The 144,179-nt window shown below is 37.8% G+C and overlaps 2 protein-coding genes and 1 pseudogene across 4 annotated transcripts; 2 read left to right on the top strand and 1 right to left on the bottom strand.

Annotated features, from left to right (window-relative positions):
- The first annotated feature begins 34,718 nt into the window (after window positions 1–34,718).
- DNASE1 (deoxyribonuclease 1) lies at window positions 34,719–51,779 on the top strand. Of its 3 annotated transcripts, XM_074196862.1 has the most exons (10): window positions 34,719–35,042; window positions 39,290–39,535; window positions 42,795–42,942; window positions 44,297–44,385; window positions 44,722–44,805; window positions 45,543–45,658; window positions 45,955–46,067; window positions 47,314–47,468; window positions 49,449–49,545; window positions 50,848–51,779. In XM_074196862.1, exons 3-10 carry the CDS (start codon window positions 42,796–42,798, stop codon window positions 50,893–50,895), a joined length of 849 nt encoding a protein of 282 aa, XP_074052963.1. In that variant the 5' UTR covers window positions 34,719–35,042; window positions 39,290–39,535; window position 42,795; the 3' UTR covers window positions 50,896–51,779. The 3 variants fall into 3 exon arrangements, with proteins under 3 accessions (XP_074052963.1, XP_074052964.1, XP_074052962.1); XM_074196863.1 differs by lacking the exon at window positions 39,290–39,535 and having other exon boundaries at window positions 42,774–42,942; XM_074196861.1 differs by lacking the exon at window positions 39,290–39,535 and having other exon boundaries at window positions 34,720–35,042.
- A 1,532-nt stretch (window positions 51,780–53,311) lies between these two features.
- TRAP1 (TNF receptor associated protein 1) lies at window positions 53,312–135,135 on the bottom strand. Its single transcript, XM_074196860.1, has 18 exons — window positions 134,966–135,135; window positions 116,655–116,819; window positions 115,274–115,356; window positions 113,660–113,800; window positions 91,889–91,960; window positions 87,535–87,695; window positions 77,862–77,971; window positions 76,889–76,962; window positions 67,758–67,913; window positions 66,378–66,498; window positions 65,827–65,896; window positions 64,164–64,311; window positions 61,922–62,107; window positions 60,943–61,081; window positions 59,842–59,927; window positions 58,200–58,345; window positions 54,247–54,319; window positions 53,312–53,781 (listed from the first exon to the last, which is right to left on the bottom strand). The coding sequence occupies exons 1-18, from the start codon at window positions 135,060–135,062 to the stop codon at window positions 53,680–53,682; spliced, it is 2,130 nt and encodes a 709-aa protein (XP_074052961.1). The 5' UTR covers window positions 135,063–135,135; the 3' UTR covers window positions 53,312–53,679.
- LOC141495064 (large ribosomal subunit protein eL42-like) lies at window positions 72,230–72,545 on the top strand (annotated as a pseudogene).
- Window positions 135,136–144,179: the final 9,044 nt, after the last annotated feature.

Here is a 144,179-nt window from a genome sequence, read left to right as displayed (position 1 = left end):
AAAGCAGGTAGGCACAAGAGTTTAGCCCAAGGGCTAAACTAATGCCAGATCAGAGAGTTTATTGGAGAACATGAGCATGAATCAAAAAGTTTAGATGATTTGCAATCATAATCATTAGAAGAACCCACATCAATGATACCACGGATCAAATGACATATCAGAAAGATGAAGGGAAGAAAAATAAAACTGATTTCGCATTAATTTGATATAGATGGGTGTGGAACCAAATGATTTTAAACGTAAGTTCTTTTTCTAAAACTAAAGATTAATTGTTCTTATGTGAAGTTGATTGTGTTCTAAAGAGAACAGGTTGTCTTCACTGGCACCTGGTCCCCATTATTGGCAAGAAATATTTTGTTAGGGAACTGCTTGGAATTAAGAGCATGATGAGCCAGGAAAAAAAAAAAAACAACTTCTTTCTTTGCAAATCTAACTGGCCTTTACAGAAATTATTTATTCATTCAGTGAGTACCAATTGTATGCATGGTACCAAAGTAGAAAGAGATTTTTAAAATGATGAATCTTGCCTTTGTGAAATTTGCAGTTTAAGAAAAGTTGAGGGGGGTGGTTAGGTGGCACAATGGATAGAGCACCAGCCCCGAAGTCAGGAGTACCTGAGTTCAAATCCAGCCTCAGACATTTAATAATTACCCAGCTGTGTGGCCTTGGGCAAACCGCTTAACCCCATTTGCCTTGCAAAAACCTAAAAAAAAAAAAAAAAAGTTGAGGCTCACACATTTGGGTGTGTCTCTGTTTATGTGACTCTGTGTGTGTGTGTGTGTGTGTGTATGTGTATGTATAGACATATAATATATACACACACATATACAGAAAAATATAATAAAAGGAGTAAAAGGAGTAAAAACTGGAGTAAAAGGGACAAAGAACTATCTTTTTTTCTGAGAAAAGAGTGATGAGGTTTTGACTGGAGACATGAAGAAGATAGGAGAGATAGCTTTTGAACTAGGCCCTGAAGGGACAAAAGGCATGAAGAGAAAAACCACAGGGATGAATCTGTGGACCCTGGTCTCACTAGAACCATATCCTGGTCAGAATATAGTTATGATTAATGACTCCAAAATATGCTACTAATATACACATAGCTATTTTTTCTTCACTAAAAACAGTCATCCCTTGACATTTGTGGGTATTGGGGTGCAAGAACCCCACAAAGGTGAAGAACCATGAATAACTCTAGGCTTTGCCCCACACTTTTATTTTTATCATTCAATTTATTTGTTTAACACACAAAACAAATAAAACACATTGTACTCATAAAAAAAAGTCACAGTTTCTGCATGAGAGATATTATACAGAATCTAGGCAGTCACTGGAATAACTACATCAACAGCTTCATTGATTTCCTTCTATAAAAAGTTTAAGTTAGGGGGCGGCTAGGTGGTGCAGTAAATAGAGCACCGGAGACAGGAGTACCTGAGTTCAAATCCAGCCTCAGACACTTAATAATTACCTAGCTGTGTGGCCTTGGGCAAGCCACTTAATCCCATTTGCCTTGCAAACCCCCCCCCCCAAAAAAAGAAAGTTTAAGCTACAACAATCTCTGGGGAGAAAATCCTGTGACTAAACTAGAATGGCAACCTTCAGTTCTTTAGTGTATTGAAACTTTTAACAAAATTTAACTGTTTATCATAAATTTATGAATACTTATGCAAGTAAATTATAAAAATGATTAATAATATAAAATATTTAGGCATTTATGACTTACTAATTTTATAAAATATCTTCTTTACATACACATCATCTACATTTTTTTGCAATATGCTGCACATTTCCAAAAATTCCTTTTTAATTATTGAAAGCCAACTCTCAAATAATCCCAGAATATGAAACCCACAACTATTAAAAGATGATTGCAAATCTAGATTGCTTGATTGGTGGTAGTAATAACTGGTCTTGTGCAAATATTTTCAGAAGTATACTATAGAAAAAGTATTGGGGGCAGCTAGGTGACACAGTGGATAGAGCACCAGGGCTGGAGTCAGGAGGACCTGAGTTCAAATATGGCTTCAGACAAGTGATAATTACCTAGCTGTGTGACCTTGGGCAAGTTGCTTAACCCCATCACGTTGCAAAAAAAAAAAGTATTGGTTTCAGTAATTTCAGAGATATAAAACCAAAAGTCTAGAAATTATCCTTGTGGAAAATATAAATCATATCAAAGTAAGTAAAAAATTATCATTTTAGACAATCACATTGCTTTAGAATGTAAAGCATCATTGATACCACGGACTGCTTTTAGTTTTTCTTGGTATCCCCAGTGCTTTAGCACAATGCTCTCAACACATTGTAAGCACTTAATTGATATTTCATAGGCACATTTTAATTTATTTTCACTGTAGCTCTTTCAGAACATTCCTCTCCCTTCCCCCATAAAAAATGCTAGGTTTTTTTATTAAAAGAAAAAATTACTTGACCCTCTAGAATACTTGTCTATGTGAACTAAAGTAAAGAACTTGCATTTGGATAGATGCTTCAACTGTTCAGGGAGTACATACTCTGGAAGCTTCCTGGCAGAAATCCTTGGTTCTGACCAGAAAAAAAAGTTCTAGTGTAGTAGACAGATTGGCAGAGATTTAGGAGAAAACAGTGGACATGATTAAAATTATGCAATGGTTATGTACCTTAGTCAAGCTAAACCTAAGGAGAAGCAACCTTAAAAGAGTCTCTATGGCTCATATTCTCAGTACAGTTGAATAGCATTTTAAGATAAACATTCACTCTCTATGCTTATTTCTATTATTGTGGATCATAAGGAAGAACAACTGATCACAAGAAGCAACCATACTAGAAGGGTTCACAATTTTATTGGGAAAATGAGACAACACATTGAATAACCACACAATTATAATAGAAGATAATGTCAGTTTCTGGGTCTTGGTTTCCTTATATGTAAATAAAAGAATTGAATTAGAGTTTCTTAACCTCTGGTCTCTGAACTCTTTTTAAAAATTTTTTTACATTTATTGTCTTTATTTTTTATTTATTTACACATCATTAAAGTATTCTTGTTGTAAGAGTAAACATAATCCTCCCTCCCCCCACAAAATATAAAATCTCATTATAAATAAAGTGAAAGAAAGAGGAAAACAATATGCTTCAGTCTGTGTTCTGATACCATTAGTTCTGTCTCTGGGGTGGATCACATTCTTTATCGTAAGTCCATCACAAAAATTACTTCCATATTTTTCCAGAGTTACTGATTGTAATTGCCTCCATGCATTCCTCCCCTCTACCATCTATTATATTTTCTCTCTCCTTTCACTCTGTCTCTCTTCAAAAATGTCCTGTGGGGAAGCTGATTGGTACAGCAGATAGAGCACCAGCCCTGGTGTCAAGAGGCACCAAGCCTACATCCCACCCCAGAGACCCAGCAACCACCTGGCCCCGTGGCCCGGACAGACCACCCAATCCCAGCACCTTGCAAAAAGTAAAAAAGAAAATGTGTTATATCTGACTATCCTCTCCTATGATCTAAACTCTCCTCTATCACCCACATCCCCCCCTCCTCTCCCCCATCCCTATTCTCTCCTTTTTCTTCTCGATTTCTATACCCTATTGAGTGTATATGCTGTTTCCTCTCTGAGCCATTTCCAAAGAGAATGAAGGCTCCCTCATTCCCCCCCCCTCACCTTCCACCCCTCCATACCATTGCAAAAGCTATTTCTTGACTCTTTTACATGAAATAGCTTAGACTATTCTATCTCTCCTTTCTCTTACTCCCAGTATATTTCCCTTTCACCCATTGACTCCATTTTTACAATATATCTTCAAATTCAGCTCTCTCCTGTGCCTCATCTATAAAAGTTCCTTCTACCTGCTCTATGAAATGATAAAGGTCATATGAGTATTATCATTATGATCTTTCCATGCAAGAATACGCTCAGTTCATCATCATTAAGTCACTCATCATTTACCCTTCTCATCCACTCCGTGCTTCACCTGAGTCCTGTACTTGAAAATCAAACTTCCTGTTCAGCTCTGGTTGTTTCAGCAGGAACATTTGAAATTCTCCTGGTTCATTGAAAGTCCATCTTTTTCCCTGGAAGAGGATGTTCAGTTTTGCTGGGTAGTGGATTCTTGGCTGCATTCCAAACTCTTTTGCCTTCTGGAATATCATATTCCAAGCCCTATGAGCCCTTAATGTGGATGCTACTAAATTCTGTGTGATCCTGTCTGTAGTTCCATGATATTTGAATTTTTCCTTCTGACTGCTTGTAATATTTTCTCTTTGACTTGGGAGTTCTGGAACTTTGCTATAATATTCCTGGGGGGGGGGGGGTTAATCTCTTTCCAGAGGAGATTGGCGGATTCTCTCAATTTCTATTTTGCCCTGTGCTTCTAGGATATCAGGGCAATTTTTCTGTAGAATTTCTTTAAAAATGAAATCAAGGTTCTTTTCCTGATCATGACTTTCAGGTAGCCCAATATTTTTTAAATTATCTCTTCTGGATCTGTTTCTCAGATCTATCGTTTTTCCAATGAGATATTGATTTCTTCTAGTTTTTCTTCATTAATTTCTTCTAGTTTTTCATTCTTTTGGTGTTGAATTATTGTATCTTGATTTCTTACAAACTCATCAACTTCCTTTACCTCTGTTCCACATTTGAAGGATTTGTTTTTGTCAGAGAGCTTTCTTATCTCCTTTTCCATCTGACCAGTTCTACTTTTTAAAGCATTCTTCTCCTCCTTAACTTTTTGGATTGTTTTATTCATTTGACCTAACCTGGTTTTTAATTTTATTTTCTTTAGCATTTTTTTGGTTCTCCTTGACTAAGTTGTTCACTTGGTTTTCATGTTTTTCCTGCATCTCTCTCATTTCTCTTCCCAATTTCAAAATCTTTTTTGAGCTCTGAAATAGCCTGAGATCAACTTCTATATTTCTTGGAGTCTTTAGATGCAGAAGCTTGGACTTTGTCATCTTCTGAGTGTGTATTTTGATCCTCCATGGAACCAAAATAATTGTCTCTGATCAGGTTCCTTTTTTCTGTTTACTCATTTCCCCAGCCTGTGCCTGGTTTGGGGCTGCTTCCTGAGCTTTTGAATATTATTGGGGTACCCCTGCAAGGACCTCAGTTCCTTCAAGGTCTTATGGGAGGCTCTGACTGCTCTCCTGGTCTGTGGATGACCACAAGCCCACCACTCTGTCCTGGAGCTATGAGAAGGTTCCCTGCTCTGCTATGGCAGTAAGGGGACCCAGATTGTGACCAGAGTCTGAGCATGACCAAGCCCCAGAGTCCTGTCCCAGGGACAGAGGGGAGACCTCGACAGTCTCCCCCCACTCCCTTACCTTCCGTGGGCTAAGGGCTCAGGGAGCACTGCCTCCCTCTCCTGGGATCTGGGCTTTGCTGTGGGCCACAGCCACACTGAGGAGGGCCACTCTGGGCTTCGTGCTCATTCTGGCAAAGGCTTCCCTGCTGATCTTCAAACTTGTGCTTGGTGCTTGCTGGGTTGGCAAGTTAGGAAACTTATTCTGCTTTCAGGAGCCAGTCCTGCCAGAGACCCAGGCACCCTGGAGCTATTTCTGGAAAGCTGGTGCCCCCTCCAACCCTGTGGAACGGAGCCCTCCTACTATTTTTCAGGATACCTTGGGCTGGAGAATTGCCTCACTGGATCTTTCTGTGAGTCTTCTCTCTTGAAAAAAAAAAAGGCTGTTCTCCTACCACCATCTTGACTCCACCCCACTCCCAAACTCCTATTTTTTTTTGCAAGGCAAATGGGGTTAAGTGGCTTGCCCAAGGCCACACAGCTAGGTAATTATTAAGTGTCTGAGACTGGATTTGAACCCAAGTACTCCTGACTCCAAGGCTGGTGCTTTATCCACTATGCCACCCAGCTGCCCCCCCAAACTCTTTTTAAGAAATATTTTGATAACTATTTCAATATGGTTAGTTTCTTTTGTAATCCTATATGTTTCATTTTTTTTGTATTTAAAAATATGAAGAGATCCATTTCATCAAGGGAATCAGTAACACAAAAAAGGTTAAGAATCCTTGAACTAGATAATCTCTAAGGTCCCTTCCAGCTCTGACATTCTATGATTCTATGATATAGTCAAATGGTTCTGAGTAGAAATGCTTTAAGAAATCAAAAAAGGAATCAAAAGGGAATAATTTCATTAAGAAGACCCAGAAAATTTTCTTTTCACCCCATCCCCAAGGCATTATAGCCTCAAAATTATGAATCTATTTTCTGGAATGAAAATGGATCTGAAGAAGATGGTGTTTATATGGAAAGTGGCAAAGAGAATGTAATTCATTCTCCTTATTCCCAGCAACTGCTTTTGAATATTGCTGCTCTGCCCATGAGAAAGTCCCATCTGTACAGGTTCCAGCTTCACTACTACTAAGAGAACAAAGGTCAGTGAGCCCTGAGGGCAATAGTAACCAGACAAGTAAGTAAAATCTTGACAAGCCTTCTTTGCTTACCACCAACAGCTTTCACTTTTCGGAAAAAACCATTAGCCAGAAAGGAAAGGAGTTCCTTATATAAGAGATCACTAGATAAACCTTTGTCCTCAAAGTACCCTTAGGTTCAATAACCATAGGAAAAGTCAAAGGCAATCCTAACCTCTCTCTCTCTCTAGTCACTCATTGAAATGATCTCACCTTTGAACTTCCGTGGGACAGTGCTCCATAATAATCATTCTTTGAACACCTACTTTGTGCATAGCTATGTTCCCGATAGTATGGAACAAATCTATACAGACATTATCTCTAAGAAATGTATAGTCTCAAAAAAAAAGAGAAAGAAATATATAGTCTCATTCTAGAGAACTGAGAAGGAAGCATGTCACCCATCTCCTGACAAAAACTGTAGGGTGCAGAATGAGATATTTTTTGGACATGATCAATGAGTGAATTTAACTTTGCTTAAGTATACATATTTTGTTGTTTATGGGGAAGGAGAGGAAAATGATTTGTGTTTATCCAAACAAAAAATGATTTTTAGAAATTAGGAAAAAAGCATTAAAATATTCATATCAGGTAAAGAACAATTACAAAATAATGTACTAGTGAGTACTTGACATAGGTTCTGAGGAAATGCAAATTAAAAGAAAAACAGCATGGAAGGGTGTTGTTTGGGGCAATTTATTAGAGATTATGTGCTTTTAACTGAGTCTTAAAGGAAATAGAGGATTTAAACTAAAGTATCCCCTGGGGGAGAGGCAGAAAGAGGGGACAATGTTGAAAATAGGTTGGAATAAGCAGGATATAAATTTGGAACAACAAAATTTAAGACTATCAGACTCAGTTGGACTAGAGGGTGAATGAAAGCCTTAAATGCCTTCTGACTCAAAGGATGTCCTATTTCCTTTGGAAACAAAGTTAGAAGTTGTACCATAACAAACCCTGCATGGGTACAAGAATCAACTCATTGTTCACTCTCAGCCTTTGGAGTCAATCATTTGGATTCACTTTTACCCAATCACACTATTGTCCCTACTTCTCTAGGAACAAACAAGTAAAAGTGCAGTAATGAGACATTGCTAGCCTCATTGAGGCTGTCCCCATCATGTTCTCGGGTTAAAAACTAAGCAGGCAAAATTACTTGCTATTATACCTGTAGTGAGGACCCTCTCCAATACACACATATTTACATATACAATTCTAGCCCAGAAACTTCCAATACCTTTAGAATGGATGAAACTGGCTACCTGATGTGGGTCTGCCCAGTGACCCAGTTTAAATGCTTTGCCCCCAAGTCAAAAAGTTTTATAGAGAGGACTGACTGGACTCTGCAAAGTATGCTTCCTCATGCCTTACCTGTAATTACAGGTATGAGAAACATGGTTGAATTGACCTTTAGTGGCCATTCCACAAACATGCTCTATAACTTGACCCCTGTTACTCCAGCAAGTCCTGTTCCAGTCAAAATTGTGAAAAACTCATCTCCTGACTCCTCTCTCAGCAGCCTTTTCTCTGCTTAGGGTCAGTCCCAGGAGCATGATGCTACCCCACTGGAACCAAGTTTCCCATTCCTGTCTGACCTTCCTGGAACCCTGTACTTCTTTTCTTTCTATTCAAATTTACCCTTGATAAGTTTCATTGCACAGGGCTGCATAGTTAATTTATAGATTAAAAAAAAGACTTGATTTGGCATTGGGGGACTTTCAGGATTTCAATCCTAGCAGTTCCATCTAATACCTACATGACCTTAGAGAAGTTAACTTTGTTTTCTGGGTCTCAGTTTTCTAAAATGAAGGAATTGGATTAGATGACATCTAGGATCTTTTACAATTCTAAATTTATGGTCCTATGATAAACTTACATTAAGCTAACATTTACTCTTCTTTTTCCCACATCTCTCATGTTTGATCATGTGCCAAGTCTTAATTTTAGCTAAACAATAACACCCTCCCTTCTCTTCCCTATTCTTATCATAGCTAATACCCTAATTCATAACTTTTTTTTTACTTCTTCTTTGAATAGACTTCTTGCCTCTAATCATTTCCACTTCTAATCCATCCTTCATAGTATGTAGTTTTCCTAAGGTAGAAGCCTAGTGAGATTACCCTTCAACTCAAAACCCCTGTAGAGATTGCTACATAAATCAGAAACTCCTCAGACCAGCATTCAAGTTTGCTGCAATCTGATTCCAGCACACTTTTCCAACTTTATTTCATAGGTTTCCCTCCCTGCCTCCCTTTCACATACACTATATTCTAGACAAATAAGATGACTTGCTATTCCTGGACATTATCCTGCCCTTTCTCCCTTCTGTACCTTTGGGTACACTGTTTCCAGATGTCCGAAAGGGTTTCTTCATCTAGAGGTGATCCAGTGATTTTCATACTTCCTTAAAACACAAATAGGAGTGAAGAGGGAGACTGTAGAGGCAGAATAGAGAAGATTCTCCTTCTGCCCCTTTGTCCAGGCATTATACATTTCCCTGACTGCATGAATGGGAAAACTGAGCTGAATATATTTTATTCTTTATCCTTGAGCCTGATAAACCTTAATTTTCAGAAACAAGGCCAGGAAACTGATCAAGGCATGTGCTGACTTTGTTGTGCCTTTTTCAGGGAGATTATAATCTATGAAGGCATGAGAAAAATTTCAAATGTACTATTTTAAATAATGAGGGAAAACAGTGTGGCATAATAATATTAGCTAGCGTTTTATAATACTTTAAATTTGCAAAGCACTGTACAAATATCATCTCTTTTAATCCAACAATCCTGGATTTTATAGAAAAGGAATGAGGCAGGAAGAAGTAAGGGTCATAGAACTACTAAGTTTCTAAGACTGGATTTAACTCAGGTCTTCCTGACCACAGGCTCAAATATTCTGTCTACTTGCCATCTAGATGCCCCATAGTAGATAGAAAGCTGGCTTGAGCCAGGAAGACTTGGGCTCAAGTCTTTTCTCTGACACCTATTGAGAACCTGGGCAAGTTTTTAACCTCCCGTTACTCTAGGCAACTCTCTAAGATTGTAAGTTTAAGAAAAGATGCTAACTGATCTGCATTGGTAAAGGGAATTTCTTACCCAGAATTTCCCTTTGAACTCATAGGTCACATGAAATTACAGGTCAAATCCCCAACCCTAGTATTTTAAATATCATTGTTATTGTAAATACAAGGTGGTTGTTGATGTTATTCCCAATCTGCAGAATGCATTCTAGTTAAAGTTATTGTGGCCAATTAGGAGATTCAACAATGAGCTCAAGATTATTAAGAAAAATGATTGATGCTGATTAATTATTTCTGGAGGATCCACAAAGAGGTTGGCCTAAGCCTTGGTTTGAGGTCTAGATTTATCCATATGGACACACCCCATATAATTCAAGTGTTTGGAACATAATCCAGTGATTTTGAGTTGTGGTATACAATATAGGTGTGTCTAATGCCAGACTAAAGCCATTTAATGTATTGAATACACATATGAAGTTTGTTCATTAATTAATCCATTATCCACTATCTTCATGTCAGGTCAATCTGTTGGCAGCAGAGGGGAAAAATTGTGATTATTTTATTGTGATTTATTTTAAGTACTTAGCATAGAGCCTGGCACATAGCAGGCATTTAATAAATAATTTATTGACTAGTTCATTTCCTCCAGGACATACATGAGTTAGTAAAGGCCACCTGCCAAATGTTAGACTTTTTTCTCATCACCACCCTTGAATGATCTCTATATGGAATGGGAGTACAGTGGGGTCCTTTAGTACCCTAATGAGGACTTAGCCTATAAATAAAATTCCTTCTGCAATTGCACAGGAGTTCACTCTGAGCTCAATGAGGAGGAAACAAATCCCATAAAAGGGCACATGTAAAACTACCATGCCCCAACATGTAAGTGCCTGATATCATTGACCCTTGATGGGGCCAGAAAATGAGTCAAAGTTAGAACGGGGGAAGAGGGGTGTTCACATTTTAGTCAGTCAGTCAAGTAGATCCACAACTAGAAATTCTAGTCCCTGGGGCAAATTAGATTAAGCACTCTGATGACCAGTTCGATACATAATTGAAATAGCCTGGAGACAGAGGTCATTGGAGTTGAGGAAGGAGGAAATGAGAACACAAATTGTGTAAGAGAACAAAATCTTGGGTTGGAAAAGCCAATAAATGGGGAAGAAGGAGTGATTTGGAGGTCAATCGATGAACAAGTAGATGAACAGGATGGGAAGAACCTTAAAGAAAAAGAGATGGACACTTAATATGTTGACTGAAGTAAGGTCTGAATGTAGCAATAGGCAGCAAGGATTATGCCAACTCCTTCTATTGATCCTGACTTTCAGGGAGTATTTGAGAACAGTCTGCCTTGGAGAGTGTATCAAAGGAAAGGGCATCTTCAGTAGAAAACTATTTTTCCACTAGAGGACTTAAGGAATGGGAGAACAGACAATCTAGGATGTTCAGGAAGTTGTTAACATTAGAAGTTTCCAGAGGACACAATAAAATGGGAGAGCAGAGTAGGATAGGGATGGAAGAGGGTTAAAGCTGAGCTGACCGGGGTTGAGAGTGAAGGAAGTGTCAGCAGATGAAAGGAATTCTCACCTAGGAAGAATCACAGAGATTCCAGGAGTAGGAGGTAATAATTTACTCCCCATAGTGTATGGAAGCTAGTGCCAAGTATAGGTTAAATTAGCCCCAAGGATCTAATTAGAATAGTACAGGACCTGCAAGTACTGACTCTAAAAATGACACTTCCAGAGTTGATCATGATAGCAGAGTAAAGAAAGTAAAGGGGTAGATGATTGTTTGATGGGAAATATATAAACTATTATAACTTTTGACAAGATGTTTATAACCTTTTGAAATGGTGTTTGTGCACAACACTTTGTTTAGTTCTAGGGAGACTATAGGAGAGGTATGATATAGTCTGTACTCCCCAGAGTTTACTGTTAGGGATGAGACAGCAACCACTGGGAAAGTTTCATCTTCCCTTATCTCATCTACCTTGCACATTGAATACCTTTCCATTAACCTCTTTGGAAAGATCCTAGATCCAATCCAAAATTAAGCCAATTTTCCATGAGGTAGTCTGATCAGAGATGTATCAAACCTAAGAGTTCAAGAAAGGAAATCTAATTTTCTTACCTTGTCAGTTATCCTCAAGAATGAAACTAGACATGTGTTTTGAGTCTAATATTTATGGGCTCTTCAGTGGAGAGTAAATGAGTGAAATGTCCTAGTACTCTTGGACTAAGAAGCAATTTAATTCTTAAATAAGACTATATAATCAAGTCTTAAATTGCAAGGTGCAGTCACTAAATGGTAAAGTTGTTTAGAATAACTGAGGTTCACTGAAGCTTGAAATAGGTCAAGAAAAGATTCATGGAGAAGAGTGGGGCTGATCTATGTCCATGAAGGACAGATAGGATCTAGACAGGTGGAGAGAAGTGGGAAGGGCAGTTTAACTATGGGGCCAACAAGAATAAAGGTTTGGAAGTAGAAATGTGCATGAAATGTTTGATGAATAGACAGATTTTGGTTTCACTCCAGCAGAGGGACTATCTATAGCCAAAATATCTCCATACTTCTCAAAGGAGTATTAACTAAAATGAGAAAATTCTTCTCCCTATGCCTCAGTTATATCTAGAAGGCACCAATTTATCTGGGTCTATCCATGGTTCTAGCCTTTGTCCCCAACCACCATTCACAAAGTGGAAAATAAAGGACAGCATCAAAAAGAATTCTAGGTGAAGGAGTGTATAAAGAATCTTATATCATTGACTTTACAAATATTTAATATTTAATCTCCAATATATTCTGTTTATCTGCCCTTACTTCCATCTTCTGCACAGGTTTGGGTTTTTTTTTGCTTTTTTGTTTTTTTTTACAAGGCAATGGGGTTAAGTGACTTGCCCAAAGTCACACAGCTAGTTAATTACTAAATATCTGAGGTCAAATTTGAATTCAGGTCCTCCTGACTCCAAGGCTGGTGCTCTATCCAGTGTGCCACCTAGCTGCCCCCAGGTATTTTTTAAACATAAATTTGGTGAGTTCCATATTCAGCCACATCAGTTTTTTTAAAGAGATCTATCCTTCCCCCCAACTTTTTTTAAATTATGGAAATTGTTTTACTTATGCCTTTGCAATTTCATTCTTGAGAACTCCTATTCCTCTTGAGGTGACTTCTCCTGTAGAATTTTAATTCATGCATTTTTTGGTTTAAAATTCCATTTGTAAAAGTTATTTTGGAGCTTAAGTAAATTAAACTTGAAGACTAGGGGGGAAAAAGATTTAAAAAACCTCCACCAAAACCTTACTCTAATAATTCACTAATGGTAATTCATTCTAAATGTACTCCCATAAAAAACAATATGGTTTTTGTTTGAATTTTTCCATGAGATAGTTATCTTTTGTCTATCATCAGAATGTACTTTAATGAAACAAAACGTTTGTCTTTTCTTGGTCTGACACTAAGCACTGATATGACCTTGATCAAGCTGTTTCATCTTTCTGAATTTCAATTATTTCTGTTAAAACAGAAATAAGTTCATAATTGCCTGCAGATAATGTCCCTTCATAAGAGTTGTTGGATCAAAGATTGGAGGTCTTTGTGGCTGGGGGCTTTTGAATGTTCTGTTTTATTTGAGGGATATAAATCAAGTCAAAAAGCATTTATTAAGTAACTAAGTATACTAGGCACTGTTTAACTGCTAGGATACTAAGAAAGAACAAAAGACATAATACAAACAAAAAACCCAAACAATAAGATCAGACTGTTCTGAAGAGCTCATATAGGTACCATTGTAGTCTTCAAATTTTTTTGTTTATATTTTTCTTTTTCTTTTGTTTATTCTTATTTTTGTACAAATGATGCTTTTTATACGTTATTAAAGTATTCTTGTTTAAGAGTAAACATAATAACCCCTCCCCCAAAAAATATAGACCCACATGAGCAGTAAAGAGAAAAAATTACAATAATAATAATAATGATAATAATAATAATAGGGGCAGCCAGGTGGCACAGTGGATGGAGCACCAGCCCTGGAGCCAGGAGCACCCTAGCCCAAATCCAGCCCCAGACACCCAGCAATCACCCAGCTGTGTGACCCTGGGCAAGCCACTCCAACCCCATTGCCTTGCAACCCCTCCAAAAAAACCTCAAATAAAATAAAATAAAATAAAGTAATAATAATAATAGTAGTAGTAGTAGTAGTAGTAGTAGTAGTAGTAGTAGTAGTAGTAGGGGCGGACAGGCGGCACAGTGGACAGAGCACCAGCCCTGGAGTCAGGAGCATCCAGGTCCAAATCCAACCTCAGACACCAAACAATCACCCAGCTGTGCAGCCCTAGGCAAGACACCCAATCCCATTTGCCCTGCAAAACCCCCCTGATAATAATAATAATAATAATAATAATAATAATAATAATAAATGTGCTTCAGTCTGTGTTCCAACACCTCTAGCTCTGTTGTGAGTGGATCACATTCTTTATGATAAGTCCATCACAAAATCTACTTCCATATTTTTCCACCATTGCCATTGCTGATCTCAACTCCCTCCATTTGTACTTCCCCACTACCATATACTATATTTTCTCTCTCCTTTCACTCTGTCCTTCTTCTTAAATGTGCTGTAGGGTAGCTGAGTGGCACAGCAGACAGATCCCCAGCCCTGGGGCCAAGAGGCCCTGAGCCCACATACCACCCCTTAGGCCCAGCATCTACTTGGTCCTATGGTCCCTGACAGGCCATCCAATCTTAGCCCCTTGCAAGAAGTAAAAAAGAAAATGTGTTATATCTGACCACTCTGCCCCCCACAGTCCACCCTCTCCTCCATCACTTACATCCCCCCTTCCCCTGTCCCCCTTCTCTCCTTCTTACTCCAGATGCCTATATATGCTGTTTCCTCCCCTAGCCACCTCTAATGAAAGCGAAGGTTCCCTCATTTCCCCTTGCCTTCCCCCCTTCTATATCATTGCAATAGCTCATTGTAATAAAAAAAAAATCTTATTATATGAAATATCTTAGCCTATTCCTCCTCTTTTCTTTCTCTCATTACATTTCCCTTTTAGCCATTGACTCCATTTTTACACTGTATTATATCTTCAAATTCAGTTCTCTCCTGTGCTTCATCTATAATTGTTCCTTCTACCTGCTCTATTAAATGAGAAGGTTCGTATGAGTATTATCAGTATCATTTTTCTATGCAGGAATACACGTAGTTCATCATCATTAAGTCCCTCGGATTTTACCCTTCTTCTCCACTCTCTATGCTTCACTTGAGTCCTGTATTTGATATCTGTTTAGTTCTGGCCATGTTTAAATGGCCAGAACATTTGAAATTCCCCCTGGTTCACTAAAAGTCCATCTTTTGCCTGGAAGAGGACATTCAGTTTTGCTGGATAGTTGATTCTCGGTTGCATTCCAAGCTCTTTTGCCTTCCGGTATATTATATTCCAAGCCCTACAAGACTTTAATGTAGTTGCTGCTAAGTCCTGTGTGATCCTGATTGCAGCTCCACAATATTTGAATTGTGTCCTTCTGGCTGCTTGTAATATTTTCTCTTTGACTTGGGAGTTCTGGAACTTGACTATAATACTCCTGGGGGTTGTTTTTTTATCTTTTTCTCGGGGAGATCGGTGGATTCTCTCAATTTCTATTTTGCTCTCTGCTTCTAGGATATCAGGACAATTTTCCTGTAGGGATTCTTTGAAAACAATGTCAAGGCTCTTTTCCTGATCATGACTTTCAGATATTCCAATAATTTTTTAAATTATCTTTCCTGAATCTGTTTTCCATATCACTTGTTTTTTCAATGAGATGCTTCACATTTTCTTCTAATTTTTCATTCTTTTGGTTTTGAAGTATTGTGTCTTGATTTCTCATAAAAGCAGCTTCCATCAGTTCCATTCTACATCTGAAGGATTTGTTTTCCTCAGAGAGTTTTCTTATCTCCTTTTCCATCTGGCCCATTCTGCTTTTTAAAGCATTCTTCTCCTCAATAACTTTTTGAGCTGCTTTATCCATTTGACCTATGCTGGTTTTTAACATGTTATTTTCTTTAGCATTTTTTTTTGTATCTCCCTGACTAAGCTGCTGACTTCTTTTTCATGTTTTTCCTAACTTTCTCTCATTTCTTTTCCCAATTTTTCTTCTATCTCCCTCATTTGATTTTCAAAATCTTTTTTGAGCTCTGTCATAGCCTGAGCCCAATTTCTGTTTTTCTTGGAGTCTTTAGATGCAGGAGTTTGTACTTCCTCATCTTCAGATTGAGTATTTTGATCCTCCTTGGGATCATAGACAAAGTATTTCTCAATGGTGCTCCTCTTTTTTCTCTGTTTACTCATTTCCCCAGCCTGTGCCTGGTCTTGGGGTGCTTCCTGAGCTTTTGAGTATTATTGGGACCCCCCCCCCACAAGGATCTCTGTGTGTGAAGTTCTGTCTTCCCTCAAGGTCTGTGAATGACCACAAGCGCACCCCTCTGCCACAGGGCTGAGGTGGAGGGGGGGGGGCCTGCTGTTCTATGGGGGGCCTAGACTGCAATAAGGATCTGAATGTGGTCAGAGCCCCAGAGTCCTGTTCCAGGTACAGAGGACAGACCTCAGCAGTCTCTCTCCACTCCCCTACCTAGGCTGAGTACTCAAGGCTCCTTTGCCTGGGGGCTCCTGCTTACTGTCTCTGCCTGCTTCCAGTTCCTGGATCTGGGCTGCTGTGGCCACATTGCTCACTGAGTGCCCTAAGGGTTGGGTGTCATGTGCTCACCCTGGCAGAGGTTCCCTGCTGATCCCCCAAGTTGTGCCCAGTGCTCCCCAGGGTGTAAGTCAGAAACTGCCCCCGCTGCTGTGAGCTGTAAACAAAAATAGTATGCACTAACCTGCCTTCATTTTAAGCTTTTCAAGCTAAATAATTTATCTTCACTATATCCTTTTCATCCTCTTTGAAGGCATCTGACAACATTACTGAAAACCTCATGCTAAAAAGCATGGGGGCAAGTACAAGCCCTGCTTCACTCCACTAGTGACAAGACAATCTGAGACAATTGTTGTATACCGACTTCTATTCTTTTCCTGACATTTCTCCTGGGGTTGGAGGCAGCAAAAGAACCATATTGATCATGTCTCAACCCTGGTGAGCCAAACTGACTCTCAGATAGATGATCATCTTCCAAGTGAAGGATCAGTCTATTAAGGAAGTCCCTGGCAAGAATCTTTCTGTCAGTGACTGAAAGATACCCCCACCCTGTGATTGCCACAGGACAATTTATTTCCTTTTCCTTTATAAGAGATGGACAATAGAGGAATCTTTGAAGTCTTTGTAGATAACTTCTTTCCAAGTAACCTAGAAAATTTCAGACAGATTTGTTTGAGCAGGACACTTTGCCTTATAATAGAATATCACCAGGCACATTGCTACATGAGTGGAACCAAATGGTATTCAAAACTTCTTCAGCTGGAAGTTCAGTTAAAGAGGAATTGACTTCAACCTGAGATATATTATCAGTGGTTTCAGTATTGGTGGATGTATTCAGTATTGGATGATGATCTATTAAGAACTTTATGGAAGTATTCCACTCATCTCTTTGGGATCATGTTTTATCACTAATTAATGCAGCTTCAACAGCACTGAGTAGCTGAGAAGCAGCATAGGTTTTTGGCCCATAAATAGCCCTTTAGGGAATCATGAAAACATGTTGGGTTATTACTATCACTGTAAAATTGAATTTCATCTGTCTTCTTACTGAGCCAAGAATCCTGTATCTCTCTAAGTTTCACTTGTACTTTACTTTTGATGGAGTTAAATGTTGTCTTCTTAGGTTTAAATGAATTATCCTGCTGATAAACCCTGTGGAATTCTCTCACTTTTTGTTTAGCAGCTTCTGAATTTCCCCATAATTTTTGTCAATCCAGTCTTGATGTTTGTGAGTGTTCTTGCCCAGATGAGTAAATGCAGTGTTGTACACCAAATCTCTGAAAGCTACTCACTCCTTTTCTGCTTCAACTGTGTGTTGGCTCAACTTTGCCTCCAAATTAATAACAAAATGTTCATGTATGGAGAAGCACTCTAGTCATGAAGTCTGCTGGTAGTCGTCTTGCCTTGGTGCTGCCACTTTTCTTTAATGAGAGCATTTAGTTTGAAGAAGATAAGTCTATGATCAGTCTAGCATTCTGGACATATCACCTTCAACATATACACATCCTGTCTGTCTCTTCTCCTTATTGTGGTATAGTCTATTAAATGCAAATATTTGCTGTGAAGGTGCATCCACAAAGTTTTATTGCAGTTAAGTAAACATAAGACAGTGTGGGTGATGAGAAGGTCATGAGACCTACAAAGTCTTCAGTAGTAAGGGACCACTGCTATTGATGTTTCTGGCTCCATTACCCCCAGGGTACCTCCATTATCCTGACTTCCAGCTGTGTCTGGCAGACTGTACCTACTCTGCTGTTAGTCACACAGAATTATAAGCATATCCTCTTTTGGTACGTTGAAGATGAGGGTCTCCAGGTCTTCATAAAAATTTTTTCTTTGACCTCTTCAAGGTTCATCATTGTGAATTATACTGATGATGGTGCCATGGTGCTTTGTTGCAAGTGGAAATTGCATTTTCATGAGCTTGTTGTTCCCTCTTTTGTTAGGCATACAAGCATATTGACTCTTTGTTTTAAAATCTGTCCCAGCTTTATGATGCTCCCTTCACTGGGGTTGCTATGATTTTAGTAAGTTGGTCTTCATTTATCAGACATTCAGGGTTGCTTTCTGGATGCAATACCTGCTGAGTTCTCTTGCAATAAGAGCTGTATATTTTCCAGGTCTATTGGATTTTGTGTTATATATAAGTGGGTACAAATTCCATGTACTAATGGGGAGTGGAATCACCTTTGCAAAAATTTTTGTATATATTTTGTGTGTTTTAAATGACTACAGGATGGTATCCTCCATGCTAGGTAGGCTAGGGTTGGTTGAAGTAGACAATTTTTATGGCACTTTTTATAGCCCCCCATCTCACCTGGAAGTGAGTAATGTATTTATTTAAAAAGACTGCTCAAATCTGGCCTCAGACACTTAATAATTACCTAGCCATGTGACCTTGGGCAAGCCACTTGACCCCATTGCCTTGCAAAAAATCTAAAATAAATAAATAGATAAATAAATAGATAGATAGATAAATAGATAAATAAATAAATGAATAAATAAATAGATAGATAAGTGAATGAATGAATGAATGAATGAATGAATGAATGAATGAATGAAAAGACTGCTCAGACATCTGTGGGTTGCCAAAACCCACTGCTGCTTCAGTCCACTGAGAAGACAATCTGGGCCATAGGATTGCATGAAATTGCATAAAATTGTTGGCCTCATTCTCTTTTTCAGATTCATTGGAGTCCAGTTGCAAAACAAAGTCAAGATGACTGGTGATGACCAAGGATGTAGTAGATGACCTTGGCATCTTTGATGTCTACAAAAGCTCTAAGTTCTTCACAGTATCTGCTTCAGCCACCTTCATGGCCATTGGAACAAATTGTTCCAGTCTGCCCATTCCACCAGGGGACATCTTCACATGTCTAACTCACAGAAGAGACCCCTTGGTTATCTACTGATAAAGGTAAGAACAGAAGATAAAGGAAGAAACAGTTTACTGGGGTGGCGGCTGCACATGCTATAGCTTCTTGGAGTCCCAGGTAAGAGCTGGGTGAATCAGGTGGACACCAAAGTTGGAAAGCAGCTCTGAAAGGGGCTGGGCAATTCTCACTAGTCTTTCTCAAACACATCCTAAAGCCCAATAAGCTAGAGGTCTTTCCATTTATATTAGGGTTAAGAAAGTATTGTCTTACCACAATTATTATTTGCTATCATGATAGCAATCCTAGCTATAGCAAAAAGAAAAAGACATTGTGGTAATAAGCTTTGGCAATATGGAGAAAATAAAATTACTGGTTTTACAGGTGATAACAGTAATTTCCTTAAAGAAGACTAGAAAGTCAACTAAATTAATTCAAATAACATCAGCAAAGTATCATTATATAAAATAAACCACAAAATTTAGCAGTTTTTCTTTGTATTATCAACAGGACCCAACAGGAAGTGATAGAAAGTTCTGATCAAAGTAATTTAAGAATACAAAAACTACTTGGCAGCCCCCTATCAAGACCCACCCAGAAACTTTTTGATGCAACTACAAAACACTCTTTACAAAAATATAGATGTGTAGAAGTGAAAAGATTAATTTTGAGTTCCAAATTCTCTCCCTTATCCCCTCATTGAGAAGGCAAGAATTTGTTATAGGTTATGCATGTGCAATCATGCAAAATATACTACCATATTAATCATATTGTGTAAGAAAATAGGCCAAAAAAAGAGTTTTTTAAAGTATCTTTTGATCTACATTCATACTGCATCAGTCCTATCTCTGGAAATAGATAAAATTTCTCATTATTAATCCTTCAGAATAATTTTGGATTATTATATTGCAGAGAATAGTTATGTCATTCAGAGCTGATCATTGTATGATTTTTCTGTCACTGTGTACAGTGTTCTCCCAGTTCACACTTCACTTTGCATTAGGTCATATAAATCATCCCAGATTTCTTTGAAATCAGTGTGCTCATTATTTCTTTTTTTTTTTTTTTAGGTTTTTGCAAAGCAAATGGGGTTAAGTGGCTTGCCCAAGGCCACACAGCTAGGTAATTATTAAGTGTCTGAGACCGGATTTGAACCCAGGTACTCCTGACTCCAAGGCCAGTGCTTTATCCACTATGCCACTTAGCCACCCTCATTATTTCTTATATCAAGTAATATTGCATTGCAATCATATACCACAATTTGTTCGGCCATTCCCTAATTGATTAGCATCCCCTCAATTTCCAATTCTTTACCCCTTACAAAAGAGTTGCTATCAATATTTGTGTACAAAAAAGTCTTCCCCCACCCTTTTAAAACTCTTTTTGCTGGATTAAAGAGTAAACTAAAGTGTTTTATAGCCTTTTGGGCATAATTCCAAATTGCTCTCCAAATTGGTTGATCAGTTCACAACAACACAGTACATAACACAACATTCACAACATCAGTACATAAAATCATTTTTTAAAAAAATATCTATCATTAAATATTTTTAAAAGATCTCTAATTCAAGTGCTATGATGAATCACAATTCCAGAAAACCAGTGATGAAACATACTACTCACCTTCTAACAGAGAAGTGATTGACTCAAGATGCATATTGGTTCAGGTATTTTTGACATGACCAATGTGTGGAGTTAGTTTTCTTGATTATGCTTATATGCTGCACAGGTTTTGTTTTGCTTTGTTTTGTTTTCAATTGAAAAGGGGGATAGAAAGGTGGAACTAGTGATAGTGGTGTAAAAAGAAGAGGGTCATTGAAACATTTTTTTTTTAATGGCACTGACTGGTGCTGCTCATTGTGCAGTGGATGGAGCACCAACCCTGGAATAAGGAGGACCTCAGTTCAAATTCACCCTCAGACACTTACTGTGCAATCTGCAAAAAGTCATTTAATACTGATTGCCTTAAAAAAATGGTGTTAACTCTCAACTCTCTCCAGAGTCCCTTGTTGACTCCCTCCCAGGTCTGGCAGATCAGGATGGTTCCCCTAGAGTTGCTACAACCCACTCTCAGAGTCCTAGGGATAACTTTGATGGAAAGAAAATATACTTCTATTTACTACTATAGCTCCTACACTCCCATCAATATTATTCTCATTTAAACAACTCTGTCAAAATGCTATCATTAACTATTAATCATAATGCAAAGCAATAATAATCATAACAAAACATGCCCAACCATAAACCTGGGTTACACTCTCCCACCAATACATATACTCAATTCCTGGGGGTGAGAGTAGGCACAAATTTATAGAAACCTAGCAGGCAAGTCTGTAAAAAGGGAAATCCAAGTGCCTGCGATAAGTCACAACCTTGGACTACAGACCCAGATATCTTGGGCCTCTCAAGGGAATAGTCTGCACCATACATCTTCTACTAAGCGTCACTTCTCTTCTGAGTCCCTTCATTCTCCTATTGAACAAAGCCATATCTCTGCTACTTTTGAGCCTCTAAATCCATCTTAAGGTTTTTGTTTTGTTTTGCTTTTTAAAGAAAATATCAGCCTGAAACCTGGCATCTCCTGAGCTTCTCAGATCTGCTTTCTTGGATGGGCAATACACTCTGCCATGACAAGCAGTTCCCTTGTGCCTAGAATCTGTAAGAATCATTCAGGTCTGTTTTCTGGACCCGAGGGGTTTTCCACCTCTTGAATCAAAGAGGATGTTGGATTTGAAGTATGAGGATTTATGTCTAAATTTTAGATCTGCTACATACTCCATTTACCTCTCTGAGCATCAAAAAAAAAAAAAAAATGAGAAAATTGGACTACATGGCCTACAGGATTTCTTCTAGTTCTAGTTACATAGTCCTATGATTCTATGGGGACTGTAATGCACAATATAGGCAATTTGAGTTGTTCCCCTCTCTCAAGTTACAGAATATGCCAAAGAGCAAGATAGGGAAACCCAGTTAGACTACCCAGAGAACTTACTTTTCTTCAAAGAACTCTTTCTATTCTTTAATTTTTAAAAAAATTTTTAGTGATCTCTTTCAAACAAATGTAGTGCTTTTCCTCCAGTTAGACCAGCTTCTTAAATTAGGAGCAGAATTTATCTCTCTAGTCATCAGGTCTCAGATCAAAGCAGCTGCTGTTGTTGTCTTCCTTTTTCTGTTTCTATTACTCCTCTCTATCAACTTGGGTTTTTTTGGTTGGAGTTTTAAACTCTTGTTTCTATTGCCTTTCCCCTGCCTTCTCTATGTCTTCTACTTATTTTCAAACTTCCTTATGTGTAATGACCCACCTCTAACCTTAGGTTGAGAAATCTCAGATTCATACTTCTGTTACTTAAGACAGAAACAAGGTCCTAAGGTCCCAAAAAGTTTGTTTGGTTGGTTTTTTTCATTTAATTTCCCAGAAACAAACTTCAGTGCTCTAAAAGAAAGCCACAAATGTAAATTAGCTTCTGGAAGTCAGCTGCACTCTAGCCAATCCTGACCATCAGTCAGCACTTTTGACTCTGAATGGTTGCTTTCACTTAGTTCCTCTTGGAATTCTGTCTCTCCTCAAACTCTTTTAACTAAAAAGCTACTTTTCTCTATTGCTATTTTTGTTTTAGTCATGCCCAACTTTTCATGACACCCTTTGAGGTTTCCTTGGCAAAGATACTGGAGTGATTTGCCATTTCCTTCTCAAGATCATTTTACTGATCAAGAGTTAAGGCAAACAGGGTTAAGTGACTTGCCTAGGGTCACACAGCTAATAGGCATCTGAGGCTTGAAAAGAGTTGTTTTCCTGGTTCTCAGCCTTAGTGCTCTATCCACTGTGCCACTGTGCCTGCTTTTCTCTTTTATCCTCTCAAAACTGTATATTTGCCCTCCAGCTCCTTTCCCCTCCCCCATTTTACTCACACAACTGTTCTTTTTCCTGACCCTTCTGACTACATAAGAAAGTCTCTTAACATGAGTACTGTAATAAAAGTTGACCAAACTTTCTTGTTGCTTTTGATTGCAGGATTAAAAAGCAAACAAAACTCTGCTGCCTCCTTTATTTACCCCTCTAATGAGAGTTTTACATCTTCCGTTTAAAAAAAAAAATCACCGAGTTATTGAGCAACTTCAATATAACAAGGATTGTGAGAAAAAGTAGTCAGGACAGAGTCTGATGGGAATAGAGCATCTATATTCAGTAAGCCCAGCATAGATGGAAAAAACTTTGGAGATCACTATGTCCAGACCTCTTATTATACAGAAGAAAAAAAACAGACAGAGGCTGAGAGTATTGAATGACTTGCCCAGGGCTTCATGGTAAGTGTTTGAAGCAGGATTTGAACTTGGGTCTTCCTGACTCCAAGACCAGGACAATATCCACTACACTAGCAATATTTTAAAGTGGGTTGTAAGAAAAAGAATGTTGGATTTGAAGTAAGAGGATTTGTGTCTAAATTTTAGATCTGCTACATGCTCCATTCACCTCTCTGAGCATCAAAACAAATGAGAAAATTGGACTACATGACCTCTAGGATTGCTTCTAGTTCTAGTCACATAGTCTATGATTCTGTGAACATTATTAGTTAATAGTAATAATGCAGATAATAGCCGACACTTGTACAAATAATAGTTGAGATAGAGTCAATGAATAAATCACCATTTGACCTGGAATTCCAAACTTTCTTTTGTATCCCCCCCACCTTATCAAAATACCTGTCATCTAGTAAGTACCTAATAAATCCTCGATAAATGATTTACTATTACACTGTTGTTTGACCTCTACACTAATTCATAGAGGATTCAGTGTGTAGTATTGATTTTAATTTAGGGCAAAAGTTATTAAGTTGTCTATTCCAAGTACTTCCTGACATGGTCATCAGTGCTCTCAGCCCTGTTATTCATATTTCATTTAGACTGGACCTATGATTTCATTGGTATGGGGAAAGCCAAGTGAGGAAATTACTTTTACCAATGAAAATCCATGTGTGTCCTGCAACTTTCAGCTACAGAGACTTTCCTGAGTAACTTGACCAGTCATGCAACAACTATATGTGGAAAGGAGGCCTCAAATCCTTTATTTCTGTCCACTATCCACTGTTTTTCCTCAGCCCTAATATTCATGAACCCTCTCCCCACTCAACCAAGCTCCATGAAATTCCCTTTGAAGTCTTACGATTTTTATAAGGTGAGAAATACCTAACTTTCTATTTCCAGATCTTCTATTCCCTGAGGAATCATTCATATGGCAGAGAACTAGAAAGCCTCTGTAATATTTTTCCTGTAACTTCATTAAGTGAGACGCTGTCTGAAATAGTGGTCAGGAAGCTAACCCTGAATCCAGGAAGAAGTGGATTCAAGTTCTTTTTCTGACACTTTTCTTCACTTCTCCTCCAGTTCACAGCTTCAAAAATACATTTGCTATGCACCTCTGCTTGGTTGAATCCTGGAACCCTCTCATATATTCATATTTTCCCTTGTGAGACTGGTTTAACATTAAACCATTGGTGAACCCAGAGGGGCTATAGCACTGCACCACCGTCTGGACCAAGGCTTGTGGTTTGAACTGGGTTCTAGCTTAGGGAGGGATGCCTCTAATGAGAAGGTAGCAAGGTTTCCTTTTATCACACTCTTCAGCTTATTCAATTTCTACTCTAAGGTCCTGGGGAGAAATTTAGTTGTAACTTAGGGCATAGTTCATGTTGAGGGTTCCCCCCAAAAGGTCAATATAAGAGGTATTCAGTTGAGTACAAAGATATTCAATGAACAGAGATAGGAAATGGAGTGTTTGGTCAATGAAAGAGACTGGAAGACTGTGCAGGAAAGGGGTGTAATATCCAATAAGATAGATGAATTGGGTATAGAATAATTATTTCATTCCTATGAGCAAAGAAATGCTAATAGAAAAGACTGACAACTAATAATTAATCAGGGCGGCTAGGTGGTGCAGTGGATAGAGCACCGGCCCTGGAGTCAGGAGTACCTGAGTTCAAATCCAGCCTCAGACACTTAATAATTACCTAGCTGTGTGGCCTTGGGCAAGCCACTTAACCCCATTGCTTGCAAAAACTAAAAAACAAAACAAAAAAACTAATAATCAATAAACATCAATAAGCCCCTGTAAATGCCAGGCTCCATACTAAGGGCTAGGGATATAAAAAGAAACAAAAGACAATTCCTACACTCAAGGAATTCACAATCTAATGGGGTAGACATCCTGCAAACAAAAATAAACAAAGCAAGCCACATATAGGATAAATAGGAAATCATGAAAAGAGAAAACGCACTGAGATTAAAAGGGATGAGGGAAGGTTTGCTTTAGAAGGTGGGAGCAGAGGACGGAGAGATGGTATGGGGGACAGCCAGAGAGAATGCCTGGAGCCAAGAGATAGAGTTTCTTGTTCATAGGATAGTTAGGAAGCCATTGTCACTGGATGGAAGAGTTTGTGTTGGAGAATTAGGTGTAAGAAGTGTGGGAAGGTAGTAGGGGGCTAGGCTATAAAAGGTTTTGAGTGACAAATAGAGCATTTTGTATTTGCTCCTAGAAGTGAAAGGAAATCACTAGAGTTTCCAGAGTAGAGGGGTGACATAGCTGGACCTGAGTTTTAGGAAAATGACTTTAGTGGGTGAATGCAGGATGGATTAGAGTGCAGAGGGACCTGAAGCAGGCAGCCCCATCAGCTGGCTCTTAAAATTATCTAGGTGTGAGGTGATGAGGACCTTCACTAGATGGTGACGATTTTGGAGGAGACAATAAGGACTTCTCCAATTTTCACAAAGTCAACTCCCAGATGTTCAAGTAGAAGCAAGAACAACTCTAAACCTACTATATGGTATAGACATTGTTACTCTATTAAGAGTAGAACAAATGGGGGCAGCTAGGTGGCACAGTAAATAGAGTACCGGCCCTGGAGTCAGGATGACCTGAGTTCAAATCTAACCCCAGACACTTAATAATTGCCTAGCTGTGTGACCTTGGGCAAGTCACAACCCCATTGCCTTGCAAAAAACAAAAAAAAACAAATTTTTTTTTCATTTTATATAATCAAAATTGTCCATTTTAATCTTCCATGACCCTCTCTCTCTCCCTTGTTTGGATATGAACTCTTTGAAGGTAAAAGCTTTAGAAGATAAAAGAAGATCTGAGAAGTGAATATTTAGTTAAGAAAACAGGGTCTGAGATTTAAATTTTTCTGTATCATGGCTTTAGATGGAGCTGTGGTTCCCCAAACTTTTTTAGTATCAGGACTCCTTCACTCTCTTAAAAAGTTATTAAGGATCCACTTAATGGGGGCAGCTAGGTGGCACAGTAGATAGAGCACCAACCCTGGAGTCAGAAGGACTAGAGTTCAAACCAGGACTCAGATACTTGTTAACTGGACAAGTCACTTAACCCCAATTGCCTCAAAAACATTACTGAGTACCTTTAAGAACTTTTGTTTATATGAGTTATAAATATAATAATTAATAAGTATAATTTATAATATATCAATATTTACTATTAGAAATAAAAATTATAATGTATTAATGTAAAAGTAAAATATAGCATGTTTTCTAAAAAATTTTCAAAGCAAAAACAATTTAAGGAGAAAAATGGTATTCTTTAACATATTTTTGCAAATCTCTTTAATATCTAGTTTAATAGAAAACATCTGGATTCTTATATCTGCTTCTGCATTCAATCTGTTGTGATATATTCTTTTGATCAAAGGATATGGAGAAAATCTGGCTTCATACAAACATTTGTTGGAAAAGGGAAGAATATTTTAAAAGGCAAATAACATCTTAGTATTAAAAATAGTTTTGGCTTTGTGGATGTCCTAAAAGAATCTTGAAGACCCCCAAGGGTCCTTGAACTACACTTTAAGAATAGCTGAGTTAGAGGACTGATGGGTTCAGTGCCCAAAACAAGGGTCAATGTAAATATATTAGCCTAGAGACAATATTAAAAAGGTTTTAATCAGAAGATGGAGGATGAAGTAGAAAAAAATCCAGGTCTATGTATTGTCAGGTGAATAATATTGGTGAAAATAACCCATAATTAATTCATAGGATAAAATAACCAAGAAAATCAACAACAACAACAATATAATAAATAAAAATATCAGCTATCTACCTGTAAAATGAACAGAGTATGGATAATAAGCAAGGTGAATTCTAGGTCATCACTCATGGAAGCAAACGTCACCTCATTGGTATCACTATGACTTGGTAAGATATGACTCATGCATGGAGTATGCTAACCCCATTTCCTTTATTGACAGGGTGTTAGACTAGTAGATCATGGAAAAGTCACAGATGTTGTATGGCTAGATTTCAGCAAAACATTTAATCAATCACCAAGTATTTATTAAATATTTACAACATACCTGGCACTGTGCTTCATTCTGGAGATATGAACAACAAAATCTCTTATGGTATCCTTAAGACAAGATAGAAATATGAGGGTTAGATTATAGGCTCATATGCTTCATTGTGGAGATAAAAGCCACAAAAGCTTTTATGGAATCAACAAGATGGAAATATGAGGGTTAGATCAGAGGCTCCTAGAATTTAAAGCTAGAAGAGCCCTTGTTTATCATCTATCCAATCCTCTTTATTTTATAGATGAAGAAACTGAGACCTTGAGTGATGAAATGAGTTTCCCGAGGTCACATAGGTAACAGAGCTGGAACTCAAACCTGAGTCCTTTGTACTTTAAATCCAGTGATTGTTTTGCTGTTATCCAAGCCATTTGTTATTTTCTTGTACAGTTAGGTCTCAGAAGTGGTTGAATGACTGGTTCCAAAGAATATTATTGATGGATTAATGTCGAGATAATTGATATTATTTACATAATGCATTAAAGTTTGGGAAGCATTTCATAGGTATTATCTAATTCATCAACCCTAAAGGGTAGGTGCTGCAGATATTATTAGAACCATTTCCAAATGAGGAAATTCATGTGGAGGTTAACTGATCTATCCAGCTAGGAAGCATAAGGGACAGAATTTGATCAAAGGTGCTTCTGATTCCAACAATCTTTCACTCTGTCACACTGAGGACACATTGGACAGAAACCTCTAGTTGAAAGCCTCAGTGTTCCAAGACCATTAACCCTCTTCTGTTCAGTATGAATTAGAGGGAGGTAGGAACAACATGCTTATCAAAATTGTAGAGAATATGAATCTGAGAGGGTACCAAACATGGTAAATGATAGAATCAGGATTCCAAGATCTTGACAGGCTATACCTATGAGCCAGATTTCAAATATTCAAACAGATCTACAGATTCACCATTGTGGATGTTCCCTTTAAAACTGCAACTCAGAGAGAAGTTCATGTGAAGTCGAGGGGCTTTGTTTCTTGGTGCTATCCTAATCAGCTTATCTTCCATCCCTTCCATCCTCTGGACCTAGAGGCCCAGAGAAAGCAGAAGCTGGCCAAATTGAAGGAGAAGCATGAGGATTCTCCTGGTGAACCAACACAACAGGAGGCAAAACACAGGGAAGCAGAGATGAGAAACAATATTCTAGCTCAAGTTCTGGATCAGTATGCACAGCCCAGGTTAAGTAATTTAGCACTTGTAAAGCCAGAAAAGTCTAAAGCAGTAGAGAGCTACTTCATACAGATGGCAAGATGTGGACAGCTGAGTGGAAAGGTATCAGAACCAGGATTGATAAAAATTCTTGAAAAAAGTATGCCAGCACCTTTCCCCCAAGATGGCACTGAAGGTGAAGAAGGAAGCAGTTGCCCCCCCCCAAGACAGAAGCCAAGTCCAAGGTCTTGAAGGCCAAGAAGGTGATGTTGAAGGGTGTCCATAGCCACAAAAAAGAAAATCCGAACCTCCCCCACCTTCCAGAGACCTGAGACACTAAGACTTCAAAGGCAACCCAAATACCCTCAGAAAAGTGCCCCTCAGAGAAACAAGCTTGATCACTATACCATCATGAAGTTCCCCTTGACCACCGAGTCTGCTATGAAAAAAGACTAAGGATAATAACACCCTAGTCTTCATTGTGGATGTCAAAGCCAACAAGCACCAAATCAAGTAGATGGTAAAGAAGCTGTATGACATTGATATGGAGAAGGTCAATACACTGATCTGGCCTGATGGAGAGAAGAAGGCCTACATCCGGCTTGCTCCTGACTATGATGCTTTAGATGTTGCCAGCAAGATTGGAATTATCTAAATTGTCCAGCCGCCCTGCTTCTTCACCCACAATAAAAAAAGTTTTCCAGGAAAAAAAATAAGCCAGCAGACAGAAAAGAAAATAACAGTTAAGTTCAATAGAAGAAAAGTAATGGATTCTGATGAAGATGAATATTAAAATCTAATGTTTAAAGATTCAAACTTGAAAAAATTCTAGGAAAAGATAATACTTGGCAGAAGTGAAGATCTGATTAAATGGTAATTTTGCTTTCTGTATACATTTTGAGGGAAAGGGACAAATAAAATGGATTTGTTTATGTAAAATAAAAAAACTGCAACTCATCTTTAATAAAGTGAAATAGGTGTGAATGTAAATTACTAGACTTGCATTAAAAAAATAGTACAAGTAAAGGATTTGAGAGGCATAATTAGAGAAAAATCTGTGTGAAAAAACTGGAGGTTTTAGTGGAATCATCAAATCAAGAGTATGACATGAAAGAACAAAAAAACTAATGTAATCCAGGTTTAAAAGAGCTGTGCTCAATCAACCCTGGAAGAGTTCTGAGTACCATAATATAGGGAAAATATTGACAAATTGTAGCACATCCAGACGAGGATAACTAGAATGGCAAGAAGACTATAAACATGCCATGAAAGGATTGACTGGAGGAAATAGGTGTGGTTAACTTGGAGAGACTAGTGGTGCACATATTAAATTTGTATGTAAAGGGTGGATACATGGAAGAAATATTAGACTTCTTCTAGTTGACCTCTGAAGGCAATATTAAGGACAATCTTGCAAGTAAAGAAGTTGTGGAGAGGTAGATGTTAGCTTCATATAAAGAAAAACTCCCTAATAGAACTAACCAAAAGCAGAATAGGACGTCTCAGGACTGGATGACCACTTGTCATGGATGTGACAAAGGAAGATTTATGTTCAGGTGCAATTTGGTCTTCTAAGTCCTTTTCAACTCTGAGATTGTTTATAGGGGTTCTTTTTTTGTGTGGCATGAATCCAACAGACAGTCTAGTAAAAATTTATGGACTGCTTCTCAGAACCATCTTTTCAATACACAAAATAAAACATATTAAAATATAATCATCAAAATTATTTTTAAAAAAATTTTAGAGATCCCTGTTTTTAAAAACTTAACATTTTTCTGAAGGTTCACTAATTCCCCTATAAATTCCTCCATTGTCGGGGCGGCTAGGTGGTGTAGTGGATAAAGCACTGGCCCTGGAGTCAGGAGTACCTGGGTTCAAATCTGGTCTCAGACATTTAATAATTACCTAGCTGTGTGGCCTTGGGCAAGCCACTTAACCCCGTTTGCCTTACAAAAAAAAAAACCTAAAAAAACCCCTAAATTCCTCCATTGTCAAAAAAAAATCACTATTTGGAAAGGGTTTTTTTTTTTTTTTCAATTGATATTTTATTTTATTTTTCCAATTACATTCTTTGAAAGTTTTTCAACATTCATCCACATGCATATGTATGGGTTTTGGGGTTGTTTTTTTTAGGTTTTTGTAAGGCAGATATTTGTACTAGAGGTGGATGCCTTATTAATCACAGTCTAACCATGTCAATCAGTCAATAAACATTTATTATGTCCCTATTATCTATCAGCACTGTGTTAAGCACTGGAGACACAAAGAAAGTCAAGTCCCTAATTTCAAGGAGCTCACAGTCAAATGGGAGAGAAGAAATCTTATCTGATCTCCTTTAACCCAGTGCCTTCCCTTTATTGATCCACATCTGGCCAGTGAATGTAGATGACTCTGGAGTAGAAAGTGAGACCAGTAACTTTGCACAGCATCCCCCTCACTCAAATTCAATTCACTTGCATATCACAGCATCACCTCCCTTATGTCACAGTCTTCTTCAAGAACTCAGGACAAGCAACAGAGGCATGGAAAAGATGCTAAGTTTATTCAAACTGTTTGAACCAATTTCTCTGTTGGAAAATAATACTAATGAAATCTCCTCCTCTTTCTAGGGAGACATATCTGTTCCCTGAATCTTTGTTTCTTTTTTCTTATTGCTATTGTATTTTATTTTTCCATTTATATGTTATGAAAGTTTTTTCAGTATTCCATCCACATGCATATTTATAAGTTACAGAATTTTCTTCTACTCTCCCTTCCCACTCACCTCCCCTCATCAGTAAACAGTCTAGGGAACATTGTTCATATACATTTATGTCTACATATTATTCATTTTCTGTATGAGGAATGAGAACAAAGGGAAAAGGAAAAAACCATGGGATAGGAAGGAAAAAACATAAAAGAAATTTTTTAAAAATGAATAGTGTTCATTCAGATTCTGTAGTTTGGTCTTCCAGCCAAGATGGCGAAGAGAAGCCAGACACTGTGATAAGGTCTCCTGACTTTCCCTCAGAACTATTACGAATCAAGCCTCTTAACAGAATTTAGATCTACAATACCCAGAAAAAGAGCCTAGGAGAACATCTCCCAATAAGGTCTGTCTCAGGGAAGCGTGGGCAAACTGGGGGCAGAAAGCAGAGAACCAGTCCAGGGGCAGCAGGGTGAAGTCCAAGAACCAACCTAAGATCATTCATGGAGGCTTTGGCTGTGGAAACAGCAGATGGGGGAGCTCCAGAGGGGCTGAAGGGCAAGTTCCAGCACAGAGAATTGCAGAGTGTGACTGGACATCAATATCTGCTCCACTCAGCTGGTCTGGAGGACCAGGGCCATGGGCCCCATACTTTCAGCCCCTCTTCCCAGAACAAACATAGTAACAGCCCTACCCTAGAACTTCTGAGGAGAATATGAATTGGTCTCCAGCCCAGAAAGACTTCCTAGAAGAAATCAGGAAAGAGTTTAAAAACCAATTGGAAAAATTGGAAAAAGAAGCTCAAGAGAAAATTAACACCTTGCAACAAGAAAACAATCCTTGGAAAATACAATTAGACAAATGCAAAAAGAAAATAATTCTCTCAAAATCTCAATGGGGGGTTGGCAAGGTGGCACAGTGGATAAAGCACTGGCCTGGAGTCAGGAGTACCTGGGTTCAAATCTGGTTTCAGACACTTAATAATTACCTAGCTGTGTGGCCTTGGACAAGCCACTTAACCCCATTGCCTTGCAAAAACTAAAAAAAAATAGAATTTATCAATTGGAAAGGAAAAGGAGTTGCAAAAGGAAGAAAATTCTTCTCTTAAAAAAAGAATGAAACCCATGGAAACTAATGGCTTCATGAGACAACAAGAATCTGTTATACAAAACCAAAATATACAAATATATTATACAAAATCAAAAAAATAGAAGCAAATGTAAAATACCTTATTGGCAAAACTACTGCCCTTGAGAATAGATCCAGGAGAAACAACTTAAGAATCATTGGGCTTCTTGAAAACACTGAGGATTTAAAAAAAAGCCTGGACTCAAATTACAGGATTTAATGATGGAAAATTGCCCTGATATCATGGAACTAGAGGGCAAAATAGTTATTGAAAGAATATATTGATCCACTCTGAAAGGAATCCCAAAATGAAAACACCAAGGAATATTGTGGCTGAATTCCAAAACTATCAGATAAAAGAGAAAATCCTGCAAGCAGCCAGAAAGAAACAATTTAGATACCAAGGAGCCACAGTGAGGATCACTTAGGACCTGGTTGCAACAACATTAAGGGATCAAAGGTCTTAGAATGTGATATTCTGAAGAGCAAGGGAGTTGAGAATGCAGCCAAGAATCCACTATCCAGCAAAACTGAGCCTTCTCTTCCAGGAGAAGAGATGGACATTTAACAAAATAGAAGACTTCCAACTTTTCCTGATGAAAAGACCAGAGCCAAATAGAAAATCTGGACTTCAGACAGGAGACTCTATAATTTGTTTTGTTTTGTTTTTCTTCATCTAGATGTGGATGGTGTTGTCCATATCAGATCTCTCAGGGTTGTTCTAGTTCTCTGAACTGCTGAGAAGAGAGCATCCATCAAAATTGTGAAGTTCCATTTCTTAAGAGCATATTTATTTTGTTTCTCTCCTGTTTTAAAAACTGTTTTTCTAAAGTAAATGAGGTTAATCATTGAACTACTGATCCATGAGTGTCCTTGTAAAAAAAAAAAAAAAGACAATTGAGAGAGAAGTTGCAATATACACATATATGTATATATAAATTCAGAAGAAATATTTTTTCTCTGGGTGGGGGCTCAGAGCCATGGACAAGGGAAACACTGATTCATTTTTCCAACTTTCCAAAACAATGAGAACAAATTAGCAGTTTGGGTATGAATAGTTTGTGACACACTGGACCAGACTGCAGAGGTGACAACATAGTGATTCCACCCCCATTTATAATTTCTTTCCTAAAGCCAGTTTGAAAGAAAAGAAACATTTCTTGAAAGAGATGGAGTTCAGTGACAGAAAATATGACCTAGAAGAGGAGCTAGGAAGGAACAGAAGTAGCCTAGACAGTGGGAGCTAGTAAGATGTGATTAAACTCTGCCAGAATCTTACTGCTTCAGGGCAGCTAGGTGGCGCCTTGGAGTCAGGAGTACCTGAGTTCAAATGTGACCTCAGACACTCAATAATTACCTAGCTGTGTGGCCTTGGGCAAGCCACTTAGCCCCGTTTGCCTTGCAAAAAAACTAAAAAAAAAAAAAAAAAAAAAAGTAGGCAGAACCTTACTGCTTCACTTCCACACCATTGCTACATTCAAAATGAATAGCTTGTTTGACTTTCCTCCCTATGGTCCATGCTTAGGAGAGAATTCCCAAGATAAAATGATACATTGAATTGTGATGGTTCCTTAACAGAGTCTGGGGTGAGAATCAAAGAAAATAGGATTTGATTATTAGTGGATAATATAGCCAAAATAACTTAATAGCACTATTTAAAAAAATGGGACTTCATTTTTCTGAATTCATCCTCTTTCTCAGCATAAAATGTGAGAGAGAAGGAGAGAAGGAGGTTGAATTTCATCATTAGTTTTCTGGGACTTTATTTTTTTTATTTCCCTTTCTATTGGATATACTTTATGCTGTCATCTTTGTCTTCTTGTTCTTGTTCTTTTCATTCTTGTTGTCAATCTTCTCCTTTGTTTTCTCATAGTTTGGTGCCTCAGTATGTATTAATATGGCTTTGGCAAAATACAAGGGAGGTTTTGTTTTACAAGAGCAGGGACTATCAAAATCCTTATGTAGTTTCTGCAGGCCTTTTGTAGGTGCCAATCTTAGAACTATTTCCCAACTGAAGAAACACTGCCCCTGGCCTCTCTCTCTCTCTCTCTCTCTCTCTCTCTCTCTCTCTCTCTCTCTCTCTCTCTCTCTCTTTTAGTTTTTGCAAGGCAATGGGGTTAAGTGGCTTGCCCAAGGCCACACAGCTAGGTAATTATTAAGTGTCTGAAGCTGGATTTGAACTCAGGTACTCCTGACTCCAAGGCCAGTGTTCTAGACACTGTGCCACCTAGCCACCCCACCCTGTCCTCTTTCATTCTATCCACCTGACAGCTAGAGGTACCTGTTGGAGCCCAGCCCTGGGCAGTGGCTTTTTCTCCTATCACCTGGTTTTTTTCCTTTAAGTCACCTGACTTCTACAACAATTTTATCTGATAAATTGCCCTTTTAGACCCAGCTGCCCACATAATTCTTATGTGTTCACTCACATCATCACACCCCTGGTACTTATTAACAGGGCCTGAATGCAAAGGACAGCTTATCCAAGACATAACCAAGAATCCTTTAACAGAAACAAAAAACTATCACTATTGGACCTCCTGACAAGATGACTTTATTACGAAAAGGATAAAAAAATTAGTTTTATGAGGAATCTATTATTGTTTGTTAATAATTTGTGTTTTTAAATTGCTTTCTTTTATCAATCTATTCTTCTCTCTCTCTCAAAGAAGAAAAAGAGGAAAAGAAAGTTCAACAAACTAATGAACATCAACCATAGTGTTCCACCTTTAGTCCTGTAACTGCAAAGAAGGTAAAGAATGTTCAGAGGTGTCTTCTCAAATCTCTTTTTGGGGGTCCAAACTTGATTATTATAGTTTTACAGTATTCAGTGTGATTGTTTTGTTGTTCTTTCCACTTAAAATGCTATAGTTGTGTAAATTGTTTTCCTAATTGTTTACTTAACTTTGCATCAGTTCATTCAAGTCTTCCCATGTTCCTTTGTATTCTTGATACTTTTTTTATAGTATTGTAATATTCCATTAAATTCATGTTGCATAATTTGTTTAGTCATTCTACAACTGCAAAAGATTTTTTTTAGGCAAAACAGGCTAATAATCTGAGTTTGGTGTGCCAAGCAGAACAATCTGTCAGCACTCCTTTATTACTTAAAAGTGAGGGAGGAAGGGATGGGGAAGAGAAGAAGGAGAGCAGGACAGTGCTGAGGGTATCCCTAAGGATTAAATAAGTTTCAGGTCTCTAATTTAACTTTTATCTGTTTGTAGTCCTAATTAGATCATCCACTCACCTCAAGCCTAGTTGACAGGGATTCATATAAATTCCCTTGGTCTGACCTTGGGGCCACTGGATTAGAATTGGACTAGGATCCATCATCCACATGACAGATTTTTCTCCCCCAGGCTCCAACCTTTAGCCAAAGCAAACCATACAAGCAACACGCTGTAAGAAATCCAACTTACATTTATATAATACTTACAGGTTAATTAAGTACATTCTCCAGAACAGCCATTTGCCCTTACAAGTTTTAACTCCTCACACTGAGAAGTGTTCTACAACCACTCTGTGGTACAGGTGGACAAATGTCATTCTTTTCATGTCATAGATGGGGTCACAGGCTCAGCTGTAAAGTGACTTACTAAAATACCTCATATATATTTTAATGAAAAGTAAAATCTCTAAGAAAAAAGAAAAATCTCTAATTAAGAAAAAAGAAAGTATTATAGCAAGGATGCTAATGATGACAATATATATTTATATGTCTATATACATATATGTAAATATACACATTTATATATAGTCTAAAGATATACATATGCATATGTATGTAGCTAAAGTTTGCAAGACACTTTACGTATTTAATCCTCATAACAACCTTGTGACATAGGTGCTCTTATTTCCATTTTACTGATGAAGAAATTGAGACAGACAGACTAAATGATTTGCCTGGTCTCACACAGAGAGGCAGGATTCAAACTCAGGTCTCTCTGCTTTTCCAGGACTATACCACCTGGCTGCCAGAATTCAGACCTCAGCCTGTGCTGACTCCAAGCCCATCAGCATGCTTTCCAATATAGTCTCTTAACATGTATAGGCCAGTCTTCCCTCAGCTGGCCAGGGTCAGCACCACTGAGCATGGTTTTTGCTAACAGTGCTAGTGTTCCATAACGTCTTGGCAATCTGTGTTGTCTCTAGCCTCACCAAGCCACTGCTTCACTGCTCCCACCCTCATCTACCCGAAGCTACAATGTCCCCTTCTCATGTCCCCTATCTTCCTCCTTGATCAAGTCAAACCAAAGTCTGTTGTCATTGCCCTTTCGCAGGATTCTTCTCACTAAATCTCTACTTATTTATGCCTATCTGATGACTAGAATGCAAGACCCTCTGCTCCTTCCCAAGCTTTAAGCTGGGCCTCCTAGAAACCTGAAGCAGAAAAAAGGGAAAAGGGAGAGTGGGCCTAGAGAATGAAAGGAGTTGAGTTGAGTATGAAAACAAATATATGGGTAGGAGGCACAATGGGAGTAGGATACCAAAGGCCAAGTTACTCAGAGAGAAAAAAAAGTAAGAAAAGTTGCAAGTTTTAGAGATGCTCTAGTATAGGGATGTCCCAGGTCCACTGCAGTCCAACCACCCCTTCCTTCCAGTGTGGTCCTAACCAGGTTAAAATGTAATTGGAAAATATTTAACAAAACAAATTAAAAGAAAATAAACATAGATAATACAATGCTTTAAAATTAAGTCAGTATGCAGACTTTTGGAATTATTATGTGCAGATTAGTGGGTCTTAGTTTCTGTTTGAATTTGACACCACTGATTTAGCCCATTCCCTTCCTTTTACAGATAAAGAAACCGAGGCCCAGAAAGGCAAAGTCATTTCATCAAAGTTGTATATAGGGCACCCTCTCCATCTCTGATTTAGTTTGGGGATACTAGTTTAGGATCTTTTTATCAGAAAAAGATTATTCTTGGTTGATCTTTAGGGAACTAGTAATCTTAAAGGGGGACTAAATCCTGAGCTATTTTAAAGATTGCTTTTAGTCCTTAGTTCTCAAAGAGGACCAATGACAACACTTTGCAAGTGACTTGACTTATAAATGAATTGGATTTAAGTGAGGTATAGTTGTGCAAAGTCATCAGCCTCTCTCTCCCCTAAAAGTCATTAGAGTTAAGACCACTGGTGATGATAGCCCAAGATGCAGTGGATGACCTTGACCTTTTTAAATTAAGATCTTTCCCAGGTCTCAGTTTGTCTGAGGCAGTACTCAATCAGTGATTAAGGGCTAGGTTAGAATTGAGAAGATTGGCCTAGTTTGTCATCATAAAATAATCAATCTGGAGGGGAAATTCCTCAAAGTTTCTGACCTGAACAGAAAACAATTGCAATTTACACTCACCTTGAGTGTAATCAAAACCCAAACATGAGCCAGAAAGACTTGGGACTTGTTATTGAGACTGGAACCCAATCAATGAAAGCCAGAGAGGTTTGGGTTTAAGGAAATACTTAAGTCATTCTATTTGGATTCCAGTGGGTTTTTCAAAGTCTGTTTTTCAAAGCTATATTTTAAGAAATCACAAATGAAGACTTTGTAAAGACAAAGTTTATTATCTTAGCTTTTTTGAAAAAAAATGATGAAAAATTAGGAAATTTCAGAGCTTTACAAAGTCATCAGCTTCACAAAGTCATGTCCTTCAGAGTCATGAGTCCAATGGTAAGACAAAAGTTAAACAAATCAAGTCTTAGGTAATAACTTCCAACCTCTTTTCATAATTATCCCTGCCATGTCTGGGATTGGAAATAACTCTAAAAGAATTGGATTTATTATTTATTATTCTGATCTCTCTCAAAAGTGTAAGAGGTAGGGGTGGCACAGTGGAGATAGAGAGATAAAGAGAGATAGCTCAAAAGCTAGGTATCAGCTGCCTCAGATATTTATGGGTTATCCTAGCCCTAGGTCATGTCATTTTTAACTCTCTGAATCCCTTGCCATTTAAAAAAAAAAATTTAAGGCAATAGGGTTAAATGACTCTCCCAAGGTCACATAGCTAGGCAATCATTAAGTGTCGGAGACTGGATTTGAACTCAGGTCCTCCTGATTCCAGGGCTGCTACTCTAACCACCTGGCCACCTTGCTACTCTTCTCATGCCACTTTCCGAGACCATTATTTGCAAGAGAAGATGATGATCTGAATCAGCAGGAGTTTGCTCCATGGGAGTTTCCAAACCATTGAAATAACAGGTTCAATTTAAAATAGTATCAGCAGAATGCAAGCCTAGACTAAGGAAGCAGAAAAAAGTCAGTTGAATAATATTTTCCCCTAACAGTTGATCTGGACCTTGAAAGCTGGATAAGATTTACACAGGCAGAAATGGACAGAAAGGATATTTTAGGTGGAGGGGAAATGGTGAACCACCTCCCATAAGTGGAAAAAGCAGATTTAAGTTCAATCAAAAGCACTTTCCAGGAAACATTAGAACTTTTTTGACTATATGGAGGCAGCTAGGTTGTGCAGTGGATAGAGCACCAGCCCTAGAATCAGGAGGACTTGAGTTCAAATGTGACCTCAGACATTTAATAATTACCTAGCTGTGTGACCTTGGACAAGTCACTTAACCCCATTCCCTTGCAGCAACAACAACAAAAAAGAACTATTTGACTATGGAATGGGCAATTTGATTTCATTTTTGACAGTGTCAGATTCATAACAGCCCAAGGTCTATCTGGGATTGTAAGGAAAAGACTATGGATTCCAGATTCTTCCTAGAAAAGAGGTCCAGGGAACTAGAGAATCTAATTAAAAAGGAAAAATTTGATTTTTTTGAATGAATATCTGGTTTGTGTCATTTGACCTAGATTCAAATATTAGTATTGTATCTTTGGAGTTAAGTCTTAGAAATAAAAATTAAATAAATGTAAACACTATTATCTAATATGATATGAAATGCTATGGTTAAAAATCTGTCTAGGCTTGAGAATAAATACACCTTAGCAGCAGGCAACCCCACTTAAAAACCAACACAGTGTCATTGTTCTTCATCCTCAGAAATGACGCAATGTACAAATACACCTTAGAAAAGGTCATGGCTGCTGAAACATTTAAAACCCCTGAGCAGAAGAAGAATTCTCACAACTGCAAATGAGAAGCCAGGTTGAGGTTTCTTTCAATCACTTATCCTTCTAATTTTTTTTTTGGCAAAAAATTTTTCCAAGTACATTGATACTAAGGGAAAAATACTATCACCAATTCCTGAGGTCTCCTATGCCAGTGCTTTTGGAAGCTCTATCTCAGGTGAGACCTTATTTCTTTCAAGTTCTGGTCTACAGTCCACTGGGGCAGTTGGGATGATCAGAAGAAATGCCAGAATTTAGAAGGGACCTTAAAAGTCATTTTCTAAACCAATTTCATTGTTTTAGAGGAAGAATCTAGTAGTTCTTTTCAGAGACAACAATATCGATTCTTCTATGGTACCACACTGCTCAGTAAACCAAATGCAATTTTATGAAATCTTTGTATATCCTAGAAATTGCTTGCCTATGAGCAGATGAAGCTATCTCTCTAGCAAGACATGTAGCTTTAAAAAAAAATAACTCCTTTCTAGAGGTTAGACTGATGAGCATATCTTACTTTAATAGTAATAGCTGGCATTTAATATAATACTTTAGGATTTATAAAGCACTTTATAGGATATCTCATTTTATCCTTATGCAAAAGATGTGCTTTGGAAAAACCTATATGTGTTTTACCATTATAAATCCATATTTTAAGGGAATTCAGGAATCAATGCTCTGTAAAGTGAAAATTCTTTTCAAGTCAAGTGAATAATTACCCTCTTCATTTATCTCTTTAGGAAAGCTAAAATTTCTCATATTTGTGTTGAAGGTTGATAAGCTGCCTCTATGTAACCTCATCTTCCCAGCCCATACCCCACCTTCTGCTAACTCTTCATGTGCCACATAATTCTATAGAAGTGACCTGGAAAAAGTGCCTCTTTCCAGGGTACTTTACTGGGTGAAAAACTGGAGCTATATTCTCATATTCTTCTTGAGACTCACTTGACTAAATATATTTTTAAATTGTAATTTTCTGCTTTGTACTAAAGCATAAAAACTATTGTTATGAGTAGATTGCAAACTCCTAGAGACAAGCCAAAATCTATACCCTAAGCAGGATGAAGCCCCTGCTTACTTGGATGCTACTTTCCATCATGGATACATCTTTGGAAATGAAGATAGCTGAATTCTTCATTGCAATTGCAGGTGCCAGGCCATAGTGTAGGGTTCATGGAAGAGGAGGGAAGGGGGCGGCTAGGTGGAGCAGTGGATAAAGCACCAGCCCTGGAGTCAGAAGTACCTGGGTTCAAATCCAGTCTCAGACACTTAATATTTACCTAGCTGTGTGGCCTTGGGCAAGCCACTTAACCCTATTTGCCTTGCAAAAAAACTAAAGAGAGAGAGAGACAGAGAGACAGAGAGAGAAGGGAGGGATCCGTAAATATTCTCCCTCTCAGTTGGTGGCATAAGCATTGGGGGGGGGGGGGGGCGGTGAGCAGCATGTGAGCCAGAGGGTTACTGTAAATATAGGCTTTAAATGGGTGTAAACTGTATTTCTTGACCTGTAAGCTACTTCACTGTTCAAAGATGATTTTTCTATTCTTAAGTCAAACCCTGGCAAATAGGGAATCTAAGTAAGGTAAAGAAGAGGGTGAAGAGGAGAGTAGCCCAGGTATCCAGGTGAGGATCAGGAGTCTGAAAATGAGGTTTGGAAGGGACATGAAAAGGGTATTTGTAGGAGTCACTGCCCCTCGTGGGCAGAGTCAGAAGTAATGGTCCCCCATGCCCTCCTTCCCCAAAGCCCATTCCTTATAAAGGTCAAAGGTATTCATCCCCACTCCCCACCTAGTTGAGGAATGCTAGGCAAATTCAGCATCCTTTCCTCTCTATTCCATTCCATCAAAAGTCTCTTCTATTTTTATGTTCTCTTTCTAGACCTGGTAGTAAAATAGAACTTCAAATCTTTTATAGGCATTGATGTTACTGTGAAAGTTGATAGAAATTACATAGTGGAAGGACTAGGAATCTTAAATTTTCCCCTTGGGACTCAAGAAAGACATAAAAAAAAAAATCTGAGAGAAGGAACTTCCTTCCCTCCCCCCACCTTAATGATAAATTCCTAGGCTGGAGTTTTAAAATCTATTTATTTATTTATTTTGTTTGTTTGTTTATTTATTTATTTATGAATTTTACAATTTTCCCCCAAGCTCACTTTCCACCCCCCACAGAAGGCAGTCTGTTAGTCTTTACATTGTTTCTATGCTATACATTGATCCAAATTGAATGTGATGAGCCAGAAATCATATCCATAAGGAAAAAAATAAAATATAAGAGAGCAAAATTACACAATAAGATAACTAGTTTTTTTTTTTAATTAAAGGTAATAGTTTTTGATCTTTGTTCAAACTCCTCAATTATTTCTCTGAATACAGATGGCATTCTCCATCACAGATACCTCAAAATTGTTCCTGATTGTTGCACTGATACAATGAGCAAGTCCATTAAGAGTGACCATCAGGGGCGGCTAGGTGGCGCAGTGGATAAAGCACTAGTCTTGGAGTCAGAAGTACCTGGGTTCAAATCCGGTCTCAGACACTTAATAATGACCTAGCTGTGTGGCCTTGGGCAAGCCACTTAACCCCATTGCCTTGCAAAAAAAAAAAAAGAGTGACCATCAACCCCATGTTGCTGTTATGGTGTACAGTTTTTTTCTGGTTCTGCTCATCTTGCTCAGTGATGAGAAGTTTTTAAGGGTCTGTTAAATTCAAAGACTACATTGAAAAATGTAAGAACTCTGAACAATGCAATGACCATCTGTGATTTCACAGGACTAATGATGAAGCAAACTATCTATCTCCTGAAAGAGGAGGAACAGACTCAAGGTGGAAAAAAGAGACATGAATTTTTTGGCCATAGTCAATAAGGCAGTTTATTTAGCTTGATCAAGCATGTTTTACAATGTGTTTATTTTTCTTTTTCTCAGTGAAGTGGAGACTGGGGAAGGAAGGGAGGTAGAGATTTTTATTAATTAAAAAAATATTAATTTTTAAAAAGTTAAAAACCTATTCTTGTGCCTTACAACTAAAATTGACTGTAATTCTATAGAATCAGCTAGAGAGCTAACAATTCATTAAGCAGTTCTCTATAGACACTTAGTATTTGTTTAATGAAGAATATGTTAACTCATTTGATCCTCATAACAGCCCTGAGGTTGATCCTGTTATTATCTCAATCTACCAGATGAGGAAACCAAAACTCAAAAAGGTGTCTTGTCTGGGATCACACAGCTAATACGTATTTAAGTCAATATTCAAACTCAGATCTTCAGAATGAATAATCTTAGAGACTACCCTATATGGTGAGTCCAGACTGCCACCTGTCTGTTTGGGATCCCATGGAAGAATAAAGTATCATATCTTTTTCTTCTTTTCCATATCTCATCTGTGTTATTGCTACTCATCAATTTGTATTGTGAGCCTGAGCCTTTCCTGTTGCAGAATGTCCACTATGAAACTAAAAGCATCACTCCTCTCCCTGGCTTGTCTGCTGCAAGTGGTTTTGTGCCTAAGAATTGCCTCTTTCAATATCAGGAGCTTTGGCGAGACCAAGATGTCTAATGTCACCATCTCTAACTATATTGTGCAGGTAAGTCATAGGTGGCTCAGGTGCCCCACAACTAATCTTGAAGACTTGAGGAACAGTGCTAGAGCTCTGCGCTGATTTCTAAATTTTCATTATGAAATATTGTGAACATCAGGGCTTACTAATACATATTGATCTTAAAAGTGTGTCTTGCATTCATTTTTCTCCTGAGAACAAGTTGCTAAACATTTACCAGAATATCATTTTAGTGTATTTTTAAAGCAATCATGAAACTCCCACTAAGATGATTATCTGAAAGAGGGGATAGAGGGATAGAAGGATAGAAGTGGGTGGGCAGACCACTCAGCTCCCTTATACCTAATCCTGTGAAATCATGAAGTTTGCATCAGACCAAATAATTAAAAAGAAATCTAAGGAGAAACTTCAGTGACTTATTCTATCCAAAATTTGCACAAGGAGCTGGTCAGAAGTCTGAGGGAAATAAAGGGGAATGCTATCAAAACCCAGTAAGGATTTTTAACAGTGCAATCAGGGAAGCCCAGGGACCCACAAAGATTAATGTGTCCCAGGGTAGCAAGATTCTCAGAGGACCACCATGTCTCCAGAGGGTCTCTGAGGAAGCATATTACCTACCCCATGAGCACAAGGGGCTGAAAGAAACTTCTATTTTTAGACATGACCACAGTGTTGTGGGGTTTTTTTTGGTTTTATGTTTTTGGCTGTTTTTCTTTTGTTTTGTTTTGTTTTGTTTTGTTTTGTTTTGCTTGACTACATTTAACTATTATGAAGAAATCTCCCCATTCCCTTCTTTCCTCATTAACTGAGGAGGGAGTTTTTTTAGGAAGGAGGATTAATAAGAGTGATACCAAAAAGATACAGTTATGAAAACATTTTAAAACTGTATAGAAGAAAACAGAAGGAAATTCAGAAGGAAGTACAGAGAAGCAGGACAGTTTTGAAAGTAATAAACTAAAACAAAGTGAATGGTATGAAACAGAGACATAGAATTTATTTTGGCATATAGAAGTATGAAGATTGAACTATAAATAGAGAAGTATCCAGTATGCCCACTGAGTAAATTGAGTGATGGTTTTGTACTGGTTTTGATACATTCACTAACAGGTACTCTGAAATTGCAGGAGCTTAACAGACAAAATTTGGTTTACAGCCTTACAAAGTAAAAATCTGACACCAGGGAGCCCTTCAGGCTTTGTCATTGTGGGGAACCTGGGAAGTATGAGAAAGACTGGGAAAGAACTCTATGGCTACAAAAGAGGGAAAAACTGGTTGAGATGATGAGATTTGGAAAGGCCACCTGCAGGACAGGGAGACGTTTACCAGCTTCTCCTATTCAGAAATTCACTTGTCAATGTATTGAATCTTTCCCCACTTGCAGATCCTAGAGCAATATGATATTGCCCTTGTTCAGGAGGTGAGAGACAGCCATCTGACTGCTGTGGGGAAGCTGATGGATAAACTCAATAGGTAGGTTGTGGTGCTGCACTGTCATATACAGAAAAAATGATGATTAGTCATCCCAGGAAGTCAAGAGAGCTGCCAGAGAGACCTCAGTTTGAAGGCCCTGAACATAAGGCTGAGAAGGGGTATGATAAGACAGGTCTACAGTGAAAAATATTTATCATATTTAGAGTTTGAAGAAGCTCTTTTTCCATTAATCCCAGATATAGTGACCACCAGACCCTCTAGCATCAGGGAAACATCTAGAGAAAAAATGTAGAAGGTATAATTAAGTGAAATGGGGTATCATTGGGCCCATCTTCACATAGGTCACTTCATGTTTAATTTTTCTTTTCTTTACAGAGACTCACCAAATGCCTATCATTTTGTGGTTAGTGAGCCTCTAGGGAGGAACACTTATAAAGAACGCTATCTCTTCGTATTCAGGTAATGTCCCCATATTGGGGAAAGGAAGCAAAGATGGCTTCTCACGGAATGAAAATTAAAGAACATTGAATTCTTTCATCAAAAGCATTTACCTCTCAGAGTGAAAGGGTAATCGACAACAAGTGTCGGTTGTGTCAAGTGGAATTCTACCAATAAGCAGAGAAACTAGATGAAAGAGTCCCTGCTACTACCCTCTCTCCTTCCTCCAGACAAGATTCTATTGTTAGAGAAGCTGGGAGAAACTGGTGGACTAAGAACTATGAACAATCAAGAATCAGATCAAGAATGTGCCAGAGTCAGAAATAGATGCTAACAGACAAGCTTATGACCTCAGCAGGGGCAGGGGCAGGGGCAGAATTCAGAGACTAGAAGATTCAGGGTAACTGAGACCTGACTCTAAAGCCAGGATAAAAGGTAAACAGGATATAATCTGCAGACACCATTAGTGGCCTAACCTTCCAAGGCCAGGATTCAATCAATAATGATTCACAGGCTTCCATGTCCTTATATGAGCATCCCTGATCAATAGCCTTAGATCTATAGAAGGGCCACTTTAGAAAATAGGCATTAGGACTAAAGGTTCATATCTGACTTTGGAAGCTGAGAAATTCAGCTATTTACCCATTGTATCCTTTCCCCACCATCCTCTGCCTCCAGGGGACTCTATATCAATCAGCTAGGGAAAACAGCATAAACCACTCCCCTAAGCTCATTCACTGCCTGAATTCTCCCTGCAGACCCGACAAGGTGTCTGTCCTAGACAGCTATTATTATGATGATGGCTGTGAACCCTGTGGAAACGACACCTTCAGCCGAGAGCCGATCATCGTCAAATTCTCCTCCCCAACTACAGGCAAGAAGCATTCAAAGGAGACTTACCTGGTGTCCCCAAAGCCAATCTCCTCTAGGCTATTCCTGGATCTCCCCACACCCTGATGGGAGCAGCCTGTTTTCAGAGCTTTCCCCCATTGCATCTCTCCCTTTACCCTCCCTTCTACCCTTTCACCAGATTCAGCATGCTGTTACCCCAGGCTGGGAATGGGCAGGGGTGGTGGGGAAAGAGAATAGGGAGGGGGGCACAGAAAGAGGGGCGGGGATGCTGGACCACAGAAACAAGCCCTGACCCAGATGCTGCTGCTACTTCCTCAGAGATCAAAGAGTTTGTCATCATACCTCTCCACGCAGCCCCAAATGATGCTGTAGCTGAGATTGATGCTCTCTACGATGTCTATACAGAGGTCAATGAAAACTGGGGCACAGAGGTACGAGCCAGAGGGTCCAGACCCACACCACACATTCCTCTCGCGGGTGGGGGAGGTGAGGAAGGGAGGGCGTTTATTGTCCCATTGAGAGGATTTGAACCAGATTTTCCTCGCTTGGAGGCCAGATCTCTATTACACCACCCTGGGCAAGTCCTTTCAATCCTCAGTATACTCAGAAATTCTGTAAGATGAGAATTGAAAGGGCTACTCTGAACTGGAGGAGGTTTCCTAGCCCAGAGAGATGGGAACCCATGCTGGTCCTCACATTTATCCCACTTAACATCCTGTTTTTGATTCTGCCTTGTCCTGATGCCTGTTGTCTCTGTCCTGATGCCCACATAGGTATGGTATCAATGGCTATAAATAAACGAGTGGATAGCTATTCACACTGGTGGAGCAAAGAGGGGAAAGGTATCCTTCTTATGCAGTCCTGTGTCCTTAAGTCCAATGGTGGATAGGCCCTCAGCTTCAGAACCTAACCTAGGGAAACAGAAACTAGAATCACTGCTATCCGACTCCCCCCCCCATCATTCTTTGGGAAGAAGGCAGAGGAAGGTCAGGGCTTCATTACCTTCACCTATGGAACTGGAGCAGATTCATTTGCCCAGTCTCAACTGTTTTTCTAAAACTTAAAAGAAAAAAAGTCAAATTTTAAAAAACCTAAAGGCATCAGAGTTGGTGCAAAGAAAATAGTGGTTCTCTGGGACAAGAACTGCCCCATAGATCTTCCCTTCCATCCTCAAGCTTCGCCCAATCAAGGGCCACCCCAGCTGTGTCCTGGCTACTGGACACTCCTTTGGTTTCCTTGATCCCACTCATGGAAGCTACATGAGCAAAGCAGATAGGCCACAGACCTGAGGTATCACTGCCACTATATGGAGGTGGGACACAAGACCATGGCCTCATCATCCTTAGTGGCTGTAAAGATGTTCTAGTCTTGGGGTGGCTAGGTGCGGCTAGGTGGCACAGTGGATAGAGCACTGGCCTTGAAGTCAGGAGTGCCTGGGTTCAAATCCGACCTCAGACACTTAATAATGACCTAGCTGTGTGGCCTTGGGCAAGCCACTTAACCCCATTTACCTTGCAAAAAACTAAAAAAAAAAAAAAGATGTTCTAGTCTAGACATACCAGGTGCCACCAATAGAAACCTCTCTACAGCAATCAAAAGAAAAAGTTGAGGTCCAACCTTGGGGTTTACCATCAATAAATGGGGCCCTCCTGGCTAACAGCAGACTATGATCAACAGGACATTATGTTCATGGGAGACTTCAATGCTGGCTGCTCCTATGTCACCCCTTCCCAATGGTCATCCATCCGGCTGCGCACTAACCCATCATTCCAGTGGCTAATTCCTGATACTGCAGACACCACAGTGACCACTACTACCTGTGCTTATGATAGGTAAAGTCAGCCCCTGGGTTGCTCGCTCAGGTGTGTCAGAGACCACCTCAGAGGCTTTGGGGCAACTGGGCTTTCAGATACCTGTTTCATGCAGAAACAAGAATGACGTAGGAAGCCCTGGTCAGGGATAACTACTGCTTGCACAGAGATCCCCAGGCCCTGGCCCTGACTGTGCCACTGACTAATCTTTGTTGTTGTTTTCACGACTGTAACCTTCAGCCAATCACTTTCCCTCTCATGGCCCACTGACCTCACTTGTCAGATGAAGTGGTCAGATCCTGTGATCTTGAAGGTCCCGTCCAGCTCAAATGTTACGTGTATAGGCCATGAGACCCAGGATAAGCCACAACCTTTGTCCCTTGTGTACTGGTGAGAAAAGGCATGCAGAACATTTTTAGATGGCCTGAACTGTGACTTTGCATGAATAGCCGTGCCTCAGCTTTGTAAAATGACTGTTGAACAAGACAATCTCTGAGATCTCTTCCAAATGATATTTATAACAACTTGATGACAGAATGAACATAGTTTTTGTTTTTTGGAGTTTTTTCCCAAGGCAATGGGGTTAAAGTGACTTGCCCAAGGTCAAACAGATAGGTAATTATTAAGTCTCTGAGGTCGGATTTGAACTCGGTTCCCCCTGACTTCAGGGCCAGTGCACCACCTTGCTGCCCTAGTTTTTAAATTATTTTTAAGCTTTTTTGAATCACTCCATTTCATTTCTGCCTCTAGGGCATCAGGCTGCTTCCTTCAGGTCCAGCATTAAAAAATAAGGAAAGCTAGAGTTTTATCTAACATTCTACACCAAGTATGAGAGAGAAGGTTGAGATGTGACAAACTCAGAGTCCTCTGTCTTTTTTATTGAATCTTTTTAAAAATTTTATTTTTTCCAATTACATGCAAAGAGAATTTTCAACAATCATCTTTCTTTTTAATTCCACATTTTTCTACTCCCTCCCCTTCCCTCTCCCCCCCCTTCCCTCTCCCCATGACAGTAATGGGAAATAGGTTATACATTACAATTATGTTTAACATATTTCCAGAGTAGTCATGTTTTGAATCAGAAAAGAGGAAAAAATGTGAGAAAAAGAAAAAACATAAAATAAGTTTTTAAAAGTGATCTGCATTCAGAATCCATGGTTCTTTCTCTGGATATGGATGGCATTTCCATTGCAAATCTTTTAGAATTATTAACTGCTAAGAAGAGCTAAGTCCATCATAGTTGATCATCACACAAGTGTTGCTGTTAATATGTACAATGTTCTCCTGGTTCTGCACATTTCACTCAGTCCTCTTAAAAATTCCTTTACAAAAATTTTCAGTGTAGAAAAGTCTTCAACTGCCTTCTCCTTTCTTATCCGACCAGCTCCTGTAATCCTGAGAATTCAGTCTCACAATGGTGTCTAACCCAAGCTAATCCTAGCTGGACAGATGAAGGGAAAGCAGAAATAAAGACAGTGGCCAAATTCCTAGACCCTCCTGAACTAGTAGCAATTCAAGGATTCTGATATAAAGATGGTTACCTGTCTGGGCAAGCTTTGACTCTCTAGTGCTAAACTTTATCCCTTTGCTTTCTGCACATCTGGCATTCTAGGATCCTGAAAGTTGCTTCCTCAGTCTTCCATGGAGATTTTCTATTTTCTGACTAACTGGAGTTCTCATTTTTGTCTTTTCTCTGCAAATCCAAAGATAAAGAGGCCAGCCTTGGTCTCAATCCAGGGCTCCAGGTCTGGTCCCCTGGCCCTCTAGTACAGATCCACTATACAGTGGTCCCCACTGGGTGTACTATGTAGCTGGTCCTTGAATATTACAGCCTGAGGTCTGGTCAGACCATGGCATTAACACTTGTCTTTGCAGTCAGTTTCCTCTCAATAAGACTGAGGCACAAGGTGGGGAGGGGAAGGGGTCTGGGGCAATGATATTGCCAGGTATGATGATCCTGAAATTCAAGGTTTGACCTTTGTACCTTGGTGTATGTTACAGGATTGTGGTCTCTGGAACTAATCTACAAAGAGCCATCGTGCCTGGCTCAGCCACCACATTTGATTTCCAAGAAGCATTCAAATTGAATTATCAACTTGTAAGTTTTTCTCACCTGTTTTATCCGGTTTTAAAATTTAACTGAACATGAGCCTGTGATGTTCTTTTTTAGCAGTTTGTGCAGTTTCAGTTAAGACAACTAATTATTTGGCTCAGTATAAACTATTTCCCTATCATACAAGTGTCCTATAAAGGCTCTTTTCCTCAATAACTGGTATTAATCAAAAGTGAAACAAATCTCTCAACAACTACTAAGACCAGATCCAGTTCCTACATTTGCAGCTTCCTATTTCCACACTAGGCCTTGTGTTCACATCTCAATGCTGTCTTCCACTGAGCCGAGAGCCTCCTTTAGGATCATCTAGCTTTGTGCCAAAAGCCTAGGGAAGATGGAGCTTCAAGTGGCTCCATCCATCTATGGGGGGGAAGACTTTTCTTTCTCTTCATTGTTCCTTCTCTAGCTCCTCAACCTCCCAAAAACAATGTTCCCAAGGATCAGCTTTTTTTTTTCCTAGCAGTCTTCCAAGGAAATCTGATCTACTCTTCTCTCCCAGTGACCCTTGTGGAGCCTGAAGCCTGGGCTCTTAGGCAACTCTGTCACTCATATTACCTTGCACAAATTAGATTGTCAAATGAGGTTGGACAAGTGACCTAAAAGTCCCTTCTAGAACTAAAATCCTGATCTCGAGTTATCTTTGCAGATCATCAACCATACAGATTTATAATCTTTCATCTCTTTATAATGAATTCCCATCAGTACTTAGAAATGTTTTTCATATCTATTCCTTTACTTTTCATACTATCACTACCCTATTCCCAGTATCTACCTTCTCATACATTAAGATTACAATCCTCCTCTCATTGCTCCAAATGAATTCTCACATGATGCCACAATAAGGATTTGATGTTATTCTGCATTCCAACTCAGAAAACTTCAGGCTTCTTGTCCCAATATTTCATGGTCCACCACATCATATCCCTTTTTATTCCCATAAAATGTCTTCCCTCGTCCCACTCATTTCTTCAAGTCCCTAAACTACTGATCCTATTAAATCAGGTCTGGAATTCTCTCTTCTCTGTTAAGATGAGCTGTTGTTTATTTGGCCCTTATCAGTCATACTGTGAATATACTGTGAAGAATATCTACTATCTTTCCCAGACTTAGGCCACATCTCCTTAACCAGATTACAAGTTTCTTGAGGATGAGATCACATCTGTAACATTTTCCTCCCCACCAAAACTAAGAACACTGCATTGAAAAGTGGTGCTCCATATCTGTCAGTGGTATGTGCTCACTAGTGATGGACAGCCCTAATCACCAAATGGTTTTTCTTTTGTTTAGGCTCTAGCCATCAGTGATCATTATCCTGTGGAATTGACACTGAAGTAAGCCTGAATCTCCTCGATGGTCATATTAATCTGACTTCCTGTTTTCATCTACTTCCCTACTTATGAACATCTGTAGTCAAAACCATGGCCAAAGTCACCACAAGAACTGAGAATGATGGCTGATGCTTTTCTTTGCTTTCACTCCCCTCTCATGGATTTAGACAAACCGGTTGCTGAAGACACAAGACGATAATATCCCCTCTGATTTAGCTAAAAAACAACAGTTACAATTTGGGGGGAAAAGGGACATTTTATTTTTTTTCCAATCATATTTTCCAATTATAGTAAAACTACTACTTTCATGGACCTGAGACAATTAAGTTGACTAGATTTTAAATGATATCTTATCCCAGAGTCAGGGTCTTAAAAATACCCATTTCTAAATTGTTAAAGGAAATAAAGACTAAATGGAGTCTAGGAAAGCCCTTGATCAAAGTTAACAGCTCTTGTCCTAGGAAGAATAATGCTCTATCCTATGGCAGTCCTCACCCATCAATATTAAAAAGCCTGATCCTGGCCACTCCCTACTCTCAGGATGTTGTCTTCTCCTATTAGAATATAAGCTCTGTAAGGGCAGACAGTTTCTCCTTATCCCTTTTTAGTATAGTAATTGAAATAGAGTGTGTAATCAATGCCTTTTCATTCATTATTTACTATTCTTCAACACATATTAAAGTGGTGTAGTCTGCACACATAAAGTGGATTCTACTCATATTTGTTGATGTTCCAAGTGTCTTCCACAGTGTGTCTGCTCTACCCTTGTCTCATGGTACTCATCAATATATTTTGCTTATCTTTCAATTCACATGCACTTGTGTATAAGTCTTAATCCAACATAATTATAAGTGAGTATAGAATCATGTAATAAAGCTTTTAGATCAGAAATAGTCCTTTAATCTGATTTTTTGCAGCTTTTTTTTTTCCTAGTCTCTCTCTTCCCCTTTCTTCTTGCCTTGTTTGGATGAAGCTTTACCAGCACAGGATCACTGGGATTTTGCCTGACAGGATTAAGGGAGTGGGGGTGAGAGTGAGCTGAGACTGCTCTTATTTTTTTCCCCCCAAAACAACCCTCAATTCTTTGCCCTTAGTGTCTTCAAGTGGCAGGCAGAGCAGCACTGAGACTTACCCTAGGCAAAGGATTCCTAATTACGGCTCTGGCTGAGACCAGAACAAAGCCATGTAAAAGAGGAATTAATGGAAGGATTATAAAAATGAAAACAAGATAAAACCTTTTCCTGCCCTCAGCATTCTGAGAAAACTGATTTCTCACTTTGTCGAGATGCTAGATGTTCATATTTGCAATTTGGTTAGAGTAGCCAGGATAGAGAACTGGCCCTGGATTCAGGAGGACCTAAATTCAAATCTGGCCTCAATCACATAATCCTTACCTAGATGTGTGACCTTGGGCAAGTCATTTAACCCCATTGCCTTACAAAAAGACCACTCAAAACAAAAAAAGGTAGACATTCAGATCAGCAAAAATATATAACCACAGTTATACTTGTGTTTGTTTCTATGCATATGTACACAAATGTGTACATATACATATATCACAAATTTATTAACATAGCCACAATTGGCTTTATTGGACTCCATGACTATAGACTGCACACACAATCCCAGAAAGATATATTGTAAATATATACCATGAATCAGAAGGGGAACTGGATGAGATTATAGGGATGTCCCAATATAAATTCCACTCCCCCTCCAGGGAAACCCAAAACGTTTTATTTCCCTTTTTTGGGGGGGGGGGGAGAGGGAGAAACAAAGAGGAAGACTGGATTGACTAGAAGTACAGTAGCCACTCTTGGGAACAAGTTCACTACTAGGTGTGGGAATTTTGACCTACTGTTTCTGAGCTGGGTTGGTCTGTTCCTCCTTAAGCAACCTGGTACTCTCCCTGACCCATCTGCCATTTCTAAAAGCTTACCATATACTGGTACCAGACATCCAATCAGCTTTAGCCTACTACAGTTACTCTATAGAAACAGGAACTACATCCTGCAAAAATTATTTTCTACTGCTAGCAGATCACAAATATCACTTTAACACAAAGACATTACTATTGTTCTAATATCCTTGTGTTTCTGCATCTTGCTGCTGCTGCTCAGTCATTTCAGTCATGTCTGACTCTATGATCCCACCTGGATCTTGCAGAGATACTGAAGTGGTTTGTCATTTGCCTATTATTTAATGAAAAGGCAAAAAGGTAAATGGGGTTAAGAGACTTGCCCAGGGTCACACAGCTAGTAAGTGTCTGAGCTAGATTTGAACTTAAGCAAGATCGGTCTTCCTGACTCCATACTATACTTTGTCCACTGTACCATCTCCCATCTCACTGCTACTATCTCTATCTACTTATCTTTAAAGGTAAGAACCAAATGAGCATTAGCATATTTATGAATCAAAGGGAATTCAGGGCAAAGCAAAAGAATATCATTTTAGTCTTTTATCCTTCTGGAAGAACAAGGACATAGGTTTAAAAATAAAACCACTTTAATTTCCTCAAAAAAGACAAAAAAGGATTATATGTCTGATATTTCCCTTTGTGTAAGCCAGTCCTTCACAGTTCAGGTTTGCTTTTGTGTAACAGGAAGATTTCTTATTACTTTTTACTACAGAGGTCAGAAGGACTACAAATTGTCCATAATACCATTCTTGATCCCCATCTATAGTAAGAGCACATCCTCTGGTGTCTTATAAATTCAAAATGAATTCAGTCTCTAAAAAGACTATTAGAATTTGCCAGAAAGTGATTTCTGTCCTTCGAATTCAGCTGTGGTCAGTGTTTTTCAAGTGCTTTGGTGAGGAGTTCATTAAGACGGCCCACCATTGGTCTAGGATCGTCATTCAGTCCTGCTGCTATCATAGCATTCTCATATATCTGCAAAGCAAAGAGAAAGAAGAAATATACATGGATGTGTAGTTGAAAAAAAGATTAAAAAGTCACATTGGGCTGGCCATCCCCAACCTTTAAGTAGGTTCAGGGCTTTGGTTCAGATGTCAGCAAAAGAGAGCTAGGCTTTTCTGAATCAGCAGGGCAACAAAAATGTGTCCCATTAAAATACAATGCACTAAATACATAAAGAAATATACAAATAAATTCTCTTGCCTGAGGCAAAACATGAGAAGATCCTATTTCTCAAAATGTGATTTAAAAGGAAAAGTACTAATGTCCCAACAGCAGTCATAGCTCCATGAACATAATGAACTTTCCTTTTAGGCATTTCTATGATAAGCTGGGAAAGCTCCAGAATGGTCATGAAAAGAGAAGTCAGATTGAGTTTCTTTCTTGACGGCAGATGCCCTAGGCACTGAAGACATTCCAGAAAGACATTCTCATACTCACCTGATCAATCAGTAGCTTGGCTAGTTCAGGTTGACTCTCCCTCAACTGATTCAGCTTCCTGATCAAAGGATGCCTGCAAAGGAGGCCATGTTGATAAGAATGTTTCCAAGACCAGCTATTATTGTGACAGTGTCTGGATTCCCAGATACCTAGAGCATATTATCCTGACACTCATGCACTTTACAATACCATCATAAATCCTTTATAAAATCAAGAATCGTTTTGTATAATAAATAATGATCCTAACTGACCTGCTTTGAAACTATGGATTTTCATATATGGTTTATTCAAGGTGGAGTTCACTTATATTCATTAGGTCAATTACGGTGATCATCAGTTTTCCACTAAATTTCAAAAGTTCTTGGTGAATTCTTTTGTGTACTTTCATTACTTTCTACCTCCAGAAACTTCCTGACGGCCTAAGATGCTTCAGAGGAAGGAAAGGATAAATATGCAGAATGAACCTAAAAGAATTGTGCACCCAATGAGATACATAACCAGGAAGCACAAAGCATGATGGGCTAGACCCATAAGCATATGAATTTTATGGAAACAACTAGTACTTTATAACCAGCTGTGTCTGGATGCGCGTTAATCAGAACAATGGAATATGGAGTAAAAGCAAAAAAAAAAAAAAAAAATTTCATCAGTGAATGAAGGAAAGACAATGACCTCAAGTAGTTCGTAGAGAACAGGAAAAGGCTTCAGTAGAGATCTCCCTCCCTAAGATCTAGACTCCTCCTAATCAAGATTGGACAGAGGAAAACTTGCTTCATCTTTGACCCTTTTATACTGTTCCTATACAAGACCCATTATAAACAGCATACCTCTTTCAACTGTCCCCAGTATGGTGAGGTCAGATAGGTGCCAAATAACCCCTATTAAAATTTTAACTGACAGGGGTTTAAGATATTACCTTTTCTAAGGTTTTCTTCATTTCAGTGGAAAAGTCCGGAAGACTTGAAAAGCCTTCAAAACCCAAATGTACTTTGAATCCCTAGTAGTGGGATTTCAAGATCTATGAAAGAGTGAAGAAGTTATTTTGAGGACAAAAAGGCCTTGCCCAGCACCTTTCATGATATATAGGTACTCATGTATACTTGTAAAGACAATTATGTTGCCAATGTATATCCAGAGAGTAGCTATAATGAAAGATCATCATTTAAGACAATCAGAAGTTCATGAGACACAAAATTCAAGAAAAGGAACAGAAGTAAAACCCAAGGCCTTGAACCCACTTTGTTTAGACAAAAATGCTCAAAGCTTAGGCAACATCCTAGTCTAAGGAGGCAAATTTGACCTCCCAGATAGCACAGAGTTGATGGGATGAAATCTATAACAGGAATTTGGATACATCTTACATTCAGAAGAAAATTAATAGATAAGATAAGAACTCTTGAGGAAAATTATCAACTAAAGTGAGAAGGCATGGTAGGAAGAAAGCATTTGGATAAAAATCAATGGAGGTGGAAATAACAGGGAGCTTCTCACTAGAGTATCCTATAGATTACCTCGAAAAAAAAAAGTAAAGAGCTATGTTTGGGAAACAGATCCCAAGTCCTGCATAGAAATAAATGTACCTGAAATACTGGGGAGGGACTTCAATTCTTTGGACACCCTCTAGAGCTCTTTCTCTCTCTCTCACCTCTGCCAAAGGCAAAGCGAACAATAACTTTCTTAAATGATAATCTTTTTTTCTTTAAGAAGTGAAGGATAAAGAGAAATTTTATTCTGAATCTTATCAACTGGTTCCTGGGGGGGAAATAATGGGGGCCCTGAGTTGTGACAGAGTAAAGCTGAGCATAATCTTGATAAACACATAAGATTTTGAGAGTAGATTTCAAAGAGTCATAGGACCACAGACTTCAAGCTAGACAGGGCTTTGGTAATCATAGGGTCATACATCTAGAGACTAAGAGAGGTCATTATTACAAGCCCTTTCCTTTTACAGATATGAGAAAAGGCTCAGGTAGTGCCAAAGGAAGGATAAATATGAACTGAGGGGGTTTAAAGCCAGGTCTTTGGATACCACATCCAAAACTCTTATTGTCTCCTTGCATGGCAGAAGAGGAGTCAACCAAACACAGCTACCATCCACCTGAGATCCAGGGAGAAGAGATTCTATAGAGGAAATCAGAGCTCTCAAAGTTGAAAAGCATTAGATATAATTCTTAAAAGAAATCAAAATGAAAGTCATCTGAGAAACAAACCAAAGTGAAAAATAAAAAAGAATTCATCAACCAATTTAAGACTTTAAAAAGATATGTAGAAGGGGCGGCTAGGTGGTGTAATGGATAAAGCACCGGCCTTGGAGTCAGGAGTACCTGGGTTCAAATCCAGTCTCAGACACTTAATAAGTACCTAGCTGTGTGGCCCTGGGCAAGCCACTTAACCCCATTGCCTTGTAAAAACCTAAAGATACATAGAGAAGGTGAAAGCATTCACAGCATGTAAGAATAGTATCAGGAACACTAAGATTCAGAATGAAAATTTAAGATAACAGACAAGCTTGAAGTTTACTACAGCTATATCAGGATCAAGAGGGGAGTCAAAAGAAGGGGAAGGACCAATGTTCGATGCGTAATAAAAGCAGCTTTTTAGCTACTATTTATTAGAATGCATAAATGGAAAATTTAAATTAAACAACATGTAACATCATTTCATCAGAACTATTAAGGAGTGTGTAAAAATATGCTTTAGTTTTCTTTTTTAAAGAAATCATTTTAAGCACTGCCAGAACTAATGAATCATTATCTTATTCAATGCAGCTATTTATTTAGCTGTAATAGAGTATTCAAAATTATTTAATTTTCAAAATTGTCATCCATAGTTTTCTCAGGCTTGCACAGCAAACCAGTCATTGGTATACTTTTAAGGGGCCACTGGGAGGAGGATGACTAGGTTGTCATCTTATCATTAAGCAGTACTAGACCTAAAATCAATTCCTTTGTTCAGGGAGATAGATTTAGCCTCTGGTGTCTTTCAGCACCTACTATCTACCTTTTATCCTAATCAATGCTTAAGTCTAAAAACAAAAGAAACTATCAAAAGGTAACATTTCAAAAGAATTATATATGGAGTGATTTTTCCTAATTGAATTATCATTAATCATCTGAAATTCAACTTATCAAATAGGAAAAATAATTAAAATTAGCAATGAGAATTAAAATAACTATGAGGAAAATAGATTACCTAGAGGTTAGAAAGTTCTAACAGATATGTGCTTTAAAATTTCATTGAGAATAGTTGCAATTTCTTCAATATTTTCCATGGGTCTTTTGTAGAGTGATTAATATCTATTTTTTTCTAACTTATTCTGTATTCAGGGCAAGTCATTCTGCTTTGCACCCTTGCGGATGACACTTCTATGCTGTGGTGACAGGGGAGCAAGAACATATATTTTATCTGGTCACTGTGACTTCTTCTGAATTATAAACATTAATTTCCATAACATAATTCTATTTCTAACTCCTTGATTATTCAAAGAACTAGCTTTTTGGATATCAGTTTTCTATATTATACCCTTCCACTCCATCCTAGGCCTCTGAATAATATCAGTTATATATTCATAACAGTATTAATTATGCCTTGTGGGTTACAAAAGTCAAGTTTAAAATTCTGCAACTTAAAAAAATAAAATAAAATTCTGCAACCTGGTAGGCTAAGGAAGAGGCAGCAGGTTCAAAATCCAGATTAATCCAGTTCAGCTGCTGGAATATCCTCTGAACTAGATCTCTCTACTGGATCTTCACCTTCCCCTCCCCCCCATGTCCTCAAACCCTGATCAGCCCAGACACCACACTTCATTTCTCCTCCCTTCCATCTTAAGCCTCTCTTTTTTGTTCAATCATAGTATAAAGGAAGATACAGTATTAACCAAGAACTGGCCTATTGGTTTACTCCTTATAACTGAATGCAGATGCAGACTAAATCCCTAGGACAGTCAGCTGTACCTGGTATTGATTTCAAGAGTGGGTTGTAGAATCTGGGCACGTTCCTCACTGGTTTTGGCTAACTGCTGCATGCGCAAGAAATGCCTGGCAGCCCCCATCTCCAACACAGTGATCATGGCAGGGTGGGTGTCTAGGCGAAGAGTCACCTAAAGACAAGGGTGATAAGAAGGCACAGAAAGGAACACCAGACAAGAAGACATGATTAACCATTAACAGTTCTTCTGAGGAAATATTTTTATAAACCTTAGCTAGCTACTTTTCTAATTAAGGTTTCCCTCTCATCAATCTAAAGGGCAGCAATTGAGAAGCTGAGCAGTTATCCTTATGAGAAGAGGTCCAAGATTAGGGAGTTTCATGTATGCTCTGAGGGAGATATTGTTTACAAAATCCTGACTGGGATTATTAACCCTTCATAGTCTGTGGTTCAGCCATTCCTCTGATTTTCCCAAGTTCAAAATAAGTAATTGTAAACTGTCCTCTGTCACATTCTCTTATCCTCCCACCCTTCAATGCAAATAGTTCAGCTCCAAGCCTTCCTGACTCTGCAATATCTTTTTTTACAGTTCCTGCCTCTCAATCTCAATGGATTGCTTGCACTGGTGGTTGCATCAGTCTTTGGTTGTTTTTTTTTTTGCCTTAAAATTCTCCTTTCTCACTATCTTATGCAAAATCAATCTGCTAGAATAATCTTACACAACTGTTAAAATAATCAAGCCCCATTTTCATCATATTCCTTCCTTGTTCAAGACTGCATAATGTACTTTATGGCCACCAATCATCAGATCCCAAATCAGTCTAGTATTCAAGGAGATTCATCAAACTTTGGTACTCTTTGCCTACTCTACAAATTTACACTTGTCCTTAATTTACTTAAGAGACATAGTTTGAGACAAGTTAATTTAATTATCTTTTCCTTACAATACTGATGTTTTCATCTACATGCCTTTGTTTCTGTCTTTCCCTCTGCCAAAAATGCCCCCTCACTCAACCCTGGTCAATCCATGTCCTGGCTCAATAAAGATTTCATTCGACTGTATCATCCTTTCCACAATAACACTTATTTATGCTTTCATTTGGTAAATGTTTATAGCTTTCTGTGTTTATTAAGTTCTAAATTTCCATTCAGACTTTCAAAGAACTTTAAGCTTCTTGAGAACAGATTTTGTATCTTAATTCTGTCCTTATCTTCCACAGTAGGTCATGCAGTATTGCTTATTCAGAATTCTCTGAAGAGTTGGAATTCAAATATAGGTTACAAGATTCTTTTTTCACCATTTTTCATGATCCACCAAGAACTCTTACTCCTCCACTTTATTAGTCTGCTTAGAATCCCACCTTCTCTACAAAGTTTTTTTCTACTAAAGAGAAGAAAAACACGAAGACTCAGTTCCTTCCTTTGAAAACAAATGAGACACAATTAAATGTTTCATGCATCAATCTGTATTCTGTGTGTCTGGCTTTGTTATTTGTTTTGATATATGAATCTATTTAGCTTTCCCTTAATGTCACAATGTATAGTGCCTTGAGAAAACACACACACACACACACACACACACACACACACACACACAGAGTGTATCTGAAGTCTAGTCAGCACATTTTTCTTTGTATCCTCAGCATCCAACTCCAAGGGCAACCTCACCTTGACATTGGTGACTTGAGTCCCCAGTGCATTTCTTATCCAGGCTGTTAGATCCTCTGCCTCCTTCTCTGAAAGACGTTCAGTAGCTAGAACAGAAAGAAAACTAGAAACTAATCTGTCTTCTTAATTGATACTTCCTACCAATTCCCCTTTGTCTGTGTTTTATCCATGTACTCCCTCCCAGTGGAAAGTAAAATATAAACTTCATTGCAAAACACCAATGGGTCAGAGACTTGAACTGGTTCTGTAACTACAGGAGAGAAAAAAAAAATCCACTAAGTAAAAGACTTATTTAAATTTCAGAGAGACACTGCATATAATGGAAGTAATTGTAAAGACTATATCAGAGTGCCTTCTACTGGGGGGGAGATTAAAAAAATTGTAAAACTCAAAATCTTGCAAAATAAATGATTGGCAGAAACTACATTGTATGTAATTGGAAAACAAAATATTTATATAATTTTTTTTAAAATCAGAGACAAACAAGGACCATACCATCTTATCTGAAACAGTCAACATATTATTACTTTTTTAATAAATAGACTAGGAAGCCTGATCAATTTCAAGAAACAAAATCTCAGTTACCTAAAAATCTTCAGGTTCCTAATGATTAATCATTTACCATTAATGTATCTTTAGCCAATCAATTTTTGTCTTATAAGTGTAAACATTATTCAAATAGTTTTTGGGTTTTTTTGCAAGGCAATGGAGTTAAGTGGCTTGCCCAAAACCACACAGCTAGGCAATTATTAAGTGTCTGAGGCCAGATTTGAACTCAGGTACTCCTGACTCCAGGGCTGGTGCTCTATCCACTGCGCCACCTAGCCACCCTCAAACAGTTTTTTTAAAAGAAAAATATGCTAAATCCATTAATATGTAGGACAGTAAAGAAATCTAAGTAAATGATTGTACACTACAGTCAATCTGATGCCTTCTTTATCTCCACTGTGGTTTATTTTAACGTCTACCTTCCACCTCTCCCCCATTTGAACAAAATTAAGACTGAATAATTAGGGAGTATAGGTTGTCCTGGCAGGATCTATTGTGATGCTACTCCCTACTGGGAGGAGAATGGAGACATGTAAATATGTAAGAAGCTACCTTGAGAACCTTCCTCAAACTTCTCTTCTTTGTAGTGATCAACAACAATATCAGTTTCCACAGAAATCAGCTTCTTCTTGTCAAACTCTCGGAGATGCAGTAAGGTCAATTCATCAAACTGCTCATAGCAGTAGAGCACCTGTGAAGAGTCAGATGGTACTTACGTGAACCCTATTAAAATATTTCATAATGGTTTCCTCTTACTGAAGGCTAAATGAACAAAGATAAGATGTTAACCAAATCAAGTCCTCTTTCAGTTCTCTTTTATAGAAATCATTCATTTATTTGTGTCACCATTCAAACCCAGTAGCAGTAAAATTGTAATTAACATAGAGACTACAGAGTGTGAAAAATCTCTCCTATAATTATATGCATCAAATATAAATTAACTTATTTATAATATAGAAATGGAATATAATGTAGAAATAACATATACATACAATACGGAAAAATATAATATATAAATAGAATATCTAGACATTCCCACATACATTTTAAAATAATCTCATATAAATCTATACACTAGCTGTCTGGAAGAAGATGTAGGGGAATAGAGGTACCAGAAAACTGAGGCAGCTCAGAGGTAACAAAAAAATAATGGGGAGGATAATGATGAATTATTAAAGTTGGACTATGGAAAGACAACGTGATACACTGGGAAAGTACTGGATATGGAATAAAAAAGACCTCAGTCCAAATCCCACCTCAAGCATTTCTTATTCTTAAGACTCTGGCTAAAGCTACTTAATCATTTTATGCCTCATTTTCTTCATTTGTAAAATGAGGGAGTTGGACTCAATTTGACTGTTTTAAAGGTATATTATGGTTTCAATCTTATAAGTCATGGTGGTTGTTAAATAAGAGTGACTTTGCTTCACATTCCAGACCTATCCTGACTTAATTCTATTTGTAAAAGGTTAATTAAGGACTTCTCCTAATTGAAATTCAGTTGAGTCCACATGACTGATAGTTCACCTACCTCCATATTCTTCTGCTTCATGGCCTCATAGTATGGTGAGTTTTCAGCCAGGTGTCGGTTGGGGGCACACAGGTAGTAGATGTTTCTAGTACCAGCCCGCATTCGACTGGCATATTCCACAAGACTGGTCAACTGGCCAGCAGGCAGAGCTGATGATTCATAACGCAAGAGCTTTGCAATATCCTCCTGACAATGGAGATAAGGGAATATTTCAGGACTAGCTCCAAGATGAAGTGGGCAAAACTTCCTTAGAGGACACAAACTATTGGTTAAAAGAGGGTATTTTGTTCTAGACTGCTCTATTCCCCTACAGCATGTCTCTCTAGACATGGTACCCCTCAATCTCCTACCTCCATCTCAAGATTTAAATATTTTTCCACAGTATTGAGTAATTCCTGTTAAGTAGGAAATCTGAGTTTTACATTAGCCTCTACCACTAAATTCTGGACAAATACTTACAAATATGATATATTTCCTCATAAAGAATAGGGCTTTAAACCAAATGACTGATAAGTTTAAAGATTATGAGTCAGCAATATAATGAAACTTGGGAAATCAAAAGGGAGGGTAGTTCCAGAAGATTCAGACCTTCTGTGTAAGGTCAGAGGTTTCTTACTAATGGGAAAAAAATGATGACAGGGTAATGAGTGTTGGGATGTTTCCATGACCTCCCTTGAGTAGCATGAATGGTTCAGGACCCTTGAATCAACATATACCTTAAAATACTGTTCTGACTTGAGGTCAGTTCCTAGGTGAGAAGACATGCCAACAGCCATTTTGGGGACCCAGAAGAGACACTCAAGTACTATGAAATCTTTGACTAAAGAATTTGAAGAAGCACAAAGAAACTATCCAATCAGCTCATCCAAATAAAGCTAGGCATCAAATTTAATAGATGTTATCTTGTCCTAATGTAATTCCTGAAGTGTACTAGGAGGTTGTGACTTACAACAGGTATAAGGTATTCAGGTTGGGTATCCTTGCAGGATATAAAAAGTAGCTGTCTCCAACCAGAAATTTTATACTCCATGACCCAAGATACACTAGCAATGAAGGGTCACGGGAAAAAAAAATCATTTTTTAAAAAAAGCAACTAGGGACAGCTGGGTGGCATAGTGGATAAAGCACCGGCCCTGGAGTCAGGAGTACCTGGGTTCAAATCCGGCCTCAGACACTTAATAATTACCTAGCTGTGTGGCTTTGGACAAGTCACTTAACCCCATTTGCCTTGCAAAAACCTAAAAAAAAAAACAGCAACTAACCAACAAAACAAAAAGGAGAAAAGAGGCTGAAGACAATGCCTGTTATATAGGGAAGGAATGAAATTCTATTTTTGTCAGGATTTAGGTCCCTGCCTGGCAAATTAATCAAGGGATCTCAGTGCCTGGAGTCAACCAATCCATACAGAGATAAGTTATGACCATGAGAGATAGGGTCATATACATACTGAACACTGGTTACAATCTCCTTCAAAATGTCTAGTTCAAAACCTAGGTCTTTAGTAAGAAAAGGGAAAAAGTCATGGAGACAGAGCATCGACTTATTGTCAATGAAACAGCTTTATTTGAATTGAAAGACCTGTTTAAAAACAAGTCTTTTTTCAGTCAATACTTTTCAATACTTTTTCAGTCACTATCATTTCTCCTCCTTTCAAAAGAAATTTTTATTGGAGGGGAAGGGGAAGGGAGGGCGGAATAGAAGGAAAAATGATATACATTCAGAGAAATGAATAAAACATAAAAATTCTAGTTTACAACTCATTCAATATAATTAAATTCTGAGCAAGATATCACTGTTTCCACCCATTTACAATGAGCTTGTATTTTTTTCAACATACTTTCTATGTGCACATTATTTTTCCTAATAGAATACAAGTTCCTTGAAGGTAGAGATATTCTAATTAATTTTTTCTCTCACTGGTACCCACCTAATAACTGGCACAGAATAATGCTAAATTAAGTCTCCCAAGGAGTCTGGTGAAATATTGCTACTGAAGTCTAAAACTAGAGATGACTGAGATCTAGACCTTCTGATGAGCTGGGAGGGTCCTTCCACTGACACAACAGGGGAGATGGATAGGATCCTGGAATAAATGAAAATGGAAAATCATTCTGCAATCTGGCCTGGAATCCTTGATCTTGAGAACACAGATTCCTTTATATTTCTTTCCAGACTTGTCCTGTCTCAATGATGCCTCATGATCTAAGAGTCAAAAGGAGGTCTAAAAACATTAAGTTCTTACCTTGACTTCCTGATCAGCAATAGTGACAATTCCTTCTCTCATAAACAACCCATAATCTTCAAAGAACTTGGCATATTTCTCAGGGTCTTTTTTGCTCTGATCAATGAAAAATTTTATCAGCCTCTGTTGTAAAACATCTCTGAGTTTTCTGCAGAATGAAATATTTAAAAAATTATCGTAACAAGATATTATCATCCCTATATCTCCAACCTGTAGTAAAGTGTTCTATACACAAAGAAAACATTTAATAATGAACAAATTTAAGATTATATGAATGACCACCAGAAAGAAATGCTAACCATATCTAATAATCAAAAAAATGCAAATTAACACAATTTTGAAAGGATTCACCAAATTATGAAACTAGCAAAGACGCTAAAAAAATGGAAAAACTCATTGCTGGCAGTTTGATGGTAAGAGAGGACTACTACTTCACTGAGAACTTGTTTGACAGTTAAGAAAAAACAATCTGAATCTGTGTTATAAAAGTTACAAAATTGTTCATATTCTTAGATCTAAAGTTTCCCCCTGAAAGAAAATATCCCAAAAAATCATAGCAAGAAAAGATATCAATGCACAAAAATGTCCCAAACAGTATAATTTGTGACAGTAAAAAGTAGGAATTAAAAAACATATACCAAACAATAGGGAGTGAATAAAAACATACACATGTATGTAAGGGAATATTAATGAAATAATCAATGTGAATGATTTAGAAAAACATGAGAAGTGATGGAAACAAAAAAGCAGAAACAAAAGAAAAACACAATGACAATTTGTGTATAAATGAAATCAACCTGCAGAGATAAAATGTTGATCACCTATAATGCTTTATGTTTGTAACATTGCCACAGGCATACCTTCTTTCTGTTATAAGCAATGAATTGATTTTTTTTTTTTTTTTAGTTTTTGCAAGGCAATGGGGTTAAGTGGCTTGCCCAAGGCCACACAGCTAGGTAATTATTAAGTGTCTAAGGCTGGATTTGAATTCAGGTACTCCTGACTCCAAGGCCAGTGCTCTATCCACTGCACCACCTAGCCACCCCAATGAATTGATTGTTAAGAATTTATTGGAAGAGTTTGCTGCACCAAAACAATATGGATCAACAAAATTAAAAACAAAAAATATAAAAGGGAAAAAACCATGAGCTGATGAAGCCCAAGGTTCTATCACCCTATCAGTTTTTTTTGTATTTTCCCCCTTATATTTTACTAGGTAAGAGACTAAAAGAAACAAGAGTTGTATCTGACAGTTCTCAGGGCTGTCAATTCACAAGAAACTTCTCAGACTCTATAACTCCTCACTGCTTCATAAAGATTCAATACTGAACCAAAATCACATCATTAACTATATATTCCACATAATGAGGCTTCATAGCATCCCTCCTATTTTGGACTTGAGATCTTTGCTGCTATGGGTGATAATGAGAAGGTGAAGATTCAGTTAAAGGTGAGTGAATTTATTATTTTTGAATGAAAAGGTAATATTGGTGTATTCAAATCTTGTGATTTATTTGAGAATATGACATCTAAACTTGTTTATTTCTAGAGCTCTTTTTTTTCCCTCAGCTGACAGCCTGGAACTTGGTAACAGGACAAAAACACTAGCTTGGAATCCTCATTTCTAAAATGCAATATTTTTTCCACTAATACATGTGCTTACCGGATGAGGGCACTTTCTTGAAGAAGCTCCCGGCTGAGATTCAGGGGAATATCCTCACTGTCCACAACACCTTGTTTACAAAAAAAAACAAAACAAAGTCAACTCTCTCTCAGAGGTCTGTCCTTTGACCCAAAAGTTCTCTGTTCATTCACCCACCAAATTATTTTTATTTTCTCAGCTAATAATTAAAATGAACTCAGCTGGGGTTAATGGGGAAGTGAAGGACAAGATAGATGATGGAAGACAATTTTTCTGAGTGACCTTCCAAGTACACGTTTTTGTGTTCCTTTGAGATTAAAGTCTATAGCTAAGAACTAAAAAAGATTTGGCACAAGATAGAGATCTTTCTAATGTTAGTGGTCTGTACTCACTTATTCTGAATGAACGGGCTTTTAAAATGGTCTCAGACACAAAGACTGGTTGAATTATTTTTTAAAAGGAATTTTCTGAGTGTAATTTTAACCTAGACTTTTGGTACTAGGAATTGTTTATACAAGTGACCAAGGTCTACCACTTCTGAGGAGGGAAGCAAAGAAGTCTAGTCCTCACACCTCGCAGGAAGCGCAGCCACTTGGGCAGAATATCAGAAGCTTTGGTCTGGATCAGAACTTTTCGACTATAGAGTGCAACACTGGAGCCCAGTTCTCGGCTGACATCAAACATGGAAGGCTTCTATAGAAAAGGGAGAAAGAATATTTAAAGCTAGTGGGATGACAACTTCAGTGTAAAGGAAAAAGAATTACAAAACAAAGACAAATTTTGAAAAATTATAAATAACAAGTTTGACTTCCAAACCCCAAAAGAGAGATGATATGAGAAGGCACTTGCTGGTAGAGTGGAAAGGAGTTTGGCAGTGAAGAATAGCAAATATGTCATTATTTTTTCAATATAATGAGTAGTTTTGCTGATTTTTTTCCCCCAAAATAAGTATTTGATAAGGAATGGCTCTGGGAGAGAAAGGGAAGAGACACAGAGGAAAAAGAGATAATGTGATAATATAAATTGAAATCTAGTTTTTAAAAAGCCAATGGGAATAATAAAGATATTGTTTTAACTGAAAACAGAGGTTGTATAAAATAAGAGTAGGTATTCAGGGGCCGAGCCTGGACAAAACTGTGAAGAATGGTTCCTCTCACTTCCTCTTTTCTCCTTTCTGCCCTCACCCAATATAGGATCTCTCATTTAGTTGGCTGTGAAATATCCTGGCTAAATGTTAAATAGAATTATTTAGGAACCTGATAGGAATTTTTACTTTAAAAGTGAACTAAGTCTTCATAATAAAACAATGGCATCTTACAGTATTTAATGGTATTTAGCCAATGGGACTGATATTTTTGGAAAAAGAACCATTCAAACTTTTTATACTCCATTCCCATCCCTTCCCTCTCTCTTTTTTTACTAGCTATCTGTTCTGCTCTCAAGAACTCAAAATCCATAGTATCTTTACAAAAAGCACTGGGCAGTGGAACCTGGAGGAGAGAGTCCCATAGATGGGTTGCTACCCACAAAGGAGCAAGAGGTACCCTTGAGTCACCTTGTTACCCCAAAGTAAGGTTAGACTTCTGTATAGTTCTGTATAGTTAGGTTTCTCTCTCTCTCTCTCTCTCTCTCCCTCTCTCTCTCTCTCTCCAATCCATATGAGGAAATTTATCTGTATTCACAATCCATCCATAAACATATTTTTCTTTTAGATGTAACTTCTAAATTCTATTTGTGGATATGGAATTATCTATGTTATAATTTGATGGAGGAGGTAAGGTGCTGTCACTACTAGGAAAAACTTTAACTTATTTTGTCCTTGTTCTTCCATTTGATCATAGTTAGGAAACTCCTATATTGAAACCAACTGTGAGAAGATAATACATTATTTTCCATTCCTTAGTTTCACCACATTCCCCCCAAGACTAAAAATCAGAATATGAGTATCTCACTGTTTCCGGCACATAAAAAATACTTCGTATGTTAAGTGGTGCATCAGTCTTGTAGTGCAGAGTATAACGGGGCTTATCATAAGCTTGGGCAATGTAGCGGTAGAATTCCTCATGCTGCCATTCGCTAATGTCTTTAGAGTCCATCATCCAAAGTGCCTGAAAAAGGAGATAAATTGGGAAAGCAATCCATTTAAAATGCTTCTTTCCATCAAGTAAATGTAGACAAGCATGTCAAACTTAATTTTTTAGTGAATCAACATCTATAATGTTAGCTCCAGTCAACAAAATGGTGCACACGTCTGGATATCTTATAGTATTAGTTTCAGTCAATCAATCAGAGAATTGATTCTTTCTCCAAGTTCTTCTAGAGGGTGTATAAAATAGATTGGATATTTATGTATAGGAATGAAAAAACTCATAACCCATTCTCTGTTCTCAGGCACAGAGAGATGTTATAGAAATGGGAAGAAAACATAGGAATATAAGGCTTGGGAAGTAAGCATCTTGTCTTAAGACCCTCAGACTGATGAAGAAAATAAAAGAAATGTTAAACATCCAGAACAAAAACTCAGCTAGAGGGACATGGTTCACAATAAAACACCATATGAGAAAAATTTAAGAAAACTTTATTTCAATAAAGATGAATGATCCCAAGTAATCATTTATGTGTCAACATTAGCTTGTAGGAATATTCGAAGTATAATGCCCCAAGGATAATCTGTCCTGCTTTCCATGCAAACTTTAAAAAAAAAAAACAACTTGACAAATTGAAGATGTGTTGTCAGTCAAGGAGTATAATACAGTGGAAAGAACACTAACTCTGTATCAGAGGACCTAGACTGAAATTATGCCTTTGCTGCATTCTACTTTTATGGCCTTGGTTAATTCATCATCTAGATTTTAATGGGACTGGATCACCTCTGAATGATCCTATTATTATGATCATTATGATCTACCAAGCCCTAGGGATGAAGAGAAACCATACTTACCAAATTACAGACAATACAAAGCTGGTAGGGAGAGCTAACACATAGCATTGATTTTAAAAGTCACTTTTGTACTCAAAAATTCCAGTGGCGTGGAATTTTTGAAATACACATTAATTTTATAATTATCATAAGTGAATGCATCCATTTAGTAATCAAATCTCACTTTTTCTATCTCCACAATACTTCCTGCATTCAATTACTTGATAACTGGCTACCATCTTATTTACTTCAGGACCTCATCATTTGTCAAGACAATTGCAATGATTCCCTAATAGACATCCTTGTCAAAAGTCTCTCTTTACACTAAACACACAGATACCTGCCAATGATTTTCCTTAGAAACAGATTTGCCCCATGTCATCCCCTACTCACCAGAATGCAGTGAATCATTATTGCGAGGATAAAATATAAGCTTTTCTATTTGCCTTTTAAAGTCTATCACTACTAATCCAACATTCTGGAGAGTAATTTGGAACTATTTGCCAATGAGCAATCAACTGATCCAGCAATACCACTAGGTCTATATCTCAGAGATAAAAAGGATGTGAGAGACAAAGAGAAAGGGAAAGAAAGACAGACAGAAGGAGCGGCTAGGTGGCGCAGTGTGGATAGAGCACTGGCCCTGGAGTCAGGAGTACCTGAGTTCCAGTCCAGCCTCAGACACTTAATAATTACCTAGCTGTGTGCAATTAACCCCATTTGCCTTGCAAAAATCCTAAAAAAAAGAGAGAGAGAGACAGACAGACAGAGAGACAGACAGAGACAAAGACAGACATGTACTACGTGTACAAAAATATTTATAGCAGTTTTTTTCATGGTGGCAAAGAGTTAGAAATTGAGAGGCTGCCTATCAATTGGGCAATGGTTAAATATGTGGTATATGAATGTAATGGAATACTATTGTACTATAGGAGAGGATGAGAGGCAGATTTCAGAAAAACCTGGACTTACATGAACTGATACAAAATGAAGTGAGTAGAATCAGAACACTGTTCATAGTAATGTTTGTCCTTCATTTTCGAAGAAGACCACAACAACAGGGAAGTGATGCTATGACAATCACATAAATTGGATTTGAATGGGGGGATACTGTGCTAAGTCACCAGGCTCACTTTCTCCTCCAGAATCATCTGGGTCCAGTGGCCAGATGTGAATCAGGATAACTGGAGATGGCCCTGGATGCGGGGCAACCAGAGTTAAGTGACTTGCCCAAGGTCACACAGATAGTAAAGTGTCAGTTGTCTAAGGCTGAATTCAAACTCCCATCCTTCTGAATCCAAGGCCAGTGATCTATCCACTACCCCACCTAGTTGCCCAGGCTAACAGAAATAGCATTATTGTATGACAATGAACTGTGAATAACTTAGCTATTCTCAGCAATACAACAATTCCAAAGGATTCATGCTAAAAAAAATGCTATCCACATTCAGAGAGAACAGATGAACTCTGAATGTGGATTGTAGTATATTTTTTCTCACTTTCTTTGTTTTTTTCTTTTGATCTGTTTCTTCTTTCAATATGGCTAATAAGGAAATAGGTTTTACATTACTATACTTATACAACCTATATCAAACTGCTTATTCTCTTAGGGAGAAGATGTAAGAGAGAGAAGGAAAAATTTGGAACTCAAAATTTTTTTTCAATGAATTTAAAAAACATCATTACATTCATGAGAAAAATAAGATACTATAAAAATAGTCTATCACTGTAATTTATCAAATCTCTCCCCAATCTACTAGCTCCTTTACTGTCACCTAAAAATTTTGCCCATCTAACATCATTAAAAACCAAAAAAAAAAAAAAAAGAAATCCACAACTTACCAGATTGTGCCATACTCTTACATCATTATGCTAGAGTTATACTAGAAGAAACAGATCAAAAGAAAACAACATCTACATTTGGTACATCCAATTTCTCTCCTCTACTTTTAATCACCCAAATTTGCAAGCTTGGTGTCATATTATACTCCTCTTGTTTACTATACCAATCAGCTGCCAAGATAAGTAATTTTTTTCTACGATCTCTTACATGCATTCTATCTAATACTGGAGTGTGTTCAAGGAAGAATAGAACTTTGGTGTGAGGGCTGCCAAGCCCTCTTCAGAGTTGCTTTCCACCTTTGATGTCCAACTAACTCTCACCTGTGGCGCCAAGAAGCTGTAGCATGCACAGTGGCCATACCCTGGTAAACTGTTTCAGCTGGTGGGCTAAAGCAGGTTGAGGGTAACTGAGGGAGTCTCAAGTTCAATGGTTAGCAGTGGGGTAGTCTACCCCAAGCATTTGAAGCCTTCCACTGATGGAATGGACAGAGAACAATTCCTTCCATTGGCCATGAACCCAACTGAAGCAGGTGCTGTAGAGCATTTAGAGCTTGGTTAGACTTTGAAGACGTCAAAGTCATTCACTGCATCTAGAGTCATCACCAGTTGTCTTGACTCTGTCTTGCTATGCTGGATAATGATGAGTTTGGAAGAGAGAATGAGGTAGATGATGTTGTGTAGTTCTACCTCACTCAAATCCAATTCATGCACACAACAAAGACATTAATTAACCATTCTTCAAAGTCTTGTGGCAACAAGCAAATGATAGTCACAACCTTGCACACAGGCGGCCCAGGCCACAGGGTCGTTTCCCCACTGAAAGCTGTAGTAAGATTTGGCAGCCCTCTGGGTGAGTGAGCAGCCCGTTTAAGGATTGCACTGCTCACCTCCTGATGTGAGGAAGGGGATAGAAAAGGTGCCCTAAAATCTACAAAAACTTCTTCAAAGATTTCACTTACCATCAGTGTATGAAATGCACACACATTCATAGACAACACAAGATTCAATAGACCTGAAAGACGAACAGCTCTTAGTGCTAGAGAACTCAGCAGGTATCATATAGAAATAGCAGCCCTGAGTGAAATAAGACTGGCAAATGAAGGCCAGCTGACTGATGTCAGAGATGGATACATGTTTTTCTGGAGTGGTGGCAGTGAAGGGAACACGGTGAAGCTAGGGTAGCTTTTGCAATCAAAACTAATCTAGCCAACATTCTTGAGTGCCTACCAAAAGGAATAAACAACAGGCTCATGAGAATGAGATTACCACTGCCAGGAAAATGCCATGTCACCCTCATCTGTGCCTGTGCTCCCACCATGATGAGCATCAATAAAGATAAAGAAAAATTTTAGGAAGACCTGGAGACCCTTAGCATCAATGTACTAAAAGAAAACAAACTTATAATTCTGGGTGACCTTAATGGTAGAGTAGGTTCAAATTACCAGTCATGGCAGGGAGTCCTTGGGAGGAATGGTATTAGTTAGTTGGTTAATAATGGTCATCTTTGGTGTTCCGCCGTCAGCCCTCGAAGTCAGTCGTCTTCTGCAGCTCGTCCTTGGCCAGGCACTCGCCTCTGAGCGCTCGGCTGAGGGACCCCCGCGGCCTGGCCACAGGAGGAGCCTGGTGGAGAGCGCGGAGTCGTCCTTTGGTGAAAGTCCCTAAATCCGCAGAACTTTGTGCAAAAAGTGCAGCAAGCCTCAGAAAGTGACGCAGTTCGAGAAAAGCCAGGATTCCCTGAAGGAACTGGGGAAAAGATGAAACCATTGGAAGCAGAGCGGTTGTGGTGGGCAGACAAAAGAAAGTTTTCAGAAAAAGAAAAAAAAAACAAAAAAGATTGTACTGAGGCTTGACTGTGTGGAACCCAGCTGCAGGTCTAAGAGGAAGCTTGCCATGAAGAGGTTTAAGCATTTTGAACTGGGAGGAGTTAAGAAGAGAAAGGACCAAGTGATCCAGTTCTGAATTTCATTGTTTTCGTCTTGATATGGAAAAAACCCATCTCATTCCATTCCCTGGTTTTTGTGTTTTTTGTCTTGGAAAGGAAAAGACTTGAGGAAAAAACCAAGTGTGGTACTATGTGAAGCTGTTCCCACATAGGAATAGTTTTTGAAGATGTGACCGAATGTTGTAATTTAATCATCTACTTAAATGAGATTTATGTTATAGAGAGAAAATCCAGCTGATCATTGGTGGAGAAGCCTGAAGAACTTGGTTGTTAGGACTATGGCTAACATAGTTGCTGACAGCCTGGATTCCTAGGCAGCTTGAAAGTTCGATAAATTAGGAAAATAAATCAATTAAAAAAATCACTAATAAAAAATACAGGAAAATTTTATTCCTATTATAGACTTTCAGTAAATTAAAAGTACTTAATTCATCACTTTTAGGGGCTGCCCTGTTTGAAAAATATTAATGATTGAACTGCCTGGTCATTTATTAGTCAAACTCACTCATACCCTGTTTTCAAAGTATTAATGAAGTGACTTCCCATTTCTAGGTTGAATTCTCTGTGAACTAATCAATAGTGATTGAAATCCCTGTGAATTGAAAACTGATAAAAATTATGTTTAGGGAGAGGTAGGAATGACAGCTGGGCAAGATGTTGAACAGTAAAGAATGTTTTTCATTTTACATCGTTTGTTTGTGTTTCATAAATCCATATTAGCCTTTAAGCCCTCTCGTGGGCTGAATGTTTGTCTGTGTCACTCTATGTATCTTGGTACAGTGCTCAGCACTGTACCTTCCACAACTAAAGGTGCTTAATAAATGTTGAGTCTTCCTAAAAAAAAAAATAATAAAAAAAAATAATGATCAACTTTTACTGAAGACTTGCACATCTCATGACCTTCTTATCACAAACACTGTCTTCCATTTCCCCAAATATAGTAAAACTTCCTGGATGCAAACATTGGCACCTAATAGACTATGTGCTCATTAGGAGAAGAAACAGACAGGATGTGAGAATGACAAAGGAATGTGTGGTACAGAGTGCTGGACTGATCACAGACTCATCCTCTTCAAGCTAAATATTCATATTCAACCAAAGCTGCAGTCCCAAGGCAAAATGAATACTAAAAGAAATAATGTCAAGAGATTAGAGTGTCTCTCTGTGTGGAAACAGTTTGGAGGGAAAACTGAGCGAACACACAAATTAGCCAACGGAAGAGCAGAAAAAGAGTGGGCAGCTTTCGGAGACCTGGTGTACAGCAATGCATTTGCTTGTCTAGGCCAGAACACTTGCCAACACCAAAACTAGTTTGATGAAAATGATGGGGAAATTCAGAAGCTGCTAAATGAAAAAAAAAATGAGAACTCCATAGGGTTTATCAGCAGGATAGTTCATCCATTTCTAAGAAGGTAATATTTATTTCCATCAAAAGAAAAGTCCAGGGGAGGTGAGGTGGCACAGTGGATAGAGCACTGGCCCTCAAATCCGGCCTCAGACACTTAATAATTACCTGGTTGTGTGGCCTTGGGATTGCCTAGCAAAAAAAAAAAGTAAAGTCCAAATGAAGCTTAAAGAGATGCAAGACTCTTGGCTCAGTAAGAAGGCAGATGAAATTCAGTTTTATGCAGACAGTAACAAACGAAAATGCTTTTATGATGCCCTGAAGGCTATTTATGGGCAAAAGACATATGGTGCATCTCAACTATTCAACTGATGAATCCACACTGATTAACAATAAGGACATGATCCTAGAGAGATGGACTGAATACTTTCATAGTGTTCTTAACAGATCATCATCAATCAATGCAAAAGTCATTGACCATTTATCACAAGTTGAGGTCAGTCAGTCCCTAGCTGAAGCTCCAACTGAAAAAGAGATTGTGAATGCCATTAGGCTCCTTTCAAGTGGCAAAGCACATGGTGCTGATTCTAATCCAGATGAGATCTACAAGGTGTGTGTATGTATATGGGGGGGGGGTCTATTGCTCATCCAAAAACTGACTGAAATTTTCCAAGTTATACAGCACGAAGAGGTTATCCCCCAAGAATTCAAGGATGCTTCCATTGCCCATCTCTATAAAGGTAAAGGGAATAGTTTGTCCTGTGACAATCACAGGATTAGTTCTCTTTTAATCATTGCTGGCAAGAATCTTGTCAGAGTCCTTCTCAAAAGGTTGATCCTTCACCTGGAAGTTGGTCACCTTCTTGAGAACCACTGTGGCTTCAGAAAAGGTAGAGGAACAGTTGATATGGTTTTGGCTGCCTGACAATTCCAGGAAAAATGCCAGGAACAGAACCAAAGTCTGTATACCACATTTGTAGATCTGACCAAGGCTTTTGATACCGTCAGTCATGAGGGTTTAGAGAAAATTATGTCAAAATTTGGTTGCCCAGTGAAATTCATTAGTATTGTACACCTATTTCATGATGGCATGCATGCCTGGGTTCTGGATAGTAGACAATGCTCTTGAGATTTCTCAGTCACCAATGGAATAAAACAAGAATGTGTCCTTGCTCCCACACTTTTTGAGCATGATGTTTTCAACCATGTTATCAAATGCCTTCACTGAGGATGAACACAGCCTCAAGGTCAGCTACCACAATTCTTCAACTTGAAAAGGTTACAAGGTAAGACCAAAGTGGATGCATGATCTTCTGTTTGCCAATGATTGTGCACTCAATGCAGCCTCTGAAGCTGAGATAAAAGTATGGATCAATTCTCTGCTGCTTGTGCTAATTCTGATCTAACAATTAACACCAAGAAAACACAGGTGCTCCATCAGCACACCAACCATATGTGGAACCATCGATTACTGCAAATGGAGAAATTTTGAGTTCTGTGGACAAGTTCACTTACTTGGTAATGTCCTTTCCAAGGAGGTACATATTGACAATGAGGTTGACACTAGCATTGCCAGAGGTAGCTCAGTATTTGGGAGGCTCCGAAAGAAAGTGTGGAAGAGAAGAAGTATTAGACTCACTACCAAACTGAAGGTCTGCAGAGCAATTATGCTGACCTCATTGCTATATGCCTGTGAAAACTGGACAGTCTACCAGTGCCATGTCAGGAGCTGAGTCATTTCCATTTAAATTGTATTAGGAAGATTGTAAAGATCACCTGGTAGGAGAATATACAAGACACTAAAGTCATTTCTTGAGTTAGCATTCCAGCATTACTACAGAGAGTGCCAATAAGATGGGATGGACATATTGTTAGAATTCCAGATGTACGCATGCCAAAAAAATCTACTTTATGGAGAACTCGCAGGGGGCAAGTGCTCATAAGGGGATCAGAAGAAGTGATTCTGAGACACCCTGAAGGTCTCATTGAAGAACTTTAGAAGTGATTGTACAGCATGGGACATAGGACCACCCAGCATGGCGTGCCCTCATCTAAGTTTAGAGTACCCACCCCAGGTATTCACATGGACCATTTGTGCCCAACTTGTGGTAAAGCATTCTGAGTTCATATTAGCCTTATCAGTCATAATTGGGCATACTGTAATTTGTCTTAAACATAGGGATGCCATTTTGGTCTTTGGTATTCACAAAGTCACCATAATAGTCTGGGCCTTTATTACTTCTTGCCTAGAGTACTTGTAATAGTCTCTTAATTGAACTCCCTAACCCTCCAATCTCTCCCCCACTCGAATCTGTGCTCCACATAGCTAACAAAATGATTTTTTTCCCAAAATTATTTTCTTAAAGTTTAAGTCTAATCATCAACTGTTCAATCAATTATATCCAATCAACTCCAGTGGTTTCCTATTACCTCCAAGATTAAATTTAGAGATTTCTGTCATTTAAAGTGTCAACCTTATCACTTCCTATCTTTCTAATCTTACAAGTTACTCCCCTTAACACTCCAGGATTCATCCCTAGAGGGTATTTACACTGCATCTCTCATCTTCCAGCCTCTGCACCAGCTGTTACTCATACCTGGAATGTTCTGATTCCCAAATTCTGAGGCTTGCTTTATAACTCAGATCAAGTCAGTTTAACTAGGATATCTTTCTTGTCCCTCCCCTCCTTCCCCCAACTACCTGGTTACCTTCTGTCAATTCTCTCTCTTCTGTGTTCTGATTTTTATGTGCTGTTCTATCTCACCTTGCGAATAAGGACTGTTTTTGCTTCATCTTAGTTTCTCCCTGCACTTTATACCACCAATAGCACATACTAAGCATTTGTCTTCCACATGAAGACAATATAACCATTTATTAAGGATTTTAAAAAGGGGATTTGTGCAGATGAGAAATGTACTGGTTATTAGACTCATAGTTCTGATAAAAGCAACTTCTGTTCCTTTTGTCTACTGGTCATTTGTCCCCAAAATTGCTTTACAGAATATTCTTTTGGTATTCTTATCTAAGTCTTACCTGTAAAGTATTGAGGCGTTTTCCATTTAGGTAAAGAGGAAAGCTAACAAAGTTACTGTACTTTGTCACTATCTCTGGAAAAAAAAAATAAAAGTAATGAATAAATAAATTAATTAATGAATAAAACTGAGAGTAAGAAAATAAATTTTGGATGCTGCTTAATGAATTAATCAGCTAATGGTAATGAGATTCATCCCCAGAATGCTGGCCCCAGCAACTCATGGATCTTATGAAGATTCAAAAAAGGGGAATTTGAGGCATGTAGCTGATACTGTCATCTGCAGGGGGAAAGAGAAGAAAGAAAGAACTGACTGGGCAGAGAAGATTTCAAATATTTCAAAATACTAAGATGTATTCAAAACAGAAAGCTATAAAGGGAATGGGATCAAGTAAAAAATCTTCTGCTTCCAAGAAAGTTTTCTCATTTTATAAAGTCCAAGTGAAAACTAGCCACAAAGCTGTTATCAGACATGGGGCAGTGTAGCAAAAAGAGTGACAGACTTGCAATCCAAAGACTTGAATTTGAGTCCTTGTTTTACCACTCTATTAGCCTTGTCATGAACACTGAACCTACCTACCTTCCAGAAAGTTATTATGAAGAGAAACATGCTTTATAAAACTGGAAAATATAGCTGAAATTTTACTAGATTTTGTTTATTACAATACCAATCCTTTCATAAGGATATTCCTTCCTCTTCATACATGTTATTAGTTCCTGTCTAAACTTTTTCCCTTTATGCTAATCTTCAAAATGATAGCTGTGATTGTTTTATCAGTAGTGCCATATAGGAAATCACTCCTCCTCCTCACTCACATCTCATTCCAAGTGAGCATACTTCTGTGGAACTATACAGTATACTGTGGAGATCATGGGAAGAAATAGATTTTGAGATTCAACTGTTCACTACACCAGGCCTAGGTTACAAAACCAGAGGTCTGTCAAAGAGTAAAGAGTCCTTCCTTCTCTGCTCACCTCGTACTCGTTCTTCATTGGCAAACTCTTTGCAGTCTGTTTTGAGGTGGATGATTATTTTGGTTCCAGTTCTAACACCTGAAGCTTCTGCGATTTCAAATGCTCCAGAACTAAGATTAAAAAGGAGGAAAAAATGCCATATCAGTACTAATAAATCTTACAACAGAAAATCAGTTATTTTACCTTAGGATATTTTCAAAGGCATAGAATTCCACTGCAATTCAGCATCAACTATATTTCCCCATTAGATTGTAAGCTCCTAGAGGCAGGGATAGTCTTAAACCTTTCTCTATAAATAATATTGTAAAACATGAGATACACACTGACACAGGACTGCTCAGCATGGCACGCCCTCATCAGAGAAGGGATTACACTCCCTGAGGAAGGAAGAATTAAAGCAGTTCATGCTCTCTTATACTTTATTTTTCTTCCTTAAGGATATGATTTCTCTCTCATCACATTCAACTTATATCGATGTATACCATGGAAACAATGTAAAGACTAACAGACTGCCTTCTGTGTGTGGGGGGGGGATTGGGGGGAAATTGTAAAACTCAAAATAAATAAAATCTTAAAAAAAAAAAAGAATTGAAGCAGCTCAAAGCAAACATGACATCTTTAAGTTTAGAGTACCCACCCCAGGTGTTCATATGGACTATTTAATGCCCAACCTGTGGTACAGCATTCTGAGCTCATATTGGTCTGATCAGTCAGTTGGGCACACTGTAATTTGTCTCAAACATAATGATGTTATTTTGGTTTCTGAACTCATCATTCTCAAAACATGAAATCAACTGTGTAACTCATACCTCCTTCAGATGACTTTCCCCACCAGTGCAGGACTTCACATCACACTCCCCATCCCAACTCAGCATCTTTTTATGTGCTATATTTCCCCATTAGATTGTTAAGCTCTTAGATGCAGGGATAGTCCTATGCCTTTCTCTGTATTCCCATCACTTAGGCACAGGGCCTGCCACTCAGCAAACATTTATTAAAGTTTGCTGATTAAGTAATTTGGCCACATCCAAGGCAGTCACTGTCATCTACTTCATGCTTACCTCTATTATACATATTAATAATTTTTATAGAACCATAACATAGTAACATTAGAATATCATAATTTATTCAGATATTCTCCAGATGGTTTCTAATTTTTTTCCTATCACAAATAGAGTAGATGTGAATTTTTTCTTAAATACAATTCACATGCATGTCATGACATCACTTCCTTGATGTCATGTCTTCTTCAAGAATGAAGGAAAAACATCAGAATAAATTTGTATTGCTCTCAGAGCAGAAGTAATTTTTCTCTACCTTCATTTGGGAGCAGGTATTTATCGGGACAAAAAAGCAGTGATTTGTGAGTTATAAAGGTTTAACAGGAAAAAAAATATAAGGGGAGTAGGGACTCAAAAGAAGAGGACCGTGTAGATTTGAACTGGCTCATTAAGGAGCCAAGACAGAGAAGAGAGTAGTGTAAGGGTGATCACCTGGGAGAGAACAGAGGAATCAAGGGAAGTTCTGGCATGGACAAGGAGAAGGTTTGGTAAAGGGAAGGAAGGAGTGGTGGAAAACCTATAGATTACTGACAGTTAAGAATTCGAGAAAAAAAAAGAATTCTAGAATTTGGAGGTGGAGTATTTGTGGGAGACAGCAAGATCAAGGATATGACCATCTTGGTGACTTAGGTTGGTAAAGGTGGATGTCATGGGAGTGAATATGTTAAGGAACTGTGTAGTTAGGCATTAGAGGAAGAATCAACATGTATGATGAGGTCCTTTAGTCTAAGGGGAGGAGAGAGCAGGAATTCGGGAGGAGAGAAAAATTATGAACAGCTACTGAACTCAAGGAAAAAGGGGAGTGAGCTGGAGGTCAAGGAACAGTGAAGTCAAAGTCAAATAGAAATAATCCTTACAGGCTGCATATTGACTTAGAATACCACAAATTAACATTATCTACATTGAAATATATTTTTATTTTATTCTTGTTGAACATTTCCCAAGTACATTTTAATCAGGTTCTAGACTCCTGAGTTTTGCAGCACTAATTTGACATTTCTATTGTAAACAAATTATCAGGATTTTATTTGAGTGGTAAATATGGATTATATGAACCTCAAGGAAGCAAAGGTTCCTCAATGGTTGGAACTTTGGGGGGAAAAACCTGGAGGTGGCAATGGGGAGCAAAGAATATTCAAACTCCCTTGCCTCAAATAGTGAATCAAGGGGATGGAATAAAAATGTATCCAGTACTGGAAAGAGTAGCCAGGCTGGCTATTATCAGGAGAGATCTTGGTAACTGCTAAAAGAAGGAAAGAGAGAAAGAGTCCAAGGTTTAGTATGAATCAAAGTTTGTAGTCTATGAAAAAGGCATTCCAAAGATCTATGTGGATAGAGTGGGTAGTATTTAATTGAGACTTTGAGTAGAAGGGTTGAGGGGGAAGGAAATAATGAATTGTTAAGTAGGGGATGGGGAAATAGGCTTGGATGACGAATAACTGAGGGAGAGAACTGTTAGAATCTGTAGGGTATGACCAAATGTGGTTATGTTCATCACTGAGTAGATGGCGGCATTTTTGTGGTACCTCTATCCTGAAAAGAGAGCAACTACCTTCAGAGCAAAGACCCTCGGGTTGAAAGGGTCTGGATCTTGCTGGCATTGAAGTTAAATAAGAATTACTGACTACTTGCAGACCAATTGTTCTACTTAATCTATCCGGAAATGTTCACAGTAAATAATGCTTCATTCTCTGGTAAAATTCCTGTGTGATATTCCAAGCTATCTACGAGGTCATCAATGCCAAGAGGAGGCTGGAGACAAGAAAGGAGACAAACGCAGCACAAGATGGAAGAGATGCAGAAATATGGGACTTCTCTTCCCTCCAAAGGCTGGAGATGAAGTAGCAGGAAACAGAAGGCCCAAGGTCAGAGGGAAGGCTACTTCTCTTCCAGGGAGGTCTCCACATCACAGGAGAAGAGAGATCAGGACACAAGGGATGGAAGTTACCTTGTTCTGAGGCAGACAGAAGTTGTTTAATTGTATCAATTGGCCCTTATTCTCTCGAGAGATGCTCCATAGCAGGAGATGGAAGGCCCAGAAATAGGGAATTCTTGAGATCTCCCTTTCCTCTACTGGACAATTCAATTTGTCAGTTTTTTTCTTGTTTTGAGACAAAATGTCCCTCTTTATAAATTCTACCTACCCGTCCCAGTTTTGGGAGCCAAGCAAAACAAATAAAATTTCCCTCTCACATTTCACTCCCCAGTTGCAGATGTTTCTAAAATAATCCTCCTATGACATGATTTGAAAATATTCTTACAATCATGGCTACTCTTTTTCTAGATGTGCTTGATCTTGTGGATGTTCTTCCTTCAGAATTAAGTCCAGCATTCCAGACATGATCTGAGAAGGGGCATAACACTTCTATTATAGCTTAAAATTTCATTTCCTAGTTTCATGTCATTCACACATTTGCCATCTTTGTCCTTTTCCAAATCAATAACAAAAATATTTACAGAAGGGGGGGGGCAGAGCCAAGATGGCGACAAGAGCAGATCATGTCTTGGGCACTCTCTCATGAAACTTCTCAACTAAGGACTCTAACTAAATTTTTGAGAGACAGAACACACAAAGGGACCCAGTGAGGTAGTTCTCCTACTTAAGGTAATCTGGAAAAGACTAGAAAGGCTCTGTTCCCCGGGATCGGAGAGGCGGCCCACCAGAGCCAAAGAATTTCAGCCTCCCGGAGGCAGCCCCAGGGCGCTAGAAGCTGTGGCTCACAGCAGCGGGGGAGTCTCCTGAGCTGCACCCCGGGGAGCACCGGGCACAAACTGGGGGAACAGCAGGGGGGACCTCTGCCAGAGGTCTAGCCCTCAGGGCACACAGCGAGCAGTATGGCCACCTCAGCCCAGATCCAGAAAACAGAAGCAGGCAGAGCTGGTAAGCAGGAGCCCCCCAGGGCATGAGCCCATTGAACCTAGGGAGGGGAGTGAAGAGAGACTGCAGAGCTCTGTCCTCTGCCCCTGGAACAGGACTCTGGGGCTCTGACCACATTCAGGTCCTGATCACAGTCTAGGCCCCCCCACAGAACAACAGGGTCCCCCCACCTCGGCCCTGTGGCAGAGGCGGGGGCGCTTATGGTCATTCACAGACCAGGAAGGAGGACAGAGCCTCACACACTGAGACCCTTGTGGGAGTGTCCCCAAAAGCTCAGGAAGAACCCCAAAACCAGGCTCAGGCTGGGAAAATGAGCAAGCAGAGAAACAAGAGGAACACCATTGAGAAATACTTTGCCTGTGAGCCCAAGAAGGATCAAAATACTCAGTCTGAAGATGAGGAAGCACAAGCTCCTGCATCTAAAGACTCCAAGAAAAACAGAAATTGGGCTCAGGCTATGACAGAGCTCAAAAAAGATTTTGAAAATCAAATGAAGGAGTTAGAAGAAAAACTGGGAAAAGAAAGGAGAGAGATGCAGGAAAAACATGAAAATGAAGTCAGCAGCTTAGTCAAGAAAAATCCAAAAAAATGCTGAAGAAAACAGCATGCTAAAAACCAGCTTAGGTCAAATGGATAAAACAGTTCAAAAAGTTATGGAGGAGAAGAATGCTTTAAAAAGCAGAATTGGCCAGATGGAAAAAGAGATAAGAAAACCCTCTGAGGAAAACAAATCCTTCAGACAAAGAATAGAACTCAGGGAGATTGATGAATTTATGAGAAAGCAGGACTCAATACTTCAAAACCAAAAGAATGAAAAAAATTGGAAGAAAATGTGAAACATCTCATTGAAAAAAAAACTGATATGGAAAATAGATTTAGGAAAGATAATTTAAAAATTATTGGAATATCTGAAAGTCATGCTCAGGAAAAGAGCCTTGACATCATTTTCAAAGAATTACTACAGGAAAATTGCCCTGATATTCTAGAAGCAGAGGGCAAAATAGAAATGGAGAGAATTCACCGATCCCCCCGAGAAAGAGATCCCCCCAAAACAACCCCTAGAAATATTATAGCCAAGTTCCAGAACTCCCAAGTCAAAGAGAAAATATTACAAGCAGCCAGAAGGACACAGTTCAAATACTGTGGAGCTACAGTCAGGATCACACAGGACTTAGCAGCAACTACATTAAAAGCTCATAGGGCTTGGAATATAATATACCGGAAGGCAAAAGAGCTTAGAATGCAACCGAGAATCAACTACCCAGCAAAAATGAATGTCCTCTTCCAGGGAAAAAGATGGACTTTCAATGAACCAGGGGAATTTCAAATGTTCCTTTTGGAATGGCCAGAGCTGAACAGAAGGTTTGATCTTCAAATACAGGACACAGGTGAAACATAGAGAATGGAGGAGAAAAGAAAAATATGAGAGACTTAATGATGATGAACTGCACGTATTCCTGTATAAAAAAATCACACTGTTAATATTCATATGAACCTTCTCAATTAACAGAGCAGGTAGAAGGAGCTTTTATAGATGAAGCACAGGAGAAAGCTGAATTTGAAGATAAAATATGGTGTAAAAATGGAGTCAATAGAAAAAATGGAAATGTAATGGGAGAAAGAAAAAGAAGAGGGGAAATAGGCCAAGATATTTCATATAACTGCAATGATATGGAAGGGGGGAAGGCGAGGGGGAATGAGGGAATCTTTGCTCTCATCAGAGGTGGTTAGGAGAGCAAACAGCATATATCCTCAATAGGGTATAGGCATCTGGAGTTAAGAAGGGGGGGACAGGGGGAAGGGGTGGGGATATGAATGAAGGAGGAGAGGATGAACCACGGGGGAAGAGTGGTCAGATAGAATGCATTTTATTTTTTAGTTCTTGCAAGGGGCTGGGATTGGATGGCCTGTCCAGGACCACAGGGCAGGTGGATGCTGGGCCTAAGGAGTGGTATGGGGGCTCGGGGCCTAAGGGGTGGTATGGGGGCTTGGGGCCTCCTGGAACCAGGGCCAGGGATCTGTCTGCTGTGCCACTTAGCTACCCTACAGCAGAGTCAGTGAAAGGAGAGAGAAAATATAGTACATGGTAGTAGAGAAATACGAAAGGAGGGAGTTGCGATCAGCAATGGCAATGGTGGATAACTTTTGTGATGGACTTATCATAAAGAATGTGATCTACCCATGACAGAGCTGGAGGTGTTGGAACACAGACTGAAGCACAGTTTTTATTATTATTATTTGGGGGAAGGGGTGTGGGGCAAATGGAGCTGGGTGGCCTGCCTGGGGCCGCATAGCAGGGTGATCATTGGGTGCCTGAGGCCAGATTCGGACCTGGTAGCTCCTGGCTCAAGGGCCAGTGCTCTGTCCGCCACACAGCCGCCCCTACTATTATTACTATTTTATTTTATGTCTTTTTTGTGTGGGGGGGGGGGATTATGTAGGGCAGTGGGGTTGGGGTGGCTTGTATGTCACAAAGCTGGGTGATTGTTGGGTGTACAGGGCCAAATATGGGCTTGGGTGCTCCTGGCTCTAGGGCTGGAGCTCGACCCACTGTGCCACCTGGCCATACCTACAATTATTACTACTTTTTTTTAATTTTAATTTTTTTCTCTCCCCTTTATTGCTCAAGCGAGTCTATATTTTTTTGGGGGAGGGGGTATTTGTTTACTCTTAAACAAGAATATTTTATTAATGTATAAAATACATTATTTGTACAAAATGAGAATAAATAAATATTAAATTAAAAAAAAAAAGAACAGGACCAAGAACAGAGCTCTATTATACTCCAGTGCTTAGCCTGGTATATAGTAGGTGCTGAGGGAAGCAGTGGATAGAGCACTGGCCTTGGATTCAGGAGGACAGGAGTTTGAATCTAGCCTCAGATATTTGACTCTTACTAGCTGTGTGATATTGGGCAAGTCACTTAACACTGATTGCCTTGCATCCAGGACCATCTCCAGCTGTCTGGATTCATATCTGGCCACTGGACCCAAATGCCTCTGGAGGAGAAAGTGAGACTGCTGACTTAGCATGGCAACCCCTCACTCAAATCCAATTCCTGTGCTTATCATGGCATCACCTCCCTGATGTCATAGTCTTCTTCAAAAATGAGGGAGAAAAACATTATTTTTGATTACTTATTCATATTCTTCCAAATATCAACTACAGATAGACATCAAATCATTATTTTGATTTTCTTTTGGAGGGGCCCAGATTTTTAGCCAGTTCTAAATTTATCTAACCATACTATCATCTATCCTGCATCCCTTCCTCTATTTCCCAAGGATAATATGAAATGACGTTTGTGAAATGCCTTCATAGAATTTATATGGCACTCACTTAATCAATCAGCAAAAATCATTCCCAAGGATTTAATTTCTGAACTATAAGTATAATTTGTTAAATGTTCATAAACAGCCACTCACACATTTCTAACCTAGTGACATTTTCTAGTATTCTGATTTTTTAAATATAAATTTTAATTTTGCAATAAACAAAAATATTTTATCTCTTATGCAAAGGCAATTTACAGATGAAGAAATCAAAGCGATCCATAGTCATATGAAAAATTGCTCTCAATCACTAGGCAAATTAAAGCATCTCTGAAGTACTACCTTACACATCTCAGACTGGTCAATATGACCAGAAAGGACAATGATCAATGTTGGAAGGGATCTGGGAAATCTGGGACACTAATACAATGCTGGTGGAGCTGTGAACTCATCCAGCCTTTCTGGACAGTAATTTGGAATTACCCCTGAAGAGCAACAAAAATGTGCGTACCCTTTGATCCAGGAATACTGGGTCTATAACCTGAAGAGATCATGAAAAAGGGCAAAAACATCACTTGTACAATATTGCTAGCAGCCCTGTTTGTGGAGGCAAAGAATTGGAAATTAAGTGAATGTCCTTCAATTGGGGAATGGCTTAACAAACTGTGGTATATGTATGTCATGGAACACTACTGTTCTATTAGAAACCAGGAGGGAGGGAAATTCAGGGAAGCCTGGAAGGATTTGCATGAACTGATGCTGAGTGAGCTGAGCAGAACCAGAAAAACATTGTACACCCTAACAGCAACATGAGGGTGATGATCCACCTTGATGGACTTGCTCATCCCTGCAGGGCAACAAGCAGAGACAATTTTGGGCCATCTGCAATGGAAAATACCATCTGTATCCAAAGAAAGAATGGTGGAGTTTGAACAAAGACCAAAGACTATTACCTTTAATTTAGGGGGAAAAACATTATCTTGTTATGTAATTTTGCTATCTCTTATGTTATTTTTCTTCCTTAAGGATAAGATTTTTCTCTCATCACATTCAAGTTAGATAGATGTATACCATGGAAACAATTTAAAGACTAACAGACTGCCTTCTGTGGGGAAGGAAAGCAAGATTAGGGAGAAAAATGTAAAACTCAAAATAAAATATTTCTTAAAAAAAAATTTATCCTTGCCAGGCATCCCCTGCAAGTAAAAAAGAAAAGAAAAATTATCTGCACTCTTCCCACCTATAAGCCTTGGTGCATATACAGACACAGACACACAGACACAAAAACAGACACAGACACACACACACACACACACACACACAAAGAAAGGAGAAATTGAGTTCTGTCTATTCTCCCTCTTTTGTTTTCATTACTATTATCATAACTCACATTTCTAAAATAATTTAGGCTTTCCAGAAATCAAGTATTTAATCATGGTATGCCTTGTACTCAAAGAAACAGTCCTACCTTTTCTTTGATCATTGTTCTATCCCTAACATAACTAATTCACTGAAATTTCAGAAAGAGTTCCCAGCATATTTCCACTAATTGCTTCAGAACACCTTCATTCATCCCAATCTAATGGGTATCACTGGTGTTTGTGGCTTCAACTCTTACCTCTAAAACCATCCCACACCTCCTGAATTGACTTTCCATGTTGAATTGATTAATTTATTCAAATTCTTTGAATTCTTCAAATCTAGAATGCCTATGGCAACAGGACGTCGTTCTTCACTTAAGTCATTGCAGACATCTGCTTAACTTCCTTCCAAGATTCCTATGAGTTCTACCTTGATAGCAAATTCTTTATTATTGATAAGAACCACATTCAGAAATGCAGCTTCCTTCATCAATTACTCTAATATGTGAGGAATAAAATTAGAAAGATAATTTAAGTAGTCATCTGCTTCTCTGCTTTTAATATTTTTCCCTACACATATACAAATACATATACATATATGTATACACACATATATGCATGTACATACATACACAAATATACCTATATACATATAAGCTTATATATGGCTATATCAGATTTTCAGTTCAATCATTAAAGAAATATTTGGAAATCACCTTTCTAACTAAAAGAAAGGAACTGAGAGAAACATCTTAACTTTGTAAATAAAAGCTCACAAAATTCTCTACATCTAGAAGTTGATAACTCATCTTTAATCACAGCAAGCAGCATTGGTTTATCAGAAACTGATATATAGATGTGATCTTAAAAAAAAACAGATGTTTTACATCTCAGGGCTTTTAATCAGTTTTTCTTCTTTCCAAATTAGTGTAATTTTTCAATTTGGATTTCAGTTGCAAACAGGTAATATCTGTCTACAGAGAGGGAAAAAAAAAATCTTGAGCCCTCCCTTTGTGATATTTCCAAACAAGCTAATGGATTGTCAATATATTACAGGTCAAGTGCTAATCCTTACGGCTAGCCTTCCTTCAAGACACTCACCCATCTGAGAGCCACTGATAAGCTGGGTTCCCAGGCTCTGCTGACTGTGAATAAACTTCTACTTTGTCAGCTACCATGAAAGCAGAGTAAAAACCAACTCCAAATTGCCCGATGATCTTGCTGCTTGCCTCACCCTGGTTCTGCAGAGCATCCAGAAATGCCTGTGATGAAAAAGGGGAGGGAAAGTGGTCAGAGTTTACCATGCTGGGGGGTATCTACTATTATTCTACAGGGAGGCAATTAGCAAACATATTTATTATACAATCTTCCCAAAAGAATCTCAAGCTTAACTCCAAATGGGGACATGCCTAAATCAATAAGGTTTCTTGCTGCTTTTCATTTGGGTCAAGGTGGTCTTCAAGAATGATCTAGATAATGTAATGATCACCCAGCAAGTATTAATCATGTACCAGTTATGTGCCAGGCTAAACCTGGGGAAACAAAGGCAAACATGGACAAGTTCCTGCTCTTCAGTAACTAACATTCACCCTGGGAGGGATGTGTATATAAATAAATGTGCACAAAATAAACACAAGTTACAGGAATTGATGGGAAAAGACACAGGAAACTCAGGGGGAGGGGAAACACAAAAGAGGATTAAAAAAACCCATTTAGACTTTAAAGCTAGTAGATAGGAGAAGCCAAACTATCTCTAGACAAAAGCTACCTTATGTTGTAAGAAATGATGATTTAGATCTACAGGTGACATCAAAGGAGAAGTCATCTAGTAACAATCAGAGGGAGAAAGAGAAGTGATTGTTGAAGATTCCCTGTTGAAAAGTATAAAGGGTGCTATCAATTAACCTAACATATAAACCAGAATTCTATTGTCTTCCTGGGACTTGTATCTTAGTTAAGAGACTCTAGAAAAACTATCAAAATTGATGGCCATTGCCCACTTCTGGAGATTAAAGTGGGGATAAATCATACCAGCAGAAGAAACCTAGAAAGCACTTAAAAATTTTTTTAAAAACATTTCAAAAGTTTTGAATTCTAAATTCTATCTCTTCCTCTCCCTTCCCTGAGATGGTAAGCATTCAGCTACATATGGGCTGTACACATGCAATTATGTAAAACATTTCCATATTAGCCTTTTTGCACAGAAGACTTGAATAAAAAAATGAATGTGAAAAATAGCATATTTCAGTCTGAATTCAATCAAGATCTTTTTTTTCTTCTGGAGGCAGATATTTTATTTCATCATTATTCCTTAGAAATTATCTTGGATCACTGTATTGCTGAGAATAGCTAAGTCATTCACAGTTCACTGAACAATATTGTTGTTACTATGTACAACGTTCTCATGTTCACTTCATTATGCATCAGTTCAAATAAGCCTTTCCAAATTTTTCTGAAATTATCCTGCTTGCCAGGATATTTTTACATACAATGATGTTCTATTACAATTATATACCACAACTTGCTTAGTCATTCACCAATTGAAGGGAATTCCTTTGATATCCAGTCCAGAAATCACTTCTAAGGATAACAAAGACCTGGGAAAAAGCCAAAGATCTTAGGGGGACAGAGGTGACATGAATAACTAGTTAAGAAGTTTAGTGTCTAAGAAAAAGATTTGGATGTCTAGATCCCTGGACCAAAAAATAGCAAAGCTTCCCCTTTTTTTTAAGGTTTTTGCAAGGCAAACGGGGTTAAAGTGGCTTGCCCAAGGCCACACAGCTAGGTAATTATTAAGTATCTGAGACTGGATTTGAACCCAGGTACTCCTGACTCCAAGGCCAGTGCTTTATCTACTATGCCACCTAGCTGCCCCTAAGCTTCCCTTTGTTAAAAAAAAAAATTGTATAGAATTTTGTAAATCCAAAAAGGGGCTAGAGGGAAAAAACTGTCTTCATAGCTCTGACAAGTCTGGCACCACAGAGGTACTATATGTAAAAACAGAGGAAGAATAGTTGAATACAGGATCAGTAATTTATCAAAGACCATATCCACAAGAGCCAGCAATAAAAACCAATAGACCTGGGGTGTATAAAAACACAAATGTACAAAGTACAAGTAATATACAAGTGAATAAGAGATTTTAATACAAAGATATTTTGGTTAAATAAAATTAACTCTACAAAATAAGATGGGAGAGACATGGCAAGACAAATTATTTGTGAAACTATCTGGAGGTTTTAGTGAACTATTGGCTTAATATGTCAACTGGAATATGATATAACAGAGAAAAAGCTAATGCTACCCTAAGCTGCATTAAAGATGACATAGTGTCTCAAATGAATTTTGCTTAATCCAGTCTGTGACATCACATTTCAGAAAACTCAAAGCAAACCCAAAAAAGTATGCTGAAGACAGTACAAGAGCTGGAGAATATGTTTTATGTGATTTGGTTGAAGACTAGAGATGATTAACCTAGAGAAGATTTAGAAAAGAGATGATGGCTATCTTCAAATATCTGGAGGGTTGTCATGAAGGAATTAATGAAATTTATTCTGTTTGTTTCCAGATATCAGAACTAGAAGAAATAGGTAGAAGTTGCAAAGAGAGATATTCTGCTTATTATAAGAACAAACTTTAACTAAATTTCGTAGATGTGGAATAGGTTGTTCAAGCGACAACACACTCCTCTTTGATTAAGTCTTTAAGCACATAAAAATTGATTTGGATGGCTTCTGAAATTTAGTCTATCCCTTAAATTTTTGTGATTCAGTCTAAATGCTCTCAGAAATATGAAGTCTGCCTTCAGCATGTGATGTTTCTCCCTTTATATATTAACCTAATTTGCTTCTTATTGTCTCTCCTCTCTTTTAGGACTAGCTATTGTCTTTCTTATGACTTTTCCATTTGCATCCTACTGTTCTTACTTTACTTATTTCTCCTCACGGCTTGACCATCCTCTGAGAAACATGGGCACTTTGATTTCATCTTTGGTCTATTGCTCTTTCTACCTATGTATGTAATATTTCTTATATCCACTTTCTCCTTTCCAAATTCATTTCAACATTACCTTGTTTAGGTCATCTATAACTCCTAAACTGGATAAATAATCTATTAAAACTTGTTTTCCTGTATCGACCAGTCTGTCCTTTTTCCAATCTATCCTATACATGTCCATATCTATCTTAATGTACTATTCAGATAATAATGTTGCCCTCTTAAAAATCCTTCAAAAAGTTACTGTTACCCACTGAATAAAGTATAAATATGACATTCTTCCCCCAAGGTCCTCCATCATAATCCAGTACCAATCTACCTTTCTGATCTTATTTCATATTACTTGATGTATCCTATGTTCCGGTCATAATCAAATCTGATTATTTTTTGCTCCTCATTCTTATCTTGATTTCTCACATTCTATTTAAGCAGGCTGCCATTTCTGAATAAACTTTCTACCTCTTTCCAAAGATCTACAGATGCTCTTCTTTGTCTACTGAAATCTCTCTTACTTAAAGGCTCAACTATGATACTAACCCCTCCAGAAAGTCTGAAAATAATCTTCCTTTGTTCAAATTTCTCAGAGTATTCTACCTGGACCAGTTATTTATTTACATGCTGAACATCAGTCCCATTTCATATAATCCCTGAATAGAAATAAACTCTCTGAAGATGGAAATATTTTATTTCAGCCCTGTAGCTCTGTTGTCCTACAGTATTACTTAACACACTTGTTGAAGTGAATCCCTTAAGTTCTAAATCCCCCAAAGGAGGATTAAAAGGATGATTAAAAAGTTGCTCCACATTCAAGATGCAAAACTATTAAAAATTTACGAAAGCATTTAACACCCTCTCCACTATCTTTTGTTTGAAAACTAAACAAAAATTGTTTTCCAAAAAAATTAAGAATAATCATCAGAGATTAAGGCATATATCTCAAGACTATATTGACTTCTTTATTATAATCTAATATAAATAATAACTACATAAAAATAGTAAGAAAAAATGAAAATACCAGTGAGACTTAGTAATAGAGCTGTCAGTATTACAGACATCTCTCAAAGCACATTTCTACAGTTAGCTTCAAAGTCAAAATCTGGTCCTAGAGGTCACAATAATTGGTTTGCCTCTATTAAAGTTTTAATGGTGGCAAAGAGATCAATCTATAATCATTAAGAAAATAACCAGGGTCCAAACACTTTGGCCCAAACTTATAAAATGCAATAGAAATATGAAGCCTTCAAAAACAGTAGTCTTAGAAAAACAATTTATATGAAACTTCACAATGAATGTATTGCTTAAGTAGCAACTTGTCAGGTAGAGACTAAAACTAGGATTTGCTTCCAAAGAGGCTTATTTTGGAAGTAATTGCTCTAAAAAAGAAAAGACCGTTGGTTGCTGAAGCTAAGTCAAAAACCCTTACAAAAAATTAAAGAAAGGCTCTGCAAATTTTACTTACCTTTGAGCCTGATCTAGCAATAGTTCCCAGATTGGACACCAACTCCTCTCGTGTCATGCCAATGCCAGTGTCCTGAAGGAGAAAATCAAGTAATATTAATACCACTAGAGGGCAATTTGCTAGGTCTTCCCATATTAATTGAACTATTTAACTTTATTTAACTTTATTCTACAGTTTGTATGCAGTGATTCATGTGGAGAACATCCACAGCAATTTAAAAAAAAAAGCACCAGAATGATATAATTTGTGAAAAGTGATTCTACTGTGGTTTAGTACAAAGTACTAAGTAGGCAGCCAGGAAGTCTAAATGCTAGTTCCAGTTTTTTCACTAACTTAAGTAAATCTCAGAATTTCAGAGTTGAAGAAGACCTCAGAAGACAACTACTCCAACCTACATTTGACCAAGCATTCAATAATTAGTCATCTAATTTTTGAGTGAAGATCTATAATGAGGGAAAAAATCTATCATTTCCTGAGGCACTAATTGGTTTTGTTTTTTAATTAAATATTTGCTTATTTTTCCAACTACATGCAATAAAAGTTTTCAACAATCATTTTATTGCAAGGTTTTGAATTTTACATTTTTCTCCCTCCCTCCCTCCCATTCCCCCCCACCCCCCATCAGAAAGCAATGTAATATAGGCTATACATATATAACCATGCTAAACATAATCCATTTTTAATCATGTTGTCAAAGAAGAATCAAAACAGAAAAATAATATTAGAGAGAAAAAAAAAGACAATATATAAGACAACTTTTAAAAATTGAAGAAGTCTGCATTTAAACTCCCCAGTTCCTTCTCCAGACATGGATGGACTTTTTATCACAAGTCTTTTAGAATTGTCTTTAATAATAGTATTGATGAAATGGAACAAGTCAATCCCAATTGATCATCACTCAGTGTCTGCTCACTTCATTGAGGACCAATTCATGCAAGTCTTTCCAGGCTATTCAGAAGTTCTGTCCCTCATGATTTCTTATAGAACAATACTGTTCCATCACATTCATATACCATAAAATTTGTTCAGCTATTCCTCAATTGATGAACATTCCCTCAATTTACAATTTTTTGACTCTACAAAAAGAGCTACTATGCATATTTTTGTATATGTGGGTTTTTTACCCGTTTATTGTGATTTCTCTGGGATACAGATTTAATAGTGATATTGAGAGCCCTAATTGTAAGAAGATTTTCTTTACATTGAACCAAAATTTGCTTTTATACAAAGTTTGCTCCTAGTTCTGCCTTCTGGGTTCAAATAAAAATAGTAACTTCATCTTCTTTGTAGATCTTAATCTATTAACTAAGAGGGTTAGACGAAATTACCTCCAAGATCACTTCCTGTTCTAGTATATGATATTATAATTCCACGCCTATCTTTTCTTCTTCTCTATCTTCATCTTTACAAGAGACAAGGATTAGAAAGGGAAAAAACCAAATAAATCTACAATACCTTCTTCCTATGGAATAAGAACAACAAAAAGGTAGGGGAAATGAGGAAAACTGGACAGTTGTCTATTGATTGATTTTACATTTCACTGAACTAAGGCAGTATGAATAGAATTTATAAAATAAACATGATTTCTAATTTCCTTCTAGCTCTAATATACAATGATATTGTGGATTTCTTAAAAGTAAAAACACAGCTATAAACTATAATATATATTTAATATGTATATATATTTTAGCTCTCTCTCTATATATGAAATATATATATTTTAACTATGGAAAACTAACAGTATAGCTATTATGTCATATTTAAGCTAAAAATGACAGCAGGCATGAATGTACAAACAGAAATCATCATTATCAAATAAATGTCTCCTTTCTGATTTTAGTGCCTAATGACATTTTGAATTTTGGATTTTCTAGGAAATCCTAGGGAAAAAAGATGCATGAAAGCATAACTATTTAAGGCATACACAAAAATCACATATAGATTTTTGGCATTCAAAATTCCATTACTATATGGAAAAAGAAAAGATAGAGGTAACATTGCTTACAAAACAATTTGAGCATTTTTCTGGACATCAAATCATTATTACTTTGTCTTAAAAGTCACATAGCTAGTTAATATTAACATGTGTATGAAAGAGGAACACTGAAAATAAAATAAAAACCTAACAACTGTCTCTGGCCATAATAATAAATGGATCTGCAAATCTACTGTGTACTATAGCGCCTTACTTTTTAACGTCAATATTTGAACCAACAGCTCCCATACTACTGAATGATGAACAGGTTAAGTCTTTGTAGTCAAGTATTGAATAATGTATGAACAGAGAGAGAAAAATCCTTTGAAATCAGTACAAACTAAAAAACTTTCCTTTGTAATTGTGCTCTTGTTTTAAATGTATCCAATTCTACATGGTTGTATCACCTTAAAAAAAAAAACTACTGCACTTCCTAGCTGAAGCTACCAGATGGCATTGTTCCTTATTACCAGTCATTTTTCTCAAGAAAAACCCCTAAAGAGAAAACCCCAAAAGGATGAACCTCAACAAAGAGTCAAGCACTTTCTTCATACAAGTGAACCACCTGCAAATAAAGAGAAAGCACACCTGGTCAAGAAAATACAGATGCATAATTCAAAATTAAGAAGGCAAAAAATATTAATGAATCTTCCTGACTAGAATTAACTTTTCTAGGCCCTAAAACTGTAAGAAAAGAGTTCAGGCCTTTGTTTCCCCTGAACAATTTTTTTAGTGCTTTTACTATAGAATTTTCTGAAACATTTGGTTACATAATATTTGTAGGAACTGATGTGTAATAGTTAGGAATAACAGATGATTTGGTGGAGTAAAGATAGCTAAAGTAAAAGCAGGGACTCCCTTGAGCTCCTCCCCAAACTATTCCAAATACCTTTAAATAATGACTGTAACCAAATTCTAGAATGGCATAACCCACAGAAAGACTGAATGAAACAATTTTCCAGCTCAGAACAACTTGGAAGACCTTACAAAGGGTCTGTTGCATGGAGGTTAGAAAGGGCCCACAGTGAAACCCAGGCTGCACCAGTCAACAGACCCTAGTCATCTAGGAACAGACCAAGGGGTGCCTGGGTCCATGGCAGTGGTGGCAATTTCCAGAACTCTCAGCCCAGAGATTGCCAAAGACATTTAGGAAAGTCAGCAGGAAAAGTTTGCCACACCAAAATGAGAGCAGAGCCTAGCTCAGCACAGGCCTCAGCACAAACCCGGACCCTAGGAACCAGGAACTGGCCTCAGGAGCCACCAGCAACTGCTCCTAAAGAGCTCAGCCCACAGACGGTAAGGGAGTTGGGGGGATTGCAGAGCTCTTTGCTACACCTATTGCTTCACCCAAATTCAGATCTTGGGTCCCAGTCTCAGGAAAAGGAGTAGAAGCACCACAGAGCTTATTGCCTGCAGCAGAGCAGGGACTCTTCTCACAGCTCCAGGGTAGAGGGCAGTGCTTGTGGTCATTGTCAGACTGGAGCACAGGCCAAAAGAGTACTCCATAGTCTCTCATAAGATCTTGGAGGGATTGAGAACTTGCAGGACCCTGAGGGTTTCCCTGAAAACAGCAGCAAAAATCCTCAAAAACTTGGGACAGTGTGTCCTCCACCCTGGAAGTAGAGCCCACCTTAACAAAGAGTTAAAAAATCTAGTCATGGGGGTGGCTAGGTGGCATAGTGGATAAAGCACCAGCACCAGCCTTGGAGTCAGGAGTACCTGGGTTCAAATCCAGTCTCAGACACTTAATAGTTACCTAGCTGTGTGGCCTTGGGCAAGCCACTTAACCCCATCTGCCTTGCAAAAACCTCAAAAAAAAAATATCAAGTCATAGGCTAGGGAAATGAGGAAATAGAAGGGAAAAAATTCCAACCACAGCCAATTACCTTGTTTCTATGGAGGATCAAAATACATACTCAAAAGAAGATAACAAAGTCAAAAGCTTTTGTATCCAAAGCCTCCAAGAAAAGTATGACTTGGCCTCAGGCCAATTTTGAAGAGTTCAAAAAAGATTTTGAAAATCAAGTTAAGGTAGACAGAGGAAAAACTAGGAAGAGAAATGAGAGTGATGGGGGAAAATCATGAAACCAAATCAGCAGCTTGGTAAAGGAGATAAAAAAAATACTGAAAAAATAATATCTTAAAATCCAATTTGGGTCAAATGGAAAAAGCAGTCAAAAGGTCAATGAGGAGAAGAATGTCTTAAACAACAAAATTGGCCTAATGGAAAAGAAGATACAAAAGCTCTCTGAAGAAAATAATTCCTTAAAATATAGAATGGAGCTAAGAAAAGCTAATGACTTTTTGAGAAATCAAGAAAGAATAAATAAAAGAATGAAAAAACTAGAAGAAAATGTGAAATAGTCACTGGAAAAACAACTGATCTAGAAAACAGCTTGAGGACAGATAATTTAAAAAACACTGGACTACCTGAAAGTCTTGACCAAAAAAAAAGAGCTTAGACTTCATTTTTCAAGAAATTCTCCAGGAAACTTGCCCCAATATCCTAGAAGCAGAGGGTAAAATACAAACTGAAAGAATCCAACTATCACCATCTGAAAGAGATCCCAAGATGAAAATTGCCAGGAATATTATAGCCAAATTTCTGAACTCCAAAGTTAATGAAAAAATATTACAAGCACCCAGAAACGAAGGATGGATAAAAGGAGAGAGAATAGAATAAATAGGGATGGGGGGATAGGATGGAGGAAAATATAAATAGCAATAGCAACTGCGGGGAAAAATATTGAAACAAGTCATAGGGAAAAATACTGAAACAAGTTTCTCTGATAAAGATCTCATTACTCAAATATAGAGAACAAAGTCAAATTTATAAAGGATAAGATCCATTCTCTAACAATCAAGTGATATAAACAGTTTTCAGATGAGATTATCAATGCAGTCTATTTAAATATTTTTTAACTGTCTTACCTCACTATTGATAGGTCAAATTCAGATTGGATCAATTTGAAAGAAACCTTATACCTATTGGATTAGCTAATAGGACAAAAGGAGAAAATGATATACTATGGTTATCCTTCATTTTCGAAGTAGAGGACATCAGTGAGGTGATGCCATGAATTGGATTTGAGTGAGGGGATGCTGTGCTAAGTCACCAGGCTCACTTTATCCTCCAGAGCCATCTGGGTTCAGTAGCCAGATATAAATCAGGGCAATTGGAGATGGTCCTGGATACAAGGCAATCAAGGTTGAGTGACTTGCCCAAGATCACAAAAGTCAATTGTCTGAGGCCACATTCAAACTCCTGTCCTCCTGACTCCAACTACACCACCTAGCTGCCCTAGGACAAAATGACAAATGTTGGAAGGGATGTAGGGAAATTGAGACATTGACGTATTGTTGGAGTTGTGAAATGATTCAACAATTCTGTTTTTTGTTTTTGTTTTTGCAAGGCAATGGGGTCAAAGTGACTTGTCCAAGGTCACATAGCTAGGTAATTATTAAGTGCCTGAGATCACATTTGAATTCAGGTCCTCCTGACTCCAGAGTCAGTACTCTATCCACCGCACCACCCAGTGGTTCTAATTCAACAATTCTGTAGAATAATTCGGAACTATGCCCAAAGAGCTAAAAAAAAAACAACCACCTGACTTTTTAGCCAAGCAGTGCCACTCCAGGGTCTATATTCACAAGTGATAAAATACGGGAAGATAAGAATCTATATGTAGAGGGATATTTATAGCACCTCTCTTCTAATGGCAATGAGCTGGAATTGAGTAATAGCTAAATGGCTGAACAAACTGTAATATTTGACTGAGATGAAATGCTGTTTTGTTATGGGAAATGACGAACAGGATGCTCTCAGAAAAAACTTACATGAACAAATGCAATGAAAAATGTACTTTATATATAGTAATAGCAATATTGCAGGATGATCAGCTGTGAATGACTCTTCTCTCAGCAATGCTGTGACCCCAGAGAAGTCTGAAGGACTTTATGATAAAAGGATGCTATCTATCCCAAGATGGTGTCTGAATAAAGATGGAAGAATAATTTTTTCCATTCTATTTTTCTTGAAGTTTCTTTTTTAAGGGGGGGGTGGTATATTAACTTTTACAACATGACTACCATAGTAATGTTTTTCATGGCTACACATTTTTAATCTACACCAAGCAACTTGCTTTCTCAGTGAGGGTAGTGGGGAGAAGATCTGGAACTCAAGGTTTTAGAAGTAAATGTTGAAGCTTGTTTTTGCATGTAGCTAGGGAAAAAAATTAATTTTTTTAAATAGATGATTCAGCATTTATCATGGTTTATATTTGTAAATTATTTAGAAGAAACTAAAGTTCACAGATGAGAAATGGTTTACTAAGATTCAATAGCTACAGAATCAGGACTACATGGCTCCAGAGTCCTATACTGCCAGAACACAACTGAAGTATAGTAGCTTAAGAACATTGCCTCAAGAAGTGCTGAATTTCTGAAAAGGGAAAAAAAAATCAAAGAATTTCCCTTAAAACTATCTGAAGAGGAATCACCCAAGGGGCAAAAATGATACAGAAATCACTTCTGATTTAGAGAAAATGTAAAATAGAAGAGTATCAAAAATAAAGGTACCAAAGCAGAAAGTGAACTCAGAAGGACAGTTTCTGTTCCAAAGAAACCTTTGAGGAAGTGAGGAAAAGAAGAAGGAGCAGCAGGAGCTTATATAGCCTTCAGACATAGATAAACCTATTTTTGAGGGTTTTTTTTTAATTGGAGCAAACAGACAAATAATTACTTTTGCAACTTAAAAGGTCAGAATGAGTCTCTACCTTGTAGATGCTATGAAACCAAATATTATTATTAGACAAATACAAGAAGAAATTCTCAACTGCAGATAAATTTCATTTAAGATAAATTTCATTTAATCAGGACAGTAAAATGATAAAAGTGTTCTGTGCATGAAAGATGACTCAGAATATTACTATATTACCTCCTATAATCTATACCCAATTTGTATCAAACTCATTATGATAGAATTAAAATCATCTGAATTCAAGTCCTCTCTCTCCACTTACTAGTTATATTCTCTGGGCAAAGTTCTTTCCCCTCTTTGGTCCTCCTCTTTGGAATAAGAGTTGGAGCTCTAAAATTCTATGAATTCAATTTCCTTTATTCCCATATATAATCAGTTGCCAAACCTGGTAGTTTCTACCTTCATAACATTTCCAATATTTGTTTATAATCCTTCTTAAAGTCTTTATCACCACTCTCTTGGATTACTCAAAGACTGACAAAGATCATTTAAGCAGACAAACAGGGAACCAATAGAAATCAGGAGAAGGTAAGCAAAAGTGTGAAATGGAAGTTTTAAGAGATTAGGAAAGCAGAGGGACAGCTAGGAGCACAGTCAATGGAGCACTAACCCTAGAGTCAGAAGCAGAGATGAGGACTAAGAAAGGGCTACTGGATTTGGCAATTCAAAGATTACTTGTGACCTTGAAATGAACAGGGGAGTAATGGAGTTGTAGAAATGAGACTGAAAGAAGTTAGTGGAATCGAGTATAGATAGCTTTTTCCAGAAGTTTAGCTGACATGACAAGATAAATATAGAATAAGAGGGGACAGAAGGACAAAGAGGTTTTTTTTTTTTTAAGGATGGGGAAGGTCTGGGCATGTGGATAAAGGAGAGGAAATGATCAAAGGGTAAGCTTTGGGGATAAATTCTTTCTCTAAGTCTGCATCAAGATGAGAGAGTGGGAGGTTCAAGATGAAGAATGAGTTCATGATAGAAGGCATCTTAAGAAATATGAACTGATGGGGCAGCTAGGTGGCGTAGTGGATAAAGCACCAGCCCTGGAGTCAGGAGTACCTGGGTTCAAATCCCGTCTCACTTAATAATTACCTAGCTGTGTGGACTTGGGCAAGCCACTTAACCCCATTTGCCTTACAAAAAAGCACATTATGTGAATTCTGTGGCATTTAGAAAACTATGGGTAATAGAAAAAGTAGATGGGAAAAATAGAGGATTAGAGTTTACAAAGTATAAATGGCAAAGGACAGGAGGTCAAGAGACACAAGGACAAAGCAGAATTAAACTGGTTGATTATGGGGTCAAAATTGGGAAGGGAGTTAAACAGGAAAGCAGAGAGAGAGAGGGGGATAGACTGGAACTACAGGGAAGATAAAGTTGGAGAAACTGGGACATTCCATCACATCCCTAAGGAACTGTTACTGTTAGTCATATCCAACTCTTTCTGACCATTTGGATTTTTTTTAGCAAAGATAACAGATTGATTTGCTATTTTCTTCTCCAGCTAATTTGATAGAGAACACTGAAGTCAATGAAATTAAGTGACTTGCCCAGGGTCACATAGCTAGTGGGTTTCAGAGACCAGATTTGAATTCAGGAAGATGAGTCTTCCTGATGCGAGGCCCAGCACTACAGCCACTGTGGCACCTAGCTTCCCCTTTCTAAGGAGAGGAAGGTAGAAATGAGCTGTGTCAGGGAAAGAAAATATCAAAAAACGGTCATAAGCTCTACAGGTATCTCCAAAGAGAAGATCCATGCTAAGGAAAGTTCCAAAGACTGGTTCTTTCTCTAACATCCTCTTTTGTTACCTGTCTATTCAGACAAGTAATATAATGTTTTATTATCCAAATGTTCTTTTTTTTTTTGTAAGGTTTTTTGGCAAGGCAAATGGGGTTAAGTGGCTTGCCCAAGGCCACACAGCTAGGTAATTATTAAGTGTCTGAGACCAGATTTGAACCCAGGTACTCCTGACTCCACAGACGGTGCTGGTGCTTTATCCACTAGGCCACCTAGCCGCCCTATCCAAATGTTCTTAGTAAACTCAATTCTTCCTTAAACAATAGGAGATAGTCATAAACATAAAGCTAGGTAGAGATCCTATCCCCTGCCTAAATATTATTAATTTTTCCTAACTGAAAAAGTTAGAAACATTCAGAGTAGTTGTAACTGAACTCTTAACTTTTCATTTAAAATAAAATTCCTAAAGAAAGATTTTTAGAGGTCATTTTATTTCCCTCAGAGCTTAAAATGATTATTGTAGTTGGGGGATATAAATTGAAGATAGAGAATAGAGTTGGAAGGGATGAGATAGACTAAGGGATATGATCTGATAAGATTATGGACAGTAGAAGTTACTTCACTTGTGAGTAATGACAAGATCAATTTCTTATCCCTGTTATTCATGAGACTGGCATTAGGTTTTAGATACTAATCTTAAAGATTCATTTATTCCTGTTTTCTAAGGGGCAGCTAGGTGGTGTAGTGGATAAAGCACTGGCCCTAGAGTCAGGAGTACCTGGGTTCAAATACGGTCTCAGACACCTAATAATTACCTAGCTGTGTGGCTTTGGGCAAGCCACTTAACCCCGTTTGCCTTGCAAAAACCTAAAAAAAAAACCAAAACTATTCCTATTTTCTAATATTTAATAGAAATAGGCATTGAATCTCATCAAAAGATTTTTCTGAAACTATATAATCACATGATTTTATAATTCTTGTTATTAACATAGTCTGTTATGTTGATAGTTTTTCTAATACTGAACCAACCCTAAAATTTCTAGAATAAATCTAACCTGTTTGTATTAATATATAATCTTTTTAGTGTTACCTTCAAATATACTATCTCAAGAGAAATAATGAAAATGAGAGAAGAAAAGGGGCCTAGCAATGCCAGTTCTCAAACTATATTACAAAGCATTAGTCATAAAAACAATCTGGTACTCGTTAAGAAATAGAAAAGTAAAAGAAAAAAAGAAATAGAAAAGTCAATCAGAGTATAGATTTATATGGAAGCCTAGTGTCCGATTACACAAAAACTATAGTTATTGAGGTAAGAACTCACTAAAACAGACATACAACAACATCTCAGATAATATACCAAGATTAGCTAAAAACAGATAAATGACTTACATAGAGAGGGTGATACCATAAATAAATTAGAGGAACAAGGATGAAATTATCTTTCAGATATATGGTTATAGAAATGGTCCATGAGAGGTGGCTAGTGGCGCAGTGGATAGAGCACGGGCCCTGGAGTCAGGAGTATCTGAGTTCAAATCCAGCCTCGGACACTTTATAATTACCTAGCTGTGTGGCCTTGGGCAAGCTTTGGCTTACAAAATCCTAAAAAGAAATAGTCCATGACCAAACAAGGGATATAGGGGATCATGAAAGATAAACTGAACAATTTTGATTATATAAAATTAAAAAGTTTTGGGATAAACAAAACCAAATCAACCAAGATTATAAGAGAAATGAGGAACTAGGGGGAAAAATTTGATTCTGATAAGGATTAGGATAATGAATTCATTATCAAAATATGTATGGAATTGATTCAAATTTTTAAAAATAAAAGCTATTACCCAAATGATAGTAAAAGGATACAAATGAAATTTTCAAAGTAATTCAAGTTATCAATAGCCATATAAAAATTCCACTAATCACCAACAATTAGAGAAATGAAAATTAAAATTTCTATGAAGTTCCACCTCAAAGCAAAGAAAACAGAAAACAGCCAACATAGGTAGAGTTGTGGAAAAACAGATACATTGATGCACTGTTAATGAATTGATCCAGTCACTCTGGAAAGCATGAACCCAAAGTTAATAAACTGTGAATACACTTCAATTTAGCAATAATACTATTAGGTTTTTATCCAAAGAGATTACAGATGAGTAAGACTCATAAACAAAAAAACTTATTGTAATGTTAGCGAATCATACGTACAAAATATCTTGTAGTGGCAAATAATTAGAAACTTGGGGGAGGGGGTACCCAACAATTAGGGAATGACTGAGTAAGTTGTAGGAATATGAATGTAGTACCACTAATGTGACAACTTCAGAGAAACCTGGGAAGATGAGTATGAAATGATGCAGAGTAAAGTAATAACTAGGAGAACAATTTATACATTGTAAAGACAAACACCTCTGAAACTTAAGAACACTAATCAATGTAAGTAACCATTAATAATTCTAGTAAGATAAAGCATGCCTCTTACCTCTTTAATAAAGGATTTAAGTTGTATATTAAAATATGCAAACATAAACATACATACACATGTATATATGTATGTGTGTATATAGTCATGACCAGTGTGAGTTTGCTTTGCTTGACTCTATATATTCAATTTAAGAGTTTTCTTTTTCTTTTTTTAGGAAAGAAAAAGTAGGAGAGAAAATAAGATTTTTGTCCATGGAAAAAAATTAATTTAACTTTTAAAAAGAAAGACATCAGAACTCTGATCAATAAAGTAACCAATACTGGCTCCAGAGTTCTAGTGGTAAAGCATATGCTATCAGTCACAACCAACAGGTTTATTTGTTTTGCTAATTATATTTCTTTGCTCTAAGAAAGCATGGGGTGGGAAGGAAAGGTCATTAGGGAGTAACAGAAGTTAAGGCAAAGTCATCAATATGTTGAGCTAAGGTAGAAACATGAAAGGACTCTATCAGTCCTGGTGTGCCCAAAAAACACTGCAGTAGAAACATAAAAGGGCACTAGAAGAAGAATGGCTCAATAAAATCAAAGGGAACTACCATTAAGATTCCCCATTCAGTCCAGAACTTTACAAGAATATATGCAAAAGGATTCTAAAACTCTAAGCAATGTTGCAATGGAACAAGGGTGTAAAAACAATCCAGTTAAGAGACGTGGGGAATCAGCAACACTTCTAATGATGTTATCTTTCATTCCAGAAGAAGACCATGACATCAGGGAGGTGATGCCATGTCAAGCACATGAATTGGATTTGAGTGAAGGGGAGCTGTGCTAAGTCCCCAGTCTCACTTTCTCCTCCAGAGTCATCTGGGTCTAGTGGCCAGACACAAATCAGGATGACTGGAGAATGGCCCTTGATGCCAGGCAATCAGGGTTAAGTGAATTGCCCCAGGTCACACAGCTAGGAAGTGTCAGAGGCTGGATTTGAACTCCTATCCTCCTAATTCCAAGGTCAGTGCTCTATCCATTACGCCACCTAGCTGCAATGCTTCTAGTCCACTGCTCTCAGATTCTACTCTGGTAAAAACTTATGGTGGAGATGAAGCCTAGTAAGCTTTCCTGTAAGAGTTGCAGTATAACTACTAAACACCTAGAAAAGAAAGCTCTTGCAACTAATGTCCTTGGCACTGTCTAATGATTTATTAACATAAGAAATAAATATGATTTTATCAGTGTAGTTAATAGTGAAGAAGCATTATCATCTGCTTTGTCACTACACCCTAAGGACAACAGGACTTTTCCATCTGATTTGAAACTGTAAGGCAAAGTCATAAAACCTGTATTTTATCTCTCTACATTAAAAGATCCCCTTGAAGGGCAGCTAGGTGGCGTAGTGGATAAAGCACTGGCCTTGGAGTCAGGAGTACCTGACTCCAGTCTCAGACACTTAATAATTACCTAGCCGTGTGGCCTTGGGCAAGCCACTTTAATCCCATTTGCCTTGCAAAAACCTAAAAAAAAAAAAGATCCCCTTGAGAGCAGGAATTTCTATTTCTTTTTGATTTGTACTCCCTAGGCTTTGCACAGAATAAGCACTTCATTATTCATTCACTGCATCACTGGTAAAGAGAGACTACAGAATCTCCAACATGACCTGTCAGAGCTAAAGTAGAAGGTTGGCAGGTCACTGTAGCAGAAAGACAAGACCAGAAAGCATATTCAAGCCTCCTGTTGTATCCAAATTCTTAAGTCTTCAGTGAGCCTCAATCTGATGTTATCTATCCCTAAGCAAGTACATTGGGGGCTTCCAAGAAGCTTTAGACCAGTAAAGTCTTCCATATCTAACTGAAAGTCAGGCCCACAGAAACTGTCTGAGAAGTCAGAGACAGGCCTAAGCCTGGGGACTTCATGACAAGGAAACAGAAGTCAGAGTCAGGCCTGGTTTCAGCCAGTATCTAGATAAGACACAATAACCACAACAGAGTAAAGGATCTGAAGGGACTGACAAATTTTAATCCAAGAACTTTGCCAGAGAGAAAAATAAACAGAGAAAACTTAGAATACAATGAAGAAATACTATGGGATAAAAGAAATACAAGGAAAGGGAAGTGGGAATGAACTAATAAATTGATTTAAGATAAGCAACTTCATTGTTTTTAAGTTTCCAATCTGGTAACTATTATTGTCAGCTGCTTTTCTGCAATAGTCACTTCTGTGGTGCTTTTTATTTGTTTTCCAATTATATACAATAGCAGTATCTATCCATCATTTCTTGAAAGGTTTTGAATTTTATAATTTGCCCCCCTTCCCTCCCAGCCAAGAAGGCTATCTGATAGTCTTTACATTGTTTCCATGCTATACACTGATGTAAACTGAATGTGTTATAAGAGTAAACATAACACCCCCCCAGAAGATGAGAAACCTCAAGAATAAAGAGGAAAAAAAAATTATTTCACTCTGTATTCAGATTCCAATGGCTCTGTCTCTGGGGTGAGATGCTTTCTTTATCATAAGTCCACCAGAGAAGTTGCTTCAACATTTTTCCCACCGTTGCTATTACTTGTCCACTCTATTCCTCCCCACTTTCATTTATTCTATTCTTTCTCCTTTCATCCTGGCCCTATCCAAAAGTGTGCTGAATCTGAGTACCCTCTCCCTCAATCTTCCTTCTCTTCTATAAACTATTCCCCCATTCCTTCCTCTGATTCCCCCTTATTCCATCCCTACTCATTTTTCTCTACGGTAAGATAGCTCACCCTATTAAGTGTGTATGTTATTTCCTCTCTGAGCCATATCTAATATGAATGAGGGCTCACTCATTCCACTTGCCTTCACCCTTTCCACTCCACTGAAAAAGCTTTTCCCAGACTCTTATGTGAAATTTCTTAGCTTCATCTTCATCTCCTTTCCCTTCCTCCCAGTACTTTCCTTTATTACCCATTGACTCCATCTTTTTACTATATATTATTATATTATTACTATATAATATTATAATATTATATTCTGCTCCTTCCTATGTCTTGTCTACATATGCTCCTTCTAACAGCTCTTATAAATGAAAAAGTTCATATGAGTTATCAATATCTTTTTCTCATGCAGGAATACAAACAGTTCAATATCATTAAGTTCCTCATAGTTAGTCCCTCTCTTCCACTCCCTCTATGGTTCATCAGAGTCCTGTACTTGGAGATCAAACTTTCTGTTCAGCTCTGGTCATCTCTATAGGAACGTTTGAAAGTCTCCTGTTTCATTGAAAGTCCATCTTTTCCCCTGAAAGAGGATGTTCAGTTTTGCTGGGTAATTGATTCTCGGTTGTAAACCAAGATCTTTTGCCTTCTGGAATATCATATTCCAATCCCTAGAAGCCCTTACTGTAGATGCTGCCAGATCCTGTGCAATCCTGACTATGGAGCAAGCCTCAGTAGTTGAATTGCCTGTTTCTGGCAGCTTTTAGAATTTTCTCTTTGATTTGGGAGTTTTGGAATTTGGCTATAATATTCCTGGAAGTTTTTCTTTTGGGACCCCTTTCAGTGGGTGACTGATAAATTCTCTTGATTTCTATTTTTACCCTCAGCTTCTGGGATCTCAGGGCAATTTTGCTGTATTATTTCTTGAAAAATGAAGTCTAGGCTCTTCTCCTGGTTGTGGCTTTCAGATAGTCCAATAATTTTTAAATTATTTCTTCTGGATCTGTTTTCAAGGTCAGTTGCTTTTCCAATGAGATATTTCACATTTTCTTCTAATTTTTGACTTTTTTGGAAGAGTTTTATTTCTTCTTGATTTCTTGCAAAGTCATCAGCTTCCTTTAGTTCCAGCCTGCATTTGAAGGAGTTATTTTCTTCAAAGAGCTTTTTTTATCTCCTTTTCCAACTGGCCAATTCTGCTTTTTAAAACATTCTCCTCATTTGCCTTTGGTGTTGCTTTTTCCATTAGGCCTAAACTGGTTTTTAACATTATTTTCTTCAGTATTTTTTTTGTATCTTTCAACCAAGCTTTTGATTTCGTTTTCATGATTTTTCTGCACCTTTCTCATATCTCCTCCCAATTTTTCCTCCATCTACCTTAATTGCTTTTCAAAGCCTTTTTTGAGTTCATCCATAGTCTGAGCCTATTTCTATTTCTCTTGGAGATTTTAGATACTGCAAACAGAAAATCATATACCAACACCTCTTCCACTTTGGACTTTGCTTATCAGGGCGGTAGCTAACCTTGAAGCCAATCCTCAGTAAAGGCATTTGAAAACATGGTTGAAAACATCATGCTCAAAAAGAATATGAGCAAGGACATAGGCTTGTTTCACTCCATTTTCACCAGGAATCTCAAGAGCATTGTCCACTATTCAAAATCCCGGCAAGCATGCAGTCATGAAATTTCCACACAATACTGATGAACTTCTCTGGGCAACCACATTCTGACAAAATTTTCCAAAAACCTTAAGTCTGCACTCTTAATGGTGTTTGCTGTCCTACTACTCCAGGGAAACTGCTAGGAGCAGAACACAGATCTGCATATAATGTTCATAAATCTATCTGACCAAGGTTAATACTGTCATGTGAATGCTTATGGAAAAAAAAAGTTTGATGATGGTATCCTATTATGGTACCATCTGTCTTAATAAGCATATGTAACAGTAAATCAGTTTACACAAGCACCATGCGTTAGAGCATATTAAAAACCTACTTTTCATTTTCTCTATAAACACTAAGAAATATTTCTCTGGTCTAAAAACCCTTTCTAGTCTCATCTCAGGTGGGTTGAGACAAGGAAGGAATGGAAAGGAAAGGAACATTTATGCAGCACCTGAGACAATGTGCCTGTACTAAGTGCTTTTACAAATGTCAGCTGACTTGATTGTTTCAACAATCTTAGGAGGAAACAGAGCAACAGAGGTTAAGTGACTGGCTCCAGTAGGGTCACACAGATGATGTTTGTCTTTCCATGACATCAGAAAGGTGATGCCATGACAGGCAAGTAAATCGGATTTCAGTGAAGGGGGCCAGGCTAAGTCACCAGTCTCACTTTCTCCTCCAGAACCAACTGGGTCCAGTTGCTAGATGTAAATCAGGATGACTGGAGATAGTCCTGGATTCAGGGCAATCTGGGTTAAATGACTTGCCCAAGGTCCACAGCTAGTTAACAGTCAAGTGCCTGAGGCTGGATTCGAATTCCCCTCCTCCCGACTCCAAGGTCAGTGCTCTATTCACTGTGTCACCTAGTGTCTGATGCCAGATTTCTTGACTCCAGGCCCAGTATTCTAGCTATTGTTCAAGCAGCAGTCTTGCAGAATAAGAGATGATAGATAGATAGATGATAGATAGATAGATAGATAAACATACATACATAGATACATAGAGATAAACATATGAATAAATAAAGGTCTTTCTTAAGGAAATGGAGTAAGAATGGAAATCAAACTTTAATAGCTTGCCTCCTTAAGATTCCTGAAGCTTACCTAGAAGCAGAGTTCTCTAATCAATACAGAAAGGATTTAGAGTAAACAGGTCCTGGGGCAGCTAGGTGGCATAGTGGATAGAGCACCGGCCCTGGAGTCAGGAGTACCTGGGTTCAAATCCGGTCTCAGACACTTAATAATTACCTAGCTGTGTGGCCTTGGGCAAGCCACTTAACCCCATTTGCCTTGCAAAAAAAAAAACAAAACAAAAAAAACTAGAGTAAAAAAATCCCTTTGATTACTCAGAATAATCAGGAATAGTGAAGAAAAGAGCATAAAGTAATGATTATTATTCTGGAATGTTAAACCCCTATTTTTTTTTAGATTTTTCAAGACAATGGGGTTAAGTGGCAGCACAGCTAGGTAATTATTAAGTGTCTGAAGCCGGATTTGAACCCAGGTACTCCTGAGTCCAGGGCCGGTGCTCTATCCACTGCACCACCTAGCCACCCCCCCCAAACTGTATTTTAACCTGTAAGCATTAAAGGTGCCAGACTGTGTAGTTTAGTCATCTAAAAAGCATGAAATTAGATTAATGTTAAATTGTTTGTGGAAAACTTGCACAAAAAAAAACGGGTATTATTTTTCTTCAACTGGGGTAATCTACCTAGAAGGGAGTAACTCCCCTAATAAATACAAGAACAGAGGAAAAGGGGGTGGGGGGGAAGTACTTTAGTCACATGAACAGCTTAGAAAAAAATGGTTTGGCCACACAGACCCAAGGAGATGAAAGAAACTCCAAATTAAAAGCAACTAAGACCAGTCATAGAATATATCCAATGTTTCCAGGTGTGAGGAATATAGGGTATTGGTCTTCATAGGATGTGAAGGGGGGTCCCTAGGGAATCCATTACAAAGGAGGAATGTCCCAGTCAATCACAAAGCTGGGAGAGTTTTCCTAATCCCATTCCAGAGATGACAAAACCAAGATTAGGTCAATAGGTCAAGAGTGACCTAAAGATCTTGACCTAATGCAACTGAGTTTGCACAATTAGGTAATTGAATATTATCCCCCACACCCCTGTGACAACTGGGGCTCATAAGCATATCATGCATCATATGATGGTGGGGAGGATCATATTAGGGGCATGTCATGGGATGGGCAGACCTCTTAGATTGTAACTTAAACTCTGAGACCCTATTAAAATCCAAGAGGGAGGGGAAAGAGTTTCTGAAGACTATAAATTATCTGATGTTTAAATGCTACCTTGTGCCTCAAACTAGGTGACATACCTGTATCCTGCAGGATTTGTGAATAAAATCTACAATTTTCTCTCACTTTAGCAGGTTTTTCATTCATTTATAACACCAGGTTAAAGGAAAAAATATTGTGAACAAAGAGTGGTGGGGTATTCATTTCTCAAGAACATGTCATTATCACATAAGACTATGTTACAACTAAAAAGCAGAGGAACTTTTGGAATTCATTATTTCATCCTCCCCCCTTCCACTGCCCCCAACCCCAAAGAAAGGTTTATAACTAAGTATAGTATATTCTAAAAGCTGAATATAATTCTACAAGGGGGGAAAAGTGTACCTTTAAAAGAAATGAATTTTTAGGTATCTCAAATGAAAAGACCAGAATTAGATAAAAGCTCTAAAATACAAACAATAGAGACAGTAGAGGGCTAAAAAGGTAAATACATTTAACAGCAAAAGGTATAAATTGATGCAAAAATGTTTACTTTGAAATAAAACTTTTCAGTCTATTATCTTTTTTTCTTTGCAGGTTTGGGGATAGTTTTGTTCTGTTTTAAAAAGAAAAAAATAAAGAGAAAAAAAGGAATACTAGAGAAGAACCTAGGAAAAAGTGGAAGGGAGTGGGGACTTACTATTTTTCATAATTGAAGTTTACTAGAACAAGAGAATACATACATAGAGAAGAAAGTGGGGGAAAGAAATTGAACAAAGATATAGAAATGTATTACAAGGGGAATGGGGGGATAGAGAAAAGATGAAGAAAGAAGGGTTTAAGAAAGAAAGAATAGTTGCAAGTAAAATACATCAGCTCTAATGGGAAGGTCATAAAAGGAGGAGGGGGAGTGTTAAAAAGAAAAATAAAGAGTGAAAGAATGAAAGAGAAAAAAACTTTGAGTCTTGCCAAAGTGAGAGGAAGCAGAGAAAGGTTACAAAATGGAATAGAAAGCAGAATTAAATATATTTCTCCTGATAATTCTTTCAGTTTTCTCTAGTGTGATTTTATATTGAACATTTTTTTATTTTGTTAATTTGATTTTTCCGTCAGGTTGAATAAAAATATTTTTTGTTAGTCTTCTAAACAAATTAATTTTTTTATTCTCTTTCCAACTTATCTATGTTCTCTACTTTTCAAGATTTCCCCTTTCAGGCTTATTTCCAGTTCATTTTTTTGCTTTTCAAATTTTCTAATTTTGTTGGATATTGAGATGATGCCTATCATTTGGGAAATGTCTAAACAAGTGATGATATATAAATGTTATGGAACACTATTGTTCTGTAAGAAATCACAAGCAGGGGCAGCTAGGTGGAGCAGTGGATAAAGCACCGGTCCTGGAGTCAGGAGTACCTGGGTTCAAATCCGGTCTCACTTAATAATTACCTAGCTGTATGGCCTTGGGCAAGCCACTTAACCCCATTTGCCTTGCAAAAACCTAAAAAAAAAAAGAAAAAAAAAGAAATCACAAGCAGTTGAACTTTATATCGCTTTTTTAAAAAAAATTTTATTTAAGGCAATGTGGTTAAGTGGTTTGTCCAAAATCACACAGCTAGGCAATTATTAAGTGTCTGAGGCCGAATTTGAACTCAAATCAGGTAATCCTGACTCCAGGGCCAGTGCTCTATCCACTGCACCACCTAGCCACCCCCATGCAGTTGAACTTTAGAAAAGCCTGGAAAAACTTGCATGTATTAATGCTGAATGAGCAGAACCAGAACATTCTACACATTAAGAGCAACATTGTGAGATGATCAATTATAATGGAAAAGCTCCTCTTAGCAGTTCATTGATCAAGGACAATCCTAAGAGATCCAATTTGGAAAATGCCATCTATATCCAGAGAAAAAATTATGGAGTACAAATGCAGACCAAAGTATACTATGATCAATTTTACAATCATCCTTTATGGTTTTTCTTTCTTTCTCATTGTTTTTTCCTCTTAGTTCTAATTCTTCTTTCATAACACAACTAATATGGAAATACATTAAACATGATTATCTATGTACAACCTATATCAAATTGTTCATTGTCATAGGGTCGGACAAGAGAAGGTGAGTGACAGAAAAATGTGGAACTCAAAAGTTTGCAAAGGATGAATGTTGAAAATTATCCTTACATGTAATTAGAAAAATAAAATTAATTAAATTTTGGGGGCAGCTAGGTGGTGCAGTGGATAGAGCACTGGCCCTGGAGTCAAGAAGACCTGAGTTCAAATCCAGTCTCAGATACATAATAATTACCTAGCCATGAGCCTTGGGCAAGTCACTTAACCCCACTGCCTTGCAAAAACCAATAAATAAATATGTAAATGAATGAATAAATTTTTTCCAAATTTTGTATCCTGTTCATTAACATTTGTTCATATTTAGGAGGGGAAGGAGGCATAATTTTTCCTCTAAGGACTGCTTTACCTACATCCCAAGGAATGTTTATAGAAGTGTACCAGTTCATATCAGCTCAAATCCTATTATATTTTCAGTGTGAAGAGTCCACAACTGCTAAAAACCAGAGCATTATTCATTGTTTTGTTGATTGAACAGACGTGAGAACAAGATGGAGAAAATGCTAAAAATGCAAATTAAACTAAAAAATATACAGAAGGCCAATTGTTAAACATTTATTAGTAAACCACTAGCAGTTTATTTTTTTTATGTGTGAGGCAATATGATTAAGTAAAATGCCCAAGATCATACAGCTAGTAAGTATCAAGTATCTGAGGCTGCATCTGAACTCAGGTCCTCCTGACTTCAGGGCTAGTGCTCCATCCACTGAGTCCACTGTGCTACCCCTAGCAGATGGTTTTTAAAGTATCTGAACTGTCAGGCTTCTCTGATTTCACATTGTGAGCTGGCAGCCAAAAAAATGTAATGCAACCTTGAACTGTATTGTAAGGCATCAAGTTCAGGACTAGGAAGGTGATTTCACTATACTCCACCAAGGCCAGACCATATCAGGAAAACTATAGTTCAGTGCCAGGAGGACAATGATGAACTGGAGAGAATTCAGATGAAGGCAACCAAGACAGCAAAGGGTTTTGAGAATTTTGTCTATTGTGAAATTAATAAGTAAAATATGTTCAATGGTTAAAATGTACCATGTGTCTCTCCATAATCTTTTTATAGACATTACCTATTAAAAGTACTAAAGGGACTGGCCAATATGACCAGAAAGGACAATGATCACTGTTGGAAGGGATGTGGGAAATCTGGGACACTAATGCATTGTTATTGGAGCTGTAAACTCATCCAACCTTTCTGGAGAGCAATTTGGAATTATGCCCAAAGGGCAACAAAAATGTGCAAACCCTTTGATCCAGCAATACCACTACTGGGTCTATACCCTGAAGAGATGATGAAGAAGGGTAAAAACATCACTTAGCAGACTTGTTTGTGGTGGCAAAGAATTGGAAATTGAGGGAATGTCCATCAATTGGGGAATGACTTAATAAAATGTGGTATATGTATGTGACGGAACACTATTGTTCTATTAGAAACCAGAAAGGGGGAGCGGCTAGGTGGTGCAGTGGATAGAGCACTGGTCCTGGAGTCAGGAATACCTGAGTTCAAATCCAGCCTCAGACACTTAATAATTACGTAGTTGTGTGGCCTTGGCCAAGCCACTTAACCTCATTTGCCTTGCAAAAACCTAAAAAAAAAAAAAAGAAAAGAAAAGAAAAAAGAAAAGAAACCAGAAGTGATGGGAATTCAGGGAAGCCTGGAAGGATTTGCATGAACTGATGCTGAGCAAGATAAGTAGAACCAGAAGAACACTGTACACTCTAGCAGCAACATGAGGGTGATGATCAACCTTAATGGACTTGCTCATTCCATCAGTGCAACAATCAGGGACAATTTTGGGCTATCTGTGATGGAGAATACTATCTGTATCTAGAGAAAGAATTCTGGAGTTTAAGCAAAGACCAAAGACTATTACCTTAAAAAAAAAAAAACACATTATCATATAATTTTGCTATCTCTTATACTTTAATTTTCTTCCTAAAGGATATGATTTATTTCTTATCACATTCAACTTGGATCAGTTTATACCATGGAAACAATGTATAAAGACTAACAAACTGTCTTCTGTGGGGGGTGGGGGAAGGGGAGCGAGATTAGGGGAAAAATTGTAAAACTGAAATTGAATAACTTTTAAGAAAGGAAAGCAAAGTGCCAAAAGGGAAGGACAGATGATTTTTCTAATTATTCAAGGTCATGTATTTATTAAAAAGGAGATACCTGGAGTGTGATGGTGCCTTTCTCAGTGTCTGTCTGCAAATGAATCTCCATTTCTGGCAAAGTCTGGCCTTCTGAAATCAACTTATGGCGCAATTTTTCCAAAGCATCACTACTATTGGAGATCAGTTCTCGTATAAATACCTATTGAAAGTGAGATAAAATAGAAGTAAACGATAGTAAACACTGCGATACTTAGTTAGCTATAAATAAAACACTACAAGATTGGGAATAATAATCCCAGCATACTTGATTCTTTGAACATAGGGATTTCCTGACTTTTTTTAACTACAGAGGTTTTAACTACAGAGGTTTCTTAAAGCAGTTCCACAAAACCTTTTCTTCAGGAGGTATAAACAGTCATGACAAGAAATCTTTTTTAAATCTATAAAGCCAAAAGTTATGTAACTATCATATAAAATTCTAAAAATCAAAGGTAAATGGGGCGGCTAGGTGGCACAGTGGATAAAGCACCGGCCTTGGAGTCAGGAGTACCTGGGTTCAAATCCGATCTGAGACACTTAATAATTACCTAGCTATGTGGCCTTTGGCAAACCACTTAACCCCATTTGCCTTGCAAAAAAAAAAATCTTAAAAAAAAAATCAAAGGTAAATGCTATCAGAGAATTTTTTTTAACTGTACCATATCTCTTCTACAGCATAATGGAACAACGATTCACTACTTTTTTAAAATAGCAAATTTCAATTAAATCTCTATAAAATTAAAATTAACTGTATTTTACAAATATATGTAGGACTCAATACAAACTATTATTGGGGACATTTGAAAAATAAGTCTATGATAACCATCATTTTACAGACAAACATGTTCAATACAAAATTACATACCGTACCCAGAATGTGTAATTTAACCTCAATTAGAACTGAATCTGGGGTAAACTTAAGTATTTAAAAACAGTGCTTTGCACAATATTTCTTTTAAGATCCCCTTCTTCTCATTACCATATACATGTTTCACATTTCCATTTTTGTCTTCTCTATAACCCAATACTCAATTATCTATCTCTGTACAGTAGTAACAGCAGATATTTATGACTTTTCTGTTCTTCATTTGTTAAGTATTCTGTCTCCCCTGGGAGAATTCTAAGTTACTTATCAAGCTTGAGGTTTGATAATATAGCTCTCATTGTAAGTACTCTATAAAGAAGGTTGATGTTTAAAGAAGACTGATTTTTCAGCAACTACCTCACAAAGCTCCAAAACTTAGGGTAGTTAAAGTAGGCAGTATATTTACTAAGCATAATATACACCAAGAACTAATTCGCAATGGAATTTTAGTTACTTTAGACTTAAATTAGCACAACTCCTTATCACCCCCATTTAACATGTCATGGGGGTTTATTAATTCAAACTGTCAACAAAATAAAATTTATTTCCATAGTCAACCTATGCGAAGGATGATCTGAGTAAATTTATCCGTGAAACTAGAAACAAATTTCTGTTTAAAGAACTCTGGTAGCTTAGCACAGAACCTGCCCAGAGTTCAGTACATTCTTAAAACTAACATACTATTTGGCATCATTCAAAATTGTATAAAAATACAGCTTTGCCAAAAGAAACAATGCCAGCATTGGGAGTGATTAACAGGTACTATACCTCCTTTTCTGAGTATAAGGACCGAGCAACAATGTCCAAAAGCTTCTTTGTCTCAGCCTGGAACTCATGTTTGGAGATGGAACCTGGTAAGAAATGACATAAACAGTCCCTAAGGTCTAATTTCTAATTTCATGAAAGGACATATAAAATGACTGGAGAGGGGGTTACTTTTAATGATTTTTGCTTTTCTTTTTTAAAGAGTGCACAGTAATGAAAAGAGAGAGAAGACATTTCAGAAACACATAACTTCTGGCAGAATCTTACTGGTGAGGCAGTTCTACAAAATAAATCTATTCCCCACCTTGATCAGTGAATTCAAGCTTTCTAGGACTTCTTTTTACAACAGAATTGGAAAAAAACTTAGTCTATAATTAGGTCCCAATTAATGCAAATAACTCATTCTCCTGAAATTATTCCATTATTTGAACTCACAAAGCATATTTCTATTGGGCCTGGTATCAAGTAACATTCTACATAAGGAAAACTTCGAATAATGTGAATTAAAATACACACACACACACACACATATATCTTATACAAAATGACTAATATAGAAAGATTTTACATGACTGAATATGTATAACCAAATCTGATTGCTTATTGTCTCAGGGAGGGGGGAAGGAATGGAGAGCAGCAAGGACAGAATTTGGAACTCAAAACTTAAAAAAAGTTCACAAAATTGTTTTAACACGTAATTGGTAGAAAAAATATTAAAAAATTACAGATGAAGATCTAAAAATGGCTGTACCACTGCACTCATGCTTAAAAAAATTCCATTAGTATCAGTTAGGTAAGTATTTTAAGACTGTGGAATTTTTCTTTGATATTCTTTTCATAGGCTTTAGAAGAGCACAAATATCTGGCAATTTCCAGGGTAAATTTTTTAATATTTGATAATCAATCAGCTCCTAGACTATATCCAAGAAATTGAATCCTGCTTCATCCCTTTCTATATCATACCCTCTGCTGTTACCTGGACACTGAGAACCAGGAATGAATAGATTAGACTACAAGAATGGTTATGAAATTAATATTTTCAAGGTTTCTTAAACCCCTGGGGAATGAAAGGTACAATTCAAGAAATGGATCACTGGAGAAGCTCAGACAATAACCTCCCATCCTTATTTAAGAGGATTACTTTCCCTAGTTTTAAAGGCAGTCACCAAAGAGTATGAGAAACATTAGGATGAAAGCCAGTAGTCCTTGCATGGGCATAGAGATGACACATTATATTGGGGAAAAATGAGACTCTCATGTGCTGGGGTCTGTTACATTGACAGTTAGTAGATGGTTCTATCACTGAACTGCTTCCATCATTTCCACTATTTCTTCATGTTGAGCCCAATAACTAACAACACTGAAAACAAATTCTGTTCAATACCCTGAACAGTCTCTGTGCTGCTGATGATAGTATGCAGTGGCTCTTCTTTTTTCTCTTCAGCTGCTTGTGTACTATATTTCTGTCCACCATAGATGCTAGAAGCAACCAGGGTCCGAGAATAACTCTTAATCTCAACATTTCTTAACAGACAACGGGAGAGCGTTCCTGGAAAAATAAATTCAAAATGGTTGGAAAATAATACTATAAATAGAATTCATATAGCACACTAAAGTATTCAAAGTACTTTAAATGTTACTTCACCCTCACCCTCTCCCCACAACAACCCTGTGAGGGAAGTGGTATTTTTATCTCCACTTTACAGATGAACCCAAGGCATAAAAAGACAATAATTTGGTGAGATTTACACAAGTAAGGAAGTATCATAGGGAGAATTCAAACTCAACTCTTGCTGACCCTGGCAAGTTCAATTAATAGTTGAGAACAATTATGTGATGAAAAGCAGTGTGGATTTTTCTAAAGCTTCCTATTTAAAAAAAATGCCCTTAATTCCCTGCAAGAAATGAATGCAACACTTGAACATAATGCAATGCTTTCCTATGTTTTAATTCTCAAAAACTCAATATAGTTGAGGATCCTATGTTTTAATTCTCAAAAACTCAATGAGGTCTAAGATCTTGGGGAAATTTACAAAACATAACTCATTTATACATTATGTCTCCAGACTTCTAGTGAAACCTCTCAACGAACTGCTATACTGACTTATCCCATCCATTCAGCAACCCTTCCAATTACATTTATTAAATGCATAGTAGCAAATAAATGTGCTAGATGTCAAGGCTACAAAGACAAAAAACAAACAGAATCTATTGAAGGGTAAACAATGTGCACACAGATAAATAAATAACAGTTATTTCAAGAGAGAAGCTAGTTACTACCTCAGAAAGGTGAGGTTCAGAAAAAGGCTCCAGTTGGTTGTAGCTCTAAAGGAAGCTGGAGATTCTATGAGACAGAGATAAGGAGGACATACAATAAGGCAAAAACATGATGGAAGAAGATATGATTCCTAGACAAGAAAACGCCAGCAGGGCAGTCTAATAAAAAAGAAATGCTCAGAATTGTAATGGGAAAGTGGAAGCCAAGTTCCAGAAGGCCCTAAAAGGCTTTGATTAAATAATTACTGGGCAGAGGGTAATGTGCATCTCAATAAAGCAGACTAGAAGGGAAGAAAAGATGGGATAAAGAAAAAACAAAAGTTTCAGTGTCCCTGTCTTCCTGGAGTGATCATTTAGCAGAAACAAGAAAGGTACAAATATATAATAAAAATTAAAACATATCTATAAGATACCAAGAAGACCAACTTTATGGGATGGCAACATAACTACTATCTTTTTGGAGGCTCAGGTTTTGAGGGGCTTTTTTACTTTCTAAATTAAAATTTTTTCCATTTTCTTTTTTGGTTTTTGCAAGGCAATGGGGTCAAGTGATTTGCCCAAGGTCACATAGCTAAGTAATTAAGTGTCTGAAACCAAATTTGAACTCAGTCCTCCTGACTCTGGAGCCAGCAGTACTCTATCCACTAAGCCACCTAGCTGCCCCCTTCCCCAATTTTCAAACAACTTTTTCTCCCTCCCACTCCTTCCCTGCATTGAAGGGGAAAAAAAAATGAAAAAGAAAGTCTTTATAACAAATAAGAATGCCATAGGGGCAGAGCCAAGATGGTGACAAGAAGGGATGAGTCTTAGGGGCTCTCTGATAAAACTTGAAACTAAGGACTCTAAACTTTCGAGAGACAGAACCCACAAAGGGACCCAGTGAGGCAGTTCTCCTACTCAAGGTAACCTGGAAAAGAGCAGAAAGGCTCTGCTCCCCGGATTGGAGGGGCGGCCCGCCAGAGGGGTGGCCCGCCAGAGCAAAAGAACCTCAGCCTCCTGGAGGCAGCCCCAGGGCACTGGGAGCGTGGCTCACAGCAGCGGGAGTCTCTTGAGCTGCACCCCGGGGAGCACCGGGCACAAAGTGGGGAAACAGTGGGGGACCTCTGCCACAGCCAGCATGTGGAGCCCAGCCCTCGGGGCACACAGCCAGCAGCTTGGTCTATCTGCAGCCCAGATACAGAAACAGAAGCAGGCGGAGCCTGTAAGCAGGAGCCCCCAGGGCATGAGCCCATTGAGCTGAGAGAGGGGAGTGAAGAGAGACTGCTGAGCTCTATCCTCTGCCCCTGGAACAGGACTCTGGGGTTCTGACCACATTCAGATCCTGATCCCAGTCTAGGCCCCCCCCCATAGAACAACAGGGCCCCCCCACCTCAACCCCGTGGCAGAGGGGGGTGCTTATGGTCATTCCCAAACCAGGAGGGAGGACAGAGCCTCCCAAACTGAGACCCTTGTGGGAGTGTCCCAAAAGCTCAGGAAGCACTCCAAAAACAGGCTTAGGCTAGGAAAATGAACAAGCAAAGAAACAAGAGGAACACCATTGAGAAATATTTTGCAAATGAGCCCAAGAAGGATCAAAATACTCAGTCTGAAGATGAGGAAGCACAAGCTCCTGCATTTAAAGACTCCAAGAAAAACAGAAACTGGGCTCAGGCTATGACAGAGCTCAAAAAAGACTTTGAAAATCAAATGAAGGAGTTGGAAGAAAAACTGGGAAAAAGGAGAGAGATCCAGGAAAAACATGAAAATGAAGTCAGCAGCCTAGGCAAGGAAATCCAAAAAAGTGCTGAAGAAAATAGCATGCTAAAAACCAGCTTAGGTCAAATGGATAAAACAGTTCAAAAAGTTATTGAGGAGAAGAATGCTTTAAAAAGCAAAATTGGCCAGATGGAAAAAGAGATAAGAAAACTCTCTGAGGAGAACAAATCCTTCAGACAAAGAATAGAATTCAGGGAGATTGATGAATTTAACAGAAATCAGGAATCAATACTTCAAAACCAAAAAAATGAAAAATTAGAAGAAAATGTGAAATATCTCATTGAAAAAACAACTGATATGGAAAACAGACTTAGGAAAGATAATTTAAAAATTATTGGAATACCTAAAAGTCATGATCAGGAAAAGAGCCTTGACATCATTTTCAAAGAATTACTACAGGAAAATTGCCCTGATATTCTAGAAGCAGAGGGCAAAATAGAAATGGAAAGAATCCACTGATCCCCCCCCCTAGGAATATTATAGCCAAGTTCCAGAACTCCCAAGTCAAAGAGAAAATATTACAAGCAGCCGGAAGGACACAGTTCAAATATCATGGAGCTGCAGTCAGGATCACACAGGACTTAGCAGCAACTGCATTAAAAGCTCATAGGGCTTGGAATATAATATACCGGAAGGCAAAAGAGCTTAGAATGCAACCAAGAATCAACTACCCAGCAAAAATGAATGTCCTCTTCCAGGGAAAAAGATGGACTTTCAATGAACCAGGGGAATTTCAAAGGTTCCTTTTGGAATGGCCAGAGCTAAACAGAAGGTTTGATCTTCATATACAGGATTCAGGTGAAGCATGGAGATTGGAGGAGAGGAGAAAAATATGAGGGACTTAATGATGATGAACTGCATGTATTCCTGCATAGAAAAATGACACTGATAATACTCATATGAACCTTCTCAATTAATAGAGCAGGTAGAGGGAGCTTTTATAGCTGAAGCACAGGAGAAAGCTGAATTCGAAGATAAAATATGGTGTAAAAATGGAGTCAATAGAAAAAAACGGGAAATGTAATGGAAGAAAGAAAAAGGAGAGGGGGAATAGGCCAAGATATTTTATATAGTAAGTTTTTTTCTTTAGTCCAATGAGCTATTGCAATGATATGGAAGGGGGGAAGGCAAGGGGGAATGAGGGAAACTTTGAAATCATCAAAGGTAGCTAGGAGAGGAAACAGCATATATACTCAATGGGGTATAGACATCTGGAGTAAGAAGGAGACAGGGGGGATGGGGGAAGGGGTGGGGATGTGAATAAAGGAGAAGATGGACCATGGCGGGACAGTGTTCAGATATAACACATTTTCTTTTTTACTTCTTGGTAGGGGCTGGGATTGGAAGGCCTGTCCGGGACCATGGGGCCAGGTGGATTCTGGGCCTAAGGGGTGGTATGGGGGCTCAGGGCTTCTTGGCCCCAGAGCCAGGGATCTGTCTGCTGAGTCAGTCAACGACCCTACAGCAGAGTCAGAGTGAAAGGAGAGAGAAAATATAGTACACGGTAGTGAGAAATAAGAAAGGAGGGAGTTACGATCAGAAATGGCAATGTTGGAAAAATATGGAAGCAACTTTTGCGATGGATTTACCATAAAGAATGTTATCCACCCATGACAGAGTTGTTGGTGTTGGAACAAAGACAAGCACATTTTTTATTATTATTATTTGGGGGAGGGTACAGGGCAAATAGGGCTGGGTGGCCTGCCTGGGGCCACATAGCAGGGTGATCTTTGGGTATCTGAGGCCGGATTTGGACCCAGGTGCTCCTGGCTCAAGGGCCAATGCTCTGTCTGGCACCCAGCCACCCCTACTATGATTACTATTTTATTTTATTTTGGGTCTTCTTTTCCCCTTCTTTTTGGTTTTTGCAGGGCAGTGGGGATTGGGTGGCTTGCATGTCATACGGCTGGGTGATTGTTAGGTGTATGGGGCCAGATGGGGGCTCAGGTGCTCATGGCTCCAGGGCTGGTGCTCTGTCCATTGTACCACCTGGCCATACCTACAATTACTACTATTATTTTTTTAAATTTTAATTTCTTTTCTCTCCCCTTTACTTTATCACCCAAGCAAGTCTATATTCATGGGGGGGTGGGGGAGTGTTTTGTTTACTCTTAAACAAGAATATTTTATTAGTGTAAAAAAAAATTTGTACAAAATGAGAATTAAAAAAATAAAATGGGGGGCAGTTAGGTGGCATAGTGGATAAAGCACTGGCCTTGGGAGTCAGGAGTACCTGACTCCGGTCTCAGACATTTAATAATTACCTAGCTGTGTGGCCTTGGGCAAGCCACTTAACCCCATTTGCTTTGCAAAAACCTAAAAACAATAATAAAATAAAATAAAATAAAATAAAGTAGGATAAATTAAAAAAATAAAATTATATTATAAAGCAAAAAAAAAAACCCATGTAAGAATGCCAAAAAAAAAATAAATTTATGTTGACCAAGTCCAAAAACATGTCAAATTCTCCAGATTAATCCATAACTTCTCTAGCAAGAGATAGGTACACTACCTACCTAGGATTAAGACTTTGTACTTTTAAGTTCTTAAACCTCTCAAAATGAAATGCTTTTACATGTTGATATTATAGTATAAACTGTTCTCCTGATTCTACTCACTTCATTTAGCATGAATCCATATAAATCTGTTTCCTCTGAAATAATCTTTTATCATTTCTTAAAACATAATAGCATTTCATTATATTACTATACCAGAATTCATTCACCCATTCCTCAAATGATGGACACTCACTTCAGGTTTTTGCCACCACAAAAAGAAATGCAGTTTTTGTAGATATAGAATTTTTTTCCTTTTTTTCTTTTTGATCTAAAAGTGCTCTTTCTGGGTCAAAGAGAATTTGAGCACTAACTTTTAAAAAGCCAATGTGATTCAGTCATTTGGCTTGATTCAACCCTATTCTGATATGCTTCTTACTTGGAAGGTTATGATGACAAAGTATATTAGTACTAAATTTCAATGGATTCCTTTAGGAAAAAAAAAAACAGTGAACAAGTTATATATTGGAAGAGCACTACAGCAAAGGATCAATGAATAACCAGCTGATCTGAGGTGCTAGACTAGAATTTCCAAGGAAGGGAATAAAGCATTCAATTTAATAAGCATTTATTAAGGATCTACTATATAAAGGCACTGTGCTAGGTAGACCCTGGGGATATATAGAGATAAAAAATAAAACAGTACCTCACCTCAAGAAATTCATACTCTACTTGGAATAAAGGAATTGTAACACCTAATTGTTTCAAAACTCAACAGTTTCAATTATACCCACATAGACACAAAGACTTGTCAATTCTTAAGGCAATTAAACATGGATTATTTCAAGATCCTCCTAATTTGTTTTTCTATCTCATACCAACCTGTCTTCTATATTACTGACAGATGATTCTACCAACAAAATTTCATGATCACTCTCTGGCTTGCCTAAGAAATTAATATGGCTGATTCCCTATTAGCCTTATTCTCTCCAGCTTTGCCCTTCTAATCTTTGCTCCCTCAAAAAACAAACCAAACCAAACCAAGAACTATTTCATCCTTCTTTAACTAACACAGGCTCCTTCTCTTCCTCTTAGCCTCCCCTACTCCAATAAAATCAAAATGGAAAAAATACATGATTGCACAAAAAGTAAAAAAGTTCTAGGAACAGGGGCAGCTAGATGTCTCAGTGATCATACAACGGCCCTGGAATCCTCCTGACTCCAGCTTCAGACTTAATAATTCAAATCCAGCTTCAGACTTAATAATTACCTAGCTATTTGACCTTGGGCAATTCATTTAACCCCACTGCCTTGAAAAAACAAAAAAAAAGTTCAAGGAATGAGATTTCATTATTTTCGGGTTCTCCTTTCCATCAAGTCAAAATTCAAAAGGAAAGAGGTGAAGGGCGTGATCTACTATGATTCTCAAAAGTAACTTCAATATTTCCCAGTACAATTCCAAAGTCATAATTAGAAACCTGTTTAGTGTCCAACTAGATTTCAGGTGAATAAGGATATCTAGAATTAATCCTCAAATAGATAACCCAGATACCAAACATGTTATCTACACTGCTTCTTCCTTTGCCTCTTTCCCCCCAACACCCCAAAGGAAAAACCACAAACCTCAATGACAGATTACAATGTTCTAGAGTTAAATTACTTGGTGGTTTAGCTCATACAAAATAGGAAGCATTAAGAGACAAAATATGCCACAAAAACAAAAAAAGCCTAGGGAAGAAGGATAAAGCTAAAGATTTCATCCCAACCAAAATCCCTACCTTTCCTGCAAAGCTCAGCTCAAAAACCTTTCTTCTTCCAAGAAGCAAACCTATCCTAAACAAATGCTAAGCTCATACTGGCTTCACATATCTCTTAATTTATAAGCATGTATTTGAAAACTGATCTTGTTATATTTCTTGTATTACTATTATTTGACTTTTCACTTATCCATGAACTTTGTCTTCCCAAGCAGATGGAACACTCTTGAAATTGCTCTCTAATCACCAACTGCCAAATCTGATGGCCTTTTCATGGTCTTCATCCTAGCTGGAAATCTGCAGCAATTGACACAGTTGACAATTCTGTCTATCTATCTAGTCACCCACACCCACACCCACCTTCAGCAGTTCCCAAATGTTTAATTATCATTTCTAGACCAGATGATTACAGAGCTAAATATCCAACTCATTTCTCTCCAAAGCTTATATTCTACTGAACATTTTTTTTAGGTTTTTTTTTTGCAAGGCAATGGGGTTAAGTGGCTTGTCCAAGGCCACATAGCTAGGTAATTTGAACTCAGGTACTGACTCCAAAGCTGGTGCTCTATCCATTGCACCACCTGACCGCCCCTCTACTGAACATTTCTTTCTTTTCTTTTTTACTTTTTTGCAAGGCAAATGGGGTTAAGTGGCTTGCCCAAGGCCACAGGGCTAGGTAATTAATAAGTGTCTGAGACCAGATTTGAACCCAGGTACTCCTGGCAGGGCTGGTGCTTTATCCACTGCACCACCTAGCCACCCCTGAACATTTCTAAATGAATGTTTTTCCAATTCAAATCTAAAACAGAATTCATTACCTTTCTCATCAAATTGACCTCTTTACCAAACTTTCCGATTTCTGTTGAAAGAGCTCAGTTTGTAGCCTCTCAGGCTCAAACCTCTATATCACATTTTAAGTCATATTTCTAAGAACCAATTTCTGAATCTTGCTATTTCTAACTACAAAACATCTCTGGTATCACATTTACTTATACAAACACACTTCAGTTCAAGCCCTCACTATTTACTGCAACAGATTCCTAATTGGTATACCCATCTCAAGTATCAACCATTCCACACTGCTTTTTCCTTAAGCAAAAATATGTCTGTTTCATTATCTTGCTCAATACATTCCAGACAGGGTGGCTAGGTGGCACAGTGGGGGGGGGGGGGGGGGGGGCTAGGTGGAGCAGTAGATGGAGCACCAACCCTGGAGTCAGGAGTACCTGAGTTCAAATTCGACCTCAGACACTTAATAATTTACCTAGCTGTGTGGCCTTGGGTAAGCCTCTTAACCCCATTTGCCTTGCAAAAATTTTAAAAAGAATACATTCCAGACCACTTTGGAAGCACAGAAAACTTTCAGTGCTTCCCAACTTAGCTGTGAAAACAGTTAAAGGATATTAAAAGGTAGCTCAAGTCAGACATTTCCACACAGAAGTGAGCAGAGCCTAGCCCTAACATAAAAGTCCTAAGTCAAGAAGCAGGTTGGATGGATGAGCAAACAAAAAAAAGAACCTGACCATAAAAAACTACTATACTGACAAAGAAACACAAGACTCAAACACAATTATCAGACTGCCTTCTGTCTTTGTGTGTGTGTGTGTGTGTATGTATGTGGGGGGGGGCGGGGAGGGGGGCAAGGAGGGAGGGAGGGATGGGGGAAAAATTTTAAAATTCAAAATCTCACAAAAAAAGTAGAAGCTACTATTGTATAATTGGAAAACAAATACAATATTAATTAAAAAAGATAAATGCAGAAAAGAATACTTGAAAACCTCTACAAACAAAACTTTAAAGAAAAATGCAAACTCTTTTTGCAGTGGCAAGGAATTGGAAATTGAAGGTATACCCATCAATTGGGGAATAGCTGAACAAGTTATAGTATATTGATGTTATGGAGTACTATTGTTCTATTAGAAACTATGAATATAGAAGCATGGAACAAATTACAGGAACTGATGCTGAGTAAAGTTAGCAGAACCAAGAGAACATTGTACACATTAACAACAACATTGTGAGTTGATCAACCTTCAGAGATGGAGTTCCTCTCAGTAGTTCAGAAAGCTAGGACAATCCTAGGAGACCTGCTCTGGACAATGCTGTTCACATCCAGAGGAAGAAAAACAATCCAAAGCATAAAAAATCTACAGAATCTAAATGAACACTAAATTCACTTTTCAAAAATTTCTCTTATTTTTTTCCTATCTTATGGTTCTCTTTCTTTTTCCTTAATCCTATTTCCTCACACAAAAAATGTCTAATCTGTAAATACTTTAAACACAAAAGTACATGCACAAAATTCACTGCTTGCTGCAGAGGGGAGGGAGGTATAAAGGGAGGATGGAAGGAAAGTATGTTACTGAAAAATATGCATATACATTTTGGATGAATGTTGAAAATGGGGAAGGAAGAGGGAAAGGGGAGAGGGAGGGAAAATGTAGAACTCAAAATCTTACAAAAAAATGAATGCTGAAAACTATCTTTGCATATAGTTGGAATAATATTTTTTTAAAAAAAGAGAAAAAAAATCATTCCCTAATTGATAAATGGTCAAAGGATATGAACAGACAGTTTTCAGATGAAGAAATTGAAGATATTTATAATCATATGAAAAATGTTCTAAAAATCACTACTGAGTAAAGAAATGCAAATTAAAACAAATCTCAGCTACCACCTCATACTCATCAGATTGGCTAGTATGACAGAAAAGAAAAATGATAAAATTTGGAAAACTGGGACACAAATGCATTGATAATGGATTTGTGAACTGATCCAACCATTCTGGAGAACAATTTGGAACTACGCCCAAAGGACAATCAAACTGTACATACCCTTTGATCCAGTAATACAAACTACTAGAGAACATAAAAGATCAAAAGAGATCATTAAAAAAAGAAAAAAGCTCCTACATGTACAAAAAATTTCTAGCAGCTCTTTGTGTGGTGGTAAAAAATTAGAAATTAAAGGTGCCCATCAATTGGAGAATGGCTTAACAAGTTGTGCCACATGATTGTGATGGAATATTGCTGTGCTATAAGAAATGATAAGCAGGATGTTTTCAGAAAACCTCGAAAGATTTTCATGACTGAGCTATCCTGAGTAATACAATAAACCCAAGACAATTCCAAAGACTTATGATGGAAAATGCTATCCACTTCCAGGGAAAGAAATGATGAGGCCTGAAGGCAGATTGAAGCAAACATATTTTCATTTTTTCTTTTTGTTTTCCTATTGTTCTTTTTCTTCTTTCACAACATGACCAATATGGAAATAAGGTTTAACAAATTAATCAAGAATCCCATGGTGCTGAAACTTCTGAGTCACTTGAGCAACAAGAAGGTGAACTAGACTTATATTCAGATCACCATGACCTCTCAATCTCTTCAAACCAGAAATTATACACTAAAGATAAGCAACTTCAGTTGTGTCCATCATCTAAAACATCCAGAATCCAAAAGAGGTAAAACAAAACAAAACCTAGGAATTGATGTTCAATGACCCTTACTCATTCAGCACTCCCATCAGATAGGCTCACAATAAAATTCACCCTTGTTCCTTGCTTCCTATTTCCTTTTTTTTCCCAGGTTTTTTGCAAGGCAAATGGGGTTAAGTGGCTTGCCCAAGGCCACACAGCTAGGTAATTAGTAAGTGTCTGAGACTGGATTTGAACCCAGGTACTCCTGACTCCAAGGCCAGTGCTTTGTTCACTATGCCACCTAGCCACCCCCTTGCTTCCTATTTCCAATGCTGTAGATGCCTTGACAATCAGCCCTTTTAGCAGCCTGGCAGAGGCTGCAACCCAAAAGTACGAGTGCTGCAAAGCTCTGAACAAAAATAGCAGGAAAGCAGACTCTGAACTTATGGTGCCATGCCAGAGAACTAAGAAAGAGAGGGAGTGGGATAGGTCACCAGGACAGAAAACAGCATATGGGCAGCTGTGCAGGCACTCCACCAAGGTTGAGGGAAAGAACAAAATATCCAGGTAGACCAATTTAGGGAACTATTTTTGTCCAATTGCCAATACATCTGAAAATTTAAATGAAATGGATGGATATTTTTTTAAAAAACAAGTTACTAAATTTGGAACTGTGTCCAAAAAGCAATAAAATTGTGCATAGCCTGTGATCCCCAATATCTGCTAGGGGAAGACACCTAGTCTCTTAAATCATGAGAATAATCAATGATTTCATTACAGATAATGACAAGAGCAAACCAAAACTTGTGAGATGAAACAAAAGCACTAGTTACAAGAAAATTTCTCTCTCTCTGAATGCTTACATCAAAAATGGAGAAGGCTAGGAAAAAACAGACATGCAATTAAAAATCCTAGGAAAACAACAAAAACACTCAATTATATAACAAAATAAAAAAAATCAAAGGATTAATAAAAATGAAAGCAAAAACAAAAAATTGTACTACTAAAGTGAAGAACTTAAAAAGAAATAATAAAACATATTGGCTTTCTTTTTTAAAAAAATCAAATTAAAAATATGTGAATTCACAATGAAAAAAGATGAAATCAAAACAATTACCAGAAGTTATTTTTGCCCAACTGACAATCTAAATGAAATAGATCAACATTTTTTTAAAAAAACAAGTTACTCAAATGTCAAAGTATGCCCAAAAGGCAATAAAACTGTGCATAACCTTTGATCCAGCAATACCACTACTAAATCTATATCCCAATGAGAGTATAAAAAAGGGGAAAAGACCCACATGTACATAAATATTTATGGCAGTCCTTTTTGTAGTGGCAAAGAAATGGAAATTGAAGGAATGCTTATCAATTGGGGAATGACTGAATAAGTTACAGAATGTGAATATTATGGAGCACTATTATTCTTAAGAAATCAAGAGTGAACTTTTTAATGATTTTTCAGTAGAATCATATCAGTAGATACTAACAATAGATATTAGTGATCAAAAGATATTTTCTTACAACTCTTATCTTCATTTTGGAAATTCAGGTTTTTTAGGAGACACAACAATGTAAATACCTAAGATTGGGCAGAATCACAAGTAACTTTTATTTTGGAAGACAGAATTGTTCTTGCGGTCATCATGTTCATTTCTTCATATTATGTAATTCAGGTAAAAATGGTGCAAGGGAAAACCACTATTCTACTCTTATTTCTTTATACTTAATGTTCTTAAGTACATTATAATGGTTGATAAATTTTTAAAAAAAGAGAAAGAAAGAAATCAAGAGTGGTCAGACTTTAGAAAAGCCTGGAAAGGTTTGCATGAACAGATGCTGAGTGAAATGACCAGAACCAGGAAAAAGAACATTGTGCACATTTATAGCAATATTGTGAAGTAGATCAACTATGACATAAGCAGCTCTTCTCAACAGTTCAATGATGAAAGACAACCGAAGGGACCTGTTTTGGAAAACGAATCTACATTCAGAAAAAAAAACAAAAACATCATAGAGTCTGGATGCAGAACAAAGTATACTATCTTCACTTTTTAAATTTTCTTTTATGTTTTTCCTTTCTTTCTCCTGTTTTTCCCCCTTAGTTCTAATTCCTCTTTCAGAATATATTAAACACAATTTCACATGTACAACTTTTACCAGACTGGTCGCTGCCATGGGGGGGGGGGGGGGAGAAACAACGTAGGGTGATAGAAACATGTGAAACTTATAAACTTGCAAATGAATGAATATTGAAAACTACTTTTGCATAACTGGAAAAAATTGAATAAAGATTTTTAAAAATAAATTGCTCAGATTATCAGAGGACAAAAATAGAAAACTTATATAACCTTATCTTAGAAAAAGAAACTCATCAAGTTACAAAAAAACTGAAGACCAGGCGGATTTACAAAAGAATTCTACCTAACATTTAAAGAATTAATTTGGGGGCAGCTAGGTGGCATAGTGGATAGAGCACTGGCCTTGGAGTATCTGAGTTCAAATTCGACCTCAGACACTTAATAATTACCTAGCCGTGTGGCCTTGGGCAAGCCACTTAACCCCATTGCCTTGCAAAAAAAAAAAAGAATTAATTCAAGGGGCGGCTAGGTGGCATAGTGGATAAAGCACCGGCCCTGGAGTCAGGAGTACCTGGGTTCAAATCCGGTCTCAGACACTTAATAATTGCCTAGCCGTGTGACCTTAGCAAGCGACTTAACCCCGTTTGCCTTGCAAAAAAAAAAACCCTAAAAAAAAAGAATTAATTCAATGCTTACATATACTTTGAAAAAAATTAGTAAAGAAAAAATCCTACTCTGACATAAATTTGGTCTTAATGCCTAAATCAGGAAGAGTCAAAATTTATAAAGAAAACTATAGGCCTAAGTCCCTAATGAATATTGATGGGGAAAAAAAATGAAATACTAACAAGTAAATTTCAGCAATAATTGTTGCAACCAGACTGGCTTTATTCCAGGAAAACAGGGGTGGTTCAGAGGTGGCTAGGTGGCGTAGTGGATAGAGCACTGGCCCTGGGGTCAGGAGGACCTGAGTTCAAATTTGGTCTCAGACACTTAATATTTACCTAGCTGTGTGACTTGGGCAAGACAAAAACCAAAATAAGAAAGGGTTGGTTCAAAATTAAGAAAACTATAAGCATAGAAATTGTCCATATTCACAACAAAGAAAAAATTATGATTATTTTAATAGATACAGAAAATGCTTTTGACAAAATATAACCCACATTATATTTAAAACATTAGAAAGTGCAGGAATAAATAATGCTTTTTTTTTTAAGGTTTTTGCTAGGCAATGGGGTTAAGTGGCTTGCCCAAAGCCACACGGCTAGGTAATTATTAAGTGTCTGAGACCGGATTTGAACCCAAGTACTCCTGACTCCAGGGCCAGTGCTTTATTCACTGCACCACCTAGCCGCCCCTTAAATAATGCTTTTCTTAAAATGATAAACAGCATTTATCTAAATCAAAAAGAAGCATTATCCGTAATAGGGAAAAGCTAGAAGCCTTGCCAATAAGATCAAGGAGTAGGCAAGTCTGGTCACTATCACCATTGCTATTCAATATTGTACTAGAAATGCTAGTTACTGCAGTAAAACAAGAAAAAGAAATTTAAGCAATACACATAAACAATGAAGAAGCAAAAGTATTACACTTTTTTTACAGATATGGCTTACCAAGAGAATTCCAGAATGAACGAAAAAACTAGTTGAAACAATTAACAACTTCAACAAAGTTACAGAATAGAAAATAAATTCACATAAATCCTTAACCTTTCTGTATGTTATCAACAAAATCTGGAAGGAAAAGACAGAGAAATTCCATTTCAAATAACTAAAGGAAGTTAAAAAATACCTGCCAAGGAACAATATGAACACAATTAAAAAACATTCTTCACACAAATAAAAGAGTTAAGTTAAAGAAGAAATACTACTAATTGTTAATCAACTGTGGATAAATCCTAAAATACCAGTTTTGGAGGTCAGAACTCACAGTAAGTATTTTAAGTTTATTGTTCACTTAACCTTCCACAGTGTTTTTCACAACACTAATCATGCCTCTCAAATCTTATACCTTATACTGATTATTTTTTTTTGTATATAAGCGTAAAACTTTAGATTCATCTTTTTTGAATCTTATTAAATTGGGCCCAAAATTTTAGCCTCTCAAAATCATTGTCATTTGGTATGTCATTTGTGTTATCTGCAAATTTGATGAGCATACTATCTACGTCTTTATTCATTTCTATCCAATCAAATTATTTTAATAAAAATGTTATTAAACAGCCATTTATATCTCAGGGGCCCACACTGAAGTCCAGCAGAAAATAGGCTGAACCATTAACAATTACTCTTTGAGGCTCACAATCCAAACATTTCTGAACCTATTTGATTTTATTTTTCTCTAATCCATATATCTCCATGTTCTCTACAGGAATGATATAAAATACTGAAAGCTTTGTAAAAAATCCAGGTAATTTTTTGTAAAAATTTTGTAAAAAATCCAGCATTCCTCCCATCTATATTAGGAATTGTATCAAAAAAGGAAATAAGATTGGTCTGGCAAGACATGTTCTTGATAAAAGCCACATTGGCTCTTTATATTTCCATATTATCAGGGATAGTAGTAATGAATCCTTGGAAATGAAAGTCCTTCATAGTTTGGGTCCAAATTACCTTTCCAGACTTGTTCATATTATGAACTCTCTTATACTCTTCAATCCAAGAAAAATGGAATTATTGTTCACCCAACTGCACATTCCCATCTCCTCCCTCCATGTCTATTGGAGGCTGCCTTTTAGGGTAGGAGAATGTACTTTCTCCACTCAGCTTGGAATTCCTAGTGTCCTTCAAGACTCTCTTGGGTGGGTGACCAGCTTCTTTGAAGACTTTGCTAATTCCTCCATTTATAAGTGTTCCCTCCTTCAGCAAATTATATTAACTTATCTGTTTACATATGAACATGCATTGTTTAACTTTTCTTTATGACTAACATGCAGCTCTTGACACCTATCTCCTGGTTCTTTTTATCTAACTAATCCAATGAACTCCTTTGCTTGCTCTTCATTTATGCCACATTCACTAACAGTATTCCCCACAAAGGAAAGCATCTCACTTCCTTTTGCTCTTTTGCAGAGGTGAAAAGTATGTAGCTAGAGAACACTGCACATAATGTCATATTTATTGGATTTGGTGAATTTTTTTGTCTTCTTTATTTAAAATTATAAGGAATGGCTCTCTAGGAAAGAGAGAGGTCAGGGAAAACAAAGGCGATGTTCAAAAAAGATCGAAAGCAAACATTTTAAGTTATCTTCTTTCTATTTTACAATAAACCTTCATAGGTGAAGTTTATAACCCCACTGACACATTTTCTGACTACTTTAGATTATTCTTTGAAGGCAGAGCAAGCTGCAATTCCATACACGTTTTCCACAATTTCTTAAGATCGAGAAATTGTACACCTGAAAGGTACTGAAGTCACTCACCCTCCAAGATGCAATTGGTCAGGTAGCTGGCATCACTTTGTGGTCACCTGAGTATTAAGAGGCACAAGAGAACTCCAGCCTCTCTCTGGTGACTGACTAATGGACAACCATGAGGCAACAAAGATGCAGGGGAATTCTATTTAGTTGCATCAGTGAATGGTATCCTTACTGCATATCCTCCCCCTGCTGTATTAACTGCTTGAATGATCCACTATCAGATTTAAACCACCAAAGGAGTTGACTTGAATGAGAACCAGGCTAGAAATATTCCTAGAGAAATATAAATCAAAATACATTTGAGGTTTTTCATCACATTTATTATCAGTTTGACAAAGACAACACAAAAATAAATAAAAGGCCACTTGTTGAAAGGGCTTCAGGAAAACAAGTATACCCAGTCTATATGGAAAACAATTTGGAAATATACCCCCCCAAAGTCACTAAATTGTGCATATTCTTTGACCAACTTAAACCACTAATAAATTTCTGTGCCAAATATACCAAGATTGAGTAAAAAGGCTCATATATACAAAAATATTTATAGCAGCAATCATCTTTTTGTAGTGTCAAAGAATAGGAAATTGGGAGGATACTCATCAGTTGGAAGCAGCTATCAGAGTACAAATTTTCTAGAACAGGACACAACAAATGATCAAAAGGAACAGATTCAGAAAAAAATCCAAGTTCTGTATGAAATGATGAAGAGTAAAGTGAGCATAATCAACAAGAACCATGATAAGAACAGTAGGGGGAATAATATGAATTACTTGGAAAAACAATGACCAACCCCTTTTCAAGAGGTCATTAGATGAAGTATGTTGCTCAGGACTCTTGAAGTTCAAGGTACAGGACACTCAAGCCATTTTCGGAGAACCACTGTCAAAATTAGTCTTGACGTGCAAAGATTATATTTTTGTTGTTTTTATATCAATGACATTTGGGGTTGTCAAAAGAAAAAGGTTACTGCCAAAAAAAAAGTCACTGAAATATTTTTACAAAGGCAGAGGGGTAAACAAAGAGGACAGACTACACATAAAAAACTATGTTGAATTTATCAGATGCTTAAAAGGAAAAGGAAGTTGTAGATAAAAGATTTGTGGTTTCATGCGCTATCTTTTTTTGTTTTCTGTTCTTTGTACAACATAAGAAAATGTCATTTTGGTGTTTAGTTTAGTTTGGGGTTTTTTTGCAAGGCAATTGGGGTTAAGTGGCTTGCCCAAGGCCACATAGCTAGGTCATTAAGTGTCTGAGGCCGGATTTGAACTCAAGGTCCTCCTGACTCCAGGGCTGGTGCTCTATCCACTGCACCACCTAACCACCCTCATTTTGGTGTTTACAATCAGAATTTAAACCTTTTTTTTTTCATCTATGGGTTCAGAAAAGGGTAGAACTGAAAAAGAAAATATTGTTTACCAAAGGTATACTTCATATTAAACATGCTCAAAGTATGATTTCATGATGAATTAAAGAAAATCTCAAAACATTTAATACACTCAATAAAATCATGAAAAATGGTTGCAGCAAAAATTTATTGCAAATTTAAAGTTCTTTTAAGAGTAAAGATTGTAATATTTATTGCATATGTTTATAACCTTGCTTTAATTTATCCCAGTTAATTCACACACCACTGTGCTATTGCCCAATTTTCCTTCTGTTTGCCTAGTATCCAGGTATCCTGCCTCCATCTTCCCAGTATCTCATACCCAATCATTCATGGAGATGATTATCAACCATCTAATAATCTATTGTATCAGACCCCTAACAGGCCTTGCCATCTCCACCCCCGCCCTTGTCAATACATTCTTCATGGCAAACTAATTTTATGTGTAATTAAATTATTTGCTCAAGACATACAAAAGGCCCCCCTCTGGCCTACTAGGAAATTTTCATATTCCTGAATCTGACACTCAAGGCCCTGCACAATGGATATCTCCTTACTATTCCCATGTCCTCATGTTGCATCTCTCAATTCAACGACTCCATCCAAACGAAACCGTCCCTAGTGACATGTTGCGTTCCTTCGAGCATTCTCTTTGCCCGAGCTCCCTTCACCCTGACTTCTCTCTGAGCCCTTCTAGCAGTTTCCACGGGTTTCCCCGGCCACCTTTCACCTCTCACGAGCATGTGTCCTATCTCTATTAGACTCTGACACCCTCTCAAATCTTTTATCTCCTTCACCGTCTATCACGATGACACCGCATTAAACAAACATGTTGTTTGAAGCGTCTCACACGTCTTTCAAGGGCCACTAATCAATAATCGATAATCGATCACATTTCACGATCGGAAGCAGCAAGAGGCCGTTTGCTGCTTCGCCTTAGAGAGAAATGAAAGGCACGTGCTGCCCAAGCTTAGCCCTGCTGCTGCAATCCCAGGAGGGCCGGCGTCCGAGTTCCTCCGTGGCCGGCCGCAGATCCTCCCCAGCCCAACTCCCCCGGCGGCGGTCCGCTCTTCACGTCTTCCTCCGGAGCGGCCCGGGCCAGCTCCTTACCTCCGGCAAGAGTCCGCAGCGCCGGCTCCCGTGGCCCGAGGAGAGGCCGCAAGTGTCGGCCCCCGAGCAGCAACAACGCGCGAAGCTCCCGCGCCATGTCTTACTCCCCGAAGGTAGACCGGGGCAGGGGTGAGAGGCGGGACGGAGCACGATCGGCGAGGGCCGAAGCCGGAAAGCAAGGCGGCACCTGGGGGCTTCGGGGAGCGCGTGGCGGGAACCTTTGACGTCACTACCGCGCGACAGGGTGTCCACGGCATTTGCCTGCACCGCAGCCGCGGCCCTCCGTTCCGCCTTGGGTGCTCTGCTCCTCCAGCGACCCTCAGAGGCTTTCCCATTGACCCGCCGGCGTCCCGTGCACCTCGTCCTGGCGAATGAGAGAGAAGAAAAAGCGTTATTGAGCGGAGATTAGAATGCGGGCTTATCTGGGCAGGCGTAGGCGAAGACCAACCTGCTGGAGTGTGATCCCGGAAGGGGACCTCGGCGACCTTCTGTCTGGTCGTCAAGGGCAACGCCTCCTCAGGCCCCTGTGGGGCTGAAAGGTGCTTGTGAAGTGTCTTGTTTGCTCATCTGTAAAAAGAAGGACGGGATCAATTGCGGATGTCGATGCTGATCGATGCTGATGAACTGACTTTTAGGCGGTTTATTAACATTTGCCAAGTTCTGGAGAGTCGAGGGCTGCTCACCAGTCCCGAGATGGGAGAGAGGAAGAGCCCCTGTCTGGCTTTTGTGTCAAGGCCCAGAGTGAGAAGGAAACCCACTCCTCCCGGGGGCAGCCCTCTCGGCTTTTGGATAGGAATTCGGCCTTTTTAAATAGGAATTTTGTTTGTTTGGAATTTTCAACCTACCTGGCTGCAGCTTCCACCCATTGCTCCAAGTTCTGCCCTCTGGAGGCAAACAGAACTGATCCATCTTCTACAGGACGATGTATTTGTCCTTGTTCTAGAAGAAGACCAGGACATCAGGGAGATAGCACGACGACAAGCATGATGACACCCGGGTCCAGTGGCCAGCGATGAATCTGGACCACTGCAGATGGTGCTGAATGGGAGGCGATCAGGGTTAAGTGACTTAGCCAACCAAGGTCACACAGCTTGTAAACATCTAAAATTGAATTTGAGCTCAGGTCCTCCTGATTCTAGGCTTCACTTTGCCCCTCATCTTCTATATGAAAAACCTTTGAATACCTTAAACAATCAGCATGTTTCCCCTAAGCCAGACAAATGTCACCCAGTGGTTTTAATCACATCTTACCCAGTTCATTCCTCATGTGGCATGATCTTGAGGGCCTTCACCATTCTAGTCATTCTCCTCTTCATATTTTCTAATTTATGTCTTTCCTAAAGTATGATGCCTATAGGTGAACACAATAATATGTAATATGTAATCCCAGTGGAGCAATCAACTCAAATTTCAATTATCATCTATTGCGAGCTTATATTTTACAGGGTGTTAGGCTATAGAGAGAGAGACAAAAGTGAAATAAATACCTGCCTTCAAGGAGGGAGACAACATATACATATATAAATGTATCTAAAATAAATACAAGTTAATGTGAAAGAGAAGGCAGTAGTCTTTGAGAGATAAAAGATTTCATGTACTTGAGCTAAGCTTTGAAAGAAACTTCAGGAGGTTGAGGTAAAGACAAAGTGTATAGAACTTTGAAGTCTTGAAGATTAATCAATGCAAAAGGCACTGACCTAACTTTGTATTTCTGAGGTATAAATGCAATGCCTGTGAGCAAGTTCTTAGTAAATTCTTGGGGACCTAATGATTAATTTTTCACACAGTTGCAATTAGGTGGTGAATGTTTTATCAAGTGGATAGAGGCAGTCACAAAAGATTAAAAATTTAAATTTTATGTCATTGAAAAACATTGCTATAAACAAAACACAAGGATAAAAAGGGAAGTGGTCAATTGGGAAAAAAAAACTTTATATATCAACTTTATCTCTCATATATAAAATATAGAACTGACACACAAAACCAAAAGTCATTCCTCAGTAGGGATACCCAATGGATAAATAGGCAAGGGATATTAATAGTTCTAAAAAAGAAGTATTACAAATTATTAACTATATGCAGGAATATTCCAAATCACTAATAATGAGAATGCAAAAATAGTTCTGAGATTTCATCTCATATCCATCAAATTGGAAAGGATAACAAAACCTGGGAATAATCAATATTCAATTTTAGAAGGACAAACATGTTTATACATAGTTGCCCTTCATTCTCGAAGACATGACATCAGGGAAGTCATACCATGACAAGCATATGAATTGGATTTGAGTAAGGAGATGCTGTGCTAAGTCACCAGTCTCACTTTGTCCTCCAGAGCCATCTGGGTCCAGTGACCAGATATGAATCAGGATGACTGATGACTCTGAATGTGAGGCAATCAGGGCTAAGTCCCAAGTTCACACAGCTAGAAAGTAAGGCTGGATTTGAACCCAGGTCCTCTTCACTCCAGGGTCAATACTCTCCACTGGACCACCTATCTTCCCCTTATGCAAGATTGGTGGAGCCCTGAATTGTGTAATCATTCTGGAAAGCAATTTGGAAATATGCAAAGAAAGTTACTAAAATATTCATACCTTTTGACCCACAGATTTTATATATATATATAGACATATACCCCCCATCCCCATGAAGGTCACTGACAGAAAGATCCCACATTCAAAAAAATATTTGTAGCAGCATTTTTTGTAGTAACAACAGGAAGATAATAGATGCCTCTTCATGACAGAATGGTTAAAGTGTCATACATTAATCTAGTGAAGTGGTTCTCATTTAATGTTTGAGAACTCCCAAGGGGTGTGAGATGATAATCTAAGAGTTTTACAATAAAAATTCTTTAATGATTCCTTAAACAGTAAATAAATGGCAAATTCTGTTACAAATGTATTTCCTCTGCAACAATGAGCAGATTCATGTTTGAAACATTCTAAGTTTGTATCTAAATAATTCCAAGCCATCATGATCATGTGCACAATGATTTTGGTATTCCTGAAAATATTACATGAAACTCTGCCTACTTCTGATATGGAAGATCACTGCTTCATGTAAGACAAGTAAAGGAGAATATAATTTAGAAAGATATCTAAGTGATAAAAATGAGGAAGAGGAGAGGAGAACTTCCTGTAAATGATCTCAATATTTTTAATGTGGTATATGAGAATGTCCTCAGCTGAAAGGTTGGGGAAAAGGGGTCCAAGAGAGGTTTGAGGAGGGATGATCTAATTTCCATCCCATTATAAGTTGTCATCACATTCAAGGGAATTTGTAATTCAAATTAACAGAACCAAAAGAAGAAGCAATAGAAAAACTTAAGAAGCAGAATTTAAACATACCTGTGTGAGGGAAAAATCTTCCCATAGCTTCAATGGAATCTATACATTTACAAACATTTACGTGCTCACAAATGATCTTATGTTAAATTGACTCCTTAAAGTTGCCAGGCCTTGGAGGGATTTGCATGAACTGATGCTGAGAGAGATGAGCAGAACCAGAAAAACACTGTACGCCCTATCAGTAACATGAGGGTGATGATCAATCTTGATGGACTCGCTCATTCCATCGGGGCAACAATCAGGGACAATCTGGGACTGTCTGCAATGGAGAATACCATCTGTATCCAGATAAAGAACTGTGGAGTTTGAACAAAACATAAGGACTATTCCCTTTAATTTAGAAAAAAATACTGATATCTTATTGTCTGATCTTGCTATCTCTTATACTTTGTTTCTTCCTTAAGGATATGATTTCTCTCTCATCACATTCAATTTGGTTCAGTGTATACCATGGAAACAATGTAAAGACTGACAAATTGCCTTTGGGCGGGGGGAGTAAGATTAGGGGAACATTGTAAAACTCAAAATAAGTAAAATCTTTAATTGAAAAAAAAAAAGTTGGCCAGGCTTGAGCTATTAAGTCTAATAACATATTGATAGTTTCACAAATGTAATGCTGCCAAATTCAAAAGAACTTTTTACTATACTTTTAATCAGATTGACTTGGAAATTCCTAATTATAGAAACAGCTTTTTTTGACCCCCAACCTCCTCCTCATCCCTCTCCCTATACATACAAATTCACAAAGAGTCAAAGGTTGCTAGAGAATTTTTAACAGCTCTCTTGGACTTTTGTACCTTTTATTCAAAATAAATAAAGGCAATGCATTTTGAACGCTACATTCTGAACTTGGCATATAAAAATAGAAAAAAAAAACTTTACCTAAGTGTCAATACTGGCATATACACAAAGATTGAATTCTTGAAAATTTCATTTGATAATTTCTTGGCTCTATGCTAAGTCTTAAAACTTTCTATACTTACTACCTTATGGGTAGTAAGGGGTAATGGGTAAGGGTATTATTTCTAAATTCATCACCTGGCTTACCAGCCCAGAGACTACTCTGCATTTTTGCATTTTTTTAAGATTGCTAATATAGCTAATGCCATAACTCAGTTATTCTCAAGATTTTTATACTTGTCCTTCGAGCAGTCTCTACCCACTTGGAACAAATGAACCGACTCCAGCAACAGCTGAATCGACAATATAGTAATCTTACTCTGTCACTAATTTTCCCTCTAATGTATTTTAATTTATTTCATAAAATATTGCTCAAAGTAAAAAGAATTTTTAATATTGTTTTAAAATTTTGAGTTCCAAATTCTCTCCTCTTTTTCCCTTCTTCCATCCTTGGGAAGGAAAGAAATTTGATACAGATTATACAAGTGAAGTTATGCAAAAATATTTCCATATTAGCCCTGTTTTTAAAGAAAATGCAGACCAAGGGGCAGCTAGGTGACACTTAACAATTACCTAGCTGTGTGGCCTTGGGCAAGTCACTTAACCCCATTTGCCTTGCAAAAACCTAAAAAAAAAAATGCAGACCAAAAACAATAAGGAAAGCAAAACAAGTATGTTCTCATCTGCATTCAGTTTCCATCAATTCTTTTTTATTTTTAATTTAAGGTAATGGGGTTAAGTGACTTGTCCCAGGTCACACAGGTAGGCAATTATTATATGTCTGAGGTCATATTTTTAACTCAGGTCCTACTGACTCCAGGGCTGGTGCTCTATCCACTATGCCACCTAGTTGCCCAATTTCCATCAATTCTTTCTCTGAAGGATCCTTCAAAATTGTCTTGGAGCATTTTTTTATTGATCAGATTAGCTAAATCATTCATAGTTGATCATCGTACACTGTTACTGTTACCATGTACAAAGTTCTCCTGTTTCTGCTCATTTCACTTTGTATCAATTCGCCTACCCAGGTTTTTTTGAAACTATCCTGCTCATCATTACTTTAACAAAATAATTTTCCACCACAACTTCTTCAGTCATTCCTCAATTTATGGGCATCCACACAATTTCTAATTCTCTGCCACCACTTAAAGAGCTGCTATAAATATTTTTGGATCACTAGATCCTTTTCCTTTTATCTCTTTGGGATAAAGACTTAGTAGTGTTAGTGCTGGGTCTCTTTGTTTTTCACAATAATTGGATCAGTTCACAACTCTACCATAAATGTATTAGTGACTCAATTTTTCCACATCCTCTCCAACATTTGTCATTTTTTTTATCTGTCTTATTAGCCAATCTCATAGGTGTAAGGTCATTTCAGAGAGTTGTTTTAATGTGTACTTCTCTAATCAATAGTGATTTGAGGCCTTTTTTCATATGACTATAGATAACTAATTTCTTTTTTAAAAAATTGCCTGTTCATATCTTTTGACCATTGGTCAATTGTAGTTCTGCTATTAATTTCTGACCATAAAATTTAATCCACGTGTTCTTCCTAGTATTTACTTTCTTTCCTTTCCATCCTGTTACTGTTAGAGGGAACTTCTTCCTAGTCCTGTGAAATGAAACATGACAACTCAGCTACTGAACCATCTATCCCATTTTTGTTGGTGCTCATCATTTTGATCATTTCATGACCCATTTCCTTCTCCAGTTTATTTTACATATAAGGAAACTGAGGTTTTACATATGAGGAAACCCAGCCCAGGGTCACACAGCTAGTGAATGACCAAGGTCAGATTTGACATAGGTGGATGAGATTATTTAACCCCCAAATCAGGACATTATCATCTAGTTGCCCTCCACCTGTCCCGAAACAGGATTCTCTTTTAGTATTCCAAGCCAGGATTAGGGGAATATTCTTCTCTACACCATCTTGATTCCCTTTTTAATCAAATATTTCAGAGATGTGCTGGAACAAACTCATATTGGCTCAGGAGAGTCAATTATAAAATTTTCAATGTGACCATTTACACCCTAAAAGTTGACAAATATGACAAATAAGGATGTAATTATTTTGTTGATTGTATAGACTTAAAGAAAGTGATGGAGAAAATGTTTAATTGATTAAGTTAGATTAAGGAGATTAAAATTAAAATTGACTCCTTTACACTTTTGGTGTTTTTGGTGAACACCTATTATTAAACATTTATCAGCACACTCCTGCATATTTCCCACCATTCTCAATCACCTTCATACTTATAAGTTCAGTTCCTTTATCCTACTCTTGGCATCAGGTTTTTTTTTAACCTGATAGACAAATTTGAATCAAGAGTTGCAATAAATACCCACACAAGAGATTTATGATTTTGGAATGATTTAAGGATCACTGTGAATATATATGGAATATATATATAGGAAATACTGGAAATATATATATAAGAAATATAGATAGGAATCATTCCCCTTTCACCAGGGGCCTAGTACCACAGACTGTGAGTTAGCAACTCAATCTGGAATACATCATCATGAATTTCAGAGTCCTGATTACCAAGGACTTGACAAACCCTTTTAAAATCAACTTTAGAAAATATGAGTAAGAGTTGAAATTGATACCCATAAAATGAATGATTCAGTGCCTCTTGGAGCAGAGAGAATTTTAAAGCCCCAAAGAGAGTTGTTTAGAAATATAATAGTTATTGGGGCGGCTAGGTAGCACAGTGGATAAAGCACCAGCCCTGGATTCAGGAGTACCTGGGTTCAAATCCGGTCTCAGACACTTAATAATTACCTAGCTGTGTGGCATTGGGCAAGCTACTTAACCCCATTTGCCTTGCAAAAACCTAAAATATATATATAAAATAGTTATGTAAGACCCAGAGTTAGGAGGAACTGAGTTCAAATTCAATCATAGATACATACTAGCAATGGGACCTTAGGTTAATTGAGCCCTACCTGCCTTAGTTTCCTCATCTGTAAAATGGGGATAACCTTCTTTCTAAAGTTGTGGTAAGGCTAAATGAAATATGCTGAGGCTAAAATGAAATGTCACCTTAATAATTACCTAGCTGTGTGTCCTTAGGCAAGCCACTTAACCCCGTTTGCCTTGCAAAAACCTAAAAAAAAAAAATCCTAATAAAATGAAATGTAAAGATATTCAGAGATACCCTGTTTTCCAGAGTTAAGGCCTGGCAATCAGACTGTACCCTGAGCTTGACATAACAACAATCCTTTGTGCTTATCCACTGGATGATCTCACCCTCTGACGAAATGTTTTGCTTTGACCAGCACCAGATATTCTCCAAAGCATTTATGACTTTCATATAAATCGATAATTTCTCAAGGATCTGAGAGTCAGAAGCAAGCAACTGCAGGAGAAAGCAATCATTTACCTCACTGATGCCTATGCTTATAACTGCTAAGTGACCCAAACAAGGAGCTAACTCCTGCTCCTGCCATACTGACTCTGGATCTGCTGAATGAGGCTCAAGGACCCTTATGCAATGATTCCAATAACTTGGGGACAATTCACCCAGGATCCAAGGACACCTAAATTGTCCTGCAGAGGTGAATCTGTTGCAGCAACTGTTCACTCAAGATCTGAGAATGATTGCATTGTGATTCAACCCTTCTGTGATTTTTGTGTATATAAACCCTACCCCTGCCAGAAGCCACAAGCCTCCTCCCACTCCAGGGGACTTTGGTTTACAAACCTGCTTTCCTTACTCTGAAATTAATTAAACTTCTTTTGACTCCTGACTCCCCTATCCCTAACCATCTTCGTGCTCTGGCCACCTGCAGGTTAGAGACCAGTTCTGGTCTCTAACCTGCTTGACAGAAATGATATTTGTAAAAGGACTTTGTAAACATTAAATATTACATAAATGCTAAATACCATTGCTATATAACATGGAATAATCATGCCCAAGACATCACAAGGAAAGATGGAGGGCTAGGATTGTAGAAGCCAAGAAAAGCAAAAATAATTTATGCAAAAGGTAATTAATAGTCCAATAATAGAATTCCTATCCTACAAAGTTTACATAGTAGAAAGAACACCAGGTCTAGAGTAGGATGACTTGGATTTGAATCATATTACTCTATGACTTTCTAGTAATGGCACCTTGGGCAAGTAGCTTAAATTCTCTTTCAATTTTCTCATCTGTAAAGTGGGGAGAGAAAAGTGAAATAAATTATTTTTAAGGAAAGTTCCAGTCTTAAATTATGACTGATGTGAGTTATTAGTAATTTGAGCTTCCTTATCTAGATGTTGATTAGCTAGTTTGAGAAAAATAAGACATTTTTTCTCAATTGAAATTTTTATTTTATTTTTCCAATTACATGCTATGAAAGTTTTTCAACATTCATCCATATGCATATACATATTTATAAGTTACATAATTTTCTTCTACCCTTCCTTCCCACCCCCCTTCCCCTCAAAGGCGAACAGTCTGATGAATATTGTACAAAAACATTTGTGTTAAACATGTTTACAGATTAGTCATTTTTTGTAAGAGGAATTAGGACTAAAGGAAAAGAAAGAAATCAGGAGATCGGAAAGAAAAGCATGAGAAATTTTTAAAAAGTGAACACAGTGTTCATTCAGATTTTGTAGGTTTTTCTTTATTCTGTTTTATTTTGTTTTCTTCCTCTGGAGATGGATAGCACTGTCCATAATTAGTTTCTGGTATAAGAATTCACTATTGGACAAAGATTTGGGGGAAAACTGTAGGGCAAACACAGACAGACCTATACCTCACACCCTATACCAAAATAAGGTCAAAATGGATACAGGATTTTGACATAAAGGGTGGTACCATAGACCAATTAATAGATCATGAAATACTCTGTCAGCTCTATGAAAAGGGGAGAAATTTATGGCTAAATAAGAGATAGAGTACATTATAAATTACAAAATGGATGATTTTGATTACATCAAACTAAAAGTTTTTTGCACTAATGAAACC

Source organism: Macrotis lagotis, chromosome 8 (assembly GCF_037893015.1).
Source record: "Macrotis lagotis isolate mMagLag1 chromosome 8, bilby.v1.9.chrom.fasta, whole genome shotgun sequence".
Classification (NCBI taxonomy): domain Eukaryota; kingdom Metazoa; phylum Chordata; class Mammalia; order Peramelemorphia; family Peramelidae; genus Macrotis; species Macrotis lagotis.
Note: the sequence above shows the minus strand (reverse complement) of the source record. Positions and strands in the feature narration are given on the sequence as shown.

What these genes read in the sequence shown, in the direction of transcription:
- TRAP1 (XM_074196860.1), bottom strand. Translation starts at nt 135,062, where the DNA reads ATGGCGCGGGAGCTTCGCGCGTTGTTGCTGCTCGGGGGCCGACACTTG. An exon ending in CAATGAAGAACGAGTACGAG is followed by an intron (nt 76,963 to 77,861) that starts GTGAGCAGAGAA and finishes TTTTTTTTCCAG; the next exon opens with AGATAGTGACAAAGTACAGT. An exon ending in TTGCTGATCAGGAAGTCAAG is followed by an intron (nt 62,108 to 64,163) that starts GTAAGAACTTAA and finishes CTCCATTGTCAG; the next exon opens with GAGGATATTGCAAAGCTCTT.
- DNASE1 (XM_074196863.1), top strand. Translation starts at nt 42,796, where the DNA reads ATGTCCACTATGAAACTAAAAGCATCACTCCTCTCCCTGGCTTGTCTG. An exon ending in TCTCTAACTATATTGTGCAG is followed by an intron (nt 42,943 to 44,296) that starts GTAAGTCATAGG and finishes CCCCACTTGCAG; the next exon opens with ATCCTAGAGCAATATGATAT. An exon ending in CGCTATCTCTTCGTATTCAG is followed by an intron (nt 44,806 to 45,542) that starts GTAATGTCCCCA and finishes TTCTCCCTGCAG; the next exon opens with ACCCGACAAGGTGTCTGTCC.